Source organism: Paramisgurnus dabryanus, chromosome 10 (assembly GCF_030506205.2).
Source record: "Paramisgurnus dabryanus chromosome 10, PD_genome_1.1, whole genome shotgun sequence".
NCBI classification, from domain to species: Eukaryota; Metazoa; Chordata; class Actinopteri; order Cypriniformes; family Cobitidae; genus Paramisgurnus; species Paramisgurnus dabryanus.
In genome coordinates this window covers 1,678,430-1,792,344 of record NC_133346.1, presented here as the reverse complement: position 1 = coordinate 1,792,344, position 113,915 = coordinate 1,678,430, and the positions used below count along the sequence as shown (strand labels likewise).

Here is a 113,915-nt window from a genome sequence, read left to right as displayed (position 1 = left end):
GTATTAAATTCTTAGTTAATATTAAAGGAATGCATCACTATTACTGATTATTATATGGTTAGAGATTTGTTCACAGAGACTGAGGTGGGTGATGGTAACCATCTTTACATTTCTGCCTCCCAGGGAAAAATCATTCAAATCAAATCATTCACTCTTTTTGAAAAACCTTAAACCACTTTAGGGTAGTTAAACACAGTTTGCTAAACTCATGCAACCTTTTTGCTAAACTAAACACATCTCACACTGCAATGCACTTGTTATACAAAATGTTAAACACAGGAAAAGTTGAACACAACTACAACACAGTTATCGCAGTAAACAGAACAACTCAAAATTGTTCACACTTTTTTCAAATTGTTTTTTAAATTTGAGAGGCTGATGAAGAGAATGATGAAGAACAGGACCCCAGAGAGACGATGCAATTGGCAAAATTTGCAGTTCAATTGGATGACTTTTCACAAAATACAAGTGCTGCTTCAAGTAATATTGAAAACTTACTATTATTTACTTACAGTAAAATATTCACTATATTCACTAAACTAAATAAATTCGCTAAATTCGCTGTGATTACAGTAATACACTGTATAAAATACGCAGCATTTTTGTCAAATCAACATATTTTTTATGTAACTTCTTCTGAATTGCTGAAACACATTTCTTCAAAACCTTAAACACAAATCCAAATTTTCTAACTTAAAATTCACAAAACTTTTCCAGCAATTAAACAATTCCTTTAAAACCATTTCACCTGAACTTAAAATCAAACCAAGCTTTCAAATCATACACACATGAGTCAATATAAACACTACAACATCCAGGACATCTGCTTACAGAAAAATATATGTTTATTGTATATAACAACACATTTGACAAATACTGTAGTGAATACTTTACTTTTTAGTTTTTAATATGTGTGTATGCAGCACATGTATTTTGTAAAAAGTCAGCAATCCAACTGCAAAATTTTGCCACTTGCATCGTCTCTGGTGTCCTACTCTTCCTCCTACTCTTCATCACACTAGTGTGAACAGTTTTGAGTTGTTGAGTTTTCTTGATGACAACTATGTTGTAGTTGTGTTCAACTTTTGCCTGCCTGTGTTTAACATTTATAAAACAAGTGCATTGCAGTGCAAAATGTGTTTTAGTGAGAAGCTTGTGGTTAGTTTTGCCAACAGTGTCTAACTAAACTTGTTTAAAGTTTTTCAAAAAGAGTGAATAATTTGACAGAAGGGTTTAGGCAACTGGGAATTTGGTTCAGAGAATGGGGTTTAGTGTTTTAGAAATTCAGAAAATTTCAACTTGATTTTATAAATTATGTCAACTTTTCACAAGCCAAAACTTCAAATAGTAGGTTAAATTGACTTGCGAAACCAAGTTGTATTAACTTCATGCTGCATTATTTTTTACAGTATTTATCAAGTGTGTTGTTATATACAATAAACATTTATTTTAATGTAAGCAGTTGTCCTAGATGTTGTGTTTTCCATTTTTGTAAAGACATGTCTGATGCTCTGTAGTGTTTATATTATTGACTCATGCGTGTATGATTTGAAAACTTGGTTTGATTTTGAGTACAGGTGAAATGGTTTTAAAGGGATTGTTGGATTTTGCTAGAAGAGTCAGAGGTTCTGTGAATTTAGTTTGTGTTTAAGGTTTCGAGAAAATGAGTGCTGGTTTCAAGAATTGTTTTAGCAATTCAGAAAAACTGTAAAAGTATACCAGTAATACTTAAATTGATTTTCACAATAGCACAGTTCAGTACACTTATATGTTTTTAAGTTTTGTAATCTTTTTTTGGTTTCGTAAGTGCAAAATTAGTGCATGAAAATATTACATTTACTAAGTGTACTTAAAATGTATTGTATTGTAATGCATATTTTTTACCTTTTGTTTACAGAAACTTTATTGAAAAAAATGATTCATTCAATTCACTCAATTTTTTAAGGTAAGTGGTTGCAATCGATTTATTTAAGCTACATTTAAACACCAGTTTTTTATTTTATTTTACTATTTTTTTGTTGTTGTTTAAATAAATTGATTGCAACCACTTACCTTAAAAAATTGAGTAAATTGAATGAATCTTTTTTTTTCAGTGTTGGGTGGGTGCAGTAAGCAACCCTGCTGAAAAAAACAGTAGAAACCATCACAGAAATTCTAATGGTTTCCATTAAAATACCATAAGGAACCATTAGCTTTTACCATTTAAAATGCATTTTGTAGTGTGTTTTGGGACATATTCCAGTAATGCTCCCACCAATAAAACCCAACACATACCAGTAGAGACCATTATAGTTTCCATTTCAACCAATAAAATTCCCATTACAGCCATTAAATCCAATACAATTTCTGTGATGGTTTCTATTGTGTTTTTGTTAGCAGGGAACATTTAATTTAATATAATGAATACAAATGAATGTCTTTCAAAATATTGCGGTGATGCTGTTTTACATCATTTTACTGCAGTAACTCAGCTGACACACTGATCAGTACTTACCATGGTATTTACATTTAAACTAGTAGAGGTACTGTAGTACCATGGTTCATTTAGCATTTAGAAACCTTGGTGTTTTGTGTGGTTTAATAATAATGTGATATTGTACCCAACCATGGTGCATTCATATAGCACAGTAATACTGAGGTAAATTTCTCAAAAGCAGCACGCGGAGTTTGGGAAGGTTTTCTCTTAAGGAATTTCACTTTCCCAACCATACATTAGCAGGAATACTGGGTTGCCATGGTGACGGCTCCCTCGGGCACTCAGATGTGGGGGAGGTGGGGGCACTAACAAGGTGTTCTCCTCAAACGTGCATTTATTCACGACAGGGCATTTTTCGGACGCCCCGCGGTCCGTGACGCTGCGAGATGCGCGTTCACGGCGGAACTGAAACCACAGTACGGTAAGACATGACAGTGTCTGAAACACACAAGAGGGAACGATGTGGTTACGTGGGATCAGTTACTGCTAACTTTATTTAAATGAGCTTAGAGATTATGGGATTTGATGTGTCGTCATGGCGACGTGCCATATATACTTTACCTCGTATGCTTCACCCTACCCTGAGGTGCCAAGCATTACCCAGAAACAATATTACCACACATACTGTACTGAGATTGTGTTGACATACAAAAACTTTTTACACAGTATTTGGTTACAGAAAAGAGACTACAGAACGATTTGGTTCCCTAAAAAATAACAAAAAGGGAAGCATTGGCAATGTTAACGTTACGTCAGGGGTGGCACAAAGCTTGCACGCTCATCGAAACCAGCAAATAATAGCAATCTTTAGGCGTCTTATTTTTTTACATTTTTTATTTTATAGTATTCAACTATAAAATTCATGAATACTATATAGTTTAGTTGTTATAAGTGTTTGAAAAACATTTATATTTTCATACAGTTGCATCGGAAGTGACGTAGCATTACGTGATTTTAAAAAATCTTAATGGTTTTTGGCTTTAAGTTGTCTTTTTAAGTCGTGTAAAGTTAGGCAAACTAATTAAAAATAAGGGATACAGATTTGTGCGTACCTCGTGTGTAGCTTTACACTGCAAAAAATGATTTTCAATAAAAAAAATCTTAGTATTTTTGTCTTGTTTTCAGTAAAAATATCTAAAAAATCTTGAATCAAGATTTTTTTTCTTGATGAGCAAAACGACCCAAGAAAATAAGTCTAGTTTTTAGACCAAAAATATCACATTTAAGTGATTTTGTGTATAAAACAAGCAAAAAATAAATAAAAAAAATCTGCCAATGGGGTATGCACATTTTTCTTGAATTTAGTGTTAAGTTGGTGATTTTTTTGCTTGTTTTATTTTTATATTTTGGTCTAAACACTAGACTTATTTTCTTGGGTCATTTTGCTCATCAAGAAAAAGCATCTTTATTTAAGAATTTTTAGATATTTTTACTGAAAACAAGACAAAAATACTAAAAATACTAAGTGTTTTTCTTGAAAATAATTTTTTGCAGTGTAAAAATGCGCATTTATATGTGCATGAGTCAATTATTAAAGACGTAGATTTGACTAAAATGAAAGATTACAGATGTAATGAAGTAACACAGAGACCTAGCTGTGAAAAGAAGAAAACTTTCTTGATTTTTTTTATTGCATTGATAAAGTGAAAAGAAACTGTGAAGTCAGCACAATATGGCCAGCTAACAGTTTTTGGTTCCAAAACGTTCCCCTAACGTTATTTTTTGGTTTCCAGAATGTTATTTTTGAAGGTTATTTTTTGGTTAGCCAGGAAATTTTTCTTTACAAAAATAGTTTTTTTGTCATCACCGTCACTGCAATGATATTGGCAAACCAGAGATATTATCTGAAGTGTTGCATTCATTTGTTTTATCTTTTTCTTTAAATTTTCATTTACAGCTCCACATCAATTCAAAGTTTCAAACACTCTTTGGCATAACTCAGTGATACGATCACTAAACATTTGGGTCTGGTTCACTTCCAGCCAGTGCTCACTGCTAGTCAACAAATGTTATATTCATCTTTTTACTAGTGGAGACAAACAGGAAATTTTGAGTCCTGAACATGATGCAAGCCAGACATGAACCTGCATGCACACTGGTGAACTTGACATCACCTCAATAATAAAATATCATAACCAGGTCATGGCAAGTAAAGAGGACAGTGGGTTAAGACTCGGCTCATCCCTGTATTACTGTGGTATTACCAGCAGAAGCTTAAGCGAGGACCACATTGCCTCTGCTCTGCCCGACACACACAAAGCTAACACGACGTAACAGTGATGAATGGTTGGAGTGTGAGGACTGAATCTGGATGTGCTGATGCCATGTGTGCGATGGGATAGGTTTGATCCCCCCAACGAATCTGCATACATATGGCAAAGGGGCCGCACCCATGTGACCCGTTCATGTTCATCAAATACAGTTGACAGTTTCTGATGAAAGGTTCGTAACTTTAAAAGATCAGGTGCATTTGTGGCACTTTAAAACACGGCTGTGCCACACATCTGGTTATGAAAGGGTTTGCTTTGCATTAAAAGCAAGCATTCACTGAATCATTTGCTTATTGAAAGAAAAATGCCCAGCACATTTATGAAGAATGTGTGGTCTTCACATCTCGTTGGTGGCACCAATTTTTCTTTTGAAAATGAACTGTAGCATTGAATTACTCAGTCAAGCGTCATCACGTTCAAGGAGAAATAAAGAAAATAATGGCATCAGAATTTCACATTAAATCTTTTTCCTTTCGTCTTTTGTGGCCTCGTCCCTTCAACCTCGAGCAAAGGAGCCCATTATCTGTTGCCCTAAAGCCTGTTTTGTATAGCACCATGGCACAGTGTAAATAGCGAGCAGGGGGACGGGGTGGAGGTCCGGTCTTTCTCTCTGAGAGGCTGCTGTACTGTTTCATGTGAAAGGATCAATATGCTAAACTCTTGCAGTGCCCACCACCTGTAGGGCCATTTCTTTTGGCCGTTGCACTGTCAGCCTGGCAGACTGTGCCATTACATTCAGTCCAGTGAAAGAAAGACAGAAGAAAGAGAAGAATAGATTCAATTCTGCCGGACGGCCTCGCATGCATCCACCCCCTCCATCTCCTGCATTAATCCAGGGTTCGAGGGGCAGCTGCTCTACTGGTGAGGCAGACACCTGGTGCAACACTTTCTATGCAAACCAGAGACATCGAAAGGAGTGAAAAGCTTTTGGGAAGATGCTTGGCAAACGGCGTTTTTTACTTATTTGCATGAGCTTTTTTAGATTTAACAACACTGTTAAAACATCTAAAGAAACTCTGCAAGTTGCTCTACCAGAACTCATCCCGTTAAATCATCAATAATACAAATAAACGCTAGATGTTTTTATAAATTCGATACTTAGAGGTCAGGGATTTGAAATGCACTAAATGCATTAACGTTTTGCAAATTTGCATCACGCAGCAGATGCCCCAACCGTGGGCATTAGACGCTGAATGGCCGCCTCGCAAGATCTGCATGTGATTTTGGTTCTCTGCAGATGCGTCTATAGTTAATCTATACTTAGCAGACGGGGGCGAGCGGGGGGAGGTGACATCAACATACAACTCATTGTGCCTGAAACTGACCCCATTCAGGGTCATTTGGCATGTGACACCACTTGAGGCGGGGCTTAACGGCACCGTAGAATCAGCCATAAAAATGCCAACCCTCTGTTCCCTCGGGGCAGGGAGGTGCACGCTGGCCTCTTGACATACACTGGCAAGCCCGGGGAGGAACAAAAGGAGGGCCGCTCTAAATGGCCCCGAGAATTCAGAGCAGAGGGCCCGGCGGAGGGGAGAAAAAAGCGCCGGTGAAGGGGCGAGCCACCGCCTCTGATTGGTGAAGCTCTCTGAAGGGCTCCCAGATGGCAGACGAAAATCTCGTGCCACAACCGGTTAGAGCCCGTTTGGGGGAAGGGGCCCGGGGTCCCTCTCACCCGCCCGTCATTAATCATCGACGACCCCTGGGCTCGCGACGCAACACGTCCTGCAGAGTCAAGCCTAAATGGTCTTTGAAGACGCCCAAATGCAATTGGTTTAACGTAACTACATTTCCAGACATCATGCCCTGAAATCATTTTGCAGTTTGTACATAAAGCAGTTTTTATGAGAAAACATGAATGTAAAATTTTGATGCTTTTGTGTTTATGGGTGAAAATCACAAATGCAATCGAGTCTTTGACCAGGGTCGAGTCTATGAGGTGTTTCACACATCACCAGGTTGCATTTTAAAACATTTAGGGTTTACAGTTACAGTAATATTTAATGCAAACAATGCATGCAAAGACACAAAAACAGACCAAAGAGTCAAGTTTTTTTGATCAAGATTTTAATGAAAAGATTCTAAAATGACTTCTCATAGCTGTACATTAAGACTGTGAGTGCGAGATGAGATCTGTACAGTTTAATTCACATGACACACAGAATTTGAGCCACACGCAGCGCTGACCTGAATACAAACTCTCTGAGGAGATGTAAAGTGAAACCGCCATGTTGTCTGCGAACCGCGTTCAAGGTCGACTAAATGAAAATAAAACAAAAGAAACTTGATCGAATTGTCAAATCAGGGCAACTTGATGATGCACTTCAATGTCTTTACTGTATTGTTAAACAAAAAGTTCACCCAAAAATTATTTACTTATCAAGTTGTTACAAATTACATTTATTGTATATTTGTAATCAACCAGAAGCACCATTGACTCCTATAATAGGAAATAAAAATATTATGGAAGTCAATGGTGCTCAAAAACGAACTGTTCAAGAGCCCCATTCATTTCCATAGTATTCTTTTTCCTACTATGGAAGTGAATGGGGCTCACGATCGGTTTGGTTACAAACATTTAAACATTTCTTCCTTGGTGTTTATCAGAATAAAGAAATTTATACAGGTTTGTAACAAAATGAGAGAAAGAAAATGATGACAGAATTAAATTTTTTGGGTGAACTATCCCTTTAACTTCACGGCAAACTTCTTTTGCTTGCAATTTCCCCTTGTAGTAAAGTAAAATAGTGTTTGATTTATTAATGGAATGCTTATGAAGAATCACAGCGTTGGGCTTTGAATGCATCGACTTATGGCTAAAACATTTCAATGTGATATGATGTTTAAGTAAAAACGTATGGAAAATGCCCACCTGCTATGCACATGCTTGCAAATCTGGCTTTGGTTTAGTTAGCTTGGTAACTTGAGGTCCCTGTGAACGCTTAACAGTTATGTCGATAGGCAATGTATATAATACTATATGGGATACGTAGAGAAATCAGATAAAACTACATATTAGCAGCAAACAAGTGTGAGATTATGTCAATAATCTGCTTAAAGCTTAGCAAAAAAGTTCAAATAACCGATAAGATGCATCGCCTGGATCTTACAGCAGGGCACACACACACAGGACCTCAGTGAAAACAGGAAAGTGCATTTTTTTAAAGCTTCAAGATCTTATAATATTACTAAGACATATCTGCATTCTGTTTGCTTTAAATGACAAAAGTGTTTATGAGAAACCTTTGGCTCTGTTGGGTACTGGCAAGTAAACTTCACCCAAAAGATAAACGGATTTGAACGACGGCACCAGACAACACGGCTGATTTCTGCACATGAAACACGACCTTGAGCGCATTTGACACAATTCAAAAAGATCCCGTCCTGGATCATTTAGGCGAACATTTAAAAATGTACAAACAGCCTTCAAGTGTTTATGACAGGAATCGCACGTGCATGCTTCAGTAAGACAAGGGTTACAAACGTGTGTTTATGATGAACACTTCATAGAGAAATACATTCCTCATGTCTAAATCTTCACAGGTTTGAAAATGATCCACAACTTTATTTACCCCAACAGAATGAACTCAAACCCCGAAGACACGTCGCCTCGCACGAAGTGAACTCTTTAGCAAAGTGAAAACAAGATCAAACAAATAAATACATTCATCACTGACAATAGACATTTGATAAAAAAGTGAACACTGTCAGTAAGTGTTTGCACCAGTGTTGATGGAGGAGAGGCCAGTCTCGTTTCACTCGCTTCTTTTGTGGACAAAAAAAAATACACACACAAAAAAATAAAGTAGACGAAATAAAAGTGAATCAAAATCAAAAATAAAATATATCTATTTATATTCATATATTTATATATATGCAGCAAGTCCTAACAAGTATTACTTTGAGGTAAACGTGTACTATATTCATGCGTATTTACATATTTAAAAAAAAAAAAAATGAACAAAAGCAGCAAATTCATAAGCATACTGGCGACTGTATGATTTGCGTATGGGACGTCTCGGCACATTTTAAAGGGCCAATTGTAAATCAAGTGGTTGAAGCAGCACTCGAACATACGGCTACGTTCACAGGGCACGACTCACAGTTATGACTTTCGATGACGTACACAGAAGCGTCGCATGGTTAAACTGGCCTCCCCTCACCTGAGGTCTGTGACTGTAAGAGGTTTTATGTAAACAATGAGATTTTTATTATACACAAGAATATTTTTATCAGACAAGCTGTCAATCAATCAATCAATCAATCATTCAAAATGTGCTTTGGTTTAGAAAATAGTCTGAAAATTTGGGTATGAGCTTTTATCTTTTTTGTTTATACATTTTTAACTAGAATGCATTTTTATTATTTTGTTGTTTTTTTTGTTCAAAAACACTCAAGAACTTAAAAGTAAAACTCCTTTAAGATCTCTGGCTTTGTTTTTATTTTTTTTAAAGTGTTTTGAAATGGGAACATACTCTCGTAAAATCTATTCTGTATGAAAACTAGTGTTTTGCTTTTCGTCATTAAAATACAGAAATTGATACACAGTCTTACAAATGTAGTTGAAAGCTCCACATTTCAAAATATGCAAAACTATCCCTGAAGTTTTGAAGTAGAAACATTATTGTCACAGTTTGAAACTTTTTGTCATACTTTTTCCTCTTCTCCCGTTCTCTCATCTAAACGCTGGACTCAACAACAGAGCATCTTACCCAAAACATCAATTCTGTAACGTTCATATTAAGTGCTTGTAGACCAGCAAGATATCAACGGGAATTTTTTCCTGGAATCCTTCAATAAAAACCTCTCCCTGAGTTGAGCTATCAATGCCAGAGCGCACTGTAACAAAAACTCAAAGGACTTTTAAATATCCAGACTGTCTCTTATCGAGCTAAATATGATTTGGATTACCTAAAGCCTGCAACCACGTGACTCAAATCAATCATTTTGTCCATTCCAGACCTATTAATGCAATACGCTTGAAAGGCGCAGCACAAATTCAGTGCATTGACTCGAACTGATTCAATTTACACAAAAATGTTATGAGAGGTGAACAAAAACAACTGGGAAAGGATTCCAGGAAAAAAGGGTGTAAACAGAGCTCCATTCAATACGACTATAGCTGCCCCCCAAAAACAGGACACTGAAGATGAACCAGAGATAATAACCTGACAAAAAAGACATTAAAAACTACATATGGAATGTAATACACCATGATCGGTGGAAAACGTAACGTGTAATAAAGATGAAAAATATCAAATACATCCATCAGCATTTATCCAAACCCTGACCAATGTAACATTGCTCATAACCCAATACAATTATCAGCATTTTGAATAACCTTAAATTCTTTTCAACATGCATACTTTACATAATACAGATACCTCGAATCGAACGAATAGATGATTCCACACAACTAATGTCATTTCCGAACAGGTTTTTTGGGGGGCTGTGTATCGCTTTCTTAGTCCGGTAAGACTTCCAAGCATGAACGATAGATATGTAACAAAAATCTACAACACTCGCACTGTTTGGTCTGAACTAAAATAAACAAGTCCTTCTGAAGTTCATCTGTAGACAGAGTAAGAAATTGAAAGACACTATTGTAAACTTCAACGACGCTCTCGACCACCAGAGGAAAGAAGTTCATTGGTTTTTAGTTAACGTCAAGTACAAATTAACGTCTCACTACATTGCTCTTTGTCGAGAACTTGGATGACATTCGTACCTTCTGCAGAATCAGAAACCTTTGGTTGGGATATTTTACAGGAAACCTTTGTTGGTAAGCCATTCTCTTTGGATTACTCTTTCAAAACCTTAAATACATGTGCCCAAAGTAACTATTTTCTACATTAATGCTTTAAAAACTTAAAACTTTTGTGGATGGGCAGAACTATTTAGAAAACCTCAACAAACTTTATAAATCTATATTTAGAGAGACCTCCATATTTTGTCCAATTAATGTATTGTTCTTAGGAATTAAGAGGTAGAACGTGACAGGACCGTATGGACCTGAATTTTTTCGGTCAAGGGAAAAAACAACTAAAAAAAGTAAAGAAAAAACTGTACCGATAATAATAAACCCAAATCTGACCCATCACCCAACCCGAACCCCTAGAACTTCCAGTTAAAACATTCACAGAAGCATATCAATAAGTTATCTAAAGTAATCTAAAAACAAGTACCTTTAAGTTTGGCTTTTCTTTCAGAGTAAACGACACAGCTCAAAAGACCACCCATGGCCTCTCTTCAGCATGTTTCCATTGGCTTAAATCCAGATGTAGGTGGGGCGAATTGTAGTAGCCCTGTGCTAAACGCATCCATTTGCAAAGATGTAAAAATATTCCTATTGGTTCTCGCTGCTATGATTAATCAACAATCATGAAGGGTTTGGTTATGGTACAAAACTACAGTAGGAAACCCCGACCCAGCTACAGCCAGAATTAGCCAATGGATACAGAGCAGGCATACTGGGAAATGTTTGGTTGGATGCACAAAGCTTTTATGAAATACCACACAAAAGACCACAGACAAGTCTTGGTCTTACAACACTATCTTCAGACCCTTAGAGACACTTTAAACCTTTTGAATTTGCAATACTTGTGGAAAACAACTTGGTCATTAAAAGCTTAAACCTTCCACATACCAGCATATACCAGTTTAGAAAGACCAAGAAAAACAAAGGAGGAATAATTCTGAACATGTCAACATATCAAAGCATAGACTGCAGCGGTTGAAAGCAGTCCTAACATCTGGTTGGATAATACAACGGCATTAGTAGCCAGTTTTACATTCACAGTAAACGAAATCTTAAGCCAATAAAATCATACCGATCGTTTTATTCGTGAATCCTTGTTTGAATGGCTCCTCCTGTCATTAAAAGCAGAGGAGAATCCAGCTTCACGTTTTTAAAACTTCAAACTCTGCAGTAAACTATAAAGGAAGAGGTGTGCGTTGTCTCTCTTTCTTGAGGGTCTGCCGCTCCTGGGGTCTTTGGCTTATGACGGGGAGGTATGCATTCGAAGGTGACTAATGAGGTTACGTTGCTGGGTAAATTTCCCCCCGCAGAGCTGACATTCGTACGGCTTTTCACCCGAGTGAACCCGCATGTGCTCTGTGAGTCGGTACTGGCGGGTAAAGCGCATGCCGCACTCCTCGCAGGCGAACGGTTTCAGCCCTAGATGGCTGCGCATGTGGCGCGTCATGGTGCCGCGTTGAGTGAACATCTTGCCGCAGATGTTGCAGGGGAAGGGACGTGTGAGCCAGTGGGTCTTCTCGTGTTGCCGGAGAGTGGCCGGATCTTTGTAGCTCTTGTTGCAGACCGAGCAGCTGAATCGTCGCGACTCCGTGCCGTGGCCGTGACTGATCTGCGAAGACAAATCTTCGGCCTCTACTTCATCTTCCTTTGGATAGGACTCGTCGTCCTCTTCTTTGATGTATAGCTCTTCCTCCGTGTGAGTCTCCACGTGAGCGTTCAGCTCCTCCGAGCTCGGAAAGCCTTTGCCGCAGGGGATGCAGACGTACAGGTTGTCGCCGAGTGCCGGCTCGAAGCCTTCCTGACGGTAAACGTAATTGGCGCTGTTCCTTCCGCCTTCGCTCTCGCTGTGTCCGCTGTCTTCGCTCTGTTCTTGTCCGTTCTCCAAGCCCTCCTCTTCCTCTTTACACTGGAAGGATGTTTCAGAGTTGCCCTTCCCTCCACCAGGGAGTCTTTCGCCGGCAACGTTCAATCTTTTGGCGACACCGTTGGGTAAAGTTCCTCGTTCGACATCTTCACCTTTGTTGCTTTCTCCTTTGGCCTGCCGCCTTTGTCGCGCCACATGACGGGAGCTTTTACGCTGGTCTATGTCCGGAGGAGGTTGGCTCTCTTCACATTCTCCTTCTCCTCCCAACTCCATGGGCTCCCCGCCGGCGAGGTTCTGCATGTTGGCGTTCTCTTCGAACGAGGCACTGTTGGGTGTGGATTCCGAGGCAGACTGAGGCGATTCCTGCGGGATGCTGCTGGGACTCACTTCTTCGGTGGCCGTGCTCCCTGAGGGACTTTTCTTGGAAAGGTCCAGGCCGAGTTCCTGGATGCCGCAACCGCCGTTGCTTCCGTTCTTACTCGTGGATGGACTCATCGCAGTCACACAGTGAGCGTTTCTCGGGAACATCTCATCTTCGGACAGGTCGTCTTTGAGCAGATCGTCGTGTCTCTTGGCCTTCTCGCAGTCTTTTAACCCTGACATTTGGTTTGGAGTTACGGGTGTGGAGGACAGCCTTTGGTTTCTAGAAGTTCTACCGTTGGTAGGAGTGGTGGGTTTGCTGAGGAGGGACCTACCATTGCGTTTGAGCTTCTTTCTGCAGAGAGCAGCCAGGTCATGAAGCTGGAGGTAGCTTGCTGCCGTTAACAGGGCGTTGAAATTGTGGTCACTGAACTGATCTGAGGACAAAAGCTTGCCAGTGTAAATGAAGTCTAGGACCTGTCGGAAAACCGACGGGTTGACCATGTCTGTGTCAAGGTTAATCAAGTTGTCGTGAAGGATGAGGGATTTGAAGTAGATACTGCTGGCTGCCAGAATGTTCTTGTGTGCCCGAAACAGGGCGTTTTCTACCACTATGATCACATCACACAGATAACCTTTGGCTCTTTGTTGGTTTAGCTGCAGCAGCAATTGTTTGGCATGATTTGGCAATTCCATTTCCAACTTCTGTGTCTTCACCTATGAAACCTGCAAAACAAAAAAACACATTCAGTCAACCATTGTGGGGTTTATTACACTTATTAAATTATGCCTTTCATCAAATTGACCCATTCAAGTCATCTCTTGTATATTTTTCTAAACAAACAATACAACTTAAATGGACGATATGCCACAACTGTTGATGGGATTTGACCTTTATGCAATATAAGGTTGTCAAAAGTACCGGGTCTTCGGTACAAAGCTGGTACTAAAAAAAAATCATCGGTACCAGGTCTGGGTCCACCCGGAACTGATGCGCTGTTTGACAGGTTGTAAGTCGGAAACTTTTTGTAGACCTAACACAAAGATGCGAGTTGCAACGAGAGTTAATGCAGAATCACTGAACTTCACAAAATCATTTAAAGATGTGCAGAGTCACGTTACTCGCGGACAGAAATACTTCAGATTTCAAGCGGATTACTGAAAGAATAAGCGAAGTGTCAGGATAAAATGAGGAAACACATTAAAGGTGTCGACTGGATTTATTACACTTCAAGCAGGTAAGCTTTTTTAATTGCGTTTGCATTATGAGTGTTGTAGTATTTTTATGTTGGATTGAAATAAATCCCCGTTTGTAAACTTATTAGTAAGTACAGTACCAGTGGGGCTAATGCTCATGCTGTCAGGTGTGCTTATTAAGCTTTTAATGCTTTAAAAACACATAGAGGTTTGCAGATTTTACACAGCAGAGGCTTTTTGGTGACATGTTTCTTGTGTTAGAAAATAATGAATGTTCGGCTAGCAATGTTTGCCGTTTAACCCTTAATATGCATGCAGGTACATAAATCTATGTAGTCTTTTGTAAATGTAATATAATAGCTCAGTTTTGTTATTTAAAACCAGTTATTTAGTGCCAGTCATCTAATGTTGTATATGCGTCTATGTTCAATCAGTTGTCTTACTGAAGTTTATTGTATTTTTGTTTTAAAGCAGCAGACTGAGGATGATGTTCATCAGCATCAAGGATCCCAGCAAACACACACAGACAACAGCTGCTGAAACCTTACAGCAACAAATACATTTTATACTTGATGAATAAATGTAAAGTAAATACAGAATGGCAATGCTTTTATATTATTGTTTTATATTAAAGGGGACAGAGAATGAAAAACCATTTGTACCTTGTCTTTGTTGAATAATGGTCGTCTACCCACATTCACAAACATACGAAAAGTGCTAGACATGCTAAACATCTCAGTCTCATAGAAATTCCTCTTTTAGAAATGTTAGCCAGAAAACGGCCCTATCTGAAAAACTGATGCTTATGACATCACAGGCATCTCACTGCCCCTCCACTTTAAAGTAATTGGCTAAATTTTTTGAGTGGCAGCAAAGTCAGCCAATCAGTAATGAGATTGTAAGTTAAGCCAGTAGGGGGAGCCAAATAGGTGCAAAACCACTTGTTTAAAATCCACCACCCTAATAGAGCTATCTGAGAGAGGTTTTTAGGAAGCTTCTAAGGCATTACAGACCCAAACAAAAAAATTTTTTGTCTACATGTCACATCACAGAACAAGGATAAATACCCCGTTCAATCATTCTATGTCACCTTTAATATTTAACTTTATTAATAAAATAGTGTTTAATTAGCATGCTTTTGTGTGAATTTGTGTACAGTTTTTACTGGTATCCGTACAGACTACTGAAATTTTGGTACCGTGACAACACTAGTGCAATATATGTGCAAACTCTGAAGACTTAATTTATTATACCTCCCTCCATCCATCCCTCTCTCTCTCAATTCACCCCCCTCTCTCTCTTTCCCTCCCTCAATCCCTCCCTCCATCCACACTGCAAGAAATGACTTTCTTGGAATTTTTGTCTTGTTTTCAGTAGAAATATCAAAAAATTCTTAAATCAAGATGTTTTTTTTCTTGATGAGCAAAATTACCCAAGAGAATGAGTCTAGTTTTTAGACAAAATGTATCAAATTTAACTGAATTTGTGAATAAAACAAGCAAAAAATCTGCCAATGGTGTAAGCAAAAAAATCTTGAACATTTTTCTTAAACACTAAATTCAAGAAAAATTGCTTACCCCATTGGCAGATTTTTTTGCTTATTTTATGCACATAATCACTTAAATTTGATATTTTTGGTCTAAAAACTAGACTTATTTTCTCGGGTCGTTTTGCTCATCAAGAAAAAGCATCTTCATTTAAGAATTTTTAGATATTTTTACTGAAAACAAGACTTATATTTAATCATTATATTTATTATTATTTATATTTAATAATAATTTTTTGCAGTGCATCCACCCGACATCCATCTCTCCATGTCTCCCTCCATCCACCCCCCTCTCTCTCTCACTCTCTTTCCCTCCATCCATCCATCTCTCTCTCTCCCTCCAACCATCCAATCCTCGCTCTCCCTCCATCTCTCTCTCCATCCATCCATCTCCCTCAATCCCTCCCTCCATCCATCCATCCAACTCTCTCTCTCTCTCCCTCCATCCATCTATCAATGTCTCTCTCCATACCCCCCCTCTCTCTCTCACTCTCTTTCCCTCCATCCATCCATTTCTCTCTCCATACCCCCCCTCTCTCTCTCTCTCCCTCCATCCATCCATCTCTCTCCATGCACCCCCCTCTCTCTCTTCCTCCATCCATCCATCTCTCTCTCTCCATCCACCCTCCACTCTCTCTTTTCCCCTCCATCCATCCATCCATTCATCTCTCTCCCTCCATCCAGCTCTCCATGTCTCTCTCCATCCACTCCATCCTCTCTCTCGCTCTCTTTCCCTCCATCCATTCATCTCTCTATCCAACCGCCCCACCCTCTCTCTCTCTCTCTTTTCCTTCTCATTCCATCCATCCATCCATCTCCATCCATCTCCATCCATCTCCATCCATCCATCCATCTCCATCCATTCATCCATCTCCATCCATCCATCCATCTCCATCCATCCATCCATCCATCCATCTCTCCATCTCCATCCATCTCTCCATCTATCCATCTCTCCATCTCCATTCATCCATCTCTCCATCTCCATCCATCTCTCCATCTCCATCCATCCATCCATCCATCCATGCATCCATCCATCTCTCCATCTCCATTCATCCATCCATCTCTTCATCTCCATCCATCCATCCATCTCCATCCATCCATCCATCCATCTCCATCCATCCATCCATCCAGCTCCATCCATCCATCCATCCATCCATCTCTCTCTCTCCCTCCATCCATCTCTCCATGTCTCTCTCCATCCACCCTCATCGCTCTCCCTTTCTTTTCCTTCATCCATCAACTCTCTCTCTCCATCCACCCCCCCACTCTCGCTCTCTTTTCCCATCCCACCATCCATCCATCCATCCATCCATCCATCTCTCTCCCCCATCTCTCAATCCATCCATCCGCCTCTCGCTCTCTTTTTCCCTCCCTCCCTCCATCCATCCATCTCTCTCTCCATCCATCCCTCTCTCTCTCTCTCTCTCTCTCTCTTTCTCTCCCTCCCTCTATCTCTCTCTCTTCCTCGATCTCTCTCCCTCCCTCTCTCTATCAGTCAATCTTACCCAATATATAATCTGGGTATGTATTTTCGGTGTATTATGTATCTACTATTAGCCAAACTAACATGAATAAATATCCTTTCAAAACAATTTTCAAAATGCTTCATGTATTACACTTCCTTCCTTCTATTAGCATTTTAATCACAACACATTTAAGAGACCAACACTTAACAGCTGCCTGCTGTCAAAACATGTGGCTTGTAAAAACCAGCAGGTATAAACTGGCATCATATTTGGATCCAAACATACACAAATTCTCATCTTTCAGCTTAAAGGAAAAAAAGAGAAGAAAGACTTGAACAGTAACACAGTTTCTTTTCTTTTCTATGGGCGTCCACTACAGCTTAACGTTCCTGCCAGCACTCATTAATGCCAGCCTCCAGGGTCAGTCCCTTTGTTGTTAGATGGGGGTTGGGTAAAAAGGTTATTGGACAGCACCGGGTGGTTTGTGTGACAGACAGCTTGAAACCCGAGCTGGGTGATCACCGAAGGTGTGGTGGGAAACAGGTAAACCAGCACCCGATCCACTGGATGAGCAGGCCCTGACATGCACCAGAATCTTTGTAATGCAACCAAGTAGATTTCTGCCAGACTGGCGTGTCTATGAGAAACGCTACTGAATTTTTTTTGCACAAACACAAATTTGCAACATCATGTTGTGATTCATGCTTTAAATAAAGTTTAAAAAAAAGTGCACGTGATTTAAACAAGAATGTTTTCTGGTATAAATTTAAACCCAAAACAATACATTTTATTGTCACATTTTATTTAAATATCATACAGGAATGTAAGGGCAAAGTAATGTGACTATTAAAATCTTAATCAACAGAAAACAAAACATAATGCGCTTATACTTTATATAATTCACGATGGTAGTGTACAGCTATTTGGGGTGTGACAAGAACTCGTACAATGAGATCTCACGAGATTAATTGTGTCACAAGATTTTTGATGATTTAACGTCTGCATGTTCTTGCTCAAGAATGACAGTGGCTGTATCATTTCTATTGTAAAGAATTGGACAAATATTAAAGATTCAAATGAATTTAAACGTTGTTTTGCTAAAAGTAAGCGTTTTCTCAATCTAAAGTGAAAGTAAAGATAACATCCACAAGTCCGCTAGCACCTTTTTGCAGGCATTTGTTATAATACATAATGCTGGTTTTTAATACAGAGGCTACATATTAATTTTTTGCTTAATAAATTATTTGAACAAATTATTATTGCATCATCATTATTATGTAATTTCAAAGGTTATTATTCATTGTTATTTACCAAAAAATATCAAATTATTTAATTATGATTTACCAAAATAATTAAAAACTATGTGATTTCAGGTATCCATTTGTAATTTTATCATTGAGGATTTCTTAAAAAAATGTAAAAACAATCTTGTCTCGTCTTGTTGTCATGAACCCAATCTTGTTTCTCGTCTCAACCAATAATAGGGTCAGAATATCCATCAGTCAGCAGATTTTTGAGTTCATGACTGTTTCATGAGACTTTATCTAATGATGACTCAGGGTAGTGCATGAAAAAATAAACATATTAAATGATTTTCACTTGATATAGGATTTTTGCTAACACAGCAATGCCGGAAAAAATGCACAAAATGCCAAACGTTTATAAATTTGTCTTATAAAAAGCATATATAATCAAGAAACCTTTGAGATAATGCAAAATGTGCTGATCATGTATTTGAAGTTATATTTAAAATTTGTATTTTTAACCTCATCATGCAAACACACTTCACATTTACATTCAGGAACAACTTTACTTCTCTAAATCGTCTCTCTAACCGTCTCCATTTACCCAGTAACCCACAAAAACCAGTATGGCCAGCCCTAAACAATTGCGTGATACCATATCTCCCTCTTACAGCAGTATAAATAAAGAACGGCATGAATACCAATAAACCAATCAAACTTCTCAAACCCACTGCAGTGCCTACATAAAGAAACGAGAGAAACATCCAAAGACGAGGAACATCAGAGAAACGTCTTTATCTAAGAGTTGCACAGAAGTCTTGATAAGATGCTGCTGGTGTTTCGATTGCTTCACATTCCTACTTCTCATCATGAATGAGCAGCGGAGTCTGCGAGACGAAACGACCGCTCTAATCACAGAGATTGCTGTCTGAAAAAAAGTCAAAGTGCAAGGGAGGGCAGTAACATCACGGGTAAACAAGTCAGACAGGCAGTGTGCTGAACCTCATAAACAAGCTTATCCACTGGCACCGACCCCTGAGGGCCCCGAACTTTATTGTCTTAATGCTATAAAAACAAACTGAGCACTTTGGCTCCCACGAAAGTGTCCTGGCAAACAAAACATCATCCGTTCACATTATGCATACACCCTCTGCATATTGCGTGAGTACAAGAATAAAATCACATCATCATGACACAGTTCACTTAAAATGTGATGATTACATCTCTAAAACAGAGAAATCCCCAAATAGTCAAGTGCCCATTTAGTTTTATTGACATCAGGTGAGTAACTTCACACACATTCAGATCAAAGTGCTTACTGTAACCAACCGCTAACCTCTTGAAACGGTTAAACCTGATTGAAATGATGTGATGCAATAACAAAACCAAGGGTCTGATAACACAGAATGCCCCATATCTGAAGAATTCACCCCCCTGTACACACTCTCTGCCCCGTCTATTTCTTTCAATAACACACCCGATGTGTGCTACAAAACAACCAGGGTCCAACAAAACCAAGAGACACTTAGAAGAAAAAGGGACAACTTGAAATGAAATTGGACTTATTTAAACGTTTCTTTACTTGCACTTAAAATGAGCGAAGGGTTTCTGGTCCATCTTTGGGCATATGATGTTAATGTGGTTTGTGGCTAAACCAAAAGTACGCTGGGTTCATCTATGATGTAGAAACAAGGCCTGAAGTTTTAAAATACCTCACAAACAAGATTCAACGACAGCCAAAGTGAGCAGACGAAAGCAGGCGAGCACATACTGAAAAACCTGTTTCAAACCCTCAATCGTGTGAGCATTTCATGCAGAATAAAGGGGACTTCGTAAAACAAAATCTACTTCTAAAAAACACAAAACACTCTGCCCTGTGTAACGGCGGAGCCTGATATCATGAATTAAAAACCCAGAATACAAAAAAAAAAAAAAGTCAGATTAGGCAACCCGGAGTAATCCTCGATTGATAAATCACATTTATAATCTTTAATAATCCACACAATATCTGACATTTTACACTGCTATTGCTTTTTTTTCACAAAGCACGGTTAAAAGAGCTCCGGGTTAAAGTCAAGAAACATACCAAGCATGTTGGACAAGATTTCAGACACGAGGTTGTGCCTTCAAGCAACAGCACACAAACCATACATTAACACACACGTAAACATGTGAGCCTACACATTCGTAAAAGAATCAAACTGAACAATTAAATACAAGTTAACCTACATTCTACTCGAGTAAAAAAAACAGGGCTGTCCCAATTATAACTATTTCCGGGTTAAAAAGTTACGCTTTAGTAATCTAAAAGGAGTAACTAGTTAAACATGTTCATTATTACTAAAAAGTGCACTCACCTGGGTGACATTACTAGACAAACGGATAAAACCCTCATAAAACAGACACAAAACGTTGGGTGTCAATTAGGCTTAGATCAAAATCTGAACCCACAACAAACTTTGGAAAGCGCCCCTCTCAATGATAATGGTCTAAATACACTGTCCCCACCCCATTCACTCAATACAGCCCATCATCTGCATTATTCAAAGCAGAAACCAAGGCCTTCCTTTCATAAGAGTATTGATTGGGCTTTAACGTGAATGCCACTACATCTATTAAACACATCTTTTATTCTCATTTCCTTTCTCTGATACCTTTATGGTGCACAAAGCTAAACCAATTACAGCAGAGGCCGCCCGACTCACAGTCGCACAGAGAAACATTTCGAAATGCATTTGAAATTTAAATTCGAGTAACTGTGGCTCGAAACCTCACTGCGCTACCGATTCGTTTCCCCGTATCATTCACAACAGCACATAGCAAAGAGCCACAAAGCATTTCATCACTTCTTTACTCTTTAATTCATTATTGCTTCCTCCATAAAACGTTTTGATCTCAACACAAGAGGTGCACGTGGATATCCGCTTGTTTACTATCATATCACACATACTGCAAGCTGTCACTGAGGCAGGGAATGACTTTAATGAAGGTGTAGTGATCTAAAACCCACAGCAACCACTGTAAAACAAGCCACCCCCTCCCCCAGTTCATTAAAATGGATGAGTTTTTAAGGTTTCTTATTAAAGCACCCATCCTGTAGATATATAGAGGTACATTTATTCATTCAAATATGAACAGCAAAATACTGAGACACCAAACTGCACTTAGTATTTCAAGCAAAGCAACAATGTAACAAACGATATACATGTAACAATAAAAGAGAAGAATGTGACAAACTCATCACCTGCTGCGTTATAATGTAACAACATCATAATCCAGTGTGTGTCTGTGTGTGAGGTAAACAAACACACACACACACACACACACACACACACACACACTCACACACAAAAACAGCAGCAAACGCTTCTTAACAGATACAACCATACATCAACTTTACCCTTCATACTAATAAACTGTGATTTACGTACAGACAGTTACAAACACACGTGTTTACCTCACATTCGTACTTTTATATCTGATTGAATGCGTTAATAACAATGAATAAAAACCCAAAAGCATGCGCAAGTATTAAAAATGTTAAAGGTAAACACACAGAGAGGGGAGGAGGGGGGCAGGAATCCACATAAAGGCGACTCGCTGCCAGGCGTTTACCACCTACGAATCGCGTAAACATTCATACTGCACTATAAACATACAGCATACGTGCATTTCATCTGTTTAACATTGCATACAGTCACATTTAGATGCGTTACATTAAAGCTGTGGCAATCCTTTATATATAAAACATACAGTATTGCCAGTATTGCCAGGCTGCGCTCGCGCTGCTTGCGTGCGTCCGTGCGTTAAAAGCCCCGGTGGGCACGCAATACGCTTGAGGAATCACTGTTTCTTTCAAATGGATACGAACGCGCTCGCAAACCCCGCGGTTTATGCTTTCCAAACGCGTCTTTATAACTCGACATACCGTGCACGCGGAAGAATAAAGCATCTTTACCTTAATACATCGACTGAATGTCTTTAAACAGCCATCCTCTGTTCACATCTCACAGCTTTCCGAGCGCCATCTTGCTTGTGTGACGTGAGAAATCCTCACCCCTGACCCAAATTTGAATAGGAGGCAGTAAAAGAGGGGGAGAAAGAGCCAAGTGCCCTGCCTCTGCCAGCCACACGCGCTCATTTGCGTAAAGAGCTCGCGGCGGGTGTGAATGTGATGATGCTGCGTGCCGTGACCTGCTGCTGCTGCTGCTGCTGTATGATACTCACACTGCAAAAAATGACTTTCTTACTTAGTATTTTTGTCTTGTTTTCAATACAAATATCTAAAAATTCTTAAATTAAGATGCAGTTTCTTGATGAGCAAAAAGACCTAAGAAAATAACTAATAAAAAGATTATTTGTGATTAAAAATAAATTTGCCATTTTTTTTTCTTGGCTTTAGTGTTTAAGAAAAAACATAACTTATTTTAAGATTTTTTCTAACCCCATTGGAAGATATTTTGCTTGTTTTAAGCACAAATTCACTTAATTTTATGTTTTTTTTTTACGTGCATCTGTGACTCTCAATGCCATCTTCATTTTTCACTTCAAATATGAGTTGGTTTTACTTGTCATTCATGTGTAATTTGATATCATACAGTAAGGTTTTATGACATCCAGTAAAACTGCAATATTTATACTGAATAAAATCATCTAACACACTCACTTAAAAATATACTTAACTACTAAAAAAATCTTAAAAACGTGTGATCATAAAAAATCTAACATGCACTTTCATTTCATTCATACTAGAATAAACCTAACAACACTTACAGGGGCGGTTTCAGGGTTAAGATTAATCCAGGACTAGGCCTTAGTTAAATTACGACATTTAAAGTAAAACAAACCTTAAAAATATAAAAAAAATAGCACATATATATGTTAAGATATGTCAGTACAAGGTGTTTTGAAAGTAAAGGAGCTCAAACATGCATTTTAGTCTGGGACTGTCCGGGAAACCACCCCATAATGTTTGAAAATATTCATGTCTTTATAATTTGTTAGCTATAGCTATCTTGATGTGGTAGTGTTTTGACTATTAATGTAAAACCACTATTGACACCAAAACCATTATTGTGGTATCAAACATTGATTATGACACGTTTGTTCGTTTTGGTTGTTAGTTATCAGCAGTTTAATCACCTGAAAAACTAGATAGTCTAGTATTGTGGTTCATGGGTGGCTTTCACTCCACTACTTAAGTTGCCTTACTGAATTGACAATGATTTTGTTCAAGTGCTTAATAAAGCTGTATAGTAGTTTTAAACTATAATACTGTGCCCTAGAAATGTCAATGTCCAATATGCATCAGTTATGGATTGACTAAATATCGACTAAGATCATGTAAAAGATTTAAATCAAATTAATAAAATCAAACTTGGATGCTCATCATCTCAGAATTTGATTTTGAGACTTTAGCCTGGTTAGCCTGTCATAAACAGAGTCACATAAGTAAACAATGCCAAATTTATATTACCGTCAAACTCTTATTTATGCTGAATATTTTGGCTGTTTTGAAGGGGTTTCGACACAAATAACATGTTTGTTATGAATCTTTGACTATAAGCTAATATTGTTTCCTGGTAATCCAATGTAAAAGAAAAAATATGTTTTAATACCTAAAATAATTTATATGTTATAAATAAATAAATAAAAATGAATATATGTGAACCAGCCTGTGAAATCCAGGTTAAAGTCTCATAATCTAAGGATGAGATTAGGAGTATTAAGGTTTGATCTTACTCCGTCAATATTAAAGATATTAAGGTTATATTTTTACCAAATGTTCTTTACAGTATGTAGGATGATTAAACAATAATTCACAAAAAAATTAGTATTATAGGTTTTATATTGTTATATGGTGTTAGTGTTGTTATAGTATAGTATTGTTATAGCACTGACTTTATAGTAGTCAATCATCATGAATTAATTCTCACATGTGGAGTCCTGTGTTGGGGTTTTAATGTGCAACACAAGTGCTCGTACGCCCCCTAGTGAACTAATTTAATAAGCATTCATCTGTGTTAGTTTAATTTACTTTTTTATTATTATTATTATTATTTTATTAATTTTATGTTTAATTTTATCGAGTGATTCATTATTGAATTTTTATATTAGCAATATTCAATATATAAATTTAGATAATATGAATTTTACCCTACAAAATTTAGTAGTGAAATGAATGTGTGGTTTGTGATTAAATTAAATAAATATTACACAAAATACACAAAAGCCCTAATTTCTCATTTTTAAACAGTAATGCTAGGTTTATATTTCAATATTTTGTACTTCAAGCAGCATAAAAAATAAAGACACTTGTCATTTAGATAAAAAACCTTTTAGCTGTTTTTACGAGTAGGGACTTTAAAACTTATATTAATAATACAACAATAAAAGGTGTAAGAAATATAAAACTTAAATACATATAACTGATAACGCAATGCTTTATATATTTAGTTTCTCCTTTGCTTTATTTACAAAAGGCTATCATTCTGATCTGATTTTAGGATATGATTGAAAAGAGCATTAAGCAACACATTTTAAAATTTCAATATTATTATATTATTTCATAAATAAGGTATTATTTTATAACTTTCAAGACTGAAGTGGCGTGAATTCAATGCGCGATGCATTGTGGGTAAAAGCAAATCCAAGATGGCGGCGAGCAGGCGACTGCATAAGGTAAATATCCCGAGAAATGTGGTTTAATTAATATAAAATAAAGATTTAATTTGTTTTGTCTTTAAAAACAGATATGTTACGGATTTCAGTGACTGTTTGTTGGAAACCTAAAACTTTAAATGACTCTGGTTAGAAATTGGATGAGGAAGAGGAGGATGAAGATAACTAGCTTAGCTGTAGTTCAAATATCCACTTTGAAATAAAACGGAATATTTAAATAAAAAAGTAAAACCAAATAAACTGTCTCCTGAATGAGACCAATCTACTGTTTAGTATTAAGTTTGAACGTCTGTTGAAGAGTGTTAACGTTAAACAGATTGTATGAGTAAAATTGAAAATGAAACTAGTTTATGTCTGAGTTTACCAACGAGACGAAAACATATTTCAACAAAAGATTGATTCAAAAGATGATTGAATAATAAATACCTTAATATAGCAGAATGATGTCTGTGTGGTCGAAATGTTCGCTTTTATCAGTAAAATGATGAAACAGGAAGTGTGTTGTCTCTGAAAGTTTCAGTATTACTAAATCTGTGTGCTAATAACAGATTATGTTACTATAATAAATACATTAATCATGTGCAAAAATGCAAAAATTATTTTTTAAAATTGTTATAATGTATGGACTTTATTTTAATGTTGGTGTTTGAAGTTTTGTACATGACCACAGTAAAGAGAAATTTACTTTCGTTTTGACTTTGTAGTTTCTGAAATGTCTTTAAAGGTTAAACGTCCTGAATATCACTAAAGCAGGATCGTGTTTTATGTTTTACAGGAACTCGATGAAATTCGCAAGTCTGGAATGAGAAATTTCCGCAACATTCAAGTTGACGAGTCAAACATTCTGACCTGGCAGGGACTCATCGTGCCTGTAAGCTCACAGAAATCCCATAATAGTTGTATTGAATTTAACTCTATTGTTATTGAGTAAAATGAAGTAGGATATTGATTACCTGTTGTTTAAGTTCTCATAGGGATTTTTTTCTCTTCCAGGACAACCCTCCTTATGATAAAGGCGCATTCCGGATTGAGATCACATTCCCTGCAGAATATCCCTTTAAACCTCCAAAGATTACGTTTAAAACAAAGATCTACCACCCAAACATTGATGAGAAGGGTCAGGTGTGCCTGCCAGTCATAAGTGCAGAGAACTGGAAACCAGCAACCAAAACTGACCAAGGTATAAAGTCTCTCTAAGGGCATTTTTACTTTGGGTTCCGACCAAACAGCTAGGGGCGGTTTCCCAGACAGGGTTTAGGTTAAGACACGACCAGGCCTTAGTTATAGTAGGACATTTAAGTAGTTTTTGCAAACATACCTTACAATATGGGTGCATCTTGAGAAAAAACAATGACATTAATAAATGTTAAGATACATCAGTGCAAGATGTTTTTTAAATTAAGCTCAAACATGCATTTTAGTCTGGGACTAGCGTAAGCCCTGTCGGGGAAACCGCCTCTTAGTTCAAAGTAGGGCTGCAACAACTAACCAATAAAATCGACGATAATCAATTATGAAATTCGTAGTCAATTATCGATTAGTTGGTCTGTGACGTCACATTTATTTATGTTTTGACATTTAAATATGTTAAACTATTTAAAAGCAGCACAAACTTTTATTTAAGGCTTAAAATAACAAAATAAAAAAAGATTATATTAGTAAAACTCTAGTAGTGTGTGGCTTTTGTACACTTCTGCATGTGAATACTCTAATTTAGTGCCTTATTTAGCCATAACTGAAAAATCTAATTGAGAATATTTCAGTTTTATCCCAATTAGTTGATTAATCGGAAAAATAATCGCCTGATTAATCGTCAATAATCGTTAGTTTAGCCCTAGTTCAAAGGACAGTATTTAATCTCTAATCATCCAGAAATGAATATTCATGAATTAGAATCTGTGTTTTTTCTCCATACAGTAATCCAGTCTCTCATTGCCCTTGTCAATGACCCCCAACCAGAGCATCCACTGAGGGCCGACCTAGCAGAAGAATATTCAAAAGACCGTAAAAAATTCTTTAAGAACGCAGATGAGTTTACAAAGAAACACGGCGAGAAGCGTCCAGTGGACTGATATTGCATGGGCGCGTTTCTCTTGTTTTTGCTCTGCCCACAAACCTCTCCAAATTTGAGTTCCCACCTGCTCTCACTCACCGTCACCCAGCATTCCCTGAGAAAATCCCGGTCGCATTTCACCGTCGGCAGAAAGACCCGTGACTTCTCAGCCTCTGGGTGTCGACTGGCTGGTGTAGTGTGTAGACAGGGAACACATGCGAATTAGATCTTAATACATTTGTGAGATTTCTGGGTGGGATAGGGCAGGGGTTGGGGCCTTAGAATAAAACGTTTGTTCCTTTTAATTTGTTCTTAAATTGCACAGAGATGTGTTCGGGTCATGCCGTCTGCTGTGCAATGAATCTTGACTGTTTCATAGCAGAGGTGAACCAGAGTATAATGTTAATGTCGCTTCACTTTCACATTTATGACGTTGTTAAAAGTAAAATCTAAAAGTACTTTGAATGATGATATATAATACATCAAGGTTCTAAAGGTGTGTGGCAAATGTTTCATTTACGTTTCTTTCTCATCTTTATTTTTTTTTATATTTGCTTAGGTTGCACTGTTTCTGTGGAATAAGATTTAATGTTCTTCATATTCTCTCTGTTTGTAACTGATGGAATCTCAGCTTAGTCACTGTCACCAATATAATGTTTATTATGTCATAAAAGTAAAGCGGTGTGTTGTTTTTTTGACTGAACATGCTCATATATCTCAGCACAATCTCGGTTACTAAAGCCAGTTGTATTTTTATCACTACAATGTGCTGCACAATTAAAGGGATGTTTATCATGTGGGGTTAAAGTTCATAGCTAAACCATATATACACTCATCTAAAGGATTATTAGGAACACCATACTAATACGGGGTTTACCCCCTTTCGCCTTCAGAACTGCTTTAATTCTACATGGCATTGATTCAACCAGGTGCTAAAAGCATTCTTAAGAAATGTTGGCCCATATTGATAGGATAGCATCTTGCAGTTGATGGAGATTTGTGGGATCCAGGACACAAAGCTCCCATTCCACAACATCCCAAAGATGCTCTATTGGGTTGAGATCTGGTGACTGTGGGGGCCATTTTAGTACAGTGAACTCATTGTCATGTTCAAGAAACCAATCTGAAATGATTTGAGCTTTGTGACATGGTGCATTATCCTGCTGGAAGTACCCATCAGAGGATGAGTACATGGTGGTCATAAAGGAATGGACATGGTCAGAAACAATTAGGGATCGACCGATATGGAATTTTTAGTGCCGATGCCGATACAGATTCTTGTTTCATCAGCCTTAGCCGATGACCGATACAGGCTGCCGATTTTCTTGAGCCGATATTTGGAGCCGATACTGCTTTTGCTCACTCAATTTACATCATTAAAATGACACAATAATGATGCCAAATGTTACAAGTCTCAATTTAAAAAAGTAACATTTATTGAACTTAAAAAAACTATATTTAACAAATAGTAAAAACAGGTGAGGGTGCTATGGAACCCTCTTTTGATGTTGTCATGGGGGTTGGTTGTTTTTAGTCACATGACCTGCAATCGCTTGCTGCTTCCAGCACTCTGTCTGTAAATAACGCCAGGGAAAAATCGGCGAACACTGCAGCCACATATCGGCTGATGCCGATACACATAAAACTTGCAAATATCGTCCCGATATATCGGTCTATCACTAGAAACAATGCTCATGTAGGCCGTGGCATTTAAAGATGCCCAATTGGGACTAAGGGGCCTAGTGTGCCAAGAAAACATCCTCCACACCATTACACCATTGCATTAATGAGAAATTGAACAGGTGTTCCTAATAATCCTTTAGGTGGATGTATAAGCCATTGGGCAGGGGTCTTCAACCACTTTTCAGATTTTAAAAATGTGGGCCAGACCCCTATTTTAACTTTTATATATATTTAACTTTCACCTATTATGTGTGTTGCATGTGGTGTAGTCACACAAGTATTTTTTTAAAGCAGCCAAAGCTCAAATTGGATACAAAAATTACACACCTGCAGATTGAGGTTTTTGCAACTCTCCGTAGGGAATTACGTCCATGTTATCGGCCGTCATTTGTCATGAACAGTGTAAAGGTGGCTTTAAAGTAACCAAACTGATTTTAAATCTGAAAGGCGGGCCGGATAAAGATGACTGGCGGGCCGCGTTTGTATAATGGGTTAGAACTGGACTGGTGTGAAAATCCAGCTCACACTGGCCAGGGGAAAGCTAGAATAAAAGATTTAATTTGGAAAAAAAAAATTATTGAACACCTAGTTTATGCAGATTTTTTAGGGCATTGGCCCAAAGGTAAAGTAAAAATATGAATTATTAAAATAACTTTAGTAATTGTGAAAAACAAAACATCCAGGAATTTAAATGGCATTGCTCTTATGAAGCATGGTACTCTGTTGCTAAAATAGTTTGATATTTGATATCATGGTATTACCATGGTACATTTCTACTATCCTTGGGTACAAAAAGGTTTTGCACGTGCACACACTATAAATACTCTTCTGTATTGTGTTGCTGTGGCATCCACACGGTTTACTTTGCTGGGGTTGACTGATTTCATTTCCCTTTAACCCCTCTGGTGCATGTAGCCCCACCCCTAACCCTCTTCTCTCTTAAGTATAGAATTAAGATTAGCATTACTAGACACGACACTAAGCAGATCTTAAAGGAGAACTCAGACCCGATGGATTAGTCCGCTGGGTTAATGATGGGAGGCAAGGGTTTGACGTGAAACGTAAATTCATTGCAGTTTTGATCATTGTAAAAAATTAGGAATTATCTTATAACCCTAAACCAATTATTGTCTGAGATGGTGGTTTTTACCCTACTGGTTAAAACCTAAATATATTTGTATGCATCTATTTTCTTTGATACCTAACATTTATCATACTGGTTGAAAAGAAATAATGAAACAATTGTAGTTTTCGACTTTATTTTATTAAGCTTTGTGTATACATAAGACCTTCTGTTTGGGGATTGGAGGAAGGAGCGTCCACAAGTCTCTCTGCTGTATTGGATCCAGCCTTTATCACAGAAGCAGTGCTCATTTCCTGAACTGTTGGATGGGCGCAGGGACTTTGATATCCTGACCCTTTTCCAATTTCTTCTCACACTCGACAAGATAGTTGACGCCATCAACGACCAGCTGTACCAACTCCACCTGGTTAAGACAAGCAAAGTCACACAGTTTAGAAATGTCATTCAGAGGAGACTTTAAATCAGATGACATTCAATGGTGTACCTCCGATTTTCCCAAGCGGTCAAGGTTTGAGATGTCAAAGGTGTCGCCCACAGCAGCAGTGTCCACGCCGCCAGTTCCACGCTTTTGCAGTCGCAGGTTATCCAGGATCTTACCAAAGCGAGGATCCTAGCATACACGTATCACAAACACATTAGTGCTTGACTCAGTAATTCGTCTTCCTGATTAAAAAGCTAAATGCTGTTACCTTGCTAAGCTTTGGCAAGCGGACGTGTACTCCGGCTCGGAGTCCAGTGCCCAGGTTGGATGGGCAGGTGAGGATGTAGCCAAGATGTTCGTTCCACATGAACTCCCAGCCTCTCTCCTGGATCAGGTGCTCCACCTGTCCAACATCGGGATGGAAAAATAAACTTAAGAAACTGAGTTAAGATATCGGGTAAACTAGATGGGTTTAATGGAGGACCTGTTTGAGTCCTCTGCAGAATCTCTCAAAGACCCTCTTCATATTGCCGCCCTTCTCCATGGAGATGACACGGGTGTGATCTTCTTCATTGATCCATATCAAGAAGGTCTTATCGTTGTTGTGCCTTGGAAATCAGTTCAAATTTAGGATTACTTTATGTTATCAGTATAACATATTATACTTATATTGCATATAAGTATTTACACGCTAGTTCTTCTTTCTACATGCAATCAGCATTTTAGTATTTTACATTAGTGTTAGCATCACGTTGCATCTTAGCTCCAACATAACACGTTCTTACCTTTGAACGTGAATTTTTTGTTGTACTTGTTAAGCATTGTTAGCTACCCAAGACAGCTCTCTTGACTTAAGCTACCCAAAGGTTCATCAAACCATGCTCATAACTTTCTATAACCATACCAAATGCCTCTTGCATCTGGCCAGTCACGGGCCATAAATGCACACGTCAACAAGGGAGACACAGGTTTGTCAAACAGAAAGTGATCCTAGGGAAGGAAAAAAGGCAAAGTAGGTGGAGGAGCTAAAGGAGAAACATTGCTTTGAGTCGACTTGCATCCTATAAAAAGTCAAAAAGACAGGACTGGAACTAAACTGGTGAGGTTTGCACTAGAAAATTCACAGCTTTTCCAACCCCAATTCCTACCAGATGCCACGAGCATCAGGCCAATCCCTGGCCATCCCAGATGCAGTGAGCAGAGGGGACACAGGCTTGTCAAAAAGAAAATGCTCCTGAGCCGTGTCAGCATGAGGAAGAGAATCAATGATTCAATGCAAATCACATTATAAACCAAACATCTCAATCGAAACATGCACTCACATCGATGAGCCTCTGCTGTTCTTCATCAGTCATATCGGTGAGGCTGTAGTAACGGCCAGCCAGATCTCCCTTCAGACCCGCCAGGGCCTGGACCGTCACCCTCTCCACCTCACGACGCTCCGAGCGGCTGCAGGCGGGTGGGAGGCTGAGGCCGCGAATGCTACGGCCCGTGCGCACGCGGGACGACAGGACGTATTTCTCGTCGAACATGCCTGACGTGAGCTGAAATCAAACAACAATCGATAAAAGCGCTCGGAAATTGACAATTAAGAATGGATAGTTGAGGATAAAACGTGCACCTTGGAGGAGTCCAGGTCAGTGGGATGCTTCATGATCCTCGGGTCATAGCCGTTGTGTCTGTCCTTGATTACCGGATCAAAGATGTCAGCAAATACCTGTAACATCATAAGGCAGACAGTCAATGCTGTTGTCTCCAGAATAGCTGAGGAGGAACCGGAATAGACCATCGCTGGTTTAGTCTGAAACTACCTGGTTGATTAAAGTAAGTTACTAAGCTACTTAAGATGGAAACAGTTGGACAATACCTCATAACTCTCCTCATCACCAGCAACCATCCCCACTGTCTTGATGAAGGGATGTCCAGGGTTGTCCACACCAGTTTGGATACACTGGTCAAGAGTCCAGTTGTTTGGGGTGACCTTGTCCCTCAGCTTGGCGTAGATGGCAGGAGTCAACGCACTGGCCATACAGTTGTTGTGCTTGCGAAGGTCGGGGAAATCGGCACTGTTGAAAAAAACAATCTCCAGTCAGGTTCTGTTACTGGGAAGCATGTAGATGCTTAAGGACATGGGGGTAGACGAGAAATGAATGGCCATCACATACAGCACGTGCAGTGGGAAACCTCGGTGCAATAGGGAGGGTCAAGATCTTCGACAACATTAGATATTTAAAGTCAAAGTGTGCATTTAGAAAATTGCTTTTTTTTTGAGCAATTTAAAGAAAATGCAACCTGCACAACTCATTCAAGAGCGTAAATCTTGGACCGCTGATCTGATTTGATCTTTGGCATCTATCAGTGCTGGACATAAGCTACTTAAGTTTCATGTTCACAGCCCTTTACCTTTCACATTATTACTGTGCGACACTTCACAGTACATCATGACCTCGACGCCTGATCATATTTTTTCCAACAGGTGCAACCCTGATGGAATGGAAAGAAGTTGCACCCTTCTGGGTACATTAGGCTCACGTACAATTCATTTGGATATGGTTGTTAACTGACAGTCAGACAGTAATCATAAAGTCCAGATTACACATGTTTGATAGAGATTGTTTGTTAAATCTTTGGTGGATACCTTGGAGGGTAAAGTTTCCTCCTCTGTTCTGCATTAAGGGCAGCACTGTCGCTTATTAAGTAACCGGTGGCCGCGGCTCCGGCTCCCAAACCTGCCACGAGTAAACCGGCGGTGCGGCCCGACATCATCTTGGTGAATGAGCTAGCCATCTTCAAACGCTTCTGCTTTTCTGGATCAGATCAGCACTGAAGTAAGAGAGAGGTAACGGTCATGAACATAGCAATGAAGGATTTTCAGACTTATTACAGTTTCTATCCAAGATTTTAGTGCTTAATGCTTGACAGATTGTCCAGTAAGCTGAAGAGCGTCACCTGATGGCAGCTTACTTGCGTCTGGTCATCTTATTAACTTTAGTTAATTGACTGTAACAGTTTAGGTGGTCAGACATTAAAATATGTCCATGAACATTGACTCCAAACATCTCTGTACATTCACGACTCCATGCTTTTATTACAATTCCCTTCTTAAGCACGTGCCCTTCAATGCTTTCTAAAGGACAATTGTAGAAAAACAAAGAATTGTTTTGTATTTCGTAGAAAAACCATGATGTCGCATTATGAAACATTTTTAAAAGTGACTTTATACAATAATAAAACTATTTTTACTTTAGCAACACTACAAATCTGATGTATAGCTCCATGGTAGACAATGTGTTAGTAGTGCAAAATGTCATGGGTTCATACCCATACTGATAAGTAAATGTATACCTTGTATAGCTTTAGATAAAATGCGTAAATGTGTAAATTGAGAAGTCAGTATTAACAAGTCGGTCTGTCCAATATATTAAATAGCAGATTTAAAACTTTAACCTTTGGTTCACTGAACATTTAGTTCATAACATTTAGTTATACCCTTCATTTAGTCTGACAGAGCAACTGCAACCCTTGAAAAGTGAAAGTGTTATTTATAGACTAAATGAAGTGTTTGGAATTGAGCCTCATCTGAGACCTCGTGCTCGCTCATGACATTCTGAACCGGTCACACAAATGCACACAAGACCCAGCTAAGATCTGACAACTCGAGCACAGATCTACATACAACATAAAAAAACATGAGCAATACCCATGTTTAATGTCTATCTTTACGACAGCGTTATGGAGGATTATTAGGCTTGTAGGATTAGCGGATAACATTGAGAACACGGTTAAATAAAAAGAACTATAATGTCTTTAAAAATGTTTCAGGAATTCAAATGAATGCATCTTATTAAACTAAGCTAGATGCAATCCACTTTACTGCAAAAAAGTTTCCAAGAACGTTGAATTAGAAAAAGATGCCAAAGTTTACATTTTTAGATAATTTTCTTAAAAAATATGTATATGCAAATTAAAACATCTGATGTTTGATCTATTTCACATTTATACTTTATAAACAGTGTTTGCAAAATTGCTTCCCACTACTAACATTTCCAGGTATTTCTTTCATGTGTAGCTTTTATTCCATTGTTATAAAAATCTACATTGAAGATCAGTTTATTTCTTTAATGAATGTGAAGAGTAAGAAAAGAGAGTTTTACCTGTAGAGTTTCCTCCGTTACAGTCGGCTGTGTCAGGAAGCACACAGTCTGTATGGAAAACTGGCGCTCCTCTCTGGATATGGGATTAAATGGTGAGCTGATGGCCAATCCTCTTCTGTGTAAGTGTCGGGTCATAACCCATGTCTGTTGTCCGGTTTGTCCTTGACACCCTGCCACCATAGTCAACCATTCTACACTGATCACAGACACTTACATACATCATCTGTCATCTGTTTTAAACATTAAACCTCTCCACGCAATTATAGACTTTCTTTAAATACTGACTGCAATTTTATAGTCATCAGATAACAATTAAAGAGAGAGACAAAGACAGGTAGGCAGACAGCCAGACAGTTTCAAACAGACTGATAGACAGACAGACAGACAGACAGACCTAGAAAGATAGAGAGACAGACAGACAAAGACAGATAGAGAGACAGACAGACAGATAAATAAATACATAAACAGATAGATAGATATAAAGCATACATAGACAAACAAACAGACTAACAGGTAGGCAGAGAGAGAGAGAAAGAAAGAAAGAGAGAGAGAGAGGTATGCAGACAGACAAAGATAGATATAGAGACAGACAGACAGATAGATACAATGGCAGATACATAGAGAGATAGACCGACTAACAGATAGGACAGACAGAAAGGTAAGCAGACAGACAGACAAAGATAGATATAGAGACAGACAGACAGATAAATACAATGGCAGATACATAGAGAGATAGACCGACTAACAGATAGGCAGACAGACAGAAAGGTAAGCAGACAGACAGACAGCCAACTAGGCAGAAAGATAGATAGACTGACAGATACATAGAGAGACAGATATACATGCAGACATACAGGTAGGCAGATAGATAGACAGACAGACAGACAGTCAGGCAGATAGATAGACAGACACATAGACAGACAGATATACAGGTAGGCAGACAGACAGACAGGCAAATAGATTGACAGACAGACAGGTAGGCAGAAAGATAGACAGACACATAGACAGACAGACTAGCAAATAGATTGACAGACAGACAGACAGACAGGTAGGCAGAAAGATAGATAGACTGACAGATACATAGATAGGCAGACATACAGGTAGGCAGATAGATAGACAGACAGACAGGTAGGCAGATAGACAGACAGACAGGCAAATAGATTGACAGACAGACAGGTAGGCAGAAAGATAGATAGACTGACAGATACATAGATAGGCAGACATACAGGTAGGCAGATAGATAGACAGACAGACACATAGACAGACAGATATACAGGTAGGCAGACAGACAGGCAAATAGATTGACAGACAGACAGACAGGTAGGCAGAAAGATAGATAGACAGATATACAGGTAGGCAGATAGACAGACAGGCAGACACATAGACTTACAGATATACAGGTAGGCAGACAGACAGGCAAATAGAATGACAGACAGACAGGTAGGCAGAAAGAAAGATAGATAGACTGACAGATACATAGATAGACAGACATACAGGTAGGCATAGATAGACAGACAGGTAGGCAGATAGATAGATAGACAGACAGACACATAGACAGACAGATATACAGGCAGATAGACAGACACGCAAATAGATAGACAGACAGATAGGCAGAAAGATAGAGAGACTGACAGATACATAGATAGACAGACATACAGGTAGGCAGATAGATAAACAGACAGACAGGTAGGTAGGCAGATAGATAGACAGACAGACAGACACATAGAAAGACAGATATACAGGAAGGCAGACAGAAAGGCAAATAGATTGACAGACAGACAAGCAGATATACAGGCAGATAGACAGACACGCAAATAGATAGATAGACAGACAGGCAGACAAGTAGGCAGAAAGATAGACAGACAGTTATACAGTTAGGCAGACTAACAGACAAATACATGGACAAGCAGACAGACAGGTAGGCAGATAGATAGATCGACATGCAGATAGATAGATAGACATGCAAATAGATAGAGAGGCAGACAGATAAACAAGTAGACAGAAAGATAGACAGACAGTTATACAGTTAGGCAGACAGACAGGCAAATAGATAGACTGACGGACACGTAGGCAGATAGATAGACAAGACAAGCAAATAGACAGACAGACATGTAGGCAGAAAGATAGATGGACAGACAGACAGATACATATAGGTCTTATCAGACTATAAACACACAGTACAGAAGAAAAGACAAAGTTTTATTTCACAAGTTTTAAAACAGAAACATCATGGATACATTTGTGTCTGTAGCTGAAAAACAGATATACATTCATTTATACAAACAAAGGTCAAGAAAGTGTGCATGAATTCAATTATTTAACTCAATTATTTAAAAAAAACAATGTGGGTCAGTCAACTACTTCAAATGTGTATATATAATAAAATGCTGAAATAAACATAAATTATAAATAAAACACTTCATATTCTTTACATGAACATATCTTGTATTCATATTCACATTAGTCAAACAATAATTCATTTACTTTATACAAAAACTGACTAAAATATAAAGTTTAAAAATGGGTATGTTTTCTTCTGAAACCAACCTGTAAACCCATGAGTGATTCTCACGTTTATGCAAAAGTAAACAACTTTATCTGCACTCATCAAAAACTACCATGATTTTTGTTTTGACATGGTATTACCATGGTATTGTGTGTAGTGCATTTAAGAAGCATGTAAATACAATAATAAATGAATAAAGTAATCATTCAGTACTATGGTAATACCATCTGCTACCATCACTGCACTACATTTCTTTACGTAAGAATGTCATTAGACTTCAAAGTGAATATTAAAATTTCCTATCATTTATCCAAAAGAAACATAAAATATATTGCAAATTAAATTCATCTAATTTAAATCTATTTTATTTAAAATGTGTAGCTATTTAAATGCAAATTTATGCACACACTTGCCCAAAAAACTGACATAAACTAACATGCTACAATAAATAAATGCAGTCCATCTGTTGTTAAATACCTGAATTAATATCTAGCATTAATAAATTACTATAGTAAAAACATATTAAATTTGGTAAACAATAAAGGTGCTTGGTGAAGCTTATAACATACATCCTTTGCCAGTAGATGGAGATGTTGCTGTGGTCCTTGGATTTTTTTAAATGGAGGACTGATCGGAAAAGAGGACCAGCTAGTTACAGGTAAACACTGTTTAGCTTCATCGAACACATATCACATACAAAATATACATTTGTACACATACAAAACATCTTAAATAGGAATCAGGCTTCTAATATTTTGCATTCAGGTAAAACATTTTCAGACAATATCAGATATTAAAATGCATCATGCTAGAAATATCTATGATGAAATGTAACTACATGATATTTAGGAAAAGGCACATTTGAACCTGAGTTTACATCAAAAGCATTGTGGTACCCACATTTGTTCAACCAATGCCCATTTCAATGGAAAAATGCTTACATAAAGTTTCTATCTATATATATTTATATATTTTAAATACAAATGTTTACATTTCGAAGCAGAAATAGGCATAAAACCTATTAATTCACACGCATGCACGCACGCACGCACACACACAAGATATGGATTTGATTTTATGGCCAAGCTACTGTTTCCATACTGGATAGACTTCAGTTCAGATGTATGGATTTTCATACATTAGCCCATTATTATTTGATATAAACAACTTTATACTTCTGATATCTAAGTTTGCAGTGCGATGTAAACATGATGATGTTTAGCGTGTAGGGGGGAGACGTGGCTCAATCTTTAGAGATAAATCATACAGTGTGTCTTCATCCATTACAAGAGTCTTGTCAAGTAGGAACTGAGTAACCTGAAAAAAAAAGGCAAATGTTAAAGGGGTCTTATTATGCTTCTTCATATTTTCCACCTTTTTCCAACTTATTTTCAGCTTATTTTCAATCTAATTTTAACTTATTTTCTACTTAATTTCAACTTATTTACAACTTATTTTCAAAGTAATTTCAACTTATTTCCAACTTAATTTCAACTTATTTCCAACTTATTTTCAACTGAATTTCAACTTATTTACAACTTATTTTCAGACTATTTTCAACTAAATTTCAACTTATTTACAACTTATTTTTAGCCTATTTTCAACTGAATTACAACTTATTTACAACTTATTTTCAGCCTATTTTCAACTTAATTTCAACTGAATTTTCAACTTATTTTCTACTTAAAGCAACACTATGTAGTTTTTTTACCTTTAAATAATGTCTCTAAAATTATTTCAGTGATAGAACAACTTTAACTGGACAAATTGTACTGTTGCTGCAACCTGAGCATCCTCCTAGCTGCTATAAGCACACTCTGAAAGTGGCGGTGGAGGGTAAGAAAAAACACAGCCCCGCCCCTCCCCCTGCCTGCAGAAGAGTGTCTGATACCAGGCACTGTTGCATTTTCAACCACATGGGGGAGCTGTAAGTCATTTTTACATGGAAAATACATAGTGTTGCTTTAATTTCAACTTTTTTCTACTTATTTCCAACTTATTTTCTACTTAATTTCAACTTATTTTCAGCTTATTTTCTACTTAATTTCAATTTATTTTCTGTATAATTTCAATTTATTTTCTACTTATTTACCGCTTATTTTCAACTTAATTTCAAGTTATTTTCCTATTTACAGTAGTGTCTAATGTTGCTGTTTGAGCATAAAAAAGCAAAATCTGCTAAGTTAAAAAGTTTAAAGTCACAATGAAATCGAAATAAAAAACTGTAATTATTGTGGAGATATTGTGGTTTATTGTTTTACAGATGACTTACCGTTTCTGTGAGCTTCATTATTTTTTTTAAAAATTCACGTGCCCTCATAATTTTTAATTAAAAAAGCAAATATCCTTTTCTCCTCGAAACAATCTCTCTTTACTTCAGAATGGCAGGTGGGCGGAGTCCGGGAAAAGATTGCAAATAGCAACATGACTCAACTTCAAATGATCCAATCAACTGTTGATGGACAAAATCAAGTCCAGCCCTACCTTTTTTCAATTCAGAAGCCGTTTCACTCGAATATACAGTACGTCCACCACAGGGAAAATAAAACAATTGCTACATTCGTTTAATGGCGTCTTTAAAGTCTTTTCCATATAGAAATAATCTCTTTAACAGAAATCACTTTTCCAGAACTACAACCAACAACTTGTTGAAACTACAACATACTTCTTCCATAAAGTCAAGCATAACAATAATTCCCATTTAAGGCATATACAAAAAGGGTTGAGGCTTGAGTTGAAGCGTTGATTATTTTTAAAAACTAACTATAAATCAAGAAAACTGTACCTTGGGTTGAAGCTCAATCCTGTAGGGGGCTTGTTGAAACTGTCGGATTTCTCTAATTATGTGTGAAATCTGAAAGAAACAATATAAAGACATAAGAAAATGATACTTTACTTCAATCGCTATTTAATTTGAAGCCTCATGATTTTTAAAACTGAATCACAATCTGAATGTAAATTGGTGGCCAAAAACTGAAGTATTTGGTGGCCATTTGAGAAGTCGGTCATTTACCATTCTCATTTTAGAGAAGTTGACGAGACCCTCCTCTGTGAAGTTGGGCGTTCCTTCCTCAATAAATGCCAAATCAGTCAGGTACATACCCAGATAGGGCACACACGGAGGGTTACAACTGCAAAATAAACATATACTCACATAAACTGATTGTTTTTTCAATATTATGTGTAACTAACATATATAAACATACTTTTTCAGCGTTTCTCTCAGGTTCTTAAATCTTCCTTCGGATGATACGATTTTCTGCAGTCTGTCCATAAGCGCTTTAGTCTGATAACAAAAGAAAATTGGTACAAACTGGTACAAATTTCAAATATTTAACAATGACACTAATACTATAGTAAAACACCAATAGGATCAGTCATTTATGTTGATGTCTTGTCCCTTTTATATCAAACAGCCAGCAGATAAACATTTGCATGCAACATTAAAATGTGTATATCTGCTATAAGCTCGTGGTGCCCCACCTGTTTGCAGACCTTGGCCCATGTTTTCTTTAACCTGTAGATAGCGCTGCGGTTCAGGGCTGATGTGATCTCCAGGACACCGTTGTAGTTGTTGAGACAGCGGCAAATGTCTGCGACGGCGAGCCATTTCTCAATCGAGCTGGCCCTGGATCCAACATCGGAATGAGCCATAATCTCAGACGCCACCAGGTTGCTCATCTGAACCCATCAAATATAGATGATACAAAGTCAATATAACCTTCTCAATGTAGCCTCTTTACTTAAATAATAAATGTGTCGTCTGTGTGGATTCATTTAAAGGAACAAATCTTTCATCTATAAGAATGCAGAGCTAAAAGTAATCTTCATAATCTGATCACTCTACACAATTGAAGTTAAATGTTTTTGATGATCACTTCAGTATTTTGTGATGTGTGCAAACGTTTGTTTGTTTAATGTTGATGATTTTTACATCGTTGAAGTGTTGACTTGTCTTCATAATGTATGGCGTTCTTTCATTTTTGTCCATCTTCATCCAGCCCTGACCCAGAAACTCTCTGAAAAGTGGCATTTGTAAAAACTTGAGTACAAAAGTAAAACACCAACAGGAATTTCACAATAGTTTGAAATAAGGCTGGGTGGTATTAAAGATATTTAATAGTAACAAGATGCGTCCATTATAGAATTACATCATCTGGGGGAGGGATTTTGCACAGTATATGACAGGTCATGCTGTAACAAAGACCTGGAGGAGTTGCGAACAGGGCAGCAAATTTCTTAAGACTTTGGCAGTATATCGAGTTTTGGTAATATAACTGTATTTTCTTCAAGTGGGATACGGGATGAGACAACACTGTTTATATCCATTTGGTCTGATATGACCCTTCTCCCATATAAACAAAGGCTCTGTCAAAAATGTATTTCCAACAAGCTTATCTGGGTGATTCTCATGAAATTAGAAAATTATCAGGTGTCATGAAACATTTTGATAAAAAAAAGTAAATGCAAAGTATGAGTATCAAAATAAGAAGCAAACATCTCTTTTTGTACTATTTTGCACATGATTTCAAATGACATCATACAAACCAATTTTGTTGTTTTTTCCACATTTAAGGGGAATTGTCATTACCGCAATGTGTCCATGACTGGATTTGGATTCTTTGACATATTAGAATTAAAAAATCTAAAAAATAAAAAGCTTCAGTGCATGTTATACTAGAAACATTTACAGTAAAGAAACAGGTGGTATTTGGTTTTCATTGGTAAATGTAGTGACAATAATAAGGAATATAAATGTGACCAAGACCAATTTTCTCATTCTCTGCAACAATTTTCAATCATTGCTTAAGCCCTCAATGAACTAACATTTAAAAAAAAAAAAAATTGGTTGTAAGGGACATAATTGACTGTGACACTCAAGATGGCTACCAGGTAAGCAGTTCTTATTTTTTAAATAAGATAAAAGTTGAAATCTTTATTTTTATCATTTTCATCTTTAATAAAGGTGTTTGTGACATCTCACATGAGGCTTTTACTTACATGTTAACTTTTATTCAGAGATATCTAGCGAATTTGGTCAATATCGCCCAGCCCTAGTTTTAAAAAATGAAAAAAATTTTTCTTCAAATATAGCTGTGAAAAAAAAATAAAGAGACCATTTTTTAGTTTTTCTGAATTTACTATTTATAAATATGTGTTTAAGTAAAATGAAATGGGGAAATAGGGAAAACATGGTCAAAATAACAAAAAAAGATGCAGTGTTTTCGAATCTTCAATACTGCAGAGAAAACAAGTTCAAATTCATTTCTCAATAACACCATACTAATATTTTAAAAGTCAGTTCAATGTCTAGTCAGATCTTTCATGGGTCTTGCCTCTCAGTCTTTTTTATTTGATGTTGAGTGATATTATGTCATTCCTGAGGTTTTGTTTTATTGAAATTCAACAGACACTGGACTGAAATTATCACAATACATCTAGAAATGATGATTAAAGTCAAAACTGGAGTGGTCTCTTAATTTTTTTCCGGGCTATATTTATTTATTTATAGGCTTTATGTACCGTATATTTTTTATACATTTTATGAGATTTTCTGTGGTTTTATGTTTATATAAAAATAAATTTTCTGTTTTAAACTATGAGCAGTTTGTCTGTGCTAGGATCAAATATTCCTGTAGACTCACTCATATGGAATATTCCGGAAAACTATATAATCCAACAGTGTGATCTGTTCAGCAACCTCCATAGCTGAGAGCAACTCAAAGCATTCATTCCTCGGACACTCCGACTGAAAAACACACACACATGGATGCGAGTTATACAACAGAGCTCAACACGTGTATGTGTGTTACAGTATATGAGGTGTAAAGACACTGAGAGATTCTCACCATCTGCATGATGTCTTCAATCTTCAGCTGCGAGTCGTCCTGATCATCCTGAGAAAGAGCGCTGAGGAATAACACAAGCATTATTAACCCATGAAACTCTTGATTAACTTCACTCAGATATACATTTTTGAACAGACGTCAATTTTATTGACAATGTCTTTCCATCATGTAGTGGTTGTCGATGAGTGTGTTTTACTTTAGTATGTTTGCCGTGGCTTTCCGTTCCTGTGGAAGTAGATCAGGATCTCTGAGCACCTCCTCCAGGAGAGAGATCACAGCCGTCGTCAACTCTGCATTCATCTCAAAATCCTGAAAATCACAAAACAACAAAACACACACAGTTATACTGACACAAATGACCCAAAATCTGACAGTTTTACTGTGGATTCACACCAGCCGCGGAAGAGGCGGCAAGCGCGGATGATTTACATGTTAAGTCAATGCAAACACGCGATTAGGCATCCTGCGGCGCGGTACAAGGCGCGGGGCGTTCCGCGCGAATTGAGCGTTGCCGCGGGAAACGCGCGAGTTCAAAAATCTGAACTTTGGCGGAATTCCGCGGCGCGTTAACCAATCAGGAGCTTGCTGTAGTAGTGACGTGATTACAGGAAGCGAGCGGAGTGGTGTAGTCTCCGCGGAGTCGCAGAAGCCCCTCCCATGACGCGGATTTCCGCGTGAATTTCTCGAATGACTAGAATTTCACGCGCGGCGTTCAAGCGCGGATTAAGCGAGTAAACTCAAAATGTTCAAGCGGCAAACTGGACGCGGTTCACGCGTTTTTGCCGCCTCTTCCGCGACTGGTGTGAATCCACAGTTAGGGTCTATACTACACAAAAACACTTGGATAAAACACTTTTTGTAAGCATAGATTAAAACATTTCTCCAATAAATGAACCACCTGCATTAGAGAGTAAAAGCAAAAAGGACATCTGTGTGGATGAGGGTGACTGGGTAAACACAAGATTCGGCCCTCAGGGGCTCTGTGGGTGTCTGGTGACATTTAGCGCAGCCACTATTAAGTTCAGTGAAGGACTGCAGTGTAAAGCAGGTGTGACAGGGACTGAACTACAGAGGTGCGAGGCTGTGTCACATAAACTGTGATTCTCAGCTGGTTTCTCAGAAATCTGTTGTAATCGGGTCATTCACAGAATGTAAAAAACAATGGCAAATGCTAACTATGTGATTATAAAGGTAAATTTTTATTATTAAGATTTATATATCATTGAGATTTATACATCATGCTATACTTGGTTTGTCAGGATAAGACAATATTTGTCTGAGATACAACTATTTAATAATCTGAAAAAATATTATAAAAATTGAGAAAATTGCCTTTAAAGTTGTCCAAATGAAGTCCTTAGTAACACACATTACTTTTAAATTAATTAATTTTTGCGTTCACACCAGACACGAATGAAGCAATAAGCGCGAGTAATTTACATGTTAAGTCAATGCAAAGACGCAATTAGACATCATGCGGCTCAAAACACGGAAATGACATTTAGCGCGAATAATGTGCTTAGCGCCAATGATGTGATAGCATGAATGGAGCGTTTAGCCCGAATGCCACGTTAAGCCGTAATGCCATGTTTAGCCTGAATGGCGCGTTTAGCCCGAATGCCGCGTTTAGCTCGAATGACGCATGTAGCCCGAATGGCGCATTTAGCCCGAATGACGCATTTAGCCCGAATGACGCATTTAACCCGAATGGCGCATTTAGCCCGAATGGCGCATTTACCCCGAATGACGCATTTAGCCTGAATGACGCATTTAGCCCGAATGGCGCATTTAGCCCGAATGGCGCATTTAGCCCGAATGGCACATTTAGCCCGAATGCTGCATTTAGCCTGAAAGTCGCCCAAATGACATCTTCAGCCCGAATGGCGCGTTTAGCCCGATTGCTGCGTTTAGCCTGAATGGCATGTTTAGCCCGAATGGCGCGTTTAGCTCGAATGATGCGTTTAGCTCGAATGGCGCATGTAGCCCGAATGGCGCATGTAGCCCGAATGGCGAGTTTAGCCCGAATGACGCATTTAGCCCGAATGGCGCATTTAGCCCGGATGCTGCATTTAGCCTGAAAGTCGCCTAAATGACACCTTCAGCCCGAATGGCGCGTTTAGCCCGAATGCCGCGTTTAGTCGTAATGCCATGTTTAGCCTGAATGGCACAATTAGCCCGAATGGCGCGTTTAGCCCGAATGGCGTGTTTAGTCCAAGTGACACGTTTAGCCCAAATGCCGCATTCAGCCCGAAAGGCATGTTAGTTTAAATGGCGTGTTTAACCCTAAAGCCGCGTTTAGTCGTAATGCCATGTTTAGCCTGAATGGCACAATTGGCCCGAATGGCGCGTTTAGCCCGAATGGCGTGTTTAGTCCAAGTGACACGTTTAGCGCAAATGCCGCATTCAGCCCGAAAGGCATGTTAGTCTGAATGGCGTGTTTAACCCTAAAGCCAGGTTTAGCCGTAATGACATGTTTAGCCTGAATGGCAGGTTTAGCCAGAATGACACGTTGAGCGTCAACAAATTGATTGTATTCGCGTTTGAATTTCATGCGCAAATGACGCAAATTTCACGGCGAATGACGCACATTTCATGCGCGAATGAAGTGAGTTAACTCAAAATGTCCAAGCATCCACCTACAAGTGAATAGCATGATTTATTCGCTTCATTCATGTCTGATGTGAATGCACAGTCAGACGACGACATCTTTGTCCTGTGACGGCCACCGTAGCTTCTCTATGTGCTTTGAAAGGTAGATGCTGCTAAAATGTACACATTGCACCTTTAAATCTAAAGCCGATATAGTCCGGGCGGCTACGAGTAACACACTTAATGAATTTGGTTACATGTCGTTTTTCGCCTAAATAACTTGAGATGTCTGATATTTTATCATGTTAGCAAGTCAAAAGTGATTACAAGCTGTTTGCTATCATTTATTTGCTTTCATATATTAGACATCTATTAAATGTTAAGTGACAGCCTCAATTTTGCCTTGTTTTAGCCAAGATGTCTGCCAAACATTGCTTGCTGGGGAATATAAAAGAGATAATAATATATAAACCGGTATAATCCTCATAATTTCTCAGGACCCAACACAATATTTTCTAATGGAAAAATGGTCAAAACCCACATTTGTTTTCTTTTAGAAGGGTAGTTTATATTTTTTTATTTTTAAAAGGTTAATTGCAATACCAAAATACATGATGGTATATTATATCAACAGCCAAGTGACGATGCACGTTATCTCACTGTGCGACTCACGAGTGGGTCACAAGTTTCACAACCCACAGTTTAAAAACCCCTGATATAGAGTGACCAATATAGTTTTGTCCTCTATGTGAGATGTTATGAGTAATAAATCAGTGGAGAGCAGATGGAAGAGAGTGTCAGGGCTGGAAAAGATGGCAGTCACACAAACCTGCGAGTGCTTGGAAACCCAATGGCGCAGGACATTGAGAACCCTGTTGGTGGCAGCCCTGCGGATGAGAAACTCTTTGTCGTACGATTTCTCTTGGTTGTTAAAACCTGAATAAAGGAAAGCAGGGGAATACTGTGAGTGTGTATTTTTCTCACAGCGGGATCATAACCAAAGGCCGTAGGAGATCGTGTGAGCCGTCTGAAGCGATCTGTGTCGTCTGACCTTGCGGGCTGCCGTGTCCAGCCGCGGCTGTGGCGATGGCGAACGCGGAGGCCGGAGAGACGGAACAGCGGTTGTTATCAGGAGACTGACCTATCAGAAGACAAACAAATTTTAATGTTTCAAACACAACAACAAGCACATTAAAGAAACAGTTCACCTAAAAATCATTGGATCTCATTGGATTTAATAACTTTTTCATTGCAACACCTGATAAATGACAGCGTGAAATATGCCATAGAGGTCAACCACATTTACATACAAAGCAAATAAAAATAAAAGTGAACTTAAAGGAACAAACTCCTTTAAAATACATCTATCCACACACTGATTTAATGTATTTAAGGTCAATGCTTAAAATAATCCCTGAGAATCTGAGATGAAAGCAGATGGTACCTGCTGGCTGTCTGCAGCGCAGGTGTCGTGGTGTGGATGGAGATCGGCAGGGTGACAGATCTCCAGTCTCACTCGACACGGGCGTCTCGGGAATGAACTTGTCCAATGACACTGACTCCAGAACAGCTGTCAGGACCATCATACAATCTCAGTGATCTTTTGAATTTAGGTGATGTGCATCTATTATTATTAAAGCTGCAATTCGTTACTTTTGTCTCGCTTTCCCCACCTCTATTTGAAACATTATATTGTCGTTATTTGTGGTATTATGCTTTCCCTGTGTCTGTGATCACTGCATCAGAGCAGATCTGTCATTATACTTCGACATGACAGAAGTATATCATAAAAATAAACGTCACGTTACTCAAAAGTGAAATGTGTATTACAACTTACCAGCTTCCCCGATGTCATCACTGACACTCTTCCAAGCGAGGCCCTTTTTATTCTCTATAGAAAAGTTCTTAGAAATAAGAACTTGTGTCGTATAGCTCCGGGTGACTGCTTATGGACAATATCAAGCGTTCCTTCAGGTTGAATGAGTGACTCCGGGCGAAGCTGCCGCCACAGCAGCAAGCAGGCTCCTGATTGGTTAACGCGGCACAAATTTCAAAGTTAAAATATTTCAACTCGGGCGTCAGCCGTAAATTTGTATCAAACGCAAAATGCACAAAAAGCACCATTCGCGTGTACCGCGCTAGGCGCTCAATTCACGCCATCCGCGCGAGACCTCCAGACGCGCGTCAACGCGTCTTCACATTGACTTAACATTGAAATCACTCGCGCTTCACGCCTCTACCGCGGCTGTTGTAAACGCAGCATAAGGTGACATTGGAGTAACAATAAACCTAAAGTTTAGTTTCATGTGCTCACGATAGTTCATACGTTGCTCCGTACGCTACTGATGTCTAACCTGTTCAAAGGAAAAAGTCACATCTGCTCCAGTATTTAATCAACCTTTAAATGGTGAAAAGCCCTGCTGATATTAACTCTTTGAGCTCTGTCACGTTCACTTTTTAATTCTAATGGGGCATATACGAAACGCAAATTCAATTTGCGCAAGTAGATTACATACAAAGTCACTGCAAAGACGTGAATAGACGCAAACTCAAGTGGGGCGATGCAAATTATGTGAATATGGCTGCACAATTGCAGCGAAAACACACACTATTCGTCTCAAACGCGTCTTTGCGCAAATTGAAAATATTAAACTTTAAATATAAAAATGTACATGCCACCAAGGTAAATACTGTGAGTAATCTAGAGCGAAGAACGTGATGCTTCACGTTTGGTGTGTACGTGATATATATATATAATAATAATAATTGTTGCATTATAGATCACTTTAAAGGTTAACTTTATAGATATAGTAGCCGGGTCTTCTTTTTTCTGTTTATGTACGTGACATAATCACGCAATAAAGTTTTCTGCCAAATTCAAATTCAAGCAAGTAAATTATAAATCATTATTATAAGCTTATCGTTGTGAATCAGGGTAAGACAATTTTTTTATGTATTTACTCAACTGATTTTTGTTTATTTTTAACTGAAAAAGTTACGAATTGCAGCTTTAATAAATAGACCTGTGTGAAAACTCTTGTGGAAATGATTTAATGTATTATAATACAACACAAATAACAACACAAAAACAAAACAAAGACGCTCATTCGAACACCATTCACACAGCACTTTGATCCCAGAAAATTTCCGTAAAATTGGCAAACACAAACACATCTTGTTAATGTTCTGGGATCATTCCTGTAAAGGGGACCTAGTAACATTGCTGTTACATTCACGGAAAGCGTCCTGTGTGAACAAATTTCAGAAACGATGCTGTAAAGGGAGTGGCCAAGACGGGTCAGCAGTATTGATCTCACCTCTACGAATACTCCTCCGCAGCTTCCCGCAGAAGGCGTCTATACGTGGCAGGTCCCCGCCCTCGTCCGGAGTGGTGGATGCGAGCTCGGGAGAACTGGGACCCCGGCTGAGGTCCAGAGGGGCCTTGGTACAGGTGGGAGGGGGGGAGGAGATGAGGGGGTTATAGGTGGACGTCGGGCTGCCGGATGCGGAGGACGTGGCCGTCGACAGGTCCAGGGCTCCACCCCTACAGCCCACAGCAGAACTGAGGGAAAGTTTGCGGGCTTGGATTGGGGAAGCCGTACGGGACGGGACAGATACGGGCGGAGGAGACGAGAACTTGCGTGACAGCCGCGGGGATTTGTTGTTTAGGTGCTCTCCACTCCATGGGCCCTGGTTTGTGGCGAAGAAAAGTTCAAGGGACCTGGACCATCAAAGACAAAAACATGTTAATAAATGAATATTACCTCGCGTACAATTCTAGAAATACCAATAATGGGTCTCATTCACTAAGCATGCGTACGCATAAATTTGTGCATGAGATGTGTGTACGGACGTTTACATGATTCAACAAAACCTTTTGTATTCAAATTTATACAAAAATTTAAAAACAACAAATACCACAGTTACGCAATAATCACGTATGCTATAATAAAATACTAGGCTATAATTATAATGTATGTAATAATGTTGATAAAACACTTACATTATTATATATTTCTATTATACAGAGGATATTATACATTATTATAGCCTACTTATTTTTACTACACATATAAAGAAGGTAAATGGTATAATGGTAAAAAATCTTTAAACTTTCCTTTCTTACATTTTAAATCTCTATATGAAAGCGTCTCCTTAATGTCTAATGTAAACGTAATGAGAAGTCTAAATGTCAATCACTTGATCTCCTGTCTGTTTTATTTTAGAAACAGATGACGTCTCTGTCATATTAACTAATTCCCTGCCAGACATTTTTTTTTAAGTTGCCGCCAGCAATTTTTGCGATTTTCACAAAAGTTTCACAAAATGTCTCCCAGGAATTTTTTCTCTATAAATATATAAACATACAAATATATCAAATGAAAGAACAGACCCTTTGCTTTCAAACAAACAATAAAAAGCATAAAAAACTATCTTTATTTTTTTCTCTGCTTATAAACTTTTAAATACTAACTTTAAATAACTTAAAAAACTTTAACTTTTTAAACTTTAAATAATAACTTTTAAAAATTTAAAAATTAGCAAAAAGCTAAATAATTGCATTTTCGTGAAGGTATTTTGTTAGAGATCAGATTCCGAATGATTATCAAAACATACACAGAGTTTAAAATTAGTAAATCATTTTTTTTGTTCAGTTTTTTTATAAATTGTGTAAGTGCATCTAGTGGATAAATGTGGTATTGCAAAGTAATATAAAAATTCATCAGGAACACTTTTTTCTCTTAATTGATGAGATATGGTGGGGTAAGAGTTAATAAATGTCTTTTTTTATCACATCCAATACTTAAACATTACTCTAGAAGACACAAAGCACTGGCTTCCTTCAGCGAGAGCAAAACCTCCCAAATCAAAAATGCAAAGCATTACTGAATATTACTTATAAATTACTAATAAATATGAGTATGGATTTTTAGCTTTTTTGCTTTTGTGACAAACATTTACATTTGCTCTAAAATTTTCTTTGGACCAGCATAGCGCTGCGAAAAGCCCTTATATGGAGCTAGATTGGGCGTGGTTTATGCAAATTGCCAACCTTGTGCACGCGTCCGCTCATGTAGAAAACTCCAAATTCACCAACGTTCATGAGTGCAATGCAAAAAATTATTTTCAAGAAAATATTTTCTTAGTATTTTCATCTTGTTTTCAGAAAAAATATCTAAAAATTCTTAAATCAAGATGCTTTTTCTTGATGAGCAAAATGACCCAAGAAAATAAGTCTAGTTTTTGGACCAAAAATATCAAATTTAAGTGATTTTGTGCATAAAAAAGCAAAAAATCTGCCAAAGTGGCAAGCAAATGTTTCTTGAATTTTTCTTGAATTTAGTGTTTAAGAAAAATGATCAAGATTTTTTTGCTTGTTTTATGCACAAAATCACTTAAATTTGATAATTCTGGTGTACTTATTTTCTTGGGTCATTTTGCTCATCAAAAAAAGCATCTTAATTTAAGAATTATTTGATATTTTTACTGAAAACAAAATACTAACACATTTTTTTCTTGAAAATCTTTTTTTGCCGTGTGAATTAGGCTGAAAGTTTTCATGAGAAGTTTAAGTGTGGTATAAATACAAAAAAACGTACACAATTATTAGTGAATGAGACCCATTGGACTTTAAGGTTTAGGTACTAAAAATGCCTATGGACTTTCGCTACAGTGCAAAAAATGATTGACATAAATGGTGCTAAATTTCCTCGCTAAGAGCTAGTGTCTTTCTGTAACACACATTTTAATGACAAAATCAGTGAAGAGAGGATTTTTTAATTAAAGTTTACTTGATGTACCATGTAAATGGAAAACCCAGCCCAACCAAAACATTTACACTGTAGAGATTAAACCGGATACCATAGCTAGTTTTTATGCTTTTACACAGTCACAGTCCTTCCGAAACATTCAATTTATACACATTTACCTTTTTGTCAGAGCTATCTAATCTTTGTTTTTTTCTAATGACGGGTTCACACTAAAGTAATTTTCATTCTGAATTTATCCCGATTTTTCCCTTTTTAGTCCAGAACCTCAATCGGCTCCAATGTTTGACTTAGATTATTATGTAATTTGTGGTGTGTAATGACATTTACAGATTAAATCTTAAGGCCTGGGCATACTTTTTACGCATGCTGTTGTACTTTGTATGTGCAGGTCATGCATGCGCATACAGGAGTACAGTATGTAATAAACAGGCCAAGAGAGGTATTGCAATTTGTCGCAATGCGCATGCATTTAACACTGGTGTACCTGTACGAGTCAAATGAAGTATACTTTGCAAGGCTGTGCAAAAAACGGACGTATACATGGGCCTTTACACCTCCTGATCTGCTCGCAAACAAATCAGAGCCACCCCGATTATATCAAACATGTTTGATATTTAGGATTTTAAATCGGAGAGACAGAGGTGCATGACAGACCTTTTGAAATCTCCTGGTGTGTGTGCTTCAAGCAGACCTTATAATCGACCAAAAAAAAAAAAAATGCTGTAATGTGAGTCCGGTAAGTGGGCAGTTCATGGCTAGAAAATCAGTCAGTTTATGTAAATGTGGCGGGTCATGTTTATAATCAAGCTTTGACTTATGAAGCAAGATAATTATTAGTGATTTTATGTGCGACTCAGTCCGACAAACACAAGTTATACAGTAAGTATATATATATATATGTATATGTATGTATATATATATATATTCTGGACATGCACCTACTATGTCAATTTCAGACCCCTCCATGATTTCTAAGTGGGAGAACTTGCAAAATAGCAGGCCTCACTGTACATATACTGTAGACGCCAAAGTTAAAGTTTAATATGAAGGATTACAGAGAAAATGCTCATAAAAAACTAAAATAATTAAATTATTTCATAAACATGAAATAGGAAACAAGGCTGAGTGAGTCACAGACGAGCGATGAGTTACTTGGACTGATCCAGCGCGAGTCTTGTGATCTTCAGACTGTAGTCTGGACAGATGGAGGTGATGGACAAACGGTCAGATGAATGATACTGAACCCTGTGAGTGACAGCAGTGAAGGAAACAAGAGGATTGTGGGAGGATCAGGGGAAGACAGTGAGTTTTAAGGACCGCAAACAATATACAAAGATGGATACAAACATGTTAGTATGCATGTGTTAGTGTACACGTGTTTACTTATAGAAAGAGGTTGGGACCTGTTTGAAAAGTCACACGCTTTAAATATCAAACATCAGGACAGGAAGATCTCGGCTGTCACCTGACGGGTATAGACGTGAAAGGTTTCTTGTAGATGTCGGCCAGTTTGTCCATCACCACGGCAGCAGTGGTAAAGATTCGATACGTGTGCAGGAAGGTGTTGAGGAAGTCGATGGAAAGGAAGCGCAGGTCTGTCAGTCGTTCCAGAAGTCTCTCCACGCTGGCATAACGGATCTGTGGGACCTTGCACGAGTTTAACGTTTTGCTGAAACAAATATCAACATCGTCCTTGTGCAGCCGGGCATCAGATCTGTGTATGATATTCATGTATGAGCGAGTTTATTTTACACATTGACGTGAAATATAAACAAACTAATAAGTTGAATGAATGAATGTGAATGTAAGTGAAGTTGAATCTTACTTGATCATGTGAGGCACAGTGACTTTAGAGTTTTCCTCAAACACGCTGGTCATTAGGCCATTACAGTGAATGTTGTCAATGCACTGTCATGACAGAAAAAAACAACGACAACAGAAATTAATTCTCAGTTTGAAGTGTAAAAGAGAAAACTAAGGACACAAAACATATCAACAAATGTATGTACTGATATTATTCAACAGTTTTTCATCTCTACTGTACATCGGAATGTTTTAATAGATAGAAATTGATCATGCTACTGATTACACTATATGTCTGTCTGTCTGTCTGTCTGTCAGTCTGCCTGTCTGTCTATATATGTCTGTCTGTCTGTCTATCTATGTATTTATCTGTCTGTCTGTCGGTCTGCCTGTCTGTCTGTCTGCCGGTCTATGTATCTGTCTGTCTATGAATCTATCTGTCTATCTATATATGACTGTCTGTCTATCTATGTATTTATCTGTCTGTCTGTATATGTATCTGTCTGTCTGTCTGTCTGCCTGTCTATGTATCTGTCTGTCTGTCTGTCTATGTATTTATCTGTCTGTCTGTTTATGCATATATCTGTCTGTCTGTCTGTCTATGTATCTATCTGTCTGTTTGTGTATCTGTCTGTCTATGCATATATCTGTCTGTCTGTCTGTCTGTATATGTATATATCTCTCTGTCTGTCTGTCTATGGATATATCTGTCTGTCTGTATATGTATCTGTCTGTCTGTCTGTCTGCCTGTCTATGTATCTGTCTGTCTGTCTGTCTATGTATCTGTCTGCCTGTCTATGTATCTGTCTGTCTGTTTATGCATATATCTGTCTGTCTGGCTGTCTATGTATCTATCTGTCTGTTTGTGTATCTGTCTGTCTATGCATATATCTGTCTGTCTGTCTGTATATGTATATATCTCTCTGTCTGTCTGTCTATGTATATAACTGTCTGTCTGTATATGTATCTGTCTGTCTGTCTAACTATCTATATATATGTCTGTCTGTATATGTATCTGTCTGTCTGCCTGTCTATCTATATATCTGTCTGTCTGTATATGTATCTGTCTGTCTGTCTGTCTGTCTGTCTATCTATGTATATATCTCTCTGTCTGTCTATGTATATATCTGTCTGTCTGTCCATGTGTCTGTCTGCCTATCAATGTATTTATCTGTTTGTCTGTCTATGTATATGTCTGTCTGTCTGTCTGTCTGTCTATGTGTCTGTCTGTCTTTCTATGTATATCTCTCTCTCTGTCTGTCTATGGATATATCTGTCTGTCTGTCTGTCTATGTATATCTCTCTCTGTCTGTCTATGTATATCTCTCTCTGTCTGTCTATGGATATATCTGTCTGTCTGTATATGGATATATCTCTGTCTGTCTATGGATATATCTGTCTGTCTGTATATGTATCTGTCTGTCTGTCTATGTATATATCTGTCTGTCTGTCTATGTATCTGTCTGTCTGTTTATGTATCTGTCTGTCTGTCTGTCTGTCTGTCTATGTATCTGTCTGTCTGTCTGTCTATGGATATGTCTGTCTGTCTGTCTATGTATCTGTCTGTCTGTCTGTCTATGTATACATTTGTCTGTCTGTCTGTCTATGTATACATTTGTCTGTCTGTCTGTCTATGTATACATTTGTCTGGCTGTCTGTCTATGTATCTGTCTATCTGTCTATGTATATATTTGTCTGTCTGTCTATGTATATCTCTGTCTGTCTGTCTCTCTATGTATATATCTTTCTGTCTATGTATATGTCTGTCTATGTGTATATCTGTCAGTCTGTCTGTGTATATATTTGTCTGTCTGTCTGTCTGTCTATGTATCTGTCTATCTGTCTATGTATATATTTGTCTCTCTGTCTGTCTATGTATATCTCTCTCTGTCTGTCTATGGATATATCTGTCTGTCTGTCTATGGATATATCTCTCTGTCTGTCTATGGATATATCTGTCTGTCTGTATATGTATATGTCTGTCTGTCTATGTATATATCTGTCTGTCTGTCTGTCTATGTATCTGTCTGTCTGTTTATGTATCTGTCTGTCTGTCTGTCTGTCTGTCTATGTATCTGTCTGTCTGTCTATGGATATGTCTGTCTGTCTGTCTATGTATCTGTCTGTCTGTCTGTCTGTCTGTCTATGTATACATTTGTCTGTCTGTCTGTCTGTCTATGTATACATTTGTCTGTCTGTCTGTCTATGTATACATTTGTCTGGCTGTCTGTCTATGTATCTGTCTATCTGTCTATGTATATATTTGTCTGTCTGTCTGTCTGTCTGTCTGTCTATGTATATATCTGTCTGTCTGTCTGTCTATGGATATATCTCTCTGTCTGTCTATGGATATATCTGTCTGTCTGTATATGTATCTGTCTGTCTGTCTGTCTGTCTGTCTGTCTGTCTGTCTGTCTATGTATATATCTCTCTGTCTGTCTATGTATCTGTCTGTCTGTCTGTTTATGTATCTGTCTGTCTGTCTATGGATATGTCTGTCTGTCTATCTATGTATCTGTCTGTCTGTCTATGGATATGTCTGTCTGTCTGTCTGTCTGTCTGTCTGTCTATGTATACATTTGTCTGTCTGTCTGTCTATGTATACATTTGTCTGTCTGTCTGTCTGTCTATGTATACATTTGTCTGGCTGTCTGTCTATGTATCTGTCTATCTGTCTATGTATATATTTGTCTGTCTGTCTGTCTGTCTGTCTATGTATGTATATCTCTGTCTGTCTGTCTTTCTATGTATATATCTTTGTGTCTATGTATATGTCTGTCTATGTGTATATCTGTCAGTCTGTCTGTGTATATATTTGTCTGTCTGTCTGTCTGTCTATGTATCTGTCTATCTGTCTATGTATATATTTGTCTGTCTGTCTGTCTATGTATATCTCTGTCGTCTGTCTCTCTATGTATATATCTTTCTGTCTATGTATATGTCTGTCTATGTGTATATCTGTCAGTCTGTCTGTGTATATATTTGTCTGTCTGTCTTTCTGTCTATGTATATATCAATCTGTCTGTCTGTCTGTGTATATATTTGTCTGTCTGTCTGTCTATGTATATGTCTGCCTATGTATTTACTGTCTGTCTGTCTGTCTATGTATATATCTGTCTATCTATGTATATATCACTCTGTCTGTCTGTCTGTCTGTGTATATATTTGTCTGTCTGTCTGTCTGTGTATATATTTGTCTGTCTGTCTGTCTATGTATATGTCTGCCTATGTATTTACTGTCTGTCTGTCTGTCTGTCTGTCTATGTATATATCTGTTTGTCTATGTATATATGACTCTGTCTGTCTGTCTGTCTGTGTATATATTTGTCTGTCTGTCTGTCTGTCTATGTATATGTCTGCCTATGTATTTACTGTCTGTCTGTCTGTCTGTCTGTCTATGTATATATATGTCTGTCTATGTATATATGACTCTGTCTGTCTGTCTGTCTGTCTGTCTGTGTATATATTTGTCTGTCTGTCTGTCTATGTATATGTTTGCCTATGTATTTACTGTCTGTCTGTCTGTCTGTCTATGTATATATCTGTCTGTCTATGTTTATCAGCATGAAAATGTGCATTCGATCCCTAAAGCAAACTGTTTAAAAGGCCGCTCAAACCTTTTCAGAAAAGTCAGTTAAGTCTATTTTTGTTAATGCAAATAAGCCAGCTTTCCTGTAGCTCAACAGTATGAGAAACACTAAAGCCATGGGTTTGTTACTGAAAAGAGAGGAGGAAGTATTGGATAAGAAAAAAACATATGCCATAATGCACAGATGTAAATATAACAAAGACAACCTCATGAAATGTTTAGTGCAAAATCTATTCTAGGTCAAAAAAAGTAAACGTCTGTGTCAGCACAAGCATATTATGAGTAAGAACAGCACAAAGATGTACAGTGTGTCTTACCTGGCTGATGTCACTGGTCCACGCAGCTTTCTCCTGTCGAGACGGTGCCAGCAGAGTGACTGTAAATGATGGACCATCAGCCGGCTCAACCACGATTTTAAACTCCAGATGGTTAAATCCCTGAACGGCAGCATTATCTAAAGAACAGAAACAAAAACAAAAACAGTTATTCATATTTATATTTATTAATTATATTGGGTAAAGTATGAGCAGGTTATTTTTTTTCTGACATCTGCAAACATCACACTTACAGTCTTCATCATTGGCGTCCACCTCCTCGATCAGTCCACACTCGATAAGAGACAACGTGCCTCCTTGCTATAGTTGAGAAAAACAACATGCACCTTGTTATAAAGAAAATAGATGAAGGGAAATTTATGTCCAATGACTGGATTTAAATGATTTTTCTTTTACAAACTTGAACTTGAGCTTTTATGTCTCTCTTTCATTTGAGACTATTAGGAGAGTAACACTATATGGTGACCCTTCTGTTCTATTTATGCATGCATTTTACTAAAAGAAAAACAAATAAATGTTTTTGTCATGGGCCGGCTCACTTTGAGCAGGTGCAGTTTTCCACTGGAGGTCCGGGTGCAGATGAGGAAGTGTTTAGTAAACAGGAAACACTGCCGTTCGCTCTCCTTTCTCAGAGACAGTGAACCCAAACGCACTTTACTCAGTTTACCTTTCTCAATGGAGGGAAGCTGAACCAGAGAACCTGAAGAAGAAAACACACACATCAGCTTACAACAGAGATATATCGACAAATAAAACACTGGAAGAAATATTTTTTGAACCACTGAAAAAAGACATGTGAACAGATAACAGGTTCCTGTTGCTCAGTGGGCCAAACGATCAAGTCACGAGTTTACTGACATACCCGAAATAAACTTTTAAAAATAATCATAAGCCGAATAATACAAAGTCTATCTATATCTGCTCCTTCACACCCTGAAAATAACCAGATGACTGTCAAATAACGAAATGTGTCTCACCTTGTCGTACAAACGTCTGACTGGTGTCGAGCAGAATGTCACAGCCCTCCACGATCATTCGCTCAATCGCAAGATTTTTCCGGATGTTTTCGGTGTCACTCACTTCATCGTGCATCATTCTGAGAACAAAAAAAACCATGCATTTGTCTCATCTCAGTTACAGACGACAAAGCAAATGATCAAATAAAACAAACTACATCTCTACTGGTTGGATGTATGAATAAATTAACATGTGAATTGGTCAATATTCCACCGTGAAAGAAAGTGTGATCTTTGTTTTCATGAATGTTAATTATGTTGTTTGCATTTAAAAGCTTTGTTTTCCATAGACAGAACGTTCCCACTGAACGCCGTGTTTGATATTTTGTAGAAAAAACACTTTTCTGACGTCACAGTTTAAATGACTTTACTCGAGATAAATAGGATTACTTTCAAAGTCATTAAAGTGATATTTTAAATGGTCATTTACTTCTCCTCAAGTTTTTCCAAACCTGTATCTGGGGCACCATTGACCTCCATAGTAGGAAAGAAAAATATTACTATGGAAGTCAGTGGTGACCCAGATCTACTTGGTTAAAAATTTTTTCAAAATGTTTTCATGAACACAAAATGCAGTCTATTCTGTCTGATACTCACTTGGATAGTTCCTCAAGTTTGGATTTGGCGAATTCCAGACTCTTGCGCTCCACATGTTCATGAGGTGTGTGTGCGAGCAGCTCGTGCAGAGTGATGATATAGCGAGGAATCTAGATAATAATCAACAATTAAGATTAAAAAAACTAAAATCTCCTTGGTTATCCTCAGAATGCTTTACTATTATACAACACATCCTTTATATTCATGAAATACACAGATAACCTTGGCTAGAACACTATTAGTGTTTTCAAATCATGTCAGATACAGTATAGTGTATTTACGCAATAAACGTATACGTGATTGCAACCACAAAGTCGTAAATGAGTGGGAAAAGTCTACAGTTTCTAGACAAAAAATATAAAATTTAAGGAAATTTGTGCTTAAAACAAGCAAAAATTTTCTCATCCAGAAAATTGATGAGAATTTAGAATTTTTATTTATTTTTAGTTGAAAACAAGAAAAAAATACTAAGTAAGAAAGTCATTTTATGCAGTGTGAGATGGGAATTCAAATATTTCCGAGTTATTTGGAATGCAGAATTAAAGAAAATCTTGAGTTATTTTCCTAGGTCATTTTGCGCATCAAGAAAATACATCTTAATTTTAGGATTTTTTAGATATTTTTACTGAAAACAAGACAAAATTGGCACGCGGTGTCCGTGAGAAACATGCGGGAATCACTGCAAAAAATGATTTTTGGAATGTTCTTAGTATTTGTGTCTTGTTTTCAGTAAAAAAATCAAAAAATTCTTAAATGAAGATGCTTTTTCTTTATGAGCAAAATGACCCAAGAAAATAAGTCAAAAATATCAAATTTAAATGATCTTGTGCATAAAAAAGCAAAAAAATCTGCCAATGGGGTAAGCAACATTTTTCTTAAGCACTAAATTCAAAGAAACATTCAAGAAAAATTTGCTTCACCCATTGGCAGATTTTTTTTGCTTGTTTTATGCAAAAAATCACTTAAATTTGATATTTTTGGTCTAAAACTAGACTTATTTTCTTGGGGCGTTTTGCTCATCAAGAAAAAGCATCTTCATTTAAGAATTTTTTGATATTTTACTAAAATCAAGACATTATAATAAGAATTTTTTTCTTGAAAATAATTTTTTGCAGTGATCAATGGATGAAATTTTTTTTTTGAACACTGCAAAAATGACTTTCTTACTTAGTATTTTTGTCTTGTTTTCAGTACAAATATACAAAAATTCTTAAATCAAAATGTATTTTCTTGATGAGCAAAATTACCTAAGAAACTAAGTCTAGTTTGTCAAATTTAAGTGAATTTGTACTTAAAACAAGCAAAAAAAACCTGCCAATGAGGTTAGAAAATTTAAGATGGTTTAAAAGTTTCAGTTTTTTTCTTATCCCATTGGCAGATTATTTTGCTTGTTTTAAGCACAAATCTATTTAAATTAATATTTTTTTCTAAAACGACTTATTTTCTCAGGACAATGCATCTTGATTTAAGAGTTTTTAGATATTTTTACATAAAACAAGAAAAAAATAGTAAGTAAGAAAGTAATTTTTTGCAGTGAAAGTTATCAGGCTTTTAAATTTACAACAAAATAAGCTTTCTGCACAAAATATGACAGCACTGAAATATAACAATAAATATGTAACATTATAGTGGCTTCATAAACGAATAAAAAACTAAAAAGCAAAACACAATTGATGCACATTTTTTGTTCTTCATTTTCGGTAAGTATAAATGAATAAACCGTTTACACTAGACTTTCAACATGCAAAATTTCTATGCAGACCCTTGCAGCAACCAGAAATGATATAATGTGCAAAAGTATTGTTTTGGTTGCTTTTATTATTGTTTTATTATTATTCATTTCAGAATCCTCCTGAAAAGGTCATGCTTTGATATATCAATCATCTATTTGTCAATATACAAATATACAAGTTCACCAAACTTGAACTTTGAAATGCGAAACTTTTCATACGTGAATGAATGGAAGTCCATTCATGTGTGACCACACGCTTACTGGTTGTAAATACAAACAAATCGAGGGACTTGACTGTGATCTATCCCACAATGCAATGCATATGTCTACATTTTGAGGTTCACCTGAAACATTGGGTATGTAAGGAAAGTTTCCAGCATTCTGCCCTCACAGGCAGCGTTGGCTTCATACTGCTTCAGAAGTTTATCAAAGTCTCGGTTCTGTTTGCAGTTTGCCAAAACCTGCAGGCTGTACTGATGGTTTCGCACAAACTCCTGGTAAATGTTCAGCATTGGCAGCAGGATGTCAAACAGATCAGCTGAAAACAAACAGATCAATTATCAGATACGAACCATATGTGCACATACGGCATGACTCAAGTGTGCCGTAAGATCTGGATTCATACAAACTCACCTAAAATTAACGTCGGCCAGTTGGCTATACGCGCCTTCAGGCCCTGATGGAATATCTCATGAAGAAACATTATGGTTTCGCTTGCGTATAAAGAAAAACACAAAGAGACGAGGTTATATTTTCACAGTAGGATGATAAACACAAAACTAGATATTTTAATCTACACATCATATACAACAATCATTGGTTCAAACGTAATACCTATTAAGGAAGATACTGCTGACATCGTCGTGGCTGATGGGAGGTTTTTTGGAACTGGCCGCCATCCGGAGCGGCCGCAGGAAACAGTTAACCAGGATGGACAGCTGAAGGACATATTCTGTCTCCGCTTCGACCATGTTAAAGACGATCTGGTTTCTCTTCCTCATGCTCTCGGCGTGAGGCGAGCAGATATAGTCCTGCACGATGGTCTTCCACTTCCTCCGGCAGAGCCAACCGCGCATGAAACTTTGCACCTGCGAACCCGAACACAGAAGACGCCCGTGCGGTGACGTTCACGCCCTACAGCTCTGCACACACCAATCCTCTCTTAAGTCTTAAACTTATGACAAATACCTTCTTGATTTTTTTGATGTCCGGATCTTCCTCCTCTTGATTGGACTGATACAGTAACATCCTCTCCTTTGCTTTATTCAAAACTGTGATCTACGAGAAGATAACAGATATTTACATCAGTGGAGGAGAGTTAGAGATGAGATGCACGTTAGGATTTGACCTCTAACCTCTGCCTTCAGCCTCTCGATCTCTGTATCTTGATCTTCCAGTTGTGTCCTCAGCTGATTGGCGGCCACCTTCTCCGTCTCCAGGATCTGCACGAGATGAATGTACTTCTGCATGAGAACTTCCCGCTCGATGATGAGATCGGAGTAACTGGTGCCAGGAGACATTTACAAAGAGAAACATCAGCATCAAATAATCCAAGAAAACTCAGAAATGTTCACATATCGCTAAGATCTCCAGAGGAGACAAATGTGAGATTTTCATCGGAGAAACATCTGATACATTAAAGAGGTCTTGTTTGTGATTATCGAAAGCCGATTTACCGCACATGACATGCAAACTAGTTTGTTATCGATCCGTACAAAGAGAAAAAGTGAAATGTGGTTTGCTTCACCTGGCCTGCTGAATGGCCTCCACCCACTCACTGCAGTCTGCATCTTCTTCTGTCCGCAGCTCCAGAGGTTTCTGTCCATCGTGACCGAAGATGACCAGAAAATGATGCTGAGGAAAACATCAATCGATTCAGCGTACAATCCAGACCACATATTAACAAACACAGTGGTAAAACTGATCTAAGTACAGTACTGCGTCTCTAACGTGACCTTATGGGTATTTATTAAAAACTATCAGTGGACATGAAATTGGATTTTGAGCTTTTAGGTCCAATGATGAATCTCATGCCCACCATACAGTTCATTAAAACCATAAAAAATGTATGCATAAAGAAAATAACATTTGCATTATGACATTATAGACTTAACAGACATCAGTTTTTAGATCTTGGGTGAAATCTGACCCGGACCTGTTTTAGAGATAAGAGATGGTGCAGTGATACGGAGAGCTTTATACAGGACACAGGCTTAAGGGCTTGCTTGTATTTTCCTGATGCATGGCTGGTGTGTGATTATGTAACCGCAGTGCTGTCTGTTAATGCGCTTCAGCCTCAGGCCTCGTTTAAACTCGACTCTAACAATAGATGCTAGTGTAACGCTCTACAGATACATGTGAATGTGCTTCACCAACCCACAAAATCTCCCAAAAGAATCCCATTAGATCGCATCTTCTTTTGCTTACACTAACGGTGCTTGCTTCACACATACTTCGTTGTAATTTGCATAATTCTCGACACACTTCCGCGTGCGTGTGTTTTTTTTTTCGGTCTTCGCACACAAATTCAAAATGTGGTCATAAAACATCCGCGTCCAGCAGAAATCTGACCCTACAACTATTCTTAGATGGGAAACAGAAAGATGTTTCATGATGTGTGTGGCGTATTAACAGGCGGTTTAATGTATAAAACCACAATGGTCACAGGTGGAGCTTCCTGTTTTTGTAGCTCATGGGTAGAGCATTGTGTCAGCAGTGCAAAGGATTGTGGGTTTGATGCACATCATGATCAAAATGAGTTATTTTTAACCCATAATGAGAAATATTGGACAGAACACATGCAGGGTTAAAAATGACTCAATAGCTGGGTTTCCATCCAAACGTGAAGCGAATCTTTTCAAAAATAAACAAATGCAAATTAGGTGTGTTTCCATCAAGTTGTTCAAGCGAATGAAAGGTGGTATTGGTAATCTAGTAACCAACCAACAGTAAATAAAAGGCAGGTTTAGAAAATGGAGACAGGACCCTACTGAAAAGATCAGCATAAGCTGGTTTTATCTGGTTTAAGGTGGCACTAGCTGGTTTATGCTGGTCCTCCCAGCCTGACAAAGCTGGTCATGCTGGTGGGTCAGCTGGTTTTCCAGTTGGTAGTCCAGCTAGACTAGCTTAAAAAGTGACCAAAACACAGCTAGACCAGCTTGCTACACCAGCAAAACCAGCTAAAACAAGCTGATTTTTCAGTAGGGGACTGCATTTAGTTACGATTGGGCAAGTTATAAATTTACAAGCAGTGCAGTTTGTAATTGTCAAACTGAATGCTGTGCACAAAAGAAGGAATGCAGACTTTATGATGCAGGCACCAACAGCAAGGGCATTGCGATGATGTCGAGCCCCAAATGTGGAAAAAAGACAACATGTGTGTTTGAGATCATGCGGCACTGCGCAGACCGATTGCTAAGGTTTGCCGCTTGCAGTCGAAGGAGGAGTTGAAGACGAAGCCATCAAGTCAGACACCTGCTGCTTGCCGTCGTAACGTGTGCGCCGCGTTGCCTTTTTTATCACGAATGAAGTGAATTAAATGGAGAATTTGTTCAAAACAAACCTTTTAATAAAATGTTGCAACCAGAAACACTGTATGTCGAATATTTTAATTGCTGCTTATATTGTATGACTGATAATATCGGGAAACATAAGTCTGAATTATTAACTCATTCCCCGCCAGCCTTTTTTGAAAAGTTGCCCACCAGCAAAAGTTTTACAAAATGGGTCTCATTGACTAAGCATGCGTATGCACAATTTTTTTGTAAAATGTGTGTACGGAAGTTTAAACATTAACAAATCATGATTCAACAAAAACTTTCATACTAAATTTTATTTTAAATGTATACAAAAACGTAACTTAGACCACATGTACGCAATAATCATGAACAAGGAAAAAATATATAAAATATATAACACATATTTCATAGGTTTATTTTCTTTGTTCATGATTATTGTGCAAGTTGTTCTTACGTTTTTGCTAACATTTAGAAGAAATTTTAATATAAAATGTTTTGTTGAATCATGATTACATTTTCATGTACATACATTTTACGAACAAATTTGTGCGTACGCATGCTTAGTGAATGAGACCCAATGTCTTCCAGGAACATTTTCTTCAAAAATTATATAAACATACAAATATATCAAATGAAATAAAAGATGCTCTGCTTTCAAACAAACAATAAACAAACAAACAAAATGGGAAAAAACTTTCATACTATCTATATTTTTTCTCTGCTTAAAAACTCTTAAATATGGGTATTTTTCTTCTGAAATAATTGATTTTTTGTGAAGGAATTTTGTTAGAGATCAGATTCAGAACAATTATCAAAAACATACACAGAGTATAAAATTAATAAATTTTATTTTGCTTCAGTTTTTTTATAAATTGGGTAAGTGCGCCATCTAATCACAGTATTACAGATAACCATAAAACCTCACCAGGAACACGTTTTTGTCATGCAAATGTTTTCTCTTAATTGACAAGATAGCTCGTCAATGGCGTGGTAAAAGTAAAGATACCAAGAGTTTGGTCTTTTGCTTTTTTAATTTTTATTTTATTACGACACAATATAACATATTCAGGTATATTAAAGAGTTTTAACTGTTATAAAAACTGGTTGGATTAAACTTGAAATGCACATGATCGTTGTCATCAGTGAGGTGACCAATCACGAAGAGCTATGTCATTATCAGAACTGAGCCGGCCGGCTACTTTCGAAACGCTCTCGCGGTACTTTAAAACCATACGTCACAGTCACATGCCTTTAGCACCAGCTCAATTTGGACAAAATTTCTAACCGGCATGCATGCACTGCTTCAAGTCAGCCATCGATCAGTCTGCGCAGCACCGCATGAAGTTGAACACACTTAACGAGAGCTGATACAGCTAGACGATCAGTCACGTGGGTTTAATGTTCGCTACGTCAGAATTTATTCAGCAAATGCTTTCCATCTCCCATTATTTGCATTTACTGTTTATCGTATAAGTCAAGAACCACCTCAAGCGAGTGTAAACTTTTTAGCGCATTAAGACATTTTTATTTGAAACTCGTGTGATACTTCATAATGCACATAAAACCAGTCTGATGGAAACCCAGTTAATGTTGAGTTGTTGTTATGCAACCATGCCTTATAATAACCCAGCAGTCGAGTTAAAACCCTTCATTGGGTCAATTTTAACCCAGCGGTGTGTCCTGCCCAATATTTACCCAATATGTCTTAAAAATAACCAAGAGTGTTAAAGTGCACTGTATAAAAGCGTCTGCCGAATACATAAATGCAATATTGTGTAATACAGGATGACATTAAGGGAAAAAAAACAGGGGAAAGATTACAAAAGACAAATGTTTTATAATAATGCAGAGCACTAAACAGTAAACACACTAAGGCTAAAACATGTTGTATATTTTCCCTCATTGACTTTAAAGATGATGGAGGCTCCGCTGCTATGAGAAGTGAAGCAGATTAAGTATCAGGCGGATGATGTAACTTGCGTAATATTTTTAAGCAAGTGCTACAAGCAGGATAACACAGCAGCACTTCAACATGACATCAAACCTGATCGCCATGGTAACACAAGCCACTGACTCGCTGGTGGTGCTGTTGAGCACATTTCATTTGCATCTAAATCTTTATCAGGTTTCCTCAAAGAGGAAGATAAATCACTACTGATGCACAGACAAAACCGGGCAGGAGTAAATATCAGTGAGACGGCGCTAATAATCCATTATTACATCACAAGGGCTCAGATTGGATTAGCTTTAAGCAAAAGTTCACCAAGCATAAAGTTGTATCGCATTTAAAATCATTTCCATAATGAACCGTGTAATTATTCATGCACAAGATACTTTTTCATCAATAAATAGATATGCATAATATTACTTTGCACATCACAAAAGCCTGTGTAATTAAGCTGGCTCAGAATCAAAGCACAACCGGCTATTTGTTTTTAAAACGTTGTTAGAGCGCCGTCGAGCTCCCAGAAGCTTCTCGCTGTGCAAATTACTCCTTTATGCAGCCGAGCAACGCAGTTAGTGCCAGAAAAATGCTCGGCTGTAATATATACCAACATTATCCATAATATTCAACAGACTGGTTTGCAAACAAAAACATTTCATAAATGTGTGCAAACTAATTATTGAACAAGACAATAACAATAAAACATTTTTGCAGCGGGCGACTGCTTAATGAGTTTCACTCAGTGCCGCTGCTGACAACGATTTATAATCTCAGAGATGTGAGTGTTGTCGAGGAGGGGGTTGCAGACACATCTGCTATAACATTACACAGATATTGTGTGTACAACTGTAACAAACATGATTGATGTTAAAGGGCCTTTGAACTAACTGTAGAGTTTATATAGACAGTATATTTATATCAATCATGACATTTATAAAGAAGAATAAAACCTACAGTATTATGCATTGAGCATTTGATATTAAAATGTGATTATTGTCAGAAAAATGTCATGCAAAAAAATATATAATGTCCTATCTGATATATTTTGGGGTTAAGTATGCATGTTTCAACAGGTGAGCGAGGTATATAATGATTCACATTGCACATTCAGCATTGTGTGTTCACAAAACAACCCAACTGAGTTCAGCTCATTAGAGCGTTCATGAAACCCAGAGCTCAGACGTGTTGAAATGATGTCTGCCGCCGTGGTGATAAGGGGCTTTTAATTCTCATGTGGTCTAAACTGAGAGCCGTGGATCAGAACGTATATCTGCTTTATGCGAGTATTATGTGCAAAACGCTGCTTAATGCGACCAGATACACCGCAAGGCATGTTCGTGTAAGGCTGTTTATTGATAATATTGATTTAATGTCCCTACACATTTTCATTTTATAGATTGCACTCTGTAGTGTATGAAAAAATTTGATATAAACTGCAGTAACTGTATAAATGTATTAAGGTTTTAAGGCTGTGAGATACTGTATATTAAATTTCCTGTATGTAACAAGTTTTCTGTGAACATGAGAAGCATGCTAACAGTTGACATAATGGCTTTTCACGCAAATTAGTAGGAAGCAGAATGTGTTACACTCCACACTTCACATGAGCAACTCCACACTTCACATGATACTAATATAAAGCATATTGAGAAATGATAGAAAAGTGGACGGCACCAAAAATGTGCACTCATGTTTTAGCTTCAGATTTATATTTTCGATCTTAAATTGGTTTATTGTATGCTTCATTTAAATGCAATCATCAAAATGATGTCAAAAAAGGCTCAAAATGTTTTTACTTTTGCATGCTTACATGCATTACAAATAATTTGGTTACACTTTACATAAAGGTTGTATTTGTTAACATTAGTAAATGCATTAGCTAACATGAACCAATATGTAAATATATGTGTACAGCATTTATTAATCTCTTTGTTAATGTTAGTTTAAACAAACAGAATTGTGCATTGTTCGTTCATGTTAGTTTATTGTACAGTAACAAATACAACATGTTTTTAAAAATGTATTACTAAATGTTAAAATTAACATAAATAAGATGTGGTGTGGTGCATTTTTAACATTAACTAATAATGTTAACAAATGTAATCTTATTGTAAAGTGTCACCAATAATTTTGAGTGTTATTCGTGTTTTAAAGCACATAAATTACTCTCAAGATGTTATGCAACAATGCAGAAAACTCTAAACCAGAATTCCCATAACAGGGTATTGCTGTCACAAAATATCAACATGTGCTCAATATATCGCATTTGTTTGTTTTTTTCTTGGTGTAATTGCTGTAAATGTTCAATATATGTCCAGTCAAGCCTTTAGGGTATGAACCTAAAGAGAAAGCAACCTTCATTGTGAAATATTCACTGGGGTATAAAATCCCAGTATCCCCACAGTGCGCTTAAAGAGACAGGCACACTCACAAACAAACACCAACACGTGGCTTTATCCTCCATAACCTCAAGCTGCACCCCAAATTTACCCCCCTGATTTGACAATGACGAGCACTTAATTCATCACATCGTGTCATCCAAACCCATGCACACACCTGCTGTTTATCTGCAGTCTCTTTGCCGATGGTTGACACCTTTGGAGCCGGAACCCTCTCGCAGGTGCAGCCTTCAAGCAGGTAAATCCCTGACGGTCTCGCGCTCTGCTCGTGCTCAAAGTAGAAAAGTACATTCTGATAAAGCGCGAAGTATTTCTCGTTCCAGCGGCTGTTTTCCGACGCTTTCTTACTCAAATAGCCGCGCTTCACGCCGTCTTTGCGCGCAATCGTGGACAGAAAGAGGACGTGCCCTTCGTTATAGCGCACGCTCTTCTGCATCTTCACACACAAGAGTGTCACACTGAAGCCATCGTCCTTCTCACACACTGAAGATGGTGTGAAGTTCAGCTCAAAGCGCCGACGCCGCGCGTCAAGGGGACTCCAGCCGCCCGTAACGCGTAATTACGCAGGGAGTGCGATGCCAAAAGGCGTGTGTACTGTAACAAACGGAACTATAGTTACAAATTTGTATTAAAACATGATCTAAACTGCGCGCAGAGGCGTAAAACAAAACAGATCCAGTGAACAGACGGTACAACAAAATCACGACCGAGATCAACGTTAATCGGCTTTAATGCCAACTTAAAGAGACAGATCTATTTACCACCTCTATATCTATTTACTTCCACAAACACCACAATTTTTATTTACCTCACAATCTCCAAATTCCTGCTTTTAATACTCTAATAAATCCTCAAGAGGCGCTGAAATAATCTCCGCGCTTTTACGCACCGGTGTTTTAACAGAAAGTACGAACGACATCGCCATTGTTAGTAGCGTGAAAGAAATTCGGCTTTTAATAAACTTGCTTTTAAAATTTGCAAGTAACGAGACGCGTTTCCAAACAAGCAGCGGTTGCGAATGACGCAACGCATCTCCACACATCTCTTCAAGTAGCTGCGTTCAGAAGTCGAATTCGTTTTAATGAATCGGTTCGTTCAGGCAGTTCATTTCAAAGAACCGGTTCATTAAGGAGTGATACATTCATTGATAATGTGAGATCCTGTCACGTTAAAGCAAAGTGCGCACACTTGTTGCTGAGGTAAAAGCGTTTGAAAACTACGATTCCTGCGCAAAATTACATTTGTTCATCCACGCTGTTAAACTGTATGAATACTGTGATCTCTGCGTATTCATGTAACTCAATAGGTATAGCTTTGCATTAGCAACGCAAAGGTCAGGGGTTCGATTTGTGATAAAACATTTACGCACTTTACGCATAGATGTGCACGTGTAAATATTCTGCCTTCTGATGATTTGTTACATGTGATGCCAGAATAGATGTCATTACTAATATTTATTTAATGTGAATAATTTTAGAGTAAAATGGAGCAGTGTAACATTTGCTGTTCTTATGAAAGCTGTTCTAAATTCATCTTCTCCTCTGGCTGCATACAGCCAAATCTACGCCTACATAGATCTGAACCTGTGTCTTATACGGAGGATGTACGCAGGATACCAGACGCCCACTTTCTATCATCCTCTGCAAACTATAACAGAGCAGGAACACACATTGAGATCAGAGAAGTATGTGAGAACATGCATCAACTATTTTAGTTTTCATTTACAGAAGTTGGTTTCTAAGCAATGCATATGAAGAATAAGAGCATGCATGTCATCATTAGGCTGCAAAAAAGTCACAATTACAAAGTTGACTCACAAAGTTAAGAAAATGTATTCAAAACATCTCCAAATAAGTCCATTAGACTATAAGGCCAAGAAGAACCTCAGGAACACAAAAGCTGATGGGTAAAATCAGCTTCATCCAGGCCAAAAGCAGAAGTGTTGTTGAAATACAAACAGTCATGGTTTAGATCCTCATGAGCAAAGTAATTTTTAGGCATTTTCTGTCACGAATAGATGTTTCATAGATTTTGTGAAGATTTCTGAAGGGGTTAAATGTGAGGAAAGTTTAATAAGAAGGGAATCAGTCGAAACAGATGCTTGTAAAAACTGGAGCCTGTTAAACAGAAACAGATGATAAACAAAAAAGTGCAAATTACAATCTTATAAATACAAAATCATGTCACAACTTGCATCTCAGCATGATGCTTAAAGGAGCATTTCACCCGTAGAAACATTCATCTTAATTGAAAGTGTGTCATATTTGTAGTCGAAATGTAACATACATTTCGAATTTGGTGCCTATTTGACCGAGAAAAAGGGTGTTTGTAGTCTCACCCCCTCAACAAAGACATTGCACTTCCTTCTTTCAATGATGCAAAATGATGATTTTTACATCATTGAAAGAAGGAAGTGCAACACTGAAATCTGTATTTCTTCTGTCTCAGCGGCAACTGAGAAAATGATGCATGACCATTCAAAAACATGACTGGGGTTCTAACTATTCAAAGCTTTATGCAAATGGATGAAGTGTCCCTTTAAAGACATGAAATACAGGAGGTTCACTAAATAACACCTCTAAATGATATGGCAAGCATCTCTCTCAGATAAAGGCAAGGGCAGTCCTGCGGGATTATGGGGGATTAGTGATATGTCTTTCCATCCCAAAATAGCAGCATACTCATAAATCTCAAAAATTGGTAGTGTGTCAATCTGTTTTGTTTTAAAACAAATGCAAATAGATTGAAGACTAAAGCTGAAAGATTTCTAGATTTGAAAATTACTCGATTTGACCAAATCCATAAGCATAAGAATTAAACTCACCAAACATTATTTTGATAAAAACATGGAGATCCTCAAATCAAATCAAATCAAATCATCAGGCTTGTTGATGAAAGCTCTATTAAAACTTCCTAAGTGAATAAAATATCACACTGAAACAGAAAGACTTATTAAAAAAACAAAAAAAACATGAATGTATTAAATCAATAATAAATGTCCTAAAATTGCTCCAGGGTGCCATCTTGTGGTATACACGTGTCAGAATATAATAGAAATGTGACTTTTTCAAATTGTTATTAAGCATTTATTCAATATCCACCCATTGAAACTGGATGGCAACATGTTAAACACCTTAGCAACTGCATAGCAACGTCCAAGCAACCATGCACAACATCCTGAAGCATCATTTCTAATTAAAAATGTATTCTTATAAAGGAAGAGAATTTGTATGTTAATGTCTTAAATGAAAATCAATCTGTGACCGACTCTTACAGACAAATAATGGAGGTAAAGCATCACTAATGCAACTCAGTTTACTGGATAAAAGTTGCACATCATGTTCTTCAACAGTTGCCGTGGCGACCACTAAACAATTAGACGGTCCATGTGAAGCTGGTTCATGGTTACTATTAACAACAGATACATGCATATAATAGTAAAGCCATACCTATACGTATATAGAGAAATTACAAATATTTCATTAAAACAGGAGTACGTTGACCTAAAGTCAACTTGGCCTCATCTTGAAGTCAGATTTGTTAATCATTTTTATATTTTTTGACAATGCAGTAAATACTTATCCATAAGGACATACAGTATATTTGCACATCATATAAAGAGGACACATAAAAACATTGCATCAATATTTACAAGTGTGATGTCTATATAAAAACTAAATCATTGAAAAAAATATGTAATTCTGCATATTAATCCTGAATGATTCATTTCACCCTTGCATATCAAATTTCTATACCACTTCAGTAGCATTGATAAGAGAAAAAACTAGAATACTTGAAACCAATGCAACTTAACATCATTCACATTAAATGTCAAGATTATTAATTGTGCATGCGTGTGTGCAATGACAGGTCACAAACAGGAAGTCCACAGTTAGTGAAGCCAAACCTGTGAAGCACACAAGACACATCCACAGTTTCTTTCTTTCACTTGTTGTCATGGTGATGGCATTGGTGGTGGATTGAAACTACGCCATCTCACCTTCCGATCAACCTGACGACAGCACCGTGCATATACGCAAGGTGCCGGCTATTTCAGACCCATCAAATTTCATTATTTCAATAGAAACAAATGCAGATGTTCTTAAACAAGGTGTTTCATTCAGGAGCTTCCTGTTTGATACAGAGACTGAATCTACTTATCCTTGAGTTTCAATGACATGATGCATGCATGAGATACAGACTACATTCACATCAGGCAGACACTTTTATCCAAAGAGACCTAAAACAGCAAGGAAATGCAATAAAGCGGCTGATATTAGACATGTGTGTGTTTGTGTGTCATCTTACAAGTGTGAATCTCATAAATCTGGTTAAAACATGTTTAACCAATTTAAAAAATAAATATATGAATATATATCCATTACAAAAACAAATTTACAAAATTGTACAAATACAATTCTGTGTTACATACTTAAAAATCTATTTTAGGAATAACAAGAATAAAAAAACAATAGTTGCACGACACCAATGACAATTTGGGGAGAAAATGTCCTTTTTGCACATTTTAAAATGTGACATGAACATGACTCATGAGATAAACCCACAATTAACCTTAAAATATTCAAATAATCTTGTCTTAAATTATTTCTTAATGACATTAAATTGTCGATTCTGTATTGAAAGTTCAAGGTTATTTAAAGTCTGTTTCTGCTTTCTTCTCTCCCGCCCAGCCTGTTTCTCTGAGCGTATGAATAATGCACATCTCATTGTTGCTTAGATCCGTTCAACTCATGCCTGTGTAACACATTCACAGTCAAACGCATTTACACTACAGTCAGACAGACAGCTGGTGACACCGGCCAAACAAAATCAATCACAGCCTCCATCTGAAGCCATCAGATTCTCTTCATGATTAGACGGTAAGAACAAATCTTCTCATTTCTTACTGTATTTACTTTTTTTTACATGAATCAGAGTGATATTGGCAAATAGATTTATTTAATTTTTCAATGTATGCAATCTAAAATCTCAAAGTTTAAATGCCATTGAAGGTTTGCTTACCTTCTTATCAAATGTGCAGTGGTATGTGTGTAATACTTCTGTCTTTTGCTTGATGGCACAGAGCCACGCTGAGCGCTCTGAACCCCGATCAGAATAGAAACACTCATGCAACCTCTTAAAAATCTCAAGTGTGCACTGAATCTGATTTATCATACATCATGATTTCACATACATCACAGACTGCCGTAATAACAAATGATTTTGTGACTTTCCTGTCTGTGCTGAAGATCAGGAGAGGCCAATTCAGGTTTTATTTGTCTGTACCCTGACACATGGAGCTTGGTCCCAGTAGAGTTGGGTAACGCTGCAGAACATCGCTGACAGGGCAGAAGTCACAGCCGTCGTGTCCTCCATGGTAACAACGGGCAGATGCTCATAACTTCTCATTTAAACTCTATATACTGGATGATCTTATTATGATACCTGCACAGAAAACATATACAGTGTGTAATACTCACAACAAGCACATTATTCTAAATTTGTAAACTTTTATAAGAGTTTATATAAAGCGGTTACAGTGCACTGCAAAAAATGATTTTCAAGAAAAAATTTCTTAGTATTTTGTCTTGTTTTTAGTAAAAATATCTAAAAATTCTTAAATTAAGATGCTTTTCTTGATGAGCAAAACGACCCAAGAAAATATTTCTATTTTTTAGACCAAAAATTTCAAATTTAATTGATTTTGTGCATAAAACAAGCAAAAAATCTGCCAATGGGGTAAGCACATTTTTCTTGAATTTAGTGTTTAAGAAACATTTTCAAGATTTTTTGCTTACCCCATTGGCAGATTAACAAAATCGCTTAAATTTGATATTTTTTGTCTAAAAACTAGACTTATTTTCTTGGGTCGTTTTGCTCCTCAAGAAAAAGCATCTTAATTTAAGAATTTTTAGATATTTTTACTGAAAACAATACAAAAAAATTCAAGATTTTTTTTTCTTGAAAATCATTTTTTGCAGTGTTGTCTTTTCAAAATAATTTTTATTTAATGACATTCATTAAGAATTTAAACAGAGTTGGTTGTTATTTCAAAAGGATAATGTTGGGTGAATGCACTGCAAAAAAATTTGTCTTTTTTTTCAGTACAAATATCAAAAATTTCTTAAATCAAGATGCATTTTCTTGATGAGCAAAATGACCTAAGAAATTAAGTCTAGTTTTTAGACCAAAAATATCAAATTAAAGCGAATTTGTGCTTAAATCATCAAAAAAATCTTGGGGTAAAGAAAAAAAATATTTTAAGAAAAAGTTTTGCTTGTTTTATGCACAAATTTGATATTTTTGTCTAAAAACTAGACTTATTTTCTTATTTTGTTGTTATTTTGCTTATCAAGAAAATTAATCTTAGTTTTAGACTTTTTTAAGATGTCAAATAATTCTTTAGTGTCCACAGAGTACATATGTGAAGTTTTAGCTCAAAATACCCCACAGGTAATTTATTATAACATGTTAAAATTGACACTTTGTATGTGTGAGCAAACACGGATCGCCATAATGCAAACACTGATCGTGATAATGCAAACACTGATCACCATAATGGCAGTTTGTGGAAATTGAAACTCAATTATGCTGTCAATAATTATTTCTTTCTCTCTCTCTTTCTGTGCACTAAATGGCAGTGCCATGGTTGGATAGTGCAGATTAAGGGGCGGTATTATTATAATAAGATCCCCTTCTGACAAGTGGAGCCAAATTTCAATGATCTATTTTTTCACATGCTTGCATGGAATGGTTTACCAAAACTAAGTTGGTTGATATTTTTCACACTTTTTAGGTTGACAGAAGCACTGGGGACCCAATTATAGCAAAAGTCAGATTTTCATGATATGTCCCCTTTAAATTTGATATTTTTAGCTCTAAAAACTAGATTTATTTTCTTAGGTCATTTTGCTCATCAAGAAAATGCATCTTGATTTAAGAATGTTTAGATATTTGTACTAAAAACAAGACAAAAAATACTAAGTAAGTTATTTTTTGCAGTGTTCTGGTAAATCAAGTCACTTTTTGGCATTATTATGTTAGTTATGTATGTCTTTATTTTCATTTCATTGTGTATATAACAAACTTCTCCTGAAGCAATTCACTTTGCATCATTAAAATATAATAACAATAATTTATGTTGCGTTAAAATAAGCATAGTAAAAGTAAAACTCTCTAAGTTATAAAGAAATTTTGTGTGCATAATTTATTTAAATTCAGGCTCATGAGTGTCATGTTCAGTTATGGACAGATACAGCTTTACGTTTTCATTAATGTACATCTGCATCATTAGTATGCACATTATAAACAATCATGCACATTAAAAACAAGTGCAAATAAAGTAGACTTCTTTAAGATATAGGACCCTAGATTATAAAACGGCGTCTTTACCCACTTTACATAAGCAGCTGTAACTGTCTGCCGCTTGACTTGACTGTAATTGAAATGCTTTATAAACTCCAATCAGGGGCGTGATGTTCTGCAGACAGCGCTCGGAGAAACTAACATCAAGGACGGCAAACACAATGAGCTTTAGAAAGATGTAGCTCCTAAAGAAAGCATGAGGGAGGTCGAGCGTCGAGAAAGACATGAGCTGCCGAGAATGTTGCCTGGCAGTAATAGCAAACAATAAATCCAAGGTCTCTGCCTCGGTTTATTGAATTTGGCTTTTCAAAAAACAGACGTACCATGAAGAGGAAAAAATTTAATGCTAGGGGAAGACAGCTTGTTGCTAAGCAAAAATAGATAGATAAAACCGGGGACGTGGGGATGGTAGGACAACTTATCTAGTACGTGATAACAAATAGACCACAATGTGATCATTCACTTCTATTCTGTAGGTGTAATGTGTGTAATTCAGCATAACCAGAGTCTTCTATCCATGAATGATAGCAACATAAAAAACCTAACACAGGCTTTGTTATGATTCACAGGCTTTGTTATGGCTGTAGCCATGATCCCCGTCAAGTGTGATTCACAGTGAACTAGACAATTATGGACAACACACAAGTGGTCAACGTTGATGGCAACTCCTTGCTTAAGGCCGTCCATCTGAGCAGGCTGCGTCTCACACGTCTACTACTAGAAGGTGGCGCTTACATCAACGAGAGTAACGAACATGGGGAAACGCCCCTGATGGTCGCCTGCCGAAGTAGACCTGCAGATTTACAAAGCGTTTCAAAGGCTAAGATGGTTGGATATCTGCTTGAATGTGGGGCTGACCCAAACATCCAGGACAAGAGCGGGAAGACGGCGCTCATGCATGCTTGCTTGGAAAAAGCTGGAGCAGAGGTAGTGTCCCTGCTCCTGGGTTACGGGGCAGACCCGTGTCTCGAGGACCGTATGGGTTCTTCGGCTCTGATATATGCCATCAACGCCAGTGACAAAGAAACGCTTCAAATGTTGATGGATGCCTGTAAGTCCAGAGGAAAAGAAATCATCATCATTACCCCTGACAAACTAGCATGTGGAAGGCAATATCTTTCCATTCCTCAACCTGCCTCAACAGCAGAACAATGGGATTCCACCACAGCTCCTTGTGCTTCTCCTTCGGATATTGACCTTAGTACGTCGCCACAGGGGACTCTTTCCTCAACCCGTACAGAGGATAAGTTCTTCTTCCAGGACGTCCAAAGCACAACAAACTCCCAGCCAACATCTCCTTCCCATCAGCCATTCCTGCTGAACAGTCGAGTAAATAAACTCCATCACCTTCAAAGACTGCATTCCGAGCCTTGGATGAATATTCCGCAGTCTTTCCTGGCCCAACAACATACCAAAGGTGTTTCTCCAACTAAGGAACCCCCTGACATCAAACCAGAAGAAATTAATTTCAGAATGAACAAACTTGATTTTTGCAATACGCCAGTCTCGCGACACTGCAGTGTTGATCATAAAGAATCCAACTCTTTCAAGGGTCATAGGAGCTGTACCAACGTTCAAGAGCTCAGACCTGAAGGAGCATTGAGTCGTAACATGTCCTTTGATAGCTTATCATCCCTGCACTCTCTTTCCCATCCCAATCTTCATAGCAAAAGCAGTGCAGAAGCTTTTCAAGCAGAAAAAATTCCACATTTTTTGCCACATTTGGCAAGGTCCAGTCTCCGTAATATCATTCAGAGGAGGAAACTAGGAATGGACCAGTACAGCTCGGATTCCCAGCTTTCTCGAACCCACACCCACTGTCCAGAAGACCATAAAGGACATTTAGAAAAGAGAAGATTTGTTAAATCTCAGTCTCCTTTGTTGGTAGACTCAAGAGAGTCTCTTGAGAACATGCACAAGAAAAGCCCAATCACCTATGAGCGTCGGGGCTCCGGGCCGCTTCTTTTAGATCCCATCACCCATCCTCGTGTTGGCTTCCTCCCTCCGTTGAACCAGCACACCCCGATCCCAAACATTGCAGGAACCAGCAACAAAGCGGCTAGTGGTGTAGTGGCAGGACCGAAGCCCAGTTTTTCGTCCGTTCCTGCAGGCTTTCCCAAGGATCTCAAGACCCACAGGCTGCTGATGAGGAGACACTCGATCCAAACTGAGCAGCTCAAAGGACTTGGTGAAATCTTTGGTCATTAAATGGTTATTAACTATTACAAACCATATGACTGTAACTAATTCACACAAATGCAGAAAAAAATGCTTTGCTTGTTGATGGACAGATCACAATTGCGGTATAATCCTGCATCTAAACTTTGTGATTATGAGATGAACATGTGAATAAGCTCAAACATTATACATGCAGTTAAACCAAAACCAGTGACCAGTGTTTCCCAATCCCGGTCCACGAGGACCCCCTCCCAGAATGTTTTAGATGTCTCCTTATTTAACACACCTGATTTAACTCATCAGCTTGTTAGGGAGACGTGTTAACCATGTTGGAAGGAGGCTGATAAGTTTCTGGGAAGGGTCCTCAAGGACCAGGATTGGGAAGCACTGACAAAAAAAGGAAAACTTTTGCGAAAACTTGAATGAAAATAGTGGTTGACTAAGTAATGGTATAGAAACTTGCAAATACAACATACAAATGCTTTAAGTCACTGTGTTAAGTAAATACCTTTGCTTGTGTGTTGTGTTTGATGTTCACAACTTTCTAGAAAAAAAGATTTCTTTTTTACAGAAAACATCATCTTCATGGGTATAACAACCAAGAGGAGCGTTTTATTGATCAGTTGGGGTAATGAAGTAAAAAGTAAAGGTGCCATAATGGTTCTTCACAGTGATACCATTGAAGAACCATTTTTTTATTATAATCTAAAGATCAATCTGAGACATTTTGTAAAACAGAAAATGCTCTTAGATTTTAACCCCTTAACTGGTGCTGTCCTGTGAGCAGGGCACCCGAGTTTCAATTTGAATATATAACGACAAAGTATATATTGTTGGAAAGGTCTAAGAATTTAGTTTTTTATTTTAAAACCTTTTGGCAGCAATAATAATGCAGTGACAGTAATTTATTAATATGTGACAAGAGTATGCAGCAAACATTGACACCTAGTGGGCGTTGTTGGTAAAACCACTAAAAGTAAAACAAAAACCTCATTTTTTATGTATAAAATATATTCCTTATGGCGTAGTGACGCACCTTTATTGTTAAGAGTGTATGATGTCACTCATCTGGACAATTCATTTGTCTAATAGCACAAAAATAATACATGTAAAAAAGAGACAATTAATTTAAATATTTATCAAAATTTTATTCTACATGAGATACATAGAAATTAATGTTGTTTGAAGAACATCCGTAGGTCCCACACCAGATAATTCATCATATAAATCTGGTTTCATGAATAAATAGATATACATTATGCACACTGGTAATCTTAATAGATTTTTTGTAAAGCAAAATAATCGTTATGATTTTAATCAGTAACAGTGAGAAAATAATTTAACCTCCCAAATCTCTCACTAAGCCCAAACGTAAGGGAGCAGATGTTAAACGCCTCCAAACTCATTCCACAGACATTTCATCTTTTACATTTACAATCATGATCTTCTAGAAAATGTGTATTTATACATAACTGTATTTGGTTTGTGACATTCAGAGTCAATCAAATAAAATGAATAATCACGGTTTGTAACGTAAAGTATATCATCCTTAGGGAAGAAATATTAAAATAAAGAGAACAATCACTCGTCCTGTCTTTCATTTCACCGCCTGCAGAAAAGTGCATTTTCTACATTAAAGATTTAAATCTTGAAAATTAAGATGCAATACTTAAAATTAACTTGCCAACAAACATCATCATTCAGATCTTTTGCAGCTTTGTTTTGTAGTTGCAGGTTAAAGTTTAAGCTATTTGCAGGACCTCAGTCCAGTAAATAATGAGAAAAAAGTTTTATTGCATTTATAAAACTGCTACTTAAGATCAGGAACATCATCCAGCATGTTTTAAAAGAAAGATGTTTCCTTATAATCCTGAATTCCTGGAATTGTTGTTTCCAGATAGGATTTTGCATGCCAACTTGTTTGCGCTGAACATTTTTGCACCATCAAAAATGTGTAGTGTTAATAGACAGGGCTGTTTATCAGTACGTCCATGCTCAACAAACAACGTGGTCTTTCTTTAATGGAGTAGTGTGAAAAAAGGAAATAAATGTTAAAGCATGTGTCTATGTAAAGGCGTTCTTCCTTTTTTCTGTACTTCTCGTATTTAAATGCAGTGTTAAAGTAAAATTCGAACAATGTTGGGATTATGATACTTGATTCTGCTCCAGATTCAAATCAATATTTTTGGGCTGACCATTTGCAAAAAGTAATTTCAATGCCCTATCAAAAATATCAGCTTTAGTCAACACATGAATCTGTTCCAAAAATAGAATTTAAGCTTATTAAAAGCTTAATGGACTTAGCAGATGATCTCATCTATACGATTTAAACAAACTGTGTTTCTTATCCTCTATGTATTTTATACAGTAAGAGTGAAATTATGTTTTTTTTGTACAAGAATCAATACAAAGAGTCCTCATATGAACTTGTCAGCTCATCGTACGGTAATGCTGAATTATGACAGATGGAAAAAACACACCGCAGATTGACGATTCTTGCCCAGGAAAGACGGACTATGTATAGTTTGTTAAATGCAACGCATCACATGCTCCTGTTTGCTGTGTGCGCAATCACGTATCGATTATAATTCTTAGTATATCTGACTTTATAGTCATACAAAAACCAGCAAACCAGCATTTACCTGACAGACACGGTCGACATGACCAGAGACCTGATCCTCTTGCCACCAAATCCTCATGACTTGTTTGTTTTAACCTTAAATACCAAGTTGTCGAATTTCTCCAAAGTGCTTTTTCATTTCCTTGAAAATCCATCAAACACTATAGCGCAAATATCAAGGCCCGTCTCTCCACACCTAAAGTTCATCCTAAAGGTCCCACACTGGATTAAAGATGTCAGCAGCTTTTAAATGCTCAGAGTGATGTAGAAGAAAAACTCCATGTCCAAAGTCTGGTGAGGGACGCAGGAGCTTCCTCCATGGATAACGGGAATCAAAGCTCCGTCTAAATCATTCATATACTTCTGAGGCAGGAGACGGCCCCCGGATCCGGCCTGGTACTCCACCTACAAAAACAACAATGAATGATTATCATGCCTACAAACTTAATCTCAGTCACATCCTGCGTTTCCATTACCGTTTAAATTGCGCAAATTGACATTGCGAAAAATATTGCCAAGGGAAACGCGTCAATTTTGCTTAAATGTTTTTCCGCTCACACTAGGTGGTTTTTCAGGCAATTTGGAAAAGGTGTATTTCGCAAAACTGCAATTTTTCTGGTCACCTGATGTACGTACACTCACCTAAAGGATTATTAGGAACACCATACTAATACTGTGTTTGACCCCCTTTCGCCTTCAGAACTGCCTTAATTCAACATGACATTGATTCAACAAGGTGCTGAAAGCATTCTTTAGAAATGTTGGCCCATATTGATAGGATAGCATCTTGCAGTTGATGGAGATTTATGGGATGCACATCCAGGGCATGAAGCTCCCGTTCCACCACATCCCAAAGATGCTCTATTGGGTTGAGATCTGGTGACAGTGGGGGCCATTTTAGTTCAGTGAATTCATTGTCATGTTCAAGAAACCAATTTGAAATGATTCGAGCTTTGCAACATGGTGCATTATCCTGCTGGAAGTAGCCATCAGAGGATGGGTACATGGTGGTCATAAGGGATGGACATGGTCAGAAACAATGCTCAGGTAGGCAGTGGCATTTAAACAATGCCCAATGGGCACTAAGGGGCCTAAAGTGTGCCAAGAAAATATCCCCCACACCATAACACCATTGCATTAATGAGAAATTGAACAGGTGTTCCTAATAATCCTTTAGGTGAGTGTAAGTCACATAATCATTATTTGAAGAAGACATGTTATGAACTAAAACCTCCCATAAACCACTCAATACATGTCTGCTCCCAGGTATAAGAGGCTTTCCTTGCCATTAATGTCTGGATAACACTCCTACATCTCTTTTGATTTAAAATAATCTACTATTACCTCCAAAAAACACCTATACGTTACTGCTCCTAAGGCTTTCCTTGGCATTAATGTTTGGATAAAACTCTATTTTCTTTTAAAGCCATGCCAGGTTCTAAGGCTATATTCATGATGAGAATAAACTTTTAATTATATTATAATGTAAGACTAGAAAAGATGTTTAAAATTCATTTAATCTAAAAATTGTAGAACTATGTTTGGATTAACTTTATGAAAAACTTTTTACGTTAAAAATAATGCCTAGTGCAGTGGATATGATATTAGTAAACCTACCAACATCAGTTCATCGTGATGTTTGGAAAGACTTATCGCGAGAGGAAAAACGAAGTTTCAGTCGCATATCATCACTTAATGGAAACGCAGTCATTTTGCAGTAGTCATTAGTCAATATTTAGAAAATAACGCTAAAGTTTTGCACAAATCTGTGATGGAAAGTAGCTGTTAACAAACATCACCTCATGCAGCTACTCCAGTAAATTGTCATAATTTGAGCGTTAATTTATTGCACAAATATTGTTGAAAGTTTACCTTTGACACAGGACCTGTAGTAGGTCTTTTATTTTCTTGAACTACTTTAAATCATAAGTAGCTTCCACAACACTGCCGTTTAATTCATTATTATATGCAAAAATAACCAGTACCATATCAGAGTCAGTGGAGACTCTGAGTGCGAGGCGGTTGATCCCATTGGCCATGAGCACTGAGAGATGCGGACAGAGAGCCGCACAGCCTGCCGTGGCGATCTCTTTCTGGAACTGAGCAGATGACGTGAGGATGGCAGATAGTGATACATCTGAGGACTTCAGCAAATAGAAGACCTGATGGAGGACAGGAAACATCAAGACTTGGGGTGTAATGATAAACGTGCAATTTGCTTGCTATGCTTTTCAATTAACTATGATGAAATGCCTCTACATCCAAAAGCCAGAGGGCGCTCTTGGGCAGAAACTCAATATGCGCCGCAGAAAAAGGACCATTTACACACGCAGCTCCTGGAAATGGCTAAGCATATATTTATATCGCTGTTCTTTAAAACTTTTAAGGTATTTTTATGATAATAAAGAATATTTATAATGATTATGTTTGACGAGTGTTGCTTTTTCAAATGCATGTTATAAACGACTCAGATTGATAAGGACTTCCTACTGATCAAACAGCCATAATACATGAAAGCTGTGCATAGGGTTGCAAAATTCAGAGAATTTTTAAGGTTGGAAACTTTCCATGGGAATTAACAGGAATATATGAGAAGTAATGTGAATAAACTAGGATTTTGAAAAATTGCAGAGATTCAGAATAGATACCGCACAGGCATTATTAGTGTGTATCGCGATTTATCATTACACCCATAATAAAGACACGTGAGCATGCATTTCCAGCATTACGAATGTGACATTCGCAGTCAAAACTTGAAATATAAATTCTCATAGAATGCATTTGTTGCCAATATACTAAACCATCAGTTTAAATTTTCCTACACCAATGATGATAGCCCAGACATCAGTAAAAATATCACTCTATACTCAGTCTATGTTTTCCATATTAGATAGGAAAAAAAACATTAAAGGTGCAGTGTGTAATTTTTAAAAGGATTTCTTGACAGAAATGCTAAATAATAAACAAAACTACATTATAATAAGTGTGTATAAAGACCTTTTACCAATGAACCATTATGTTTTTATTACCTTAGAATGAGACATTTTTATCTACATATACCGAGGGTCCCCTTACGTGGAAGTAGCCATTTTGTGCCACCATGTTTCTACAGAAGCCCTTAACGGACAAACTTTTTTATTAATTTGTCTCTGTCAATGACATGTTTTTCCGGTGGTGGCTACTGTAGCTCCTCTATGCGTTTCAAAAGCGAGGGAAGAGCAGTGGACTGAGTCATTGGTTGCAATTCGCAACCTCACCACTAAATTTCCACACTGCACCTTTAATGCATCATGGACGTGCCAAAAAAAGTTTTTGTGAGACAACATACTTTGTAGAAATTCTTAATTAAAAAGGCATAAACCAGAAGCAATAATACTTAAAAAAATTTAAGAAAAGGATGGCTCTTCAAAGAACATTTAATATTTAATTTTGTATGCACATTCATGAGGAAGAAACAGCATTATGGATGTGACATTTCTTACCTCAGTACACCTGATGCTCCGGCCGTCCAGCTCAAACTCTGAATCCTGTCGAACCCTGACGCTGGACACACCATCCAGAGATCTGCCATCTATAGGACTAGTGACCCTGCAAATATATGTAAACAAAGTGTTTTTTTTTCTCATTTAGGGGATGTAAATTTGGTGATATTGCTGGAATCAAGATCTATTACTTGAGATAAATACACAAGGCACATGCTGCAGACCCTCACATATATCTAACATACATTAAACAATAACACAAAATAAGATGCAATGCACAAATATGGTTAATGATTAAGGAAAATTCAGTGTACTTTAATAACTGGAGTTCATTAAATCTAGAAAAGAGATTGAAGGTCACATGCAGCAATGGCAAAAGAAATCATGATTAGCACAATATGGTGGATATTTATTTACATGAAGCATCTGCTAAAAAAGCATTATTACCCAGTGTTGATGGGTGCGGTCCAGTCAACCCAGCGCACAGTAACATTTTCTCGCGTCTCTTCGGAGTCTGCTTTTCCACAGGGGATCTGAAAATCAGCTTGGTCCCTGAGGGCCTGTCGCAAACTCTCCATAGTCTCAGGAGGAATCTGCACCATTAAACCGTCTGAAGATAAAAACACATTGAGTGCAACATAACGAGGACTCGTCGAGAGAAACAGAGCACATTTAGGTACGAAAGCATTTACCTTCCACGATGCTGGATTTGGCAATGAATCCCGATGAGGCTTTTAGAGCCCCGTTGAAGACCACAAAACTAGCTCCGGTCACTGTGAAGATAAGATGTTAAGCAGAAAGAAATTTAGTGACTTTAAGTGAAAGTATAAAGGCATTTTCACAGCAGTAAAGAATCCATCTAACCTAAGTTTGTCCCAAACAAAGTATCAAGTGTGAAAACATGGTTTGGCAAGTTGAGAAATTCAAAAATCTTTTAAAAAAAACTTGTTTTAAAAGGTTTATTTCAATGTACACTGCAAAAAATTATTTTCAAGAAAAAAATGTCTTAGTATTTTTGTGTTGTTTTCAGTAAAAATATCAAAAAAATCTTAAATTAAGATTTTTTTTCCCTTAATGAGCAAAACAAGCAAAAAAAATCTGCCAATGGGGTAAGCAAAAAATCTTGAAAAATGTTCTTAAACACTAAATTCAAGAAACAAAATCTAGAAAAACATTTCTTAATTTAGCTTGTTTTATGCACAAAATCACTTAAATTTGTATTTTTGGTCTTAACACTAGACTTATTTTCTTAGGTCCTTTTGCTCATCAAGAAAATTCATATAAGAATTTTTAGATATTTTTACTGAAAACAAGACAAAAATACTAAGAATTTTTTTCTCCTGAAAATCATTTTTTTGCAGTGCACATAGTGTACTTAAATACATAAAAAAAATACAAAAAAATGGTGCAAATGTATTTTTTATGAACCTGAAAATGTAAAATGGTGCAACCGCCAATTGTGCCAAATAATGAGAAATATTAAATATTTTATCCACCTTGATGGCATGTAAGCAAAATCATCAAAAAATCATTTTAAAATATAATTTTTATTAGTTATTTCTAAATGTAAATATTAATGTGTTTTTGTCATATTTGTCCTGACATATGCTAAAAACAGCTCTGTTTTCTAAATAATCTTTGACAAATGATGTAAAAATGTATGAAAAAAAATCATATTACACTAAACTAAATGATTATATTTTATTCTACATTTTATACGAATATATAAATATTTTCATTTAAAAAAAATACTAGTTACACCAATTGACACAGACCGGTTACACCACATTGACATTTTTGCAATTATCCCCCAAATATTTTTTCAAAATGAAATAAAACCAGAAATTGTACACTTGGTCCTCAAAAAAGAGAATGTATGCAAGAAATCTGCAAATGTATTTTGAGATTTTAACCCTTTTACATTTTATTGAACCATACAGACACAAAATAATTAACGTCACAACAAAAGATAATCGGGCTGAATTTGGGCCAATTTTCCCCCTTTCGACAATCCTAGGTAAAGTCCCGATCATCTTTGTGGTTGAACCGATTATCTTATCAGATTTTCCTATGGTGTGCGTTTGTTGAGATTGTCTGAAGCATGTCGGCAGCGCTCCAATCGGAAATCGTAAACGATTTTTACGATCAAAAATCCTGTTGAGGACACACACACGCACACACTGTAGATGGTCACGTTAAACAAAATGATACCCAATCAGAGAGCGAGCTGATGAAAGATGAAACCATAACAACAGCAGTAATGGCGCAGCAGGTATAGTCTAAAGTGAGATGGACATCCGAGATGCAAAAAGCAGACCCCGCATTTCTTTATGCCCGTCATGTTTGTTTACTGTGAAGTCACGTTTGACCACGAGAGACATCGTAAGACTCGCGTTGTTTGTGAACCTATTTGAAGGTAATTTGAAGATGTGGTGTGCTTTGATGATCAGAAATCCACACAAAACTGGTAAATCGTAATTTTTTTTCAATCATATCTGTGGTCTCTCACATTTTGAAAATCTTTTGGTGTGGCCCTAGCTTGACCTAACAACTAAGATAACAAAGCCACTGCCAATGTTGTTTAACTAGATGTTCAGCTGTGGATGTGTAACAACGCTTGACAAACCTCTCCTAGTTTTTCCTGGGACGCTGTTGGCTTGTGTCTGGTAGCTTCCGTCTTCATTCTGCAGGCAAACCAGATGAGAATCGGCCTCGGTGCTGAAACAGGCACCAAAGCTGACCACGTGTTCATTGGAAGAGTTCACCACCTTCAGCATCTACAACAGCCAGAATAGACGTCAGTGACATCACAGAGAACGGGGCCTAAAAGCGTTGTGTGATTCCGAACTCTGACCTCATTAAACCGGGATTTGGGGATGTCGATGAAGCTGTTGCCCGTCTCCATGTGCACCCTCAGGCTGTCCACCAATGGTAAACTGTACTGGTAATTCCTCAGGTCCTGTGTCAAAATCAGCCAAACACAAAAATGAACAAAGTGTGACGATCAAGAGACTTCCTAAAAACAAAAGACACACTACAGATCTGTGCCATTTCAAAATATCAATTTTGGCCTGGGGTGTTTACACAAAAACGCTTTCAACAAAAACAGAAAAGACTTTACGTGTATTGGCTGATCTGTCAAGAGGTTTAGTAAGGGTTAAATGTTGTGAACACGTACTGCGAGGAGGTTCATGATGGTGTGTCCGGTCTCTTTAAACACCGAGTCACGGAAACGCACGCTCACCAGCGGACAGGGATACACTGCAGAAAACAAACAACAGATCATATGATCAGGGGGCGGAGCCTAACAAACGTCACTCTCAGAGATACCACGAGCCAATATTAGATCTTCAGTTTCAAAGGCTAAATGTCCTCTCCAGCACTGTTTTTAAATATGCTGATGGGGGTTTTACCGTTGTATCGTGCCCCCAGTGTGAGCAGGAGTCGGAGAGGGAAAACTTTAGCCCAAGGCACCTCCAGCTTCTGTATCAAAATCCCACAGAGGAAAGAAGCCTCTGAGGGAAGATCCAGACCATCCAACGGCTGAAAGGTGTGCGAGAAAAACAGCACGCCGGCGTGATCTTTACTGCCCAGAAAACTGTCTGTGAACGTCACGTTACCGAGATGCTTGATGAATTTTCCTGTAAAGGGGAAACAAAAGTGTATAACCACCACAACACTGATTTAGAAGTTAAATGTTTTATGATAACAAGAATATTGTTCCACAAAAATAAAACTTAGTCACAAAAACATGTTTTGCTTATAAATCTGATCTACATCCTGTGAAATTCTGGTTAAAGTCTCATAATCTAATGATTTGATCTCAATCGTTAATTTCACTTTAATTTCAATCTTTGACATGACCTTGCTCCCTCAATACTAAAGATATCAAGATTATATTTTTATGGATGATTTTATGTAGAAATCAGTAAACCACAAAAAATGACTTCAGCTGGGTTTTTACACAACAGGGTCAGAAATAATCATCTTGCTCTTTAAAAAAAAAAAGAGTTTGACATCCTTTTTTGTTATAGGGGTGCAAAACTAACGCGAGGTTAGTTATAACATGGACTGTTTACATTGTTGCACAAGGTTGAGCGTTTTGGTTTTCCGGTATTTTTTTTCACGTGCCAAAAGATGATCTCCCGCAAATTATTGGAAATGAATAATGAGTGTTTTGGTGTCATGTAAGTAAATTTTTTCATCATATGTTTTTTTTTAGTTTCTAAGTTGGGTGTGCAAGATATCCAAATCACTGCTATGGTGGGCTTGAAAATATTTTGACCCAGCGGGGTTAATTGTAACACTGTGTTAACCCCTCAGCACTTCAGATATGAAAACCGCTAACGTTAGCGTAATTTTTGCTGTTTTAATATGGTGACCATACGTTCCATTCATTCCCGGACGCGTCCTGCACAGGATTTCGGGAGCGTCTTCCGGTAGTCGTATTTGTCGACCGCATACGTCATAGAGGATTATTATTATTATTACAGAAAAGCAACTGTTACATTTTAAGGTAAGAATGAAACTACGATTGTATGTTTTTTACTAAATGGCGTATTCGGTCAACAAATACGACTTCCGTAAGACGCACCAAAATCCTGGACAGGACGCGTCCGGGAAGAATGGCACGTATGGTCACCCTAGTTTAAATAGGCTACACATGAATGATTGCTGGCTGCCTGCCAACAAAATAAATGTGCCTGTCTTATCAAAAATTGTGTGTCAAATGTATTTTTGTTCATATATTTAATATTGATTGAAGGTTACGTCAAAGATTGAAATCATAATGAAATGAATGGCTAAAATCAGACTTTGAAGCTCATTATCTCAGAATTATCATCATAATTGTGCTGCTTTTCTCACATATTTAGACATTTGTATCCATTTATAATTGAATTATGGGCTGAATAAATGAATACAGTGTAGATACCCGTCTATTATAAACAGATATAAACAATATCCACTTCAAGTATATAGACAAAATAGTATTGAAAATATTTTAGCAAGTGTTACAACTAACCCCCTGCCTGTTACAATTAACCCCACCTATGGGGTAAGTTGAAACATTTGCACTTCTGTCACGTTTGGTGTAATTGTCCAAGAATGGTAAGAACTACAAACAAACTTCAAATGGTCATTTGTAGCAGAGATGTGTGTTGCTTGTGTAAAAATACAATTAATCAAACTCAAAATCAAAATATTTTTTGAATGATTGAACCAAAACCAAAAAGGGTTAGGTTTTGCCCCGCTCTCCCCTACTTTGAAAGATTATAAGTGATTTCAGGAAGTCTTAAGGGCTGTTTACATTATAATAAACAATAACCATATATTCTTATTTATTTTAAAGAGAATAGCGAAGTTCACACCACAACTATAATGATAAAGATCCAAAGTACGATATCGTTGGGATCACTTGCCAAGTGATTTTTTTAACCCGAATGATGAACGATAAACCAATGACTGCCAATCAAATCTACTTGAAACTAAAGTGCACGTGCATTTGACACTGTGGAGAAGCTGAGGTCCATTACAAAAAAAAACTCATGCGTCCAGTGCTGTTGCAGTAAAATTGACTTCATAAATGTTTTTTATTTAATTACAATGACTATATCAGAAGGTAAGATATTAGACAAACTAGATTCAATGTTCAGAGACCAGCGAAACGCAGTGTATTGAGGACATCTGCTGGTTATAGCCACTGTAAATGGCTTTTTAATGACATGTGAACAGATTAAATTAAAGGAAATATGCGATATTATAGTAAATGTTAAATCTTTTGCATGAGTACCGCACCCCGCAAGCTAATTAGAATAAAGTTAGCATTATCATTCGTTGGTGTGGATGCTAATTTAGTTATCGTTAACGTTATAATGTGAACGGCCCTTAAAACAGGAGTTTTATAAAAGACTCTCCGTATTGTGTGACACGCTGTACATACCTTTCTGTGCATCCTGGTATATACTAACATACAGGTTGAATATGTCTCTAGGCAGACTGTTCTCCTCTGAGAGACACTCGATTATAAACAGCAGCTCCTTCTGACCGACTCCCTGAAGACCATTGGAGCTGATACACCAGCATCTCCTCCCACAATCTACAACACAAACAGAGCCATGCATCACGTCTCAATACCATCACATATCTTGACTACTCAATATATCATCTTAAAACTTACACATTACAAGCTTGACATTCACGACTAAATTGGCGTTGAGCACAAAGGTCAGAGGTCTTGGACCTCCCTCCTCCAACAGCAAGAGTATTTGGCAGACGGCAGGTCGTTCCTCAACTAATAAATCTGAAAATGAACCCATTACAGAGAAAATATAACTGTATAATCTCATAACAAAACAGTGTCTCGTAGTATTTTGTATTATCAAGTAGTTTCACATTAGATTTGCTGTTTTCAAACTTTTACTGTCCAGTAAGTTCAGAAACACGATGATAATATATTTCCACATGTACCCTTTAAAAGTAATTACCTCCTTCATCCTCATCTCCTGTAGTAATGAGTAGTGGAGGCAAACCATCCTCATCCTCGGGCACCAGACTGACCTCTTTCTGTACACAGCCGCCCAACCCGGAGAGCAGGGTGTAGTCCCACTGGTCCCTGATAAGCGGACGGCTCTCCACAGCCGATCTTTCCTCAGAACTGTCGTCACACCCGTCAGGAACTTTATCATCAGGCTGAAACGCAGCAAATCAATGGATCACATTGAGGGTCGTAATGGGACATGAAGAAGACTGGTAAAGAGGATTTAGCTCTCTCACTCCAGGCGGTTCTGGAGTCACAGGGCTGGACTCCTGCGAGGTTCTCCGGGTCTGCACTGAAAGCTTCGTGGTGTCTGCTACCTCGCCGTTTGGCAGGATACCGTCAGCAAACCACACATGCTTCTGCTCGCGTGGAAAACCTGTGAGAAACACAAATGGAAAAATCATCAGGACCATTTTGAGATGGAGCACCAAATACATTTTTGGGACATTTTTAGGTGTGCTTAAGAAACAACGGTTTTGAAAGTACTGTGATTTGGAACGCTATGCATCACTTGCAAATTGGGATGCATTTGTTTAATTTACTCAGATTGTCTGACAACTTTGCGTCCCAGCTAGCAGTGCGGTGCGTACCGTCATTACCGGGGTGTTTGAGGACAGACACGGGAACCATGACGGTGGGGGGAGGCGAGTTGAGAGTGCCAGCGGCTCGGGCCTGCTGCATGGGCGGTATGGTGGAGCAGTACTCTGATGGGATGTTGGGGTTTGGACTGGACCCAGTCGGGCTCATCATTCTCTCATGGGCTTGAGCTGAGAGAGAGAGAGAGAGAGCGAGAGAGAGAGAGGTATTAAATGTATGAATTGCTTTAAAATTGCTTTACTTTTCCGCTAATGATGTAACACATCACAGCCATGTTACAAAGTGATATTACTCATATTACAGAAAATAAATACTCATTTTGCAAAATTCATTTAATGTTGCCTGCACGATATTGCCGAGGGGAATGCTATATGGGATAACTTGCTTAATGAAGTGGTGTGCAGTATGCGATGAGATATTGCTTTGGCGCAATGATTCAACTCTTCTTTTTGATAGCATTTAAAAGCTGAAAATGATATCATTAATTTACATGTTTCACATTTGTTCTGGCAAAAGAAAGCATTACTCTCTCTCTCTCTCTGTCTGTCTCGTCAGTCTCTCTGCTATCTACATCGACCTAAAACTTTGACTACACATAACATTTGAAAGTTATTTCAAACAGTACGGGCTGCATATTGCAATATTTTGGGTGATTTCGATAAATCATGCATCTATGTTGTCTTCAAAGATCAGATCTGATGCATTGATTGAAAGATTTTATTTTCTTATTAAAACATGAATTTGAGGAGAACAAAGGTTTTCCACAGATACTGACAGCCAATCATTTATCATTAGTTTGGTGGTTATATTAACTTGCATTAACTATATTCTGAATATTATTTCTTTTAGACCTAGTTTAGTTTTTAAATAAGCCCTTTGGGTTTTTTGCCTCTCCCTGCACAATATATGGATTTTATTTTTGTTTTGCATTGTATGTATTTTTGTATTTGTGTAAATAAACCAAACCAAACCAATAAAATTTTCTGAATTTTATTCATTCATATAAAATCACAATTAATAATTTTTTTTTTACATTTTCTATACACCGAGCTCAAATACATTGCATTTACCTGTTTTCTTTTGATTGCCAGGATATATCGGCCATGACTTTCGGCTGTTTTTAAAGTATCGGTCGATAGTAGCGCTGTGCAATTCATCGTTTTTTATTTTAAATTTAAATGTTTGATGCATACAATTACAAAAATAAGATAATCGAGGTCAAACTCAAAGTATTAATTGCATGTTGCTGGACTGATGTGTTTGTAAGGCACTTGGAAGGCATCACTGCTTTGATACGTTAGCCTATTGCAATACTTACTTACCGTATTTTTCGGTCTATAAGCAGCAGGTTTTTTTTTCATAATTTGGCTGGTGCTGCGTCTTATAGTCAGGTGCGCCTTGTAAGTCAGTATGAATTCATTTTGACATTTATGAGGCAAGAGACAACATTAACGTCTACACAGAGTCCACCATATGCTGCTCCTGTATTTATGTAATTCAATGGATTCAGTGATGTGGAATGACGAGTATGTGAACTTCACGCTAGTTGGCTTGTTCGGTTAATTTAGCCTATTTAACCTTCCAGGTAAGTTCTGTATGCTACGGTTTATCGTTTAAATAACTTATAAAATTACTTTAACGTACAGACATCTATTCAGCCTGCTATTGTTTAGTTGAATAACTTTCCAGATTAAATGTCTGTTCTTCGGCTTGAATTTTGTGAAATAATATTTTAATAAACGCGATGTATAGTCCACTGTGACTTATACATGTTATTTCGTCTTAATGACGCATTTTTGAATGATGCGGCTTATAGTCCGGTGCGGTTTATAGTCCGGAAAGTACGGTAATAAAAAGGTTAAATAAATGCATGTTTCAAATCCACAGAATAATTGTGCTAAATAACCGTGATTATGATTTTGCCCATAATCGAGCAGCTCTAGCTGATAACGTGAAAAATAGCTTTTATTATCCGATACCGATTATTGGCCGATATATCGGTCAGGGCTCAACGCAAATAATTTTTTATCACTGGCCCCAATAAAAAAATGTAAGTGTCACATATGTAAAAATAATAATTTTAAAGTCATAAAATATAATTGTATACATATACTACAGACATATTCCAAGAAAAAGGCTCCCAACTTTACCTGTAAACTGACAGCAAATTGTGCAAAATATTGCATCGTTTCTTTTGTCGTGTTTTACCCAAGTAAATGTCTGCTTCAAAGATGTTAAATAATATACATTGATGAAAATGTATTTTAGTGACTGAGGGTGAAGCACTGGCCCGATCGGGCAAGTGACAATACATTTTACTGGCCCGAACATCTCTCACGCTTGCCTCTGACATCATGAGTGCATTACATATGAGCAAAATTTGCACTTAAAATTAAAATATTAATCTGATAGATTAAAATCAATGTTACAATTGTTGTTTCACATCGGACATGTAAACCTTAAGTTATTCATCAATCTATTGACCTGTAACCAAGAACCAGGGTATGATCAAAGTCCAAAATACAAACACCATTAAACCCTCACATTTAAATAAACAAAAAAAAAACACAGTCATTTAACCTAAATCAGTGTTAAAATACTGAAGGGCATTCAGTGATACGTCAGTATAAATCTCCTCTAACTGACTCTGGCTTGCTGTGCATTATGTTAATGAAGGCTCATAGATGCTCATCGACCTGATTACACTGCCAAAGCCTGTGACACCCACAAACATGTCAGCTATACGCACCGAACCCTGAATATGCTGGCTCACTGTGAAAAAACGGCTACGACAACAAAACCCCCAGGATAGAAAACCCTCGAGCCGAGTACAGACAGAACGTCCTTCACTTTAAGATAAATAACACTGGCACGACTAATGAAGACAATACAGAAAAGTTAAAAGTAGTCATTAAAACTTACATAAACCTACGCAATTCATGACCACATTATAGGTGCCATCTGAATTAGCTCAGCGTTTAGCTCAGTCACTGGCTTACCTCATCCCAATTTAACTCCAACCCAAATTGTCTTTCAGATTAATCACAGGTTGCATGTTAGTCTCCCAGGAGCGTGTTAGCGCGTGCCGAGCGGAGGAGAAAGTGTTCCTCCCACGCGATGAGCGGCACATTCGGCATCTCTTATTCCGGACGGGGAGCGTCCCACTTCCTCAGACACACGCTGAGCTCCTGTCTGTCCTGTCTGTCCTGTTCCAATGTTGTGCGTAGAGGCGAGTGGCAAACGCAAGCTCGGCCTGTCAAACGCGTTGAGAGATGAACGAGGTCGTGTTTAATGGCTGCCCTGGGCTGAAGGAGGTGACGACAGCTACTGTCCTCTGATGCCTGAAGATAAAGAATGTGTGTCTCTCACTATTCCTTTAAAGCGGGGTGTGAGTGTCACATATACTGCACCAGGTGGGTCCTTTGCCCATCACACACAAAAACACACAAACACACATTCAAGGACATGCACCAGTGCCCTGGCTCCACCCAGCCCTGCACCAAACCCTGCGAGAGCTGGCTGGTGACTCGCAGATCTGACGCTGTGTGATGAATGTCCTTTTTAATGTGCAAATGGACGGCACGCTCGGCCACACAGCATTTGCCAAACTCTTTTATAGACCGTCCGGGACAAAACATATAAAGCCTTGATCTCCTCCATTAAATCAGCCCTTGAACAATAAAAGCACTTCAGATGTTTCATCTAGAAAAGTTGGTGATAAACCAACTTCTGATATCAGAGGACATCTCGGCCACTTGACTTTAAAAGCACACAAGTGCTGCTTATTGTACGATAACAGTACATCACATCTTTCATTTCCTTTAAAGGTGATCGTATAAATCTTATGAAAATAGGAAATAAAACTTGTTCATGGATCTCAAGTGTAAAAAGGTTGTGGGTTCAACCGCACGGTATACAGTTACTGATACAATGTATACCCAATGCATAAATGTAAATCTAAATGTAACAGAGATTAGTTAGGTGACTGTGAAATATTGCATAAGAGGTTGGTGATCATTATTGTAATTTTGCTAAATTTAAAGACCCCAGGCATCACATATAATCATTTATGTTTTTACCCAACTAGAATAACTATTCACAATAGATATTAACGCTAACTGCACTATTCCTCAGCCAACAGCCCAACTATGTTTACATCTCAGTTTGTATAGATCATAAAAGTTTGTCCCATGTATTTTCTCTGTTAAGTTTTTTTCTAGTGGCGAGGTTGCAAGTTGCAACCAACGGCTCAGTCCACTGCTCACCCATCGCTTTTGAAACGCATGGAGAAGCTACGATAGCCACCACCGGAAAAATGTCATTATCGGAGACAACTTGTCCGTTAAGGGCTTCTGTAGATACATGGTGAAACAAATTGGCGACTTCCACATAAGGGGACCCTCAGTGTATGTAGATAAAAACGTCTCATTTTAAGGTAATAAAAACATAATGGTTCATTATAAAAAGGTCTTTATACAGCCCTAAAAATATAGTTTTGTATATTATTTTGCATTTCTGTCAAGAGATCCTTTTAAAAATTACACACTGCACCTTTTTAACGTGTGATTGACTTGATAACAAGCCATTTACGTGATAGTTGGTTGTGCAACTATTGTTAGAGGTAAAACCCCAAAGTTGTGTACAAATGTTATTTAGTTCGAAATTAATCCTGCTTCTGTTGATTCCGGTCAATGTGCTTAAAAAACTTAACGGAGAAAAGTTTTTAACTTTTCCCTGCCATTGACGAGTATTTCCGGCTTTTCCACAACTAATACAACCTGGAAGTAACGCCTCACCTGAGAGAGGACTCTGTGGATATTTTTAAGGATCCCTCTGAAAGGGATCTCTATCAGAAGTTTTTTTTAAATCTCATGTTTTTGCTCACAATTTGGTGTTTTTAAAGAAACCTACCCATATTTGAAAGGTGATTGCAAGAGAACTAATGAAGGTAGGATGAAGCGTTTTTTTTATTTTTTGAAAGCAGAGGTTATTTTTTATTTGATATATTGCATGTTTATATATTTTAAGGAGAAAATTTTCTGGAAGGCATTAAACTTTTGTGAAAATTTTGAAAAATGCTGCCGCTGGCTGGCAACTTTTTAAAAAATTGGTGACGGAGAAAAAGTTAGCGTATTCATGCCTTGCGTTTTTTTGTAATCTGTATGAAATGGAGATATAATTACTTACTTAAAGGACTATATTAGCGTTTTAAAGAAATGCAAACATTAGCACAACATTAGAAATTAGTGAGTAGCCAACAGGATAATAACAAAACACAGTTTTATGTACACAATGTGCTTCTCTTATCTCAAAATTAGGTCATATGTCCCTTCTCATTTGAACAATCCATGATTTTTTGAGGTTCGTCGTCCTTTGGAAATTTATAAAAGGATGGTTTTGATGGCTGAATGACCAGCATCTTGGTACAAAACAGTAGGTTTAAAGCGCATGCTCTGGACGACCATCGCTCACAGCCTCGCTTTGGAACCAAGCGAATTGGTTGAGCTGTGTCAGGATGCTAAACCAAACGGCAATGTTTTAAAAGCACTTTTAGAGAGGATCAACTTACATTTTAAACAGATTACTGCATGTTAAACAGATTAAATATTTCCACATCCAAAACACGACACATTCCACCTTTAAGTATGTATAACAGGACAGCACTTGCACTAGGTTGGTGCTTTATATCTGCATATCTTTGTATGATATGTTATGTTTTGATCTTGCGATTGTTAAATGTCCTAATTTCTAACTAAATGTAGTTATTAATGCTTTTGAAATTATCCCAACTTCTTATTTGCAGTCAGACACACAGAATGCCACGGAGAATCAGGATACGGTAAACATAGATACAGTAAATGACAGTAATTTCCCACTCACCTTTCTGTATGGTAACATGACAGATGACGCAGACCCTGGCCTCCTTCTCAAGATACTTAAGTCTGCATTTACGGTTGCAGCAGCCTGCGCAGTACACCTGCAAAGCAGACGGCATTATTCAGTCAAACCTGCGAATGTCTCCAGTGTCCTTTTACCTATTTTCTTTACAGGCCAAATGTCTCCAGAATAACATTTCATTGCAGCTTTTCGAGCGAGAGGGAAACTGTATAGGCACTATAAATACACCCTGCTGACCTAGCAAATCCATTTCTATATTTAGCACCTCCGGAGAAGAAAAAAGCATTTAATGACGTCATGATAACAACAAGAGACTTCACACTGATACATACAATTTATGCTTCTGCTGTCTAAGGGTAACAGCTACGGGTTTAAGGCTTTCCTGAGGTTATAAATAAAAACAAAACAGCAGGATTGTATCACAGACCTTTGCTTAAAAATAAAGCGAGCTGACTGCATGGTAATTCATTGATTCACATTGCGGTTATTTTCCATTCACCTTCAAGTCACTTTCACAACTGAAGCAACATGAGATGCTAATTTACTAATAAACTTAAATCTGATTGGATGTGCACAACCTCATTTTCAAACGCTTTTAAATGCAACTGTGGCTAAACATTTCTGTATTTATGCACAGATTAGGTTGCGTGGCTGAATTATATTTATTATAATGGTGTATTCTGATTGTTATTGATCAAAATCTGATTTAACCAAAACCTCAATAATTTTTAACATAATGCAATAACATCAGACAGCATTATTCCATAAAAAAAGGTACGACGAAAATATTAGTAACGTTTGAACGCTCACCTTTCCACATGCCCGGCAATGATGTCTCCTCTTGGTAAAGGTGAACTTTTGCATACAATTCATGCAGTTAGGAGCTTCAGAATCAGGCACCCAAGGCGGCTGCTTCGAACCAAGACCTTCATCTGTTTTCCCCGGTTGATCCAGAGATGCTTCCCCATCTTCCAGTGGTTCTCCTGGGTAAGGCGGAGGCTCCGAGAGCTCATCGTGCCCATAACTGTCCTCGTACTGCTGATAAGAGGGCTGTTCACAGTTACTTGGATCCTGGCTGTGAGTTTGTGAAACCTGCGGGTCGGTCACGTCTGCTTCGGGTTGGATGGTTTTGTGTCTTGCTGATGGGGGCCGTGCGGTTTGGTTGGACAATTGCTTTGGTCTTGCCCCTCCGTAACTCAACTCTGGGCTTGGACAACAAACCGACTGAATCTCAACAGGGCTGGTTATGTTATCGTGGTTAACCGCCGGTGTGGAGTCTCTTACTGGGCTACTGTCCTGAGATGAAGAAGAAATATTTGAACCTTCACTCTCTTCCAAATATTGAAGCGATCCATCGCTCTCAGGTGACGCGAAAGAATCTACTTTGTAGCTTTGCAGTTCCCCGTCTAAAAAGGCGTCACCTTCCACATTTCCGTTAAATTCTGAAAAACCATCATCTACGAGATTTTCCGCGTCAGGGTTGATTTTCACGCACTGACCCATCAAAAACGCATCCAGCTCCTCATCCGTAACCATCATTGTGGCCTGGTCGCTTTCAGGAAGGTAATCATTAGCAATGTCATAAGAATAATTTGGGCTCTCTCCATAAGGAGAAGAATCTCTACGTTTAAGTCTATCTGTTGGCGATATCGTGCGCTTAAAATTTCTCTCAGGGTAATGACCTGAGACAGCAGAGGCTCCTTCTGGGTTAGACATGATTTGGACTAGCTCAGGTTCATCTTCAGGTGAGGAATCAGGTCTGTAGGAGGACAGCAGATTGACCGGCTTTTCAAAAGGGAGATTTAACTCTTTATCCTCCTGAACGGCTGGTTCAGCCTCATCTTTGGTTGCAAGCACCGTTGTCTCCTGAGGGTCTAATGATGCCACGAGAGATCCACACATCGAGACAGCCATGGGCAAGCAGGACAAACTAGGTTCCTGCTCAGAAGAGGGACTTATTGGTGCATGCTCTGGATTTTCGACACTGCCGTCTTCAGAAGGTCGACTATCAGGCTGGAATGAGACGGTCCGCTCATCATTGGCTGCTAAAATTTGCTCCTCTGAAGCAGAAGAACCTGAATTACTGAACACTTCCTCATACTTGGAATTGCATGGAGGGTAAATCTGATCATTAGAGTTTGACTCCTCAGGAAAGTCTGACTGTTTGCTATCTAAAGGCATTATGGGACATGAATCGCGAAGATCAGAAATCTTGTCTGGAGCCGCTGGCAATATGACATCCAGCAAGCTGAGGGAGTTACAAGCTGTTTCAGAGTCACGTTTCTGTAATTCACCATGGCTGGGGTATGAAATGTCTTCTGGACAAGGAACAACTGGACTGCTGAAGTCCACTAGCAGCACCTCATTAATGTGTGTCTCGATAACTTCCTGTTCTTTGAAATCTTCACCATGAGCATCGGTCTGCTCGAAGTTAGCAGACCCTGTATCATTAACCAGGTCACACACAGGCTTTAATAATCTATCCGGACAAGGAGGTGCTGAACTTTTGATGCCTCTGCTGTCAACAGAGGACAGGAGGTCCACACCTGTGAGAGGTCTCTCATTTGAATATGAATCTTTTTGGTTTAAGGAAATACTCTGTGATGTTATTCCATAGTGCAGACTACTGACATCAGGGACAGTTTGAGAGACAGCGTGTTGCTCTGGTATTAAGCAATGAAGGCCGGTGGAGATCGAGGAGTCCGAGCAGGAAGGGCTTGAAAATGTGCCGGATTTGTTTTCAAGCTCATCTGAAATAAAAAAGACAACATTGCGCTCATATACAACTTCAAGCTACAATACAGCATCAATACCTTAAATTAGTTATTACATTTTTCATTTACATACATAAAAGACATTATACACAATTCAACATTTAAAGTGGATCAAAACCTTTTTTCAAAGCTTTGAACAATACCCATTCTTGTCTTAATCCACTTTGATTCACTTCAAATGTTGACAAGTGTATAATTAAACAGAAATCTAATTAATTAAGGAATATAAAGCATAGACTATATTTAGCAACAAACATTTAAAGGGGACATTTCACAAGACTTTTTAAAGATATAAATCTTCGGTGTCCCTTGAGTACATTTGTTAAGTTTTAGCTCAAACTACTGTATAGATAATTTATTATAACATGTTAAAATTGCCACTTTGTAGGTGTGAGAATTTTTTAGGGGGTGTGTCATTTTAAATGCAAATGAGCTGATGAAATGCAAATACTGATCGCCATAATGGTGTATTTTTATTGAAACTCAAATGTGCTGACAATTATGTTTTACTCTCTTTCTCTGCACTAAATAACAGTGGCATGGCTAGATAGTGCAGATTAAGGGGCGTATTTTCCCCTTCTGACATCACAACGGGAGCCACATTTCAATGACCTATTTTTTCACATGCTGGGTGGATCTTTTTCATATTTTCTAGGTTGACAGAAGCACTTGGGACCCTATAGGCTTTATGCCCAGCTGCACTACTTCCTGAACTTCAGCCAGCTCCTTGTTTTTTCCTGTCTGCCATTATTGGACAAACTAAATAATCCAGGTGTGCCTGACCTCAGTAGTCACAAACAAACTGATTAATCCAGGTGTGCCTGACCTCAGTAGTCACAACAACAATAATCAGACACACCTGGATTAATCAGTTTGTCCAATAATGGCAGACAGGAAACAGTGCAGCTGGGCATAAAGCCTATTATAGCACTTAAACATGGAAAAGTCACATTTTCATGATATGACCCCTTTAAAGGTCAAATGTATTACTGCCTTGATTTCTGTTTAGTCCAAAAGAGCAAAACAATGCTAACCTGCATTGAGTTCAAAGTCATCCAAAAGCTTGTCCAGGTCACAGACAGCAGCTTTAAAATAGCTGTCCATCCTAGGAAGATTATGATCCACCTCACTTACCCCTGCAACAAAAAAATTAGATCAAAACAAGAATAATTTATTATTATTTTTAGATTATTATAAGGCACTGCACAGACAATATCGAAGAAATAGGCACCAGTCCTCAAACAACCTAATATACTCAAATAAAAACAAAGCATATGATGTTCAATGTTATTGATAGTTTATTTTCAACATCAGAAATTACAGAAACATTTCTCTCTTTTTAAATAGTTTTGATTTGGCAATGATACAAATCAAATAATACTCATTACATTAATGTAAATACTAAAACAGTAATTATAAACATATACATTTCATCTTTCACAAGGCAAGTAAGTTAACTATATTATTAGCCTATCTAGGATTAATCTGTAATATATAGTTTCAAAATGTATATTGTCGAAAGAGCTGTGTTTATTAAATAACCTCCATTAAATGGATAATATATTTATTACTAATATTTAAGTCGATAACAATAACCCATATTCGTGTCCCTATCTTGCCTACTCACTGCACTTTGCTCAAATACTAAGAAATCACGTCTTGTCAAACATTTCAGCTAAAAGTAATAATACTTTCTTAACCTCATATTTACACTAGCAAAATAATCAGTAATTTATTATTTTCATAAAGTTGTCTTAGCTGTTCAGCTTTCATCTGCAATCTGCTAGTAGCTAGCTTAGCCTGCTAGCCGTTAACATCTGATCACACAAACACAAATAAAGCTCAAATCAGCAGGATGTTCATTTGAATAATTCGTTCGCTACCTTAATATATGTCATAGCTCAGTCGGTGTCTTCTGTTGATGGGATTTAATACTGTACTATTTCACTGTTAGCCGCACGCTAATGTTTTCTTCTACCTCAGTAAATTCCACAGTTGTCTGCGCGAGACCATTTCAACCCGGCGCGAGACGCACCGATCTCTTAAAGGAGCCGCAGGATTATTTTAACTTTATTATAATGATGATACAACATTATTAGACCACAGGACACAATCTTGATTTGGACATTTACATTAAAGCTGAAACAGTGCGATGTGTAGGCCTATAATAATGTGCAGCAAAATGTGTGGCAAAATACCTACAAAATAATACTTTTTCAAGAAATTCACTATTTTTTCTTTTTTTGAATGTTTAATACAAGCAATAAAAAAGAAAAAAAAACATAATGAGTTATAAAAATAAAAAAAATTATTTGAAAATTTACATTTACGTATGATCAAAAGTGAATTTGTGCATTACAAGTTATAAATGTTTTCAGTATTTTTTTTCAGTAGTGGAATTGAATCATAACCTTTTGTGCGGATAACACAAAAGGTCTACCAACTTAACTAAGCTACAGGAATGCAAAAACGAAATGGAGCATAATGTCAGAAGGATACGAGCATTAAATTCATTAATGACTTAATTTTACTTACAGGAAAGTTATTTAAATGTATACTGCCCTACAAAGCCAAAGCGCAGTAACTACGCATTTGGTCAAAATTAAGTTAAGGGTTGAAATGCGCTTTGTGAGATCTGATGTGTCTTGTGACAAAGTCTCCCGGTTCAATTTTGTCCCATTTTAGAGAAACATGTGTGCCAAAATTGCAGTAACATGTTAGACTGGCTGGTGTAAAAAAACTTTAAGGGCATTTTTCTCAGTTTCAGTGTTTGCGTAGTTACTGCACTTAGCTTTTGTAGGGCAGTATAGCTAATTATAGAAAGCAGGGTGGCCTTAAAGGGATAGTTCACCCAAAAAGAGAATTCTGTCATCATTTATGAAGAAATATATTTTGAGGATTGTTTGTAACCAAAACGATCATGAGCCCCATTCACTTCCATATTAGGTTAAAATAATACTAATGGAAGTGAATGAGGCTCGGTTTGGTTACAAACATAAAACATTCCTAAAAATATCTTCTTCGTGTTCATCAGGACAAAGAAATGTATACAGGTTTGAAACAACATGAGTGTGTGAAAATGATGACAGAATTTTAATTTCAGGATCACGACATAAACTGTGTTGGTCAGGTCTAAAAAGGGTGTAACCTAAATTTCTGATAAAAAATGATGACCTTTAAGGTATTTTTGTGTATAACACATTGATTTTGTGTACATCTTGTTTCTGTCCAAATGGTGTGATGCAGAGAGGAAGAGAAAGAGACAAACAATGACTCTCAGTTGACATGCAAATACACCAGAAATCCAGATAATTGAGGAACTGAAGAAGAATACAGAGAATTTTTTCATGGCAGCGCCTATTTAAAAAAAAAAGATAATAACTTTTGTTTATTTAAAGTTTTCTTTTTTTTAGCAAAATATGCTCATTATCCATGCTAATGATATATAAATACATCAACCAAGTCATACTAATTTAACATATTGTTAAAGTATTACAAAAATGCAGCATTCACATTATTGTACACAGTGTGTACTTATTTTAGTTATTGTAAACAATGTGTGAAAAACAAGGTCATGAGTTTTCAGGCTTATTACGTCATACCTGACAATGATACAGATTATGTAAATACCCTGAAGGTATCTGTCCTGACATTAGTCACCAGTTTCAGCCAGTGAAATCATAGCCTGCAATGTCTGTAAAAGAAGAAGTTTCAAGTGTAGAAAAAAAGCGTCACGTGTTTGGCCGTTTCCCAATCCGATACGCTGTCGCCTGCGGAGGTCGCATATGCAGGCTGCATACGTCATCGAGTTTGGTTTATTTAAGTTAAATGAGCATTACATTTGCAAGTCATAAGCATATTACAACAATTTACGATTAACTAAAAATAAAAGTCAACTTTATCATTGTTAATATTCTGAAGAATGACGTATGCAGTCTAAAAATGCGACCTGCGGAGGCTGCAGCCTTTAGATTGAGAAACGGCCTTTATCTCCCTCTTCAGGTAAAGTCTAAAGTCTCTGCTGACGTCACACACAGGGATCGGCTGCGTCACGTGGTACAACTTTCCGATCCTGAGTGTGTGTTTCCGAAAAAAATGTGGAGAAACAAAAACGTTTTGAAAGTGGAAAGGTAAGTCCAAACCATCCTTAAAGTTCATCCGAAGTCTTTATGTTCTTCTACTGACGCCTCTGAACTAAGAGACATTTGTAAGGATCTGTTATTTGATGTTTTATTGTATCCACATCTGTTTGTCAGTGTTGTTGTTGTACGGTCGTTTATTTCCACCTTATCAAACATTTTGTTGTGTTTTATGACTTCATATGCCATACGTAAATGTCTGCTACGTTGCACGAGGCGCGCGTTCACTGCTCAGTGTTAAATGTTGCGATCTGTTTTAATGATTTAGTTTTGATGCTTGGTCACATTTAAACAGGAAATGTAATATGATATGAAAAATGCACAAAGTAAAGCCTACGGTAATGCAAACAGTAAACTGCAGTAAAATTCCTAAATATTAGAGTTTTTGAAAGTTAAAATAGTATATATTATATTATATAAAATAGCATACTACAGTTAAGTCATTATCGTTAATAAAACTAGTATACATTAAAAATGTGTAGTAATTACTATAATATACTAGAGTATACTACAGATAACTATATATTATATTCATATTATACTCAGTTATGTCTTGTGGGATGCAAAAAGTATGTGTGTATTTATTTACATGCTGCTTTAAAGAATGCAAGGGTAGATTTTTATGTCCAAAACCAGGTATCATGTAAAAATGACACACAAAAATATCATAGTACATGACCAAGATACAGTACCACATTCAATATCCATGTTTCTATGATATTACAATGTCATAAATCATAACACTGCCATGGTAGTTTTTGTAACAGGGTGCAGGGGAGCGCAAAGTGCACAAAGTAAGGCTTTTTGGCTTTGGCTTCATCATTCAAAAAATATTTGTTAGATAAAAAAAAAATTTACACAATCAACACACACATCTCTGCTACAAATGTCACTTAAAGTTTGTTTGTGTGACATACCGTTATCATACAATTACACCGAAAGTGACAGGAGAGCAAATGTGACAACTAACCCCATAGGTTGGGTTCATTGTATCAAACAAAGAAGGTTTGTTGTTACACCTGCTAGAAAATTTTGTTTAAACACAAATAATTCAATCAAATTCTGTTTATATACTAAAGGTGAATATTGTTTATATATCTGCCTATAATAGATAGATATCCATCATTCTTCATCTTACCATCCTTGTATGCAGCAATGAATATAAATTATTTAAAAAATCATAATAGTGAGTTATTTCCCCTGATTTTGTATTAACAGTTATCATTTTGATAAATAGTATTTACATTGTTTTCATTTCATTATCATTGTATACCTGAGGCTTCCTTAAACACTGTGTGACAACTAATGCCGTTGTGTAAACATTTTTATAATCCCAGCAAACCGTTACTAGGAGTTGCTGACATGTTTCAAAATGCTGTTATGTTTTAGGTAACAAAACAGTGATTAAAATAATATAAGGTTGGATTTGGTGACTTACACACCCAACTTAGAAATGGAAAAAAACATAAGATGAAGAAATTTACTTGTATGCTTCCAAAACATTCTTTGTTGAATACCTTAACCAAAACACAAAAGATCTTCTGACCAAAAGCACAAATTACTTGTCCCTGTAGAAATATGTAAAGTAGCCTTGTTACAAATTAAAGGATTAGTCCATTTTCTTGAAAAAAAATCCAGATAATTTACTCACCACCATGTCATCCAAAATGTTGTCTTTCTTTGTTAAGTCGAGAAGAAATTGTTTTTTAAGGGAAAACAGTCAATTTTTCTCATTTTAATGGACCCCAACACGTAACACATTTAATGCTGTTTAAACTTGCAGTTTAAACTGAGTTTCAAAGGACTTTAAATGAACCCAAACGAGGCATATGGGTCTTATCTAGCGAAACGAATAAAAATAAAAATATGCATTTTTAAACCACAACTTCCGTCTATCTCCAGTCCTGTGACGCGCCAGCGCGACCTCACGCAATACGTCATGACGTCAAGAGGTCACTGATGACGAATGCGAAACTACGCCCCAGTGTTTATAAATGTGGAGAAAGAGGACCGTTCTGACGTTGTTGTTTGTGGAATGATACTCATTCATGTCTTTGTGTCAGTTTATTGTTTAAAATGGTCGGCAAATGTGCGTTTCATATATGTAACACGTGACCTTTCCACGTCATTACGCAATTGCGTGAGGTCGCGCTGGCGCGTCACAGCCAGAGGAAGACGAGAAGTTGTGGTTTAAAGGTGCATATTTTATTTTTATTGCCAAAACTGACAAATGGTTTCACTAGATAAGACCCTTATGCCTCGTTTGAGATCGTTTAGAGTCCTTTGAAACTGCAATTTTTAACTGCATTAAAACTGTGAAGTGTTGGGGTCCATTTAAGTCCATTAAATGAGAAAAATCCTGCAATGTTTTCCTCAAAAAACATAATTTCTTCTTGACTGAACAAAGAAAAACATCAACATTGTGGATGACATGGTGGTGAGTAAATTATCTGGATTTTTTTAAGAAAATGGACTAATAACCCTGCGTTGGTTTGTGCCCCGCTCACCCCTACATGTCTTGTCAAACATAATCTGACTGTGAATTGCTTTTATTAAATTGCATTATTTGTGTTTGTTGTTTTTCAGGCAGCTTAATTTATCTACTGTATAGCAAATGACGTTTACTCCACTGAACTCAAGACCAATGTAAGTCTTGCTCAGTGCCTGCGTGTGAAAGGTATTCAATAAACACATTTGTTTGTTTCTCTTGTTGTTTGATATTTGTTGTTTTATTCTCTTGTTGTCCTGTTAGGTAAACTATGAATAAGGAAGAACATTGAAGATTGTTTTTCTTGTTTTATTCCGTTGAGTTGTTAATATCATTCGTTTGATTACCCAATCAGACATCTAGCACAGGCATGTTTGTTTCTGTCCTCCGTGGTTCTCTTGGTTCAATTTGTGTCAAAAATGTTTGGGTTGCGGTCGTCTCCCCTGTGGGTTTAGAGTTCACACCATTAATTCTGGGTTTAGGTCATAGGGTTGGACCAACTGATCTGAGAAGCACCAGTGTCATAAAGATCCTTATAGATCAAACATTTATTATACGGCCCTGTGGAATACTTGATTGTGATTGGTCAGTTGTGACCGCTGTGTTTATCCTACATAGCTGTGCTAGTTTCATGTCTCTTATGGCATTCCACTCTCTCCTTTCTCTCACGTTAAATAATTTAAACTCAAATCAATATTTTATGTCCATGTATTTATTCAGTGGCTAGCCGTGTAATAAGTAGGTAATTTATGGTTAATCAGTCAGTAACACCTGACCACTGCACATTATTTGTGCCTTTGAGACACTGTTGCTTCTTAAGATGCTGAATGTTGTAGTGATTATTTGTGATAGAGGTCTTATATTTTCTGTGGAGAAGGGTACGTCTTGCTTTATCTCTTTCTGGCATCTTTTCACTTCTGTAGAAGGTCATTTCCTATGTCATAAGTTGAAAGTTATCAATTATAAAGTTTATATTATTTAGAAATTATACTAGTTAGTGTCACATTATATAGTATATTTCCTAGCTCACAATGGATGCCTGGATTAATGCTCTGGATCAGTGGTTCTCAACTAGTTTTATTTCTGGACAGATCTTACAATAAACATCAACTTTTGACCCAACACTATACTTAAAGAGTAAAAAAACTTGCATCAATTTGTCAGCATTTCCTCATTGCAAGTGAACACTTATTAAAGCGATAGTTATCCAAAAACGAAAACAACTTGAGGGTGAGTAAATAATGACAGAATTTTATTTTTTGGGTTAACTATCACTTTAACTCTTTCCCACCAACATTTAAAAAAAGGTTGCCAGCCAGCGCCAACTTTTTCTTATGATTTTCACAAAAGTTTAATGCCTTCCAGAAATGTTCTTCTTTAAATATATAAACATACAATATATCAAATAAGAGCGGACCCTCTGCTTTAAAAAACAAAACAAACCCGTTTTATCCAATCTTCATTTGTTCTCTTTTTATTCCGTCGCAAATATTCAGTAGGTTTCTTCAAAAATACAAAACTTTGAGCAAAAAGCTAAGATAATTGCATTTTGTTAGAGATCAGATTCAGAATAATGATCAAAACATACAGACTTTTTACTGTTTTTGGATCAGTGGACGCTTCAGTGTTTTATAAGTTGGGTAAGAGCGACACCCAGTGGATAATGGTGGAAATATGGATTGCCGTAAAAACTCATAATTGACGAGATAACTCATCAATAGCGGGGAAAGAGTTAAATATAGTGATCATTTTGCTATCGTAACCTTATTAGATCGTGATCAGACTAGTTGAGAACTACAGGTCTCCAAGAGCTAAAACCAATTTGTGAATCTTTCTTGTTTCTTTTCTTATACCTCTAAACTTAATGTTTCCCTAGGGATAATTGCATCTTCTGCAGGGGACTTGGCTGGACGTGGTGTCCAGAAAATGCCTCACAACGGTGATGTGCCCAACGGCTCGCTCCCGAGTCTTCACAGCTTGGATTATCAGAGAACACCTGAATTGTCTTTTCGCTCCGAACATTTCCCACCTCCTCCCCTGCCGGACCAACCACCTGTGGGGCCCGAGTTTGACCCCAGCGGAAGTGAAGACAACGACGATTCGGCCATCGACATCAAACCTGTCCATCGGTTCATCCCAGACTCATGGAAGAACATCTTCAGGTCCAGCAGTGGAAGCAGCAAGTTAAAATCCATGTTTGGGTCAAGCAACAAGAACTCCACCACTGAGGGCGTTCCCTGCACTCCCCCGCCGATTCCCGGCTCGTACCGCGATCCGTACGGGGGATCCGGGGGCAGTTATAACTCCCGCAAAGAGCATGAAGCCATTCTGTTAGGCGACCCGTTGGAATCGGTGGACGGCCGTACCGTACACACAGCTTTGACTTACGCTGAACAAGTCGAGGAGTACAACCAGCGCTACGCTTATATGAAGTCTTGGGCAGGACTTTTGCGCATTCTAGGTTGTGTGGAGCTGCTTCTGGGGGCAGCGATTTTCGCCTGCGTTTGCGCTTCCATTCACAAAGACAATGAGTGGTATAACACTTTCGGATACTCACAGCCTGGTGGAGCATACGGCGGAGGTTCTTACGGAGGTTACGGGGGAGGTTACGGAGGAGGGTACGGTAATGCCTACTACACTGGACCCAAGACGCCATTCATTCTTGTGATTACAGGCCTGGCGTGGATAGTGACTGTTATCTTGCTAGTCCTTGGCATGACCATGTACTACCGAATGATTCTGTTGGATTCAACCTGGTGGCCTTTAACCGAATTCTTCATAAACCTGGCCCTTGCGGTCCTGCTCTTGGCTGCCGGTTGTGTCTATGTAAATGACACCTTACGAGGCGGCCTTTGCTACTATCCCTATTTCAATAACGGCATAAACGGTGTGTTCTGCCGCACCGAAGCCGCACAGACGGCTGCCATCATCTTCCTCTTTTTTACCATGATTGTGTACTTGGTTGGAGCCATAGTGTGTCTGAAACTGTGGCGACACGAGGCAGCTCGGAGACTTAAAGAACGCCACGGGCAGGAGGTGAGACTGATAAATGAATTTTTCATTGCCCGTGTCTAGATTTTTTCTAAATGAATAAACTGTAGTTATAACATCTACGGAATCTTCTCCACGTTTTTTGCAGATGCTGCCAAGAGATTCTCCTCCAGCAGTGCCCTTGGCAAGTGTTTCACCTCTGTCCATTTCATTTTGTTCCATAATGCATTGCTGCTCTTTAATTTCTCAATTAAATCAAATCCCTCAATAAAGTTACTCACCAATGTTACCCAACCAGTGCACTTGTCTGAGGTCACATTATTGATGCATTTAATCCAGTTGCCTTTTGACAGAGTTGGTAACCATAACCAAGTCACAGGGTCTTAACAAAAGGACAATTTTTAGTATAGACATAACACAGAATATGTGACCAAGTCCGAGTGTGATTACAATCATTGATTTTAATCTCGGACATGATCAATATAATAGAGATACCAAGGTTATATTTTTCACAGAATGTTCTTTACAGTATGTAGGATGATTTTATGTTGAATACAGTAATCACAAAAACTTGGTTTTCGCTGATATTGTAGCACTTATTTTGTGTCACTCTTTACTGTGGTAGGCTGTTGATGGACCAAGGGAGTTGATTTCTGTCTCAGCGCCTGTACAGCATGCGTCCATGGCCGCCCCCGCCATCTCCAAGCCCAAAATTGTGAAAGGACACATTCCAGCTGGACACGCTCCCAAACCTGTGATCATGCCTGACTACATTGCGTACGTACACGTTTCACAATCGTGGGTTTTAGAAAAATAAACAGTAATTATTTTGTTGGTGTACTTTTAACTTTTTGTTGATTAATCTCATTGTTGTTTTTTATTTAGTAAATATCCAACCATCCGCACCGATGACCAGCGAGATCAGTATAAAGCCGTCTTTAATGACCAGTATTCTGAGTATAAAGAGCTTCATGTGGAGGTTCAAGCGATACTAAAGAAGTTTGATGAAATGGATGTGATGATGCGTAGTTTACCTCAGAACCCCACAAGTCAGATGGTATGTTACTGTTTATACCAGGGGTGGCGAATGTCGGTCCTGGAGAGTTTAGCTCCAGCTCTAATTAAACACACCTGAACAGGTAATCAAGGTCTAAAGAGTTACTAGAAACATTCAGACAGGTGAGGTTTAATCAGAGTTGGAGCTTAAAACTGCAGGGCTGCGGCTCTCCAGGACCGACGTTCGCCACCCCTGGTTTATACTTTACATTCAATCTTTATTTCTAATACCCTGTATGTCATTCAAATGGTAAAACACACTGAGCAGATATTTAAGATTTAGAAATTAAACTATTTGGGGTGATTTTTCGGACAGGGCTAGTCCCAGAATAAAATGCATGTTTGAGCTGCCTTAATTTTAAAACATCTTGCACTGACATATTTTAAAGGGGTCATATAATAGTTTTTTAAGATGTAAAATAAGTCTTTGATGTCCCCAGAGTAGGTATGTGAAGTTTTAGCTCAAATAACCATATAGATAATTTATTATAGCATGCTAAAATTGCCACTTAGGTGTGAGCATAATGTGCTGTTTTTGGGTGTATTTTAAAATGCAAATGAGCTAATGACATGCAAACATTTATCGCCATAATGGGAATTTGTTGAAATGAAAACTCAATTGTGCTGTCGATTATTCTCTCTGGCAGTGCCGTGGTTGTATAGTGCAGATTAAGGGGCATTATTATTGTAATAATGCCGCGTTCCAGGCAACCTGTAACCCGTGTTTTTTCAACCTTCTACCTGTGAAAGTGCACTGGAACGGCAGTCAAACCTGTGACTTCCCACCCGTGAACTCGTACTAGATCGATGTACTCCAAGTTCCGAGTCGTAAGTCGTTGTTTTTGAATTCGTGATTTACGGGCTCAAAAACCTGCATGGAATGCAGCATCAAGCGCAAGTGATTTAAATGTTAAGTCAATGTAAAGATGCGTTGACGCGCGTCTGGAGGTCTTGCGGCGCGATTGAGCCGTTTAGCGCAGCGCGGTAGACATGGTTCCGCCTTACTTGCGTATCTAGTTTGCGCCAATTAACCGTTGCTGCAGAAAATGCACGAGTTGAAAAATCTGAACTTTGGTAGAAAAACGCGTCGCGTTAACCAATCAGGAGCTTGCTCTAGTAGTGACGTGAATACAGGAAGCGAGCAGAGTCGCAGAAGCCTCTCCCATGATGCGAATTTCCACGTGAATGTCTCGAATGACGGCTTTCATGCGCGGATGAAGCGAGTAAACTCAAAATGTTTAAGCTAGAGGTCTTCTCGGGTCCAAAGAAATGTACCCGACCCGAAATGACCCGAATCACTTCATACCCGAACCCGACGTGCATAAATAAAAACATTTTTGAAAGAAAGACCCGACCTGAGACAAACCCGAGAAAATTAGACCCGAGTCCGACCCGAACTAGTGATTTTTTTTTTAACCCGACTGGAACCGAATGTAAACGGCACTGACGTGTGTGCATTCTGCAGACCCACGGGCAGCAGTCAGACAGAAAGACACTCCGGTGGCCTTGCAACCAATTTGGCGAGCTGCTCCATTCGTTTTACTTTGTTATCTGACGACGACACCAATGTAACCGCTAAAATGTACATTTATAATTGACTGACATGTTTGTCTCAACGAAAATGAACCTTCCGACAACCACACAATGTCGCAAGCGCTCTTGGCAAACAGATAGGTTTGAAAAGGACATTGACGCACACAGGCGAGAGAGTTCGGGTCTTCTCGGGTCCGTTCAGAAAAAACACATTCATTTTTAAATTACCCGAGACCCGATGCCGCTATTATTGTACCCGACCCGTGTCCGAGGCACATGTGAAACTTTTAGACCCGAACCCGATCGGGTCTCGGGTCGGACCTCGGGTTTTCGGATCTAAGTGGACCCGTGAAGACCTCTAATTCAAGCGTCCAACTACGCCAAATAGCGCGAAAAGCGCGTTTTTGCAGCCTCTACCGCGTCTGGTATGAACCCACAGTAAGACAAAACAGCCAAAATCTGGATGAACTATTTTTTCACATGCTTGCAGAGAATGATTTACCAAAACTAAGTTACTGGGTTGTTATTTTTCACGTTTTCTAGGTTGATTATAGCACTTAAACATAGAAAAAGTCTGTACATTTTTTTAATGCTATGACCCCTTTAACACATATCAGTGCCGTTGTTTTGCCTCAAACACACATCACTAATGTTTTTTGTATGGTATGTTTGTAAAAACTACTTAAATGTCCTAAAAAAAACTAATCCTGGATTAATCTAAACCTTGTCTGCGAAACTGCCCCCTTAAGTAATAACTATTTGTAGTATTTAATTATTTCTCAAATTGAAAAGTGATGCTTCTATTGGACTATTGTTTTAATGTAAGAAAACAAAAATGTCTCTCAATGTCTCCCATAGGAGCGTGATCGCGTTAACAAGATTCTTCAGGAGTACCAAAGGAAAAAGCTGGTAAGTGCTTTACTTTTGCTTAATCTGCCCCAAGATTTATTAAATAGTTGGCGTTGTTTTTAGTGGTGCACATTATGATCTGAGAGATGATATCCCAGCAGCCAGTGCAGTGCTGTAATAGCATTCATACCACACAGAACCTGTATCCTGCAGAACAACACCGATGACATCACAGATTTACACTAGGTTTTTATTTAAAAAATCCACCATACCTTGTTTTTTTAAATTAAATTATTTGATAATACTTTACAGTGTGGCACTGTAAGTTCTGTTCAACCTATTTTTTACGATGTTCAATTCCACTGGACAGAATTCTGCAGTGTTTACCCCAAAATCGGAAAATGTGAAAAATTCCAAGGCCTTCCAACAGGGCTTGTTTGGGCCTGTAGGTTTTGTGTAGATCCTGCTTGAAAGATTTACAACACTGAATGCTTTAGGAATTCTGATGAGTGGAGGAAGAGAGGAGATTGTTTAGGAAGGAGGGGGTGGAGTTTGTTTTCCTTACTAAAGCTATTGTGTCTTTTAAAGGGAGGAAATAGCTATCCACCAGATCCTCAGCTGATTCTCTGTAAAAACACTTAGGGAGTGACAGACACATTTAAATATAGGAATACATTTCTAAATTATCATTTCTAAATCTCTGTATGTACAGAATACAGGCGTCCCAAGACTATAAACAAGTAACAGTTTAGCTTGTTTGGTGTAATATTTGTGAAATGTATGCCTCAGACTTGTTTATGTTAAACTTTCCCTTCTAAAGGATCCTTCATTTCTGGAGAAGAAAGAGAGATGTGAATACCTGAAAAACAAACTTTCCCACATCAAGCAGAGAATTCACGAATATGACAAAGTGATGGGCTGGAATGATGGCTACGGCTGAAACGGACAGCGCTGGATTTTTACTGGAAAAAATCGTTAATTTCACACCGGGACACTGAACGTGATCATCAATAAACCTTCAGAGCCACAGTCGTGTGGATGGTATTGCATATATTAGAAACACTATTGACATGAGGTGCATATGCTACTATTAAACTCTCTCTGATCTTCTTTACTGAATAAAAACAACGTCTTCATGTTTAATTTCGTAATGAATTGCCTGATGTTTAAAGAAATGCTGTGTGATTCTGAGCTCAACATGTGTATTTATGCAAATGCTTCAGTTTCTGTTTACTACAAATATTTTTTATTGACTCGTTTGATATATTTTATGCAAATGCACTGTGTTTATCTACAAATGTATTGTTTTTTAAATGAAATTATAGCTGTATAATAATATCTGAACAACCACTTAACTAATTTTAAATGCACATCTTGTGCTGTGCATGCATTTTGAATATGTGATTTAAACACTGAGATTTTATGCAAATGCTGTTAAGAGTGAAAAGTCCGAACATTTCATGCAAATGTGTTTATATTGACTCATTTTTTAATAAAAAGG

General features: G+C 37.7%; 7 protein-coding genes across 21 annotated transcripts in view; 3 read left to right on the top strand and 4 right to left on the bottom strand.

The window, feature by feature from the left end:
* Window positions 1-9,182: 9,182 nt before the first annotated feature.
* hic2 (hypermethylated in cancer 2) lies at window positions 9,183-22,299 on the bottom strand. The gene is made up of 2 exons (XM_065263772.2): window positions 22,140-22,299; window positions 9,183-13,454 (listed from the first exon to the last, which is right to left on the bottom strand). The coding sequence occupies exon 2, from the start codon at window positions 13,422-13,424 to the stop codon at window positions 11,745-11,747; it is 1,680 nt and encodes a 559-aa protein (XP_065119844.1). The 5' UTR covers window positions 13,425-13,454; window positions 22,140-22,299; the 3' UTR covers window positions 9,183-11,744.
* Window positions 22,300-24,799: 2,500 nt separating this feature from the next.
* ube2l3a (ubiquitin-conjugating enzyme E2L 3a) lies at window positions 24,800-27,593 on the top strand. Its single transcript, XM_065263780.1, has 4 exons — window positions 24,800-24,862; window positions 25,638-25,733; window positions 25,856-26,042; window positions 26,780-27,593. The coding sequence occupies exons 1-4, from the start codon at window positions 24,836-24,838 to the stop codon at window positions 26,932-26,934; spliced, it is 465 nt and encodes a 154-aa protein (XP_065119852.1). The 5' UTR covers window positions 24,800-24,835; the 3' UTR covers window positions 26,935-27,593.
* Window positions 27,594-29,840: 2,247 nt separating this feature from the next.
* Window positions 29,841-34,416, bottom strand: ckmt2a (creatine kinase, mitochondrial 2a (sarcomeric)). Of its 2 annotated transcripts, none has more exons than XM_065263787.2 (10): window positions 34,258-34,416; window positions 32,742-32,926; window positions 31,971-32,169; window positions 31,725-31,820; window positions 31,426-31,647; window positions 31,252-31,337; window positions 30,588-30,711; window positions 30,372-30,506; window positions 30,167-30,292; window positions 29,841-30,085 (listed from the first exon to the last, which is right to left on the bottom strand). In XM_065263787.2, the coding sequence occupies exons 2-10, from the start codon at window positions 32,888-32,890 to the stop codon at window positions 29,969-29,971; spliced, it is 1,254 nt and encodes a 417-aa protein (XP_065119859.1). In that variant the 5' UTR covers window positions 32,891-32,926; window positions 34,258-34,416; the 3' UTR covers window positions 29,841-29,968. The 2 variants fall into 2 exon arrangements, with proteins under 2 accessions (XP_065119859.1, XP_065119855.1); XM_065263783.2 differs by lacking the exon at window positions 31,252-31,337 and adding an exon at window positions 31,008-31,093.
* A 2,075-nt stretch (window positions 34,417-36,491) lies between these two features.
* rasgrf2a (Ras protein-specific guanine nucleotide-releasing factor 2a) lies at window positions 36,492-68,952 on the bottom strand. 8 transcript variants are annotated; one of them, XM_065263797.1, is made up of 29 exons: window positions 68,715-68,952; window positions 68,064-68,500; window positions 61,792-61,898; window positions 61,400-61,547; window positions 61,233-61,322; window positions 60,879-61,132; window positions 60,678-60,757; window positions 60,389-60,582; window positions 58,313-58,422; window positions 57,677-57,795; window positions 57,239-57,399; window positions 56,933-56,999; window positions 56,682-56,818; window positions 52,798-52,880; window positions 52,438-52,686; window positions 52,125-52,217; window positions 48,519-48,922; window positions 46,646-46,771; window positions 46,186-46,342; window positions 46,031-46,088; window positions 42,809-42,921; window positions 42,613-42,673; window positions 42,409-42,512; window positions 40,698-40,782; window positions 40,247-40,444; window positions 39,970-40,049; window positions 39,777-39,894; window positions 39,549-39,617; window positions 36,492-38,080 (listed from the first exon to the last, which is right to left on the bottom strand). In XM_065263797.1, exons 2-29 carry the CDS (start codon window positions 68,340-68,342, stop codon window positions 37,982-37,984), a joined length of 3,843 nt encoding a protein of 1,280 aa, XP_065119869.1. In that variant the 5' UTR covers window positions 68,343-68,500; window positions 68,715-68,952; the 3' UTR covers window positions 36,492-37,981. The 8 variants fall into 8 exon arrangements, with proteins under 8 accessions (XP_065119869.1, XP_065119863.1, XP_065119872.1 ...); XM_065263791.1 differs by having other exon boundaries at window positions 68,064-68,952; XM_065263800.1 differs by having other exon boundaries at window positions 46,031-46,137; window positions 46,253-46,342; window positions 68,064-68,952.
* Window positions 68,953-72,203: 3,251 nt separating this feature from the next.
* ankrd34ba (ankyrin repeat domain 34Ba) lies at window positions 72,204-78,438 on the top strand. 3 transcript variants are annotated; one of them, XM_065263872.2, is made up of 3 exons: window positions 72,204-72,786; window positions 73,161-73,283; window positions 75,841-78,438. In XM_065263872.2, the coding sequence occupies exon 3, from the start codon at window positions 75,902-75,904 to the stop codon at window positions 77,477-77,479; it is 1,578 nt and encodes a 525-aa protein (XP_065119944.1). In that variant the 5' UTR covers window positions 72,204-72,786; window positions 73,161-73,283; window positions 75,841-75,901; the 3' UTR covers window positions 77,480-78,438. The 3 variants fall into 3 exon arrangements, with proteins under 3 accessions (XP_065119944.1, XP_065119936.1, XP_065119952.1); XM_065263864.2 differs by having other exon boundaries at window positions 73,156-73,283; XM_065263880.2 differs by lacking the exon at window positions 72,204-72,786 and having other exon boundaries at window positions 72,795-73,283.
* Window positions 78,439-78,576: 138 nt separating this feature from the next.
* Window positions 78,577-101,381, bottom strand: zfyve16 (zinc finger, FYVE domain containing 16). 3 transcript variants are annotated; one of them, XM_065263837.2, is made up of 18 exons: window positions 101,242-101,381; window positions 100,393-100,494; window positions 97,395-99,334; window positions 96,567-96,663; window positions 90,680-90,856; window positions 90,326-90,465; window positions 90,037-90,241; window positions 89,730-89,852; window positions 89,493-89,648; window positions 86,965-87,192; window positions 86,730-86,812; window positions 86,406-86,510; window positions 86,178-86,328; window positions 84,244-84,324; window positions 83,999-84,161; window positions 83,552-83,657; window positions 82,055-82,231; window positions 78,577-80,474 (listed from the first exon to the last, which is right to left on the bottom strand). In XM_065263837.2, exons 2-18 carry the CDS (start codon window positions 100,460-100,462, stop codon window positions 80,316-80,318), a joined length of 4,161 nt encoding a protein of 1,386 aa, XP_065119909.1. In that variant the 5' UTR covers window positions 100,463-100,494; window positions 101,242-101,381; the 3' UTR covers window positions 78,577-80,315. The 3 variants fall into 3 exon arrangements, with proteins under 3 accessions (XP_065119909.1, XP_065119916.1, XP_065119925.1); XM_065263844.2 differs by having other exon boundaries at window positions 90,689-90,856; XM_065263853.2 differs by lacking the exon at window positions 90,680-90,856.
* A 2,003-nt stretch (window positions 101,382-103,384) lies between these two features.
* marveld2a (MARVEL domain containing 2a) overlaps window positions 103,385-113,915 on the top strand; it is a 10,541-nt gene continuing 10 nt past the window's right edge. Inside the window, exons 1-9 of one of the 3 annotated variants that reach the window (XM_065263923.2) lie at window positions 103,403-103,488; window positions 106,084-106,143; window positions 106,250-106,353; window positions 107,862-109,021; window positions 109,125-109,160; window positions 109,602-109,753; window positions 109,862-110,033; window positions 112,424-112,474; window positions 113,235-113,915. The exon at window positions 113,235-113,915 is cut by the window's right edge and continues 10 nt beyond it. In XM_065263923.2, coding sequence (XP_065119995.1) covers window positions 107,912-109,021; window positions 109,125-109,160; window positions 109,602-109,753; window positions 109,862-110,033; window positions 112,424-112,474; window positions 113,235-113,354 — 1,641 coding nt within the window. In that variant the 5' untranslated portion in view covers window positions 103,403-103,488; window positions 106,084-106,143; window positions 106,250-106,353; window positions 107,862-107,911 and the 3' untranslated portion in view covers window positions 113,355-113,915. Of the gene's footprint in view, window positions 103,489-106,083; window positions 106,175-106,249; window positions 106,354-107,861; window positions 109,022-109,124; window positions 109,161-109,601; window positions 109,754-109,861; window positions 110,034-112,423; window positions 112,475-113,234 lie in introns of all 3 variants that reach the window. The other 2 variants (XM_065263916.1, XM_065263932.2) reach the window with 2 other exon arrangements.

Coding starts and splice junctions, on each gene's coding strand:
- hic2 (XM_065263772.2), bottom strand. CDS start 13,424: ATGGAATTGCCAAATCATGCCAAACAATTGCTGCTGCAGCTAAACCAA.
- ube2l3a (XM_065263780.1), top strand. CDS start 24,836: ATGGCGGCGAGCAGGCGACTGCATAAG. Junction 24,863..25,637: donor CGAGCAGGCGACTGCATAAG/GTAAATATCCCG, acceptor TATGTTTTACAG/GAACTCGATGAAATTCGCAA. Junction 25,734..25,855: donor GGCAGGGACTCATCGTGCCT/GTAAGCTCACAG, acceptor TTTCTCTTCCAG/GACAACCCTCCTTATGATAA.
- ckmt2a (XM_065263787.2), bottom strand. CDS start 32,890: ATGGCTAGCTCATTCACCAAGATGATGTCGGGCCGCACCGCCGGTTTA. Junction 30,293..30,371: donor GCTTGCCAAAGCTTAGCAAG/GTAACAGCATTT, acceptor CGTGTATGCTAG/GATCCTCGCTTTGGTAAGAT. Junction 30,086..30,166: donor ACCGCTTGGGAAAATCGGAG/GTACACCATTGA, acceptor TGTCTTAACCAG/GTGGAGTTGGTACAGCTGGT.
- rasgrf2a (XM_065263791.1), bottom strand. CDS start 68,342: ATGCAGAAGAGCGTGCGCTATAACGAAGGGCACGTCCTCTTTCTGTCC. Junction 52,218..52,437: donor TTCACGTCTATACCCGTCAG/GTGACAGCCGAG, acceptor TGTCACTCACAG/GGTTCAGTATCATTCATCTG. Junction 48,923..52,124: donor CTCGCGCTGGATCAGTCCAA/GTAACTCATCGC, acceptor TTGATGGTCCAG/GTCCCTTGAACTTTTCTTCG.
- ankrd34ba (XM_065263872.2), top strand. CDS start 75,902: ATGGACAACACACAAGTGGTCAACGTTGATGGCAACTCCTTGCTTAAG.
- zfyve16 (XM_065263837.2), bottom strand. CDS start 100,462: ATGGACAGCTATTTTAAAGCTGCTGTCTGTGACCTGGACAAGCTTTTG. Junction 96,664..97,394: donor ATTGCCGGGCATGTGGAAAG/GTGAGCGTTCAA, acceptor TCTGCTTTGCAG/GTGTACTGCGCAGGCTGCTG. Junction 80,475..82,054: donor TCTCCACTGACTCTGATATG/GTACTGGTTATT, acceptor TTGTTTTTGTAG/GTGGAGTACCAGGCCGGATC.